This window comes from Cupressus sempervirens, chromosome 10 (assembly GCF_028749045.1).
Source record: "Cupressus sempervirens isolate cs-2001-9-10 chromosome 10, ASM2874904v1, whole genome shotgun sequence".
In the NCBI taxonomy this organism is placed as follows: domain Eukaryota; kingdom Viridiplantae; phylum Streptophyta; class Pinopsida; order Cupressales; family Cupressaceae; genus Cupressus; species Cupressus sempervirens.
The window spans coordinates 368,254,861-368,399,039 of record NC_143127.1 but is presented as its reverse complement, the minus strand read 5'-3'; the positions used below and the strand labels follow the sequence as shown (position 1 = coordinate 368,399,039).

Below are 144,179 nucleotides of genomic sequence, written 5' to 3'. Positions count from 1 at the left end.
GCCTTTGTGGAAGAAGACAGATACTAAGCTGAAGTTTAGTTATACATTCCATCCATAGACAAAAAAACAAACAAAGGTCGTGAATAGAAGCTTGGGTAATTTATTGAGATGTTTAGTTGGTGATACGTCAAGTAATTGAGATATGGTACTAGCTCAAGCTGAGTTTGCATATAATAATTCTTTGAATAGGACTACTGGGAAAACATCTTTTGAGATTGTTATTGGAATGCAAATTAGAAGTATATTGGATTTGAGGGATGTTGCAGGTGAAGAGAAGAGAAGTGTTGAAGGGGAAGTAATTGTTGATTTTATGAAGTCTTCGCACAAGGAAGTGAAGTTGAGGTTGGAACATAGAAATCAGAAGATGTGCAAACAAGTCTAGAAGCATCATATTTTTGAAGTTGGTGATGAGGTAATGGCTCATTTGAAGAAAGGTAGATTTCTTGTTGGAACATACAGTAAGTTGAAGATGAAGAAGTTTGGTCCTTATAGAATCTTGAGGAAGTTTGATAGTGGTAATGCTTATGAAGTTGAGTTACCTAATGACATGGATATATCTCCTATATTCAATGTTGCTAATTTGCATAAGTATCGTGATTCAAATGAAGAAGTTGTTGTACCAAATGATTATCCTAAGAAGCAAATTGAAGAGGTTGAATAAATATTGGTTCAGAGAGTTGGTAAGAGCACAAGAGGAAAATATTACCATGAATATTTGGTTAAGTGGAAGAATAGATCAGTGGAAGATGGTACATGGATTTCTCAATCAAGTTGGATCCAACTCCAGTTGTGACATCTCAATGGTTCAGGAGAATCATTTCTTTCAACCTGGTTGTATGATGCAGGAGCATCTTGGGTTTCCTTGCTATCCTGCTCATCTTAATGCATTATGTCGGTTATTGTTGAGTTGCAGCTATTGTCGAGTTGCAATATTGACCAAGCTCCTTGTGTTGGTCAAGTTCCTACTGTATTGGTTAAGTTCTTGTTTTGGCTGAGCCTTGTTATTATTGAGTTCCTTTAAGTGTTAAGTGAGCTCACTAGTTTGTTGATGCTCAGTTCCTTCTTTGACCAAGTTTTTTTGTGATTGGTTATTAGTTTGAGCCGAATTGTTCTTTTAATTAGAATCATGTATTTAATGTAAGGATAATGCATTGGGATGTGTGCATATTGTTTTGAGGTTGACCTTCTCTTATATAAAGGTATAGAATCTTATATAAGCCATTTTTGGCAAGTATAAGTAGAGGTGTTTAGGCTTAGGTTAAATATGGCTTAGAGAGTCTGGACAAAGATGCAAATGATTATAGAGGAGAAAGTCTAGAGTTAGAATTTACAAAGATTGTGGATCTTGAAGTTATAATAATCTTGTATTGGTCATAACCTAGAAGGCCTCATAGTTGGGCACCTTTGTTGATATCATGATGAATCAATAAAGAATTTGATGTTTCTTCTCTCTTTGGTGTTGTTCTTTGTTAGTTTTCTTTTGTTGTGTTAGCTCCACAGGGTGTTTGGACTATTAGGTGTGCCTTTGACTCTAATTTTTCCAACCATACCTACGTCATTTCTTGTCTATAGTTTATTGATAGTGTACATTCCTTGTCCTAAATCCGTGATCCTTTGGTTTAGCATTTTGTTTATCCTTAGGATTGAATGTTTAAGAAAAAAAATATCAACACCACCATGTATTTATAATATTAAATACATTGTCATTCAAAAACTTAGGATTGAAAATTTAACCACAAAAATTTAAAGCATTATAATTTTTTAATAAAAAATGAATGACAAATTAATTTTGTAATTAAAATCAACCAATAGAATAAAAATTACTTTATGTTTTATAAATTATTATTTTAATTTTTTTCATTAGTAAACACTTTTATCAATATCTTATTAATATTTAAAAAATTCACATTATTTTTTCTTTGTACGAGGGGAAAAGAACAAGGAAGAGAATCCCTATTATTGCCCGGGACGTTACCGTTGTGTCTACATGTTGATACATTTTCTTTGTTTATTAACAAAGGTCTTTGAGAGTGTATACCCTCCCTTACATATGAATCAAGTTTAGTACATCTTTACATCATCTCATCACTTACATATTTTGAGAAGGTATGCCTTCTTTTACAGTTTGACCATGATTAGTTTGTAATTGCACTTTAATTATAGAGATATCACATTAGCTTGCAGGTTCAAATCCTTTCTTTCCTTGATGTATTTCTAGAAATTTGTTGCCTTGGTATTTTACTGGGTCCAAAGTTCAAAATTTTAAGTTAAATGGGAAGAGAAAATTAAAACGACCCATACTTATTCTCTCTCCTTGAACCAACTCTTACTCTTTCTCCATGAACCATAACCTTTTGAAAAGTTAAGGTTAGAGAGTTAGAGTTGGGGAGTTCGAGTTAATGAGTTGGCCTTTCTCACTCTCTCTCTCTCTAAACCAACTTTTACTCTCTCTCCATGAACCTTAACTTTCTAACAAGTTAGATTTCGGATTTGAGTTTTGGCCTTAGCTTTTTGCCCTAATCCTAACCCAAACTTTTGAGCCTGAACTCCAACATTCAAAAACTATCAGTTTGACATAAAGTTGAAAGATATGATTTGAAGCTAATCTTTGATAGAGGTTTGAAACCAAGAATAGTGCCATGAAAGGTATTCTTTAAATGAATGCAAAAGTTTTGTGGAGGAGTATGAGAAGCTTCAATGGAAATCTATGTGCAAAGGAATTTCCATGGATCAATTAAAATTGTTCATTTGAACATATTGCAAGTAGTGAATCTAGATTTGGTAATGAGTGTTTAGAACCATAAACATATGCCCTCTTTTCACTAAATGCACACAACGTAAAGAAATCATATGAGTCGGTTAACATTTGGCAGTAGTAATGAAATGGATTTTGATTGACCATTCTTGTAGATATAGATTATTGAAATTTAATCACAATGTTATCATAAGGAGGACAAATCATTAGACTAAATATGATTGGTTATGCAAGTGCTTCGACAAGTCAGTGAGTTGTTTGAAATAGAGTTTGAAGTGTTTGATTATTGAACATGCACAGTGGAAGCATTATCAAGGCATGTGAATCATTTGACTAAATTCCATCATGCATCATTGTAGAATCAGAAGCTCATTGTGGGATCATGAGCTCTAGCACTCGAATTATTTGAAAGAAATTCCCAAATGAAGAAGTTAATATTATGCTTCAAGTGTGATGGAGTATGTTTGTTTCACACCTAAAACACATGTTACAAAATAAATATTTTGTGTTTCAAAATTTAGCATGCCATAATAATGACAAATGATGGTTGCGCTTGAACTTGGGGTCATGATTATTATCACAGTTCAATGGGATTTTCTCTTGGTACAAGTTAACCACTGTAGTCACACACAATCAGACACTCCCTATAAGTGTGTTTCCACCTTGGTGAAGAAGATCCAAATCACAAAATGGAAGAATAATTTCTAAGGAATTGGAACTATCTAGTCTTTAGTGTGAGGTTCTTGATGGACAGGGTACTACAACCAATACACAACTAATTACTCCAAATATATTATTATTAAAATAAATATTGTCACATTCCAAATTTAAACTTATAACTTTTATCTTCAAATTTAATTATTTTATTTAATTAATTTCCCAATTAATTAAATAAAATAAATATTTATATATCATATTAATTTTTTATTAAATTAAACCATTAATTAAATATTTTAATTAGGCTTTAATTAATAGAAAATACTCAAAAGACTCACAAGGGTAAAATATGAAAATCCATCATAGCCAAAATACATACAAAATCAAACCAAGGGTTTATATCACGAATTACATTATCCAACGTATTCGGAGGGTACTCAACTCAGATACTTGTCCTAATTTTCAATCAGGACAAATGGCTTAAAGGGTTGGGATTTGGACTTGAGAATTTATCTCCCCTCTCTTACCATTGAGATAATGTGATAGGGTATGCTCATCTTCACAATCCAGGGAAGTCGATACCCAGTAATTGCAACCTGCATAAAAACCATGCATGTACAAGCACAATATATACTAAACTAAATAGGCAATGGTAGGAAGTCGTGCACCGTGTAGATCCCGACTAGCAGGTGACTACGACTCCCTTCCTTAACCACATCAGACATGCCATACATAAGAACAAACACACACACACCATACACATGCAAGTATGGGGTAAGTATCCATAAGCAAAACACATATGATAATAAATCATATTACTAATCATCATTAATAACTGCAAACACTAAAAATAATCATCATGCATACATGAAATGTAAAGTACCAAGTAATCTCATCACATATCAACTAAATCCATAGCACAATATCTGATAGTCTCAAATCAACATAAAACTATCCTAAAAGAGTTCGACAATGATAGAAAAATGCGAACTAGGGGCAGGCACTACATCCACCCACCCTGGAATTAGGCTTATTCCTGGAAGCCTGCAAGAATGAAAAAACCAAGATACTCACTATGCGGGTCCCATTGAACCCTTTTCCTCTAGTAGGGAAATATGATTCCACTAGTGACACTACAACACACTTAGAGCAATATGATTCTGGTTTAATGATAAACCGAAAATCATATCGATCCAACATTCTTTCTTTTATCAACTACTAAAATAGATCCCCTAATACATTCTAAACAAGAGCAACTTAATGCTTACAAAGATAATCAAGGGCATACCACCTTACCACATAGATTAAAGTTACATGTTTTACAACTAGAATGAGTCTCAACTTTTCAGTTTTGCCCTCGTTTAGGTATAAGTAGACTTTTCAGTTTTGAAAGCTAAGTGTTGAAGTATGAAAAATATGCAAGTAACAGTTTAGATTCTGTTTCAGTTCACCTAGTTACAAGTTTTCAGTTTGAAAGAGATACACATGATAGTTCAAAGTTTTCATTTTTATTCAGCTAGTTAACAAGTAGTGGCATTCAAATATACCCAGAGCTCCCAATGTTGAAACTTAGGCTCTGATACCAAATGTAATGCCCCGCCAAGGGATCTAAAGAATTAACCTAGAATTTCACTAAGTTTGGTAGCATTTTTTTTTTTTCTAACATGAAAGTAAATACCACATATAACTTATGCACAATAATGGAAGCAATAGCAAAATCCATCTGAAAGTGAACATAACATACCTAACAGATTACATTCTTTAAAGATCCCTTAACGCTGAATTACATCTGAAACATTTAACATACATGAATCCATCTAGTACAACATCCACATGAAATAATAATGATAAGTCCAATGTTTATACATTACATTTCCAAATGCTCAATCATCCACTGTACATGTCACAGGGTATGAAAAGCTCAAAATAATATACATAGGTAGAATAATGGTACATCATCCTATTCTAATCCATGATACATCAAAGTAAAGATAATCACATGATACATCATCATAGAAGACATATACATCCATCATAAAGATCAAACATAATAAACTAAGTGCACAGTTCCTCCCAACTATTAATAGCATCATTAGACCATCATGGGCCCTAGCCAACCCTCCGTGCATAACATTCCAAATCACCGAAGAGATCATTGGTATTAACATAGTAGGAATGTCACTCCTATCATATATTACACCATATGAAGAAAGTAGTCTAACATGCAAATAAAAGAATAAGATAACATCATCTAACATATGCTAATCATCAAAGAAAGGATACATATCCACCATCATGAAGGACACATCAGCCATGATGTCTCAATGAATCTCAAATGATAAGAGTGGAAAAACACTACCACCCGACCATGTGGTACCTAAGTGGTCCACTCCCACTGTGTTGAGGAGATAATCTCAAGTCCTAAACAGGCTATCCAAAACACATAACATAAATCTATGCAAGTCCAGGAATCCTAAAAGTATACTAACTCAAAGGTTCCAAGCACAAAAAACCGACATCTAATTCCCAGAGGCACACAATGACATGTAGGAACCTACTATGCAAGCAGGAAAGTGTCATCGCATTTATCACGTACAAGTTACCCTAGCAGTTAGCTAAACTCCACGGGTCCATACTGATCTCATGCGGCCACTAGTATCCTCTCATACTGACAAGGCATACTATGGAATGCAAGGTCACAACCATGCGTTCTCACTACTCCCATCCTAGCCTATACAAACACTCAAGGCATGGGCGAGAACCAAAACTCTTATCTTTTTAGGTTCATTCAGTTAGTATTAGGTGTGAATGTTATCACTTATTAATCCAACTTACAATGAGTTACCCTGGCAGCCTCTTAGGGCCCCAGCCCCCATTGCAAGCCACTTCCCGACACTACATGCAGATATCCTGCCCTAAGCTCATGGAATCATAAATCTCAAAATCAGAAAAGATAATCCATAATAAAATCATCAAATATGCACAAAAGCATCAAATCTCCATGAGCAAGCATCCATAGAAAATCATGACCACAACAGCTCTCTATTGGCAACTGAAGTATCACTGATAATCAAAAGTACCCAATGGTTCTCAATAACCAAAATATATCTCAATCATACTGATCGAAGACTCCAAAAATGGTTGAGTCAAACATGTCACAACATGATATCATCAAGAATAAATCCACATTATAGTCCCATCATGGCGACTAGAAAATAACCAAGGATAATTGATCGATGACCAAAAATGGTTAAGTCAAGTGTCTAATACATAAGAATCTTAACTATAACAATAAGTAATTACAACCAATACATAGAACATTCCATCACATAACCATGGTTGGGTTTATAAAGATCGATATTAAAACATCATCATAACATCACAATCACATAACCCCCAAGCCTCTGGTAGACGTCCTATAACTGGTCAACACTAGTCAACCCAAAACTCAAAACAATAGCATAAAGAATACACAATGCAAACACATGTTTTGGTTTTGCTAAGTCCAAAAACTTGAATTTAAATGTAAAAGTCTCAGTTTACATTTTCCAATTTAAATATCAAGTGGAGAAATTTCACGTTTTACCTAACCCATGTAATGTCTTGATAGATAAAAGTTTCTCCCCAAAAACCATTAGACTCAATTTTCTAAATTTTCTAAATGTCCTTTATATACATATTTTGATGATAATGACCCCCATCATTTTCCAAATAATAATTGAAATTTCTTTTCATATTCATCTTTCCAAATTAAGAGCTTATATTGAACCTATATTGCTCAACAATATAAAATAACTTGTTATTAAAGAATTATTCTTTAAAATTCCAATCATATTTTAATATATTAATTATTTATTATTAATAATGTATATATACTTATACATACATACATACATACATACATACATACATACATACATACATATATATATATATAATTATTAACTTACAAAACGATTTACATAAAAATCAAATCAATAAAACATTTTATTTGACAACACACGGTGAGTTTAATAACCGCCGATACAACATTATTTATATATATAACCTGCAGATCCAAAGAATTAACCTAGAATTTCACTAAGTTTGGTAGCATTTTTTTTTTCTAACATGAAAGTAACTACCACATATAACTTATGCATAATAACGGAAGCAATAGCAAAATCCATTTGAAAGCGAACATAACATAATTAGCAGATTACATTCTTTAAAGATCCCTTAACGTTGAATTACATCTAAAACACTTAACATACATGAATCCATCTAGTACAACATCCACATGAATCATGATACATCATCATAGAAGACATATACATCCATCATAAAGATCAAATATAATAAGCTAAGTGCACGGTTCCTCCCAACTGTTAATAGCATCATTAGACCATCGTGGGCCCTAGCCATCCCTCCGTGCCTAACATTCCAAATTATCAAAGAGATCATTGGTATTCACATAGTAGGAATGTCACTACTATCATATATTACACCATATGCAGAAAGTAATCTAACATGCAAATAAAAGCATAAGATAACATCATCTAACATATGCTAATCATCAAAGAAAGGATACATATCCACCATCACGAAGGACGCATTAGTCACGATGTCTCAATGAATCTCAAATGATAAGAGTGGAAAAACACTACCACACGACCGTGTGGTACCTAACTGGTCCACTCCCACCATGCTGAGGAGATAATCTCAAGTCCCAAACAGATTATCCAAAACACATAGCATAAATCTCTATAAGTCCAGGAATCCTAAAAGTATACTAACTCAAAGGTTCCAAACACAAAAATGACATCTAATTCCCAGAGGCACACAATGACATGTAGGAACCTACTATGCAAGTGGGAAAGTGTCATTGCATTTATCACATACAAGTTACCCTGGCAATTAGCTAAACTCCACGGGTCCATACTGATCTCATGTGGCCACTAGTATCCTCTCATACTGACAAGGCATACTATGGAATGCAAAGTCACAACCATGCATTCTCACTACTCCCATCCTAGCCTATACAAGCACTCAAGGCATGGGCGAGAACCAAAGCTCTTATCTTTTTAGGTTTATTCAGTTAGTATTAGGTGTGAATGTTATCACTTATTAATCCAACTTACAATGAGTTACCCTGGCAGCCTCTTAGGGCCCCGGCCCCCATTGCAAGCCACTTCCCGACACTACATGCAGATATCCTACCCTAAGCTCATGGAATCATAAATCTCAAAATCAGAAAAGATAATCCATAATAAAATCATCAAATATGCACAAAAGCATCAAATCTCCATGAGCAAGCATCCATAGAAAATCATGACCACAACAGCTCTCTATTGGCAACTGAAGTATCACTGATAATCAAAAGTATCCAATGGTTCTCAATAACCAAAATATATCTCAATCATATTGATCAAAGACTCCAAAAATGGTTGAGTCAAACATGTCACAACATGACATCATCAAGAATAAATCCACATTACAGTCCCATCATGGCGACTAGAAAATAACCAAGAATAACTGATCGATGACCAAAAATGGTTAAGTCAAGTGTCTCATACATAAGAATCTTAAATATAACAATCAGTAATTACAACCAATACATAGAACATTCCATCACATAACCATGGTTGGGTTTATAAAGATCAAGATTAAAACATCATCATAACATCACAATCACATAACCCCCAAGCCTCTGGTAGACGTCCTATAACTGGTCAACACTAGTCAACCCAAAACCCAAAACAATAGCATAAAGAATACACAATGCAAACACATGTTTTGATTTTGCTAAGTTCACAAACTTGAATTTAAATGTAAAAGTCTCAGTTTACGTTTTCCAATTTAAATATCAAGTGGAGAAATTTCACGTTTTACCTAACCCATGTAATGTCTTGATAGATTAAAATTTCTCCCCAAAAACCATTAGACTCAATTTTCTAAATGTTCTAAATGTCCTTTATATACATATTTTGATGATAATGACCCCCATCATTTTCCAAATAATAATTGAAAATTCTTTTCATATTCATCTTTCCAAATTAAGAGCTTATATTGAACCTATATTGCTCAACAATATAAAATAACTTGTTATTAAAGAATTACTCTTTAAAATTCCAATCATATTTTAATATATTAATTATTTATTATTAATAATGTATATATACTTATACATACATACATACATACATACATACATACATACATACATACATATATATATATACGTATATAATTATTAACTTACAAAACGATTTACATAAAAATCGAATCAGTAAAACATTTTATTTGACAACACATGACGAGTTTAATAATCGTCGATACAACATTATTTATATATATAACCTACGGATCACAAGGTATACTGCGGTCACAGGTACACTGTAGACCACAGGTAATCTGCGGTACCGCAGTCCACATTAACGTGACCGTCGACGGGGGTGGGAAACACGTCCCCTCCGCCCATTCAAATTTATAATTATATTGCGTTTTATTAAAATGCATTCCTCCAATGTAAATCGCGATGCGTCATTCGCTCGCTGCGAAATATATGTCATTCGACTTTTTAATGAAATATATATATGTATATATACATATGTATGTATATGTATATATATGTATATGTATATATATGTATATATACATATATACATATATATATGTATATATGTATATATATACATATACATATATATACATATACATACATATGTATATATACATATATATACTTTTATATATATATATATATATATATATATATATATATATGTATATATACATATGTATATATATATATATATGTATATATACATATGTATGTATATATATGTGTGTGTGTGTATATATATATATATACAAAGTTTAATCAAATACCATAGCATATAGACATATATATATGTATGTATGTATGTATGTATGTATTCAAATTTGGAAATATAAACATATATAAATTTCAGTTCTCAGAATTTTCCTATAAGTCTTGATCTCAAAATTTTTCCAATAATTACTCTAATGGGTTTGACTATGAAACTAAACCCTAGCCCCGTGTTTTTTTTTCAGATCTATGCATATAAAATTCTCAAATAAATTAATTAACCATATTGAGAATGCATACAATAAAAATATGAAATTCCTCAGAAGACATATGGACGACACGAAGAAGACAGGGAATGCAAGATGCAGAAATAGCATAAGTAAAATCACAAGAATCTACCCAGATTCTGATGCTAATTCGCTCTTCCTCAAAAATCCGCAGAGCAAGCTCCCTTTTTCAGAGTTCTCGAATCCTCTAATGCTCCAATTGCACTACAAATGTTGTGTCTAAGCTTCTAGGAATGCTTGAATATAAAGAGCTCTCAAGAAACATCTAGAATTCTTCTAGAAATAGCTAGAAGGTGTCACCAACTAAGCATGTGTCTTTACCAACTTTCTAGATGAGTCATAGGGTTGTAGACACCATGTGCTTAATTGATGCACTAACCCCCATGTTGTTGACATATAAGAAATGAAAATGTGCGTTAATTCCCATGCAAGCTTATAACTCCAATTTACTTTTTTATATAATTTCTATTTAAATATTTATAACTTTCATTTTAATTTTTATAACTTTTATTATTATTATTTATTTATTACTTTATTATTATTTTATTATTATTATTAATTTTAATTTCTAATTTTCTTTTATTTAATTCTTTTTCCTCAATTAATTCACATTTAATTAATTATAATCAAAATATCAAAACCCATGATATTTTATATTAATTTTCTCAAATAATTAATTAATTAATTAAATCTATTTATTAAGACTTAATTAATAGAACATTCACCATAGACCTCCAAGATAAAATATGAAAACCCATCATAGAGCAATTCACACAAAATCAGTCTAAAGGGTTAAAAATCATGAATTATGTCATCTGACACATTCGGTGGGTAAAATATCCAAATACTTGTCCTACCTCATTAGGACAAATGGTTTAAGGGTTTGGAATTTGGACTTGAGAATTTATCTCCCTTCTCTTATCATTGAGATAGTATAATAGGGTACACTCATCCTGGCAATTCAGGGAAGTCGATACCCGGTACTTGCAACCTGCAGAAAAACCATGCATGTACATACAATATATATAATGCTAAGCTAAACAGACAATGGCAGGAAGTGGTGCATCGTGTAGATCCCGACTAAGCAGGTGACTACGACTCCCTTCCTTAACCACATCAAAAACGCCATACAATAAGAAAAACACGCACACCACACACATGCAAGTATGGGATAAGTATCCATAATAAAACACATGAGATAGTAAACCATCTAACTAATCATCAACAATAATTAAAAGCAATGTAATGATCATCATGCATACATGAAAAGTAAAGTCTAAATGATCTCATCATATAACCACTGAATCCATAACATAATGTCTGATAGTCTGAAACCACTAATCCATCAACATAAAACTAGTCTATCATAATCTGATAATAATAGCAACAATATGTCCATAAAGATGTGAATGAGGGTAGGCACTACATCCACCCCCCCTTGGGTTAGGCTTACTCCTGGAAGCCTACAAACAGGTAGGGATATAACTCTCGTAATCTAGTTGCATCCTCCCAAGTAGCTGAAGAATCATCAGGAGGGTCCCGTTGGACCCTTACCTGCTCGATGGTTCGACCCCTGAGGGTCAACTTCCACTGCTCTAGAATACGAACCGGCTCCAAAGCCAGCTACCCGTCCTCTACCTGCAACGCATTCCAATCGAGAACATGTACAATATCAAGAATATACTACCGAAGCACTGAAACATGAAAAACATCATGAATGTGAGCTAGGCTGGGCAGTAGAGCAAGGCGGTAAGCAACCGAGCCAATCCTCTCTAGAATCTCGAATGGTCCCACAAAGCGAGGTGCTAGCTTAGAACCCTTTCCGTATCGGATCAGACTCTTTCGCGGACGCACTCTCAAGAAAACCTTATCACCCACAGCAAACTGCTTATCAGTCCTATGAGCATCAGCATACTTCTTCTGTCTATCCTGTGCCGTAGTCAAGTGCTCACGGATATACACTACCTGTTGCTCCATATCATGAAGCATCTAAGGATCCAACAGGATGCGATCCTCAAGACTGTCCCAAATCAATGGTGTACGACAAGGACGTCCATATAATGCCTGAAATGGTGCCATGCCAATAGAACTATGATACCCGTTGTTGTAAGCAAACTCCACTAGGTAGAGATAGTCCTCCCAATGCGTCTACCTATCCATCACATACATCCATAACATATCCTCCAAAACCTGATTCACCCTCTTTGTCTAACCATCAGTCTCTGGATGATATGTCGAACTGAAGTTTAATTGCGCTCCAAGCTCATGTTGCAACGATGTCCAGAATGTAGATGTGAATATAGGATCCCTGTCAGAAATGATCTTTCTAGGAATACCATGTAATCTCACAATGTCATGCATGAAGACATTAGCTACAGAAGTTGCTATGTAGGAAGACCTGATCGGTGAGAAATGCACCACCTTGGTCAACCGATCAACGGTGACCATGATAGCATCATGACATTTGAACAGACATAGGTAATCCTACTATGAAGTCCATGGAGATGATATCCCATTTCCAAGAAGGAATGAGATTAGGCTACAAAAGTCCAACCGGGTGCTGATGTTCTACCTTAACTCTTTGACACTCAAGGCACCTAGCCACAAAATCAGCAATGTCTCGCTTCATCCCAGACAAAAAGAACAAACATCTCAAATCAGCGTGCATCTTCTTGACACCTGGATGTGCTGAGTAAGGTGTATGATGGGCTTCTGCTAGAATCAAGGTGCGAAGCTCATCCAAAAATGGCACATAAATCCTCCCCAAATGTCTTAAAAGACCATCTGATTCTCGAACGTAACCTGCAAACCTACCTTCCAAAGGTCTTCCTGAATCAATCTCTCTGCACACTTCCTGATACCAAGAATCCATAGGAAGTGCCTGAAGAATCTGACTCCTCAAATCCACACTAAGAGTCATAGATGATACCACATGTCTCCTGCGACTCAAAGCATCTACCACCACATTCTCCTTACCCTAAATGTACTTAACCTCAAAATCATACTCGCATAAAAACTCCATCCATCGCCTCTGGCGAGCATTCAAATTAGGCTGAGTAAAAATGTACTGAAGACTACGATGATCACTGTGTAGCTCAAATCTGTGCCCCAACAAAAAATGTCTCCATCTTGTCAAAGCATGAACTACTGATGCTAACTCAAGATCATGTGTAGGGTAATTTAACTCATGATCCTTGAGCTTGCATGATTCATACGCAATCACCTGTCCATTCTGCATCAACACAGCCCCAATCCCTTCAAGAGAAGCATTTGTACACACCATGAAATCACCTTCCAAATCAAGTACGGCTAAAATCGATGCACTGGTCAAAAGCTCCTTGAGCTTCTAGAAAGCTTCCTCACATTTCTCCGTCCACACGAACTTCTTTCCTTTCCTCTGAAGAGAAGTGATAGGATGTGCTATCCTAGAGAAGTTCTGGACAAATCTGTGATAATAACCAACTAAACCCATGAAACTATGGATCTCTGACACATTAGTCGGTGTAGGCCAATCTATTATCGCCTGAATCTTTGCAGGATCCACTGAAATACCATCACCTAAAATGACATGCCCTAAATACTGAATCTCTGATTTGAAGAATTCACACTTAGCTGCATTAGCATAAAGCTAATTGTCTCTCAAACACTGCAATACCAACTGCAGGTGTTCCTCATGCTCCTTCTAAGTTTTAGAATATATCAATATGTCATCAAGAAACACAAGTACAAACCTGTTCAGATAAGATTAGAACACACCATTCATCAAACTCATGAAAACCGATGGAGCATTAGTCAACCCAAAAAGTACCACTGTGAACTCATAATGCCCATAGCGAGTTCGAAAAGCGGTCTTGTGAATATCAACCTCCTTGATAAGAAGCTGGTGGTATCCTGACTTAAGGTCAATCTTGGAGAATACTGTAGCTCCCTTGATCTGATCAAATAAGTCATCAATCTTAGGCAGAGGATACCTGTTCTTAATAGTCACCTTATTCAATTGTTTGTAGTCAATACAAAAGCACAAAGAACCATCTTTCTTCTTCACAAAGAGCACTGGAGCTCCCCGTGGTGATACGCTAGGTCGAATGCTCCCTTTGGCCAAAAGTTCCTCAAGCTGAAGACGTAGCTCACCCAATTCCTGTGTAGTCATGCGATAAGGAGCTTTAGAGATAGGCTCCGCTCCAGGAATCAGATCAATACTAAAGTCAATGTCCCTCTTTGGAGGCATGCCCGAAATCTCACTTGAAAAAACATCTGCGTACTCCTGCAAAATCGGGTGATCTAAAGTCTTCCTTACAGGGTCTTCCTCATCAAGATCATTTACCATAACAACAAATATCTGACATCCCTTACGAAAACATCGCTTCAATTGCATAGCAGAAATCATCCACAGAGATATAGGCTTTGGTATCCCAACTATTTTCACATCATTCCCTTGGTCATCTTGGCACATAATAATCTTCTTCCTGCAATCTATACTGGCTCTATGAGATCCAAGCCAGTCCATGCCTAAAACCACATCATAGGAACCAAGGGGTATGACTCGAAGATCCACTGTAGTATCAAAGCTTCCTAAGCTAAGCCCACACTTATGAACTACAGAGTCTATGGAGACCTTAATACCTGAGGCTAGTTCCACTTGCCAACCATGATCTTGCTTCACCGCATCCAGCTTACACTTAGAAACTATAAAAGGTGAAATAAATGAATCTGTAGCTCCTGAATCAAACAATACTGAAAGAGATATACCTCTAATAGCACCTGTGGTCTCAACCACTGTTCCCTAATGATCTGCCTGACGCTGATCAACTGCTGCAAAAACTCTATGAGCTCTACCTGCATCACCCACTGTAGGCCTAGGTCCTAAAAACTGAGGTGCTGGCTATGGACACTGAGATGCATAATGTCCAATCTGACCACATGAAAAACATTCTGTATTTCTACCAGCTCCTCTACCCATACGTGGTACATTTGATTGCTGACGATTGTTCCTGCTAACAAAAGACTGGCTACTCTGAGCTAGCTGATTGGGTTGATTTTGTTTATTGCATTGAGCATTGCAATTGTTCTTGGAATTAGAACCTTTGCCACCACCTTGAGCCTGAGAATACGATCCCTTCTGTTGCTACGTCTGCTGAGACTACTGTTGATACTGTTTCCCCTTAGAGAAAGGAAACCTCTTGTTACCACCTGAATTGTAGTTGCCTTTAGATCCTGATGCTGTTGGCGCTCCTACAAAACCACCTCGACCAAGGTTGACACTTTGCTCAACAAGGATTGCTCGATGTACCACGTCTTTGAGGGTTTTTGGCTCAAATACCTTGACACCCCCAATAATATGGTTGTTCAAACCCCTAATAAAATGTTGTGTCAACCGAGCTGAATTTTCATTGAACCCTGAAAAAGACATGAGCTCATAAAACTTACGCTCATTAACAAAGTGTACTGTCTGAGGTTATGAAATTCATCTGCCCTTTGCCATTTCCATTCCTCTGGTAGGAATCGTTCACGGAAACTCTCTAGATATAGTTGCCATGTGACACTGCTCATATCGATCCCCAGCTTCTTCTCCTCAATCGTCCACCAAGTGGCCCCAAAATTCTCTAAATTAGTGATCGCAAATCTTGCCTTAACATTGTTGTCGAACTCCTGCATGGCAAAAATCCTATCGAGGGAAATAAGCCACTGCTCGGCCACATAACTAGAACCTTGCCCATTGAAAGGCTTAACCTTGGTTCTTGAAAGATCCTTCATCTGAGTGGACACAATGGACCCCTAACGATCCTTCCGAGGACTTCTAGATCTGGGTCTATGCTCTTGTTCTATCTGGTGCACTTTGGGCTACTCTTGAACAGGAGGTAGACGATCTAGAATAATCTGCATCATCTATCTCAAACCAACCTCTTCAGACTCAGCTTGGTCCTCTCTACGACTCTCTTCCTGTTGCCTACTAGAGTGCTCTTCCCCGCTCTCTACATGAGCCGATCCCTCATGGGCAGACTCATGGACACTAATAGTTCTGCCATGACCACGACCTCTAACAGAAGACCTAGTCCCAGATACCATCCTACAACAGTACAAGGTACTAAGTTCAGTTCCATGTTTAAGTAGAATTTCCAGTTTTGAAACTAAGTATGAAAAATATACAAGTAACAACTCAGATTCTGTTTCAATTTACCTAGTTTCAGGTTTGAAAAGATACACTTATTAGATCAAAGTTTCTAATTGTTCCAAAATATCCAGAGCTCCCAATGTAGAAACTCGGGCTCTGATACCAAATGTAATGCCCTGCCAAGGGATCCAAAGAATTAACCTAGAATTTCACTAAGTTTGGTAGCATTTTTTTTTTCTAACATGAAAGTAAATACCACATATAACTTATGCACAATAACGGAAGCAATAGCAAAATCCATCTGAAAGTGAACATAACATACTTAACATATTACATTCTTTAAAGATCCCTTAACGTTGAATTACATCTAAAACACTTAACATACATGAATCCATCTAGTAAAACATCCACATGAATCATGATACATCATCATAGAAGACATATACATCCATCATAAAGATCAAACATAATAAACTAAGTGCACGGTTCCTCCCAACTGTTAATAGCATCATTAGACCATCATGGGCCCTATCCATCCCTCCGTGCGTAACATTCCAAATTACCGAAGAGATCATCGCTATTAACATAGTAGGAATGTCACTCCTATCATATATTACACCATATGCAGAAAGTAATCTAACATGCAAATAAAAACATAAGATAACATCATCTAACATATGCTAATCATCAATGAAAGGATACATATCCACCATCACGAAGGACGCATCAGTCACGATGTCTCAATGAATCTCAAATGATAAGAGTGAAAAAACACTACCACCCGACCGCGTGGTACCTAAGTGGTCCACTCCCACCGTGCTGAGGAGATAATCTCAAGTCCCAAATAGACTATCCAAAACACATAGCATAAATCTCTATAAGTCCAGGAATCCTAAAAGTATACTAACTCAAAGGTTCCAAACACAAAAATGACATCTAATTCCCAGAGGCACACAATGACATGTAGGAACCTACTATGCAAGCGGAAAAGTGTCATCACATTTATCATGTACAAGTTACCTTGGCAATTAGCTAAACTCCACGAGTCCATACTGATCTCATGCGGCCACTAGTATCCTCTCATACTGACAAGGCATACTATGGAATGCAAGGTCGCAACCATGCATTCTCACTACTTCGATGCTAGCCTGTACAAGCACTCAAGGCATGGGTGAGAACCAAAACTCTTATCTTTTTAGGTTCATTCAGTTAGTATTAGGTGTGAATGTTATCACTTATTAATCCAACTTACAATGAGTTACCCTGGCAGCCTCTTAGGGCCCCGACCCCCATTGCAAGCCACTTCCCGACACTACATGCAGATATCCTACCCTAAGCTCATGGAATCATAAACCTCAAAATCAGAAAAGATAATCCATAATAAAATCATCAAATATGCACAAAAGCATCACATCTCCATGAGCAAGCATCCATAGAAAATCATGACCACAACAGCTCTCTATTGGCAACTGAAGTATCACTAATAATCAAAAGTATCCAATGGTTCTCAATAACTAAAATATATCTCAATCATACTGATCGAAGACTCCAAAAATGGTTGAGTCAAACATGTCACAACATGACATCATCAAAAATAAATCCACATTACAGTCCCATCATGGCGACTAGAAAATAACCAAGGATAATTGATCGATGACCAAAAATGGTTAAGTCAAGTGTCTCGTACATAAGAATCTTAACTATAACAATCAGTAATTACAACCAATACATAGAACATTCCATCACATAACCATGGTTGGGTTTATAAAGATCGAGATTAAAACATCATCATAACATCACAATCACATAACCCCCAAGCCTCTGGTAGACGTCCTATAATTGGTCAACACTAGTCAACCCAAAACCCAAAACTATAGCATAAAGAATACACAATGCAAACACATGTTTTAGTTTTGCTAAGTTCACAAACTTGAATTTAAATGTAAAAGTCTCAGTTTACATTTTCCAATTTAAATATCAAGTGGAGAAATTTCACGTTTTACCTAACCCATGTAATGTCTTGATAGATAAAAGTTTCTCCCCAAAAACCATTAGACTCAATTTTCTAACTGTTCTAAATGTCCTTTATATACATATTTTGATGATAATGATCCCCATCATTTTTCAAATAATAATTGAAAATTCTTTTCATATTCATCTTTCCAAATTAAGAGCTTATATTGAACCTATATTACTCAACAATATAAAATAACTTGTTATTAAAGAATTACTCTTTAAAATTCCAATCATATTTTAATATATTAATTATTTATTATTAATTATGTATATATACTTATACATACATATATATATATATATATATAATTATTAACTTACAAAATGATTTACATAAAAATCGAATCAGTAGAACATTTTATTTGACAACACATGGCGAGTTTAATAACTGCCGATACAACATTATTTATATATATAACTTGCGGATCGCAGGGTATACTGCGATCGCAGGTACACTGCAGACTGCAGGTACTTTGCGGTACTGCAGTTCGCATTGACGTGGCTGTCGACGGGGGTGGGAAACATGTCCCCTCCGCCCATTCAAATTTATAATTATATTGCGTTTTATTAAAACGCATTCCTCCAATGTAAATCGCGATGCGTCATTCGCTCGCTATGGAATATATGTCATTCGACTTTTTAATGAAATATATATATGTATATATAAAAAAAAGTATATATATATATATATATATATATATATATATATAATTATATGTATTCAAATTTGGAAATATAAACATATATAAATTTCAATTCTCAGAATTTTCCTATAAGTCTTGATCTCAAAATTTTTCCAATAATTACTCTAATGGGTTTGACTATGAATCTAAACCCTAGCCCCATGGTTTTTTTCAGATCTATGCATATAAAATTCTCAAATAAATTAATTACCCATATTGAGAATGCATACAATAAAAATATGAAATTCCTCAGAAGACATATGGAAGACACGAAGAAGACAGGGAATGCAAGATGCAGAAATAGCATAAGTAAAATAACAAGAATCTACTCGGATTCTGATGCTAATTCGCTCTTCCTCAGAAAATCCGCAAAGCAAGCTCCCTTCTTCAGAGTTCTCGAATCCTCCAATGCTCCAATTGCACTCCAAACGCTGTGTCTAAGCTTCTAGGAATGCCTGAGTATAAAGAGCTCTCAGGAAACATCTAGAATACTTCTAGAGACAGCTAGAAGGTGTCACCAACTAAACATGTGTCTTTACCAACCTTCTAGATGAGTCATAGGGTTGTAGACACCATGTGCTTAATTGATGCACTAACCCTCGTGTTGTTGACATATAAGAAATGAAAAGGTGCGTTAATTCCCATGCAAGCTTATAACTCCAATTTACTTTTTTATATAATTTGTATTTAAATATTTATAACTTTCATTTTAATTTTTATAACTTTTATTATTATTATTTATTTATTACTTTATTATTATTTTATTATTATTATTAATTTTAATTTCTAATTTTCTTTTATTTAATTCTTTTTCCTCAATTAATTCACATTTAATTAATTATAATCAAAATATCAAAACCCATGATATTTTATATTAATTTTCTCAAATAAATAAATAATTAATTAAATCTATTTATTAAGACTTAATTAATAGAACATTCACCATAGACCTCCAAGATAAAATATGAAAACCCGTCATAGAGCAATTCACACAAAATCAATCTAAAGGGTTAAAAATCACGAATTATGTCATCCGACACATTCGGTGGGTAAAATATCCAGATACTTGTCCTACCTCATTAAGACAAATGGTTTAAGGGTTTGGAATTTGGACTTGAGAATTTATCTCCCTTCTCTTATCATTGAGATAGTATAATAGGGTATGCTCATCCTGGCAATTCAGGGAAGTCGATACCCGGTACCTGCAACCTGTAGAAAAACCATGCATGTACATACAATATATATAATGCTAAGCTAAACAGACAATGGCAGGAAGTGGTGCATCGTGTAGATCCCGACTAAGCAGGTGACTACGACTCCCTTCCTTAACCACATCAGAAATGCCATACAGTAAGAAAAACACACACACCATACACATGCAAGTATGGGGTAAGTATCCATAATAAAACACATGAGATAGTAAACCATCTAACTAATCATCAACAATAACTAAAAGCAATGTAATGATCATCATGCATACATGAAAAGTAAAGTCTAAATGATCTCATCATATAACCACTGAATCCATAACATAATGTCTGATAGTCTGAAACCACTAATCCATCAACATAAAACTAGTCTATCATAATCTGATAATAATAGCAACAATATGTCCATAAAGATGTGAACGAGGGTAGGCACTACATGGAGGACAAATCATTAGACTAAATATGATTGGTTATGCAAGTGCTTCGACAAGTCAGTGAGTTGTTTGAAATAGAGTTTGAAGTGTTCGATTATTGAACATGCACAGTGGAAGCATTATCAAGGCATGTGAATCATTTGACTAAATTCCATCATGCATCATTGTAGAATCAGAAGCTCATTGTGGGATCATGAGCTCTAGCACTCGAATTATTTGAAAGAAATTCCCAAATGAAGAAGTTAATATTATGCTTCAAGTGTGATGGAGTATGTTTGTTTCACACCTAAAACACATGTTACAAAATAAATATTTTGTGTTTCAGAATTTAGCATGCCATAATAATGACAAATGTTGGTTGTGCTTGAACTTGGGGTCATGATTATTGTCACAGTTCAATGGGATTTTCTCTTGGTACAAGTCAACCATTGTAGTCACACACAATCAGACACTCCCTAGAAGTGTGTTTCCACCTTGGTGAAGAAGATCCAAATCACAAAATGTAAGAATAATTTCTAAGGAATTGGAACTATCTAGTCTTTAGTGTGAGGTTCTTGATGGACAGGGTACTACAACCAATACACAATCATGTTCAATTTTGATTACCAGAGAAATAGGCCATCTCTGTACATGGTGACTATCTCTCTACATGATGAATACAAAACAATACATTAGAACTAAGGTGATCCAGAATGGGAAGCAACCAAAACATTGGAGAACTAGCTATGAGATGTAAATCATTTAACAAAATGCCTCAAAGTGGATGCTAATAAAATGAAAGGAGGACGGTAATATGAGGCACGAGACCTGGCTTAAGTGGGTTAAAATAAGAACTATCAAGGATTTGACAAAGTGTCATAGACCAGAGATATTTGCATAATTTGTTGATTCAATGAAATGAGTGCCATTATAAAGTTGAGCTTAAATGCATTGAATGGTGAGGGATCAATATAGCGATATGGCTTGTATGTTGGAGGTGCCTGATTAAAGGAAAAATAATGTATCCAAGGAACCTTTTTGTGTTGCATTTAAATGAAAAGAGTCTTACACACTTTGGTGGGATTCAATTGCATTTGATTGACATTGATAGTCAAAGAAATATGGATGTCCTCGCAATATGTGAACTAAATCCAAAAATGCTTGCTAAGAATGAAATTTCATGTAATGGAATGATTACGATTTGTAGAGTTCAAGAAGATTAGAAATCTTAAGTATGAAGTCCATTTCTATCAATATTGCCAACCAATCTACACAACGCAAAATCTTACAATGCAGCTAAATTGTTTGATGTAATCTATTAAAACAATGTATCCTCACACAAGGGTAATATTAGCGAGATGCATCTACAAGGGTCTCTATGGAGGATATTATGAAGAGAAGGAAGAAGAGTTGGAACGAGCATGACAACAAATCAAAACTGACTTTCCTCAACCCTTGTTAGAATCTTCCTCTCGTGGTGTCAAATTAAAAGCAAACACAATGGTCATTTCACAATCAGATTTGGATGCAGTTGAAGGACGCCTTCTACTTGATGAATGATTTCTCTTGGTTTGAGTAAGGACATAGTTGCTATTTTTTCCAAATAAATTATTGGACTCTCTCTCTTCAAAGCATAGAAGTGTAAAATTGCTTATTGTAAGAGTGACTTAAGTCACTTATTGTAACCAAAGTTAGGATGTTGTGTTTTGACTCCTTAAGAGGTTGGAGTTGGTTGTCACTTGCATTCCAAATTCTTAAATTCTAACTGAGGTAGTTACAAACCTAAAAGGGCAGTTTCTAGGGAGTTATCTTATAAAGCTTATAAATAGAGGGCTCTGTCCAAGTAATATGGGACTTTTTGGATTTAAAAATAAGGGAACACTTATGTTGAAGTTTGATAACAAAGCAATTTTTGGAAAGTGCATACAATTCTTGCTCTTGTAATCAACAAATTTTATTTTGTTCTTGGTGCAAAGAAATAAAAGGAAGTGCATTTTGTGTTATATTTTTTTACAAAATTTGAACTATTTGGGTGTTGATTCTTGTTGTAATTAATATTTTCACGGTATGGTGTAAATGTTACTGAACCATCAAATCATCACCAAGCTAACACTAGCCTTCAAGCGCAGTTCTTGAATGTTCTTGTTAGCAACTAAAATTGATTTAGGAAGGCTTGGAAGTCGTTTGACGCATTCATCTTCAGTAGCTTTCTTTCTTTCAGAATTTGAATACATCTTTATTTGAAAATAAAAAATTGCATCTTACAAGGGAGCTACCCCTCTAAACACAGAGGAAGGCTGTATACCAAGGGCCTATCCAATTGTTGGAGAAATTGATTTGCCACATGTCTCATTTGGTCAAATCATGTTCTTTCCAAGTGACAAATTTGTTTACCAACATAATTGCTTTTCATATATTCTTGAATGATGTCTAATTTCCTTTGTATCATGAATTTATGTTTGGTGGACCCTGTTTTAGGGTTTCAAACCTTTGCACTTGCAATTTCTTTGAGCTAAGACCCTTGTTAGAAAAACATAAAATAAACTTTGTGCTTTCTATTTTATCTTCACTGGAATAGCCTTTTTAGTTTGATCTTGATTATTATTATGTGGAAAGTAAATCCTTTGTCTATGCATTTAAGAGTTCATCCACTTCTTAAACCTCTATTTGGTATAGAGCCTATAAAGTTCATACATTAGTGAGAATTATCCTGTGAGTGTTCATTTTAATATGCATTTATTATTTTAAATTTTTTTAGATAATGATAAAAAATTTAAAATTTAAAATAAATAATAGATATAGATAATAAAAATATTAAATAATAAATTATAAATGCAATAAAATTTATAATTTTCTCTGTTGGAGAGACCCAAAGATTGATGAAAATACTTATAATTTTTAAGTCAATACACTGAAATGAATTTTATATGTTGGAAAAGTTGTCACCTTTCTTCTCCATAACTTTCTTTTCTTGGTATGATTTTTCCTAATTTTAAAAAAATTGACAATTAATTTTGAAATTAAAATTTATTTCTCTCATTAGTCTTTCACAATAGATTTTTTTTTAAATGACAATTTTTAATATATATATATATATATTTTGAATTTCAATTTTGTGTAAAATATTATTTTAAATAAATTGAAAATCATTTATAATATTAAACAAAAATATGCAACTAATTTTTTATAATACAGCTTATAATTTTAAAGATTTAATTGGTGAATACAAGCATTAATATTTTAAATATTGTAAAACTAAAAAAGATTGAAAATTTTAAAAATATAGAATTAAAAAATTAACAATTAATTTTGAAATAAAAATTTAATTTTCTCATTAATCTTTCACAATAGATTTCTTTTAAATGATATTTTTTATTATAATAAATTAAATATAATTTTTTTGCTCTTTTTTAATTTAAAAAAAAATGTTATTCTGTATAAATTGAAAATCATTTATAATATTATACAAAAGCTTGCAACTAATTTTTTACGAAACAATTTGTAATTTTAAAGATTTAATTGGTGAATACCTATAGGCATTAATATTCTAAATATTGTAAAACTAAAAAGGTTGAAAATTCCGAAATAGAGAACAAACATAATTTGATTAACAAAATTCCATACGGACTGATTTGAGAAGCAATCGAGACGAAGCCTGGAAGCCGTTCGGGGTGTACGCTCAATCCTCCCCCTGTTCAAAATTATATTCCCAGGTATGCTGTTACACCCAGTGTTCGATATTCATATTTTTCAGGGATGTCTGTCAACATTCCTTTTCAATTTATTTTGTGCCATGATGCATACATTTTTTAACACAAAAGTCTGAATTCTCAAGGTTTCTACTTCGAAGTCGTTTAACTGTACATATTTAGACCTTTCTGAAACCCTATGTCCATATTACAATACAATACACTAAGAGTGAATGGAAAAACATGCCGTAGATTCCTACAGTGTGGGGTATAATTCTTGCTTCGAAATTCTGGACTTCTGGTTTTTAATTTGATAATTTTTGTAGGAAGGCATTTTAGTGCTGTACTGATCTTCGAAAGATATAGAACGGGCCTATTTCTGACATCCCAACCGTTGGAGTTGGGAATCTAACTCGGGCTACACTTGTGTAAGCAAGTATGCACACTGCATTCTGTTTTCCACTTTATTTGAAAACCTTGTGAGAAACTTTTTTTTATCATAATTGGAAGACTCAGTTGTGGGGTTGAAAAAAGAGGTCAACAAATTATACACATCATAATCAGATTCTGTTTTCGAATTTCATCGTTTAGACCAGGTCTGCTGTGGACTTTTACGGTTATTAGTGCTGGGGTGATTTTTTCTACAATTAGGTATAATCTCTGGATCACCTGGTCACTTTGCATATAGAGCGTTTTATGTGGATTGTGAAGTTTTGGTACTATCTCTTGAGCTTGGTTATAACGTTGAAAATTAGTAAAACCTAAGGCACACAACATCTGAAGTTGAAACTTGAACAATATTATCAACGCAAAATGAAAAAGATGACTAGTATAAACAGGGATTCTGTTTCTGAGGGGCATGTTGGCTAGGCTTTGATTTCAAAAATTGACTTTTAGGTCTCCTACTCAAGAACTTTTCCTCAGTTTGGCTTCAAGCTTGGGTATCCTAGGTTTTCGTTTGAGCTCTCAGCCTTACAAGCTGAAAGTCAAAATTTAGAACTTGTATCTCATATAGATCTTACAGTAATCTAACATTTTATGTGAGATGGGCTCAATACTATGGTGACAACATGACTATAAGTGGCTACTTAGCCGATGCTACAGAGTCAGTCATTTATCCACTGGAAAACATATTTCTGTTATTACAGGTATTGTTGACTAAGCTGCCGGACTGATAGTAGAAATTTGGCTTTTTTTGGGTTTTGCCTCCCATACAATTCTCCTTTTCAATATGAAGTTTCTTCCCAATATTGAGAATTCACAGTATCTTTCCAAATTTAAGAGTTGAGAATTCACAACTGGAAAATATCTGTCAACATAGTTGTTTGATGGATCCTTGAAGTCTTCCTTACTATCTTTTCATGTGAAAGCTGACTGTAATGTAATGTATCTGTGAACCATTAGGGGTGGGTGTGTTGGATGTGTTTCCAAGGTCAAAAGTCAGAGTAATTAACATTTTACAAGCCTCGTTGACAAGTTGCTCATTCATGAACTCTCCCATTACTGATTTTTGAAATTTCTGTTTAATATATACTATATATACTATATTTTATACTTCTTCTGTACAACAGAAACCTAGCATATTTGCACTTTGATCATGTTTATGAAGTTACGACCATGTGGCAAGGTCCTCAACTATATCCAAAATTTTCTAGGTTTCGTCTCTAGTGGTAGCTTATGCCTTTTTCTTTTGTGGGGTAAGTGGTCTCATAGTCATTATTTATGGAAATGGTCTCTGTTAGCTAGAGGAAAGACACAATTTTGGCCCTATTACGTTATAAATCATGAGTAAATATTTATTAGTGATGAGCATTTGTATAACTATACATGTCAGTAATTCAAATGTCACCACAATCATGGCAAGATGACATGAGAGAGACACAATGGATTTTTCTAATTTTAAAATCTCTCATGGCTACAGGGCTTCTTTATATCACTAATGGCATTAGAAGATATCTCATCATTTCTAACTGGTGAACTACTTTATTTGCCATACGGTATAATGAAAAGCTCCATGCTTAATACCACACACAGACATATTCCTTTTCTAGGATAACATGTCTCTATTTTTAACATGATAAAAGCTTACATACAAGCTATCTGCATGATCATGATATACTGATGCATATTTTGTTAGTCCCCTCTTCAAGATATTGATTTCTTGATTAAGGTGTTCATGCTTGTGATTCTATTGGGTATTCTAAATTAACAATGAATATATGATGGAGATGACGACTTGGCAATCAATTGATTGGGACCCTAGATGTAGATGTCCTAAATCATGACAGTCAAACTCATCAACACCCTCATTCCCACTTCCACCAGTTCTTATTTAGAAGCATATTTGCAATTGTTTTGCACATATTTTAATGTCCTTTTCATTATCTTCGATATGGTCAGCCTTAAATTCTTAGATTAAATTCTAGCTGCAATTAGTCTAGGAATCAAACCTTTGGGTTGCGGTCAGACAGCACTAATGGAAAGAGAATAGAGACAGATGATTACTTCCATCTTCTCTCTACAGTAAAAAAATGGTTATAAATCTCATTTTTTTAATTTACAAAATGCTAATAATACATCTCTTCAGGTTTTGTTGTAGTTTAATTTCTATATTTCTTTTTGAAAAAGTCTACTTTATAGTCTATTTTTTATATATTTTTGCAAATATGAACTAAATAACATGCATGGTTTTAATCTTGAAATACCTTGTTAGTGTCGTTAAAATAATTGCAAGAATAGTTATCAAATCTTGCTCAAATCATTTGGGATAGAAAATTGTTGATCCAATCCATATAGTAATTTGCTTTGTAGATATTAAAATGCTATCTCTCTACAAAGCCGCATTTGAGCCAACTTGCTCTTTGTCAGCCTTCAAAATTGTATAGATTTATATGTATATTGGCTGGGGAAATACTCCTTGTGGGATGACTCTGGGATTGGCTGTCATGACTGAATGCTATCTCTTCCTTCGAATTCACGGCTTGCTCCAGTCTTCTTTGTTGGCATGCCCCATAATCAGTAAGTTGTATTTGGTATTTACTATTTATCCAATATTCAACATTTTATCAAGTTGCTTTAGGATTTCAGCATGAAGCTTCGCTTTGGACAGCCCATGTAATGTCCCCTGTTAGGGTCAGTCATGGTCGTTACTTATTTAACCAATTGTAAAGTATATAAGTCTTAAGAATATGTTCATAATAATCATTTCGATTGTCCAACTATATTATAATTTGGTGGAGGATACAGATGCTATCCAAGTTGCCTGGACACCAGCTGTGATCTCCCTCAAAGTTTACAGGTCTAGGTCCACATCTGGAAGGCTTATGGATTGCTGATCCCTACCCTATATTGGGACAAAGATCTAGTTGCTTGGAATTATACAAGCTCCTCCTTGGTAACACTTTAGTATTCCCATTTTAGCCAATTAGTAATAGGATCAAGTGTGGATATATATTTCTGATTTTGCTATAATAATTGATATTACAATCTCATTATTATAAATGATATTAATACTGCTATAGTTATACTTATTGATATATGATCAACATTTAAATATATAAATATGTATATCATATAGATATAATATATATTAGAATCATATAAGACTCTTCATTTCCTCCTCTTCTTTTTGAAGAAAGCCCATTGTATTTATATTCTCCTTCATAATCATAATCCATTCGAAAAGTCACAATCCTATATAATTAGAATTAATGTGAAAAATCACAACCCTTTTAAAAAGTCACATTCTTTCATCATTGTTACCTTTTGAAAAATCCACTTCCTTATTTTCTTCACATTCCTTCCCTCTTCTATTAATCCTTCTTTAACTCCTCTCTTTGCCTCCTCTTCTTCTTCTTTTCTTTTTCAATTGAAATTTTCTCCCTTTTATTTTTGAAGGAGTTACATCTCTTTGTTACATATCTATTTATTAATGTTTTAGCCCAGAGATTAGATAAACAGCAATAAAAGACCATAAACAAAACATAGAAGACTCTAAATATTTATCCTGGGAAAACCCTTCCTCTTGAAGGGAAAGACCCAGGCACACCAGCAAAATATCTCTTTTATTGATAATAAATAATGTTTTGAATACAATATATCAAACAATCACATAAATAGATTGTATAAGACTTTTCATCTTTCACACGAAGGTCTCTTTGAGTCCCAAAAATAAGACCCTTCATATTTCCACATATTCAACACTTCACATTCTCATATGCATGCCTCTTCGCATGATGTATGACACATATCTTTTTACATAATATTAGCTTAAATATAATCACAATTATCTCTTTCAGCTGAAGATGACCATAACGGTCATAACAAACATATTTCTATCTCACAAAATCAGAGATAAAGATCTCCATCACAGCTATAAACTTCAACACTCTTGATCTTTTATTAGATTTAGTTAATTTATATTATTATATATTAAATTATTTATTTATTTTATGTTTATTATCATTTATTTTTAAATCCTATTTAGAAAGGTAACATATTTTCTACAATATTGACTCCTGTAGCTATTTTGATTGATTGATTTATTCATTGTAATTTAATTTTAATTTTAGTGATAACAGATTATATCATATCATTGTATTTAAATTTTATATTTCATTTAATTACTATTTAATAATTTATACTATAATATTTTATTATTATTTCTTATTTTTAAATTTTAATACTAATTGTAAGATATGTTTTTATGAGGCAAGAGCCTACAACACAACGGTAAATTGTGAGCCTCTTATCAAAGAGGTCTTGGGTTTGACTCTACACAAGCTTAATAAATAATAATAGTTGATCACATCACATAATAATAATGAATCTTGGCTTCGGTCTCTTAGCGATAAAAAAAAAGATATGTTTTTACGATCATTATTTATTTAATAATATCTTATTATTTAATTTAATTTGTTTTTTTGGCAAAAATGGCAAAGCCATTATACTTTTTATTAAAAACTGCTTTGGAAAGGCTCAAGGGGGAAAAAGCAGGAAGAAACCCCTATCCTAGCAAGTACAATAAAAGATTACATAAACATGAAACACCTTGCCTCGGAAGAACAGTGAGGAACCCCGAGATGAAGTAGATCCAAATGCCTGCCCACAGAACCCAAAGACACATGAGTCTTGTCTCATACCCCATGCATTCCACCCCATTGCTTTAATGAGGTGATATGAATTCCAACTCCTTTGAATCTTTAAGAGAAGCATTATCCTTAATAAGAGTTTGTAACAACTCTTTATGTCCCCACTCCAAACACCCATAATCTAGTGAGGCTCCTCTATTAGCTAGCCAGTCAGCCACTGCATTGGCTTCCCTGTAACAATGCAAAATTTTAAATTCTTCAAATTCACATAGGAGATTGATTTCCTTAGCTAGAATGTATTGGATCTACCAACTTGTAGATTTTTTTGATGCCAGAGCAGAAGTAAAAATGTGAGAATCATCCTCAATATGAATCTTCGTTATCCCCCATTTGAAAGGCAACTCTACCCCTAATTGGAGAGCTTTGATTTTTGCAATATTATTAGAGCCATCCGGGATCTTGCTACATCCTCTATGAAAGATACCACGACCTCGTAACACATACCCTGCCCCTGAGATACCTGGATTACCCTTGGAAGCCCCATTGAAATTTAATTTTATGAACTGATCATCTAGGGGTTCCCATTTGACATCTTTCCTGACCTCTGATTTAGACTTGTTTCCCTCAAGAACTCCCTTGAAAGGGATAGTAATTTGACGCCATTCATTTAAAATTATGTTGTCTTGAGAAGAGAATGTGGAAGAGAGGGATTTGGATCTACGTGTGTATGCGTTTACCGTCTCTGAAATTGACTTCTCCAAGATGACACATACTTGATTTGCTGAATTTGTTTCTTTTTGAAAAACTCTCTTATTCCTCTCCCACCATATGCACCAAACAACTGCTGCTGGAATAACCTCCAGATTGCTGCAAAAAAAGAACCTAAATGCAAAAGGGGCCACTGCTGTAATACTTGGGTGAGAAAGGGAGGTAAAGGGCCATGCCAACTCAGCTTTCCACAAACCCAATACCAGAGTTGTTGTGCAAAATCACAAGAAACCATCACATGATTTACATCTTCCTGCACTTGACCAGACATGACACAATGGAATTTATCTGCAATTCCTAATCTAAATAGACGATCACTTGTAAGAATTCTATTTCGTAAAGCCAACCATAGGAAGGAACCTGCCTTTGGTAAAATTGCTGAATGCCAACAGAAGTGATAAATGTGATTCTGGGAGCCCTTATTGTTCTCTGTTGTAGACATATATCCCTCTTTAACTGAATATTTGCCACTTACTGCTTTAGTCCAGATTAGTTTATCCTCTTCATTATTTATTATTATCAGTCTTTGATCAAGAATTCCTAGAAGAGAATCCTTCTGATCTTGTGGTAAATTTAGAGAGGATAAATCTTTCCAACTTGTTTTCGTTACCCCTCCAAACTACTCCACATGAATATAATCTTTAAACTTTCCCCCCCACATATTCTCGAGAACTAACCGAGTGTTTGGTAAGATTCCCGAATAGGAAGAAGTAGGAGGGAACCCATTCCAAGAGTCATCCCAAGGACTTACCCTGTTTCCTGAATTGACCATCCATGATAGGTGTGGAAGAATAACTTGTCTACAAGAAACCAAGAAGTTCCACAGTGAAGAACCCAAAGCTGGGCTTTTCATTGTGAAGATCCTAGACGGATCGTAACAATCTAGATACTTAATTCTGATTATCCTAGCTCATAGCACTTTTGGATTCTCATAAAACTTCCATGATAATTTTGCACCAAGGCTAATGTTTCTTTCAAATAGACTATGTAGACCAGCTCCCCTTGTGTCCTTTGGTAAACAAATTTTATCCCATGAGATGAGAGGAATTTTAGGCTTATCATTTAGATTACCTTTCCATAATAAATCTTTCAGACATTTTCTAATTTTTCCCAGCACAACTCTCGGGGCCGTAAGAACTGACATTATATAGTTTTGGAAGTGAGGATAAGACTGATTTTACCAATAGAATTTTACCTACAAGAGTTAGCCATCTTACTTTCCACGAAGCAATTCTGTCCCTAATGGATTTTAAAATGTTATCCCAAAAAAACTGCTTTGCAGGCGCCTTGAAAGAAAGGAATCCCCAAATATTTACTTGGCATTTCTTCAACTGAGAATCAAGATGTTTTTTGATTGCTGATTGAACTTTGAGGGGTGTGTTAAAGAAAAATATCTTTGATTTTGCAATATTTAACTTCTGCCCTGAAACTGAACAATACTTGTCCAAGGATTCCCTGAGATTACTAATACCAAAAAGTAGCGAATCATTAGCAAACAAAGTATGAGAAATCTTCAGATCTGTTTGATGAATTGATATTCCAGCCCATTGACCCAGATTGTTCTTATGAGAAATTAATCCACTAAGGTCTTCAGCCATCATGGTTAATAAGAAGGGGGAAAGAGAGTCCCCTTGTTTGATTCCTTGTGAGGAGGAAAAGAAACCGCATGGAGATCCATTTACAAGAACTGAGAATCTAGCACCTTTGACACATGAAAGAATCCATTTAATCCATTTTCTGCTAAATCCAAACTTCTGTAACACCAAGTATAGAAAGGACCAATTAACTTTGTTGTAGGCTTTCATCATGTCTATCTTGAGAACCATAGCCTCCAATCCGTCCACTTTAATCGAATGCAACACCTCATGCGCGATTAGAGCACCTTCCACTGTGTCTTTACCTGGATCGAAACCCCCCTTTTGTTCAGAGATAATTTTAGGAATAATTTTCCCCAACCGAATAGCAATTGATTTTGTGATAATTTTATAAATAGTATTACGTAGGGAGATTGGCCTGAAGTCTGCAAATGTAGATGGCTGAGAGCACTTGGGAATAACGGTAAGAAATGTATTATTGTACTGCCTTAACATGCATGCATGCTTCCTCGATTCCGCTGCAGCCTTTAGAACATCTTCCCCCACAAAATCCCAGCATTTTTGAAAAAATAAAGGGGTTAGCCCATCAGGGCCTGGGGCTTTGTCAGCCGCCATGGGGAAGACTGAGCTCCTAATCTCTTCCAGTGTAAAGGGATGCATGAGAAGAGAGTTATCTTCCTTTGAAACTAAACTCGGGATGTAATTTAGACAATCTAATTGGGATGGACAAGGCTCAATATCTTCTTTCTTACTCAATAGGTTCTGAAAAGAATGGATAGCTTTCATTTGGATATCCTTTTCAGTACTAAGAATATTCCCTTCCGAATCCTTGATTTGGAAAATGCTGTTTTTATTTCTTTTAATCTTTGCCGAAGCATGAAAGAAACTAGTATTTCTATCACCCTCGTTAAGCCACCGCTCTCTTGAATGTTGTCTCCAGTATGCCTCTTCCCAACAAGATTTCCTCCTTGCAAGACCCTCTGAATCTCGTACACTTCCTGAATAAGACCATATTGTAGCACATATTCATTCCATTCTTCTACCTGGTTCTGTAATTTTTTTTTTACTGTGAAAATATCTCCAAAGCTGACATGGTTCCATTCCTTGATTTTTGCTTTTGTAAAACCTAGCTTTTTAGACAACTGGAACATTCGAGATCCCTTCACATATTGGCATTCTGACCCCCATTGCTTAAGCAATGCCAAAAATTCTTTATCCCTGAACCACATTCGTTCCAGCTTAAAGTATGGTCTTGGTCTAAAAACATTAGGTTCCATCTCAATTTCCAGAGCCACAGCAAAATGATCTGAGCCAGTAAGGGAAAGGATGTTGGATAAACAACCCTCCTGCTCCAAGATCCAGTGTGAATTCAGCATAAATTTATTGAGTCTTGCACCTACAATTTGAGCCCCTTTTCTTTTGTTTGTCCAAGTAATTTTACTGTTGTTCGGAACACAATCTACTAATGCATTTCCTTCCATGAAATTTCTGAAGTCTTCTGTAACTTTAAAGGAGGGGCCAGATCCTCCCACCTTATCTACTTCTCCCAATGTTGCATTAAAATCCCCACCCAGGATTACTTTAGATCTTGAGCCTTCTAATTTTGATAAAATTGTTGACAGCAGTCCCCATAATCTCTGTTTGCTGAGAATCGAAACAGGACGATACACATTTAAAAGAAAAAAGGAGAGAGCAAACACTGATACCTCAACCAGCAACCAATTCACATTTGAATTTACTATCTTACACTTATGAGGTCTCCATAGGATAGCCAAGCCTCTGGAGGCACCAATGGATGGAACATGAAGGGAGAGGCCCAACCCTTCCATAAGCCAAACAATTTATCCCCATTCTCCTTAGACAATTTAGTTTCTTGCAAAAGGGCTATGTCTGCACCGCTTACCAAGATTTGGTCTTTGATAAGACGGGCTTTCTTAGAGGCATTAATACCTCTAAAATTCCAGGATATGGTTTTCATTCTTCCCTCGGAGAGCAATTCTCTCTCCTTCCCTGCTTTACTTGTTTGGCTATTGAAGTGATAGCCTCATCCTTAGATTTCCAAGAAGAATTACCAAAAGATAGTGTAAGTTGAACCCCTGCAGCCACTTCTTCTTTTGTTTTCCTGCCCTTAGGAGGACGACCTCTGGGTCTCTTAGATACCGAACAGATCTTGATACAAGACATGTCCGCATCTGACTGTAAAATGGAGCATGTCTTCAGCTCTGATGGTTCAACATCAATCTTCTGACCTGCTGCAACCTCCGATAGTTCAACATCAATCTTCTGACCTGCTTCGACTAACTTCTGCTCCTCTTTCTGAATACCCATAATATTATCATAGTCTGCTTCCTCTTCTCTAGCAATACTGTCAAACATTTTATCTGCTACATCAAATATCAGATTATCGACAAGTCCTTCCAAATCTGCTTCAGTCATACCATGCGCTCTTAAATCTTCAATGAAAACTTCACTCCTTTGATCTTGCATCTCATTTTCTTTCTTTCCTTCCTTACCTACAGACCCATACGTAAATGTTGATGGGCACCTTAAAATGGGGACATGACAGTCCAATATTATTACACCTACTGAACATCCCATTTCACTATGGTATATTACATTTTTATACACACATGCACACACACATACTTGTTGATTATATTTGAGTACCAGAGGAAAGGATATGTTTGATTTTTTACTTGAATATTGTTTTTAGTTGGGTTGGCTTTAGGTTTTTAACCTGGTAACTATGGTCTGAATTGGCCTTGATAATCTCCTGCCAGGTCATTATGGATGAAATGGCATTCTATTATAACTTTCAAGTGATACATGTTGATGTTTTGAGTGTAATCAAGAATTTGTCTGAAATATTATATTGAAATTTGAACTATTTTTTTATCAAAACACTGAGTATCTCTGGGGTATCCCATTTTGTGAAATGCTTGAAAAGCCAAGGGAACACATCCCGGGGGTACACTACAATGCAGACATACATACATGTCTATGTATTACACTTAATGCTCATAGCTATGGATTATGAGATCATGCAAATTTGAAATATAATTGTATAGGTTCACAAATTTGAAATAGAAAAATTGAGTTGCTTGGATTTTGCCATTTTTGGTTAGCTTGGTAGGAAAGGGTTTGGAGTTTTTGGTATGATACTGTTCTGAATCTCTGGACTGAGATATTTTCATGTTAAATTTTATTTTCTCCACAGCTTTGGATGTCGTGATTGCAATGTTCAAAAACACCTTTCAATCTGGCTTTCTTTCAATACTTTACAGCCTTGGGTAAGCTGATTCCTAATAATATAATATTGACATGTCTTTTATTCATTCGGTAGTAGTTTTAATTTGTGGTTGATTTAATAGTGCCTGTGGCTTCCTTGTCTTCTTGTTGTAATAGTATGTTTATGGCTTTTCTGTGCTTTTGCAACAGGAGCAAACCTTTGCAAATATGGGACAAAGAGGGTGAGTGTTACTAAGAGTTTTACTGCATTATTTAATCATATTTTAAATGTTTTTTTAATCTGACTTTCAAAATAATTTTTGTTACCAGCATTTTAATTCCCGTTAATGTTACTGTCTTACATTTCTGTAGTATATTACAGTTTTAATAGTACCTTTCAATTCAACATTGCTCTTGATTCTGGTTTCCACACCAAAATTAATGTTGAGTAACATGGATTGTTTTCTGCAAATGTACAAACATTGCCAATGTGATTGATGTCTTCCAAATGCAGATTTGAAGACTCATAAATATGCAAGGAGGAGACATGTCTCATGAAGAGATGTCTCAATAGTTAATCATCATTAGTTAATATATTAATTATATAAATAACCATATGTATAACTCATCTTTAAGCATATATGTAATATTAATATGTTAACCATATATATAATATATTATTATATTATTTATAATAATATATAATGTATAATAAATATAATATATATTATATTACATAAATAATATATTATATATATAAGATATTTATCTTAAAGATGATTTACCATCAACAAGGTATCTCATAATAAAATCAATCCGACAGAAGCTACAACCTTAACACTCCCTCTTAGCTAGGGAGGATTTATAGAACACATTATTCTATCACGAATAAGAAGAGATATCATCTCAGTATGATATTCAATTCACTATGAGGCTAAATTTCTCACCTTTCATAGCACACAATTGAAGCAATTTCCATAACCTTAAAAAACACCACCTTAAATGTGGTCTATAGTAGTAACTATGGTGTTTGGCAAGATCCGACCCAAGGAACCATAACAAGTTGGTTATCATGATGTCCGGCAAAATCCGGCTCAAAGAACCATGATTTATAAGATCACCACCTTACAATGGTTACCTTTTGTCTGTTCGTTATCATGATTTCTAGCACTGTGGGACAACAATTTAATGAAATTTGTCATGATAACAGGTCTACCATTTATAAGATCGTCATCTCAAAATGGTTACCTTCTGTTTATATATGTCAATGAAAGATCGTCACCTTTCATTACATAGCATACGTGAAATAGTAACCACCATGAATCTAGTCAGAGGGTGGTACAAAGGTTTTCACCTCAATTCTATTTCATAGAGAAGAATACATTACAATAAATTTTACTTATAACTTCTCCTAATAGAGAAGATATCATTGACAAAGGATTGCACATCAAATTTTTTCCCATTGAACAATGATCCTGGGAAGTCAGGTCCTCTAGTTACTCCCTTAGAGCTCTCTTTGCCAAAAGGATGCTTGCCAAACTCCCTCTGAATCTGATATCAATCTTCTGACTTTCTAGTGACATGTTGTAACTTCCTCATGATGTATACATGGGTAGGCCCATTTAAAATCATGCAGTCATACCATGTATTTTTAGACTCCCTCTGAATATTAACCTTCTGAACTATTATATTGTCTTTGAGAAGTGTCAGACTCCCTCGTAATGTAGAAGGATACTCATAATCTCAATCATTAAAGGTATTCACTTCAAGATCCCCACTTTATCCTGATCATCAAATGACTAATGAATTTTTGTCTGCACAATATTTGGTAGCATGTGTAAAGTACTAACCTTCATTTCTTGCAAGAATTTCCTCAACCATAAAAGAAAAAAGATCAAGGCAAATGATTTTTTACAACATATCTAGAAATAAAATTTAAGAGAGAATACAATGAGTAGATAAATGTAATACTCAAAGACAACAAATACATATCTCTAGATGAATGGAACATCTTTCTTTTAAAGATTATTCAAGTGAGAATACAACATTGTTTATCATTTACCCCCCACAATGTGAAGTTCCCACTTTTATATTGTCGAACAATTTTGTATCAATTATGAAAACTTATTTCTAAGTTTCAACTTGTTCTTGTCGTCCATAGAAGGTTCAAACATTCATTTAGCTTAACAATAGAAGCGAACATGTCCTTCCAAATACATGTTGCTTCTGTTTTAAGTATCAATTCGACTTTTATTTTATGTCTACCATCATTAGATATGTATGCTTGGGATGCTTGCATTGCACCATTTCAGGATTACAAATAGCGGCCATTAATTTGGAACTTGATAATAATGTTAAAAATCTTTGTGATCAACATCGCCCGGACATGGAAAATGGGATTGTTGCACTCTCTCTCTCTCTCTCTCTATATATATATATATACATATATATATATATATATATATATATATATATATATATATATATATATACATATATATATATATATATATATATACATATATATATATATATATATATATATGCTATGATTCTCTTCACTGTGAGAGTGGGAAAAGATGTGATAGTCTTATGTTATGTTCTTGTCTCCAGTGTTGACTTTTCTCTACAAAGCATTCCTTACCAAATCATTGTTCTTATTCACTGTTAGAGATTGGGCCGCTGCTCTAATAATTAACATATGTTTAATCATTGGTATACCGCTTTGAAAGGAATGGGCTCCTGTAACACACATACACACACACATATATAAGTGCATGAAGACACGATGTAGACACAGAGCATATACATGTTAGAAGTTTTGGTTGATTCCTTTCTACAATTTGAAGTAAGCCAAGGTCAAGGAGATGTTTCACAAAATTTATTTCTTCATGATTTTCTAAACCATACACTCAAAGTTTAGATTGTTGTCCTTGCTACTAAAATTGGAGGTGACCAGCTCCTTGGTAGATAGACCTGCATTATATGTTAGTAATCCAACAAGAAAACATGTATGAGAAATTATTGGTAAAAATGAAATATAAGATTCTAATTCCCAATTTAAGCCTTTTCTTAAGGAGAGGTTGTGATTAGATGCTTAGCTCCTAGGGGAGTGCCTCCTGGGGCTCTAATTAATAGAACAACTCTTGACTAAGCACCATCTCCTCACATTACTTCCTCTTATTAAGACCTTGTGGATAATCAATCTTGATGTATCCATCCTTCATAGGAGAGAGTTCTTTCTCATCCTAGGCCTTATGATTACCCGCTTTGGGTGTATCCATCCTTGCATATGCTTTTTCCTCCTTAATAGTATATACTGGTTTCTCTAGAGAATACTTGATTCCCTGCCTTTCTTCCTTAAGAATATTCATTTATAGAATATCTTGCGAAGTCCTTCAGAGAGGTTATCTCTTTGCCTTAATTCCCTCTAGGAATCATAATGCATTATTGTCATCTTATTAGTGGCTACTTGGAGTAGTCTATTTCTTCTTTTTCTTGATCTCAACATATTGAATATTCTCATAGAATTTATCATTAACTGTAAGAAATCACTAAATCAGTTATTGCTCTTATATGTTTTGGTTGTATTGTTTTCAAATCCCATCTGATTATATTGCTGAATTATCAATTCCTCTTACTTGAATTCTTCCTTTGATCACTCATTGCTATTGATGTTCTTTCTTTTGTATATTCTGTCAGATATGTTTATGTCTTCAGATGGATGCTAGCTGATCAAGGTTGTATGAATTAAGTGACGATGGTCCTCAAATTATTATTATTTGTCGAAGGGCTAATGTTGTACTTTTTTCCACAAATCTTCTGCAAGTTCTTGTATAATTTAATCATGGGCTCCCATAAAGTATCCTCAATCATTCCACCATTTTTCATAAACTTCACTTTTGATAACAATTATTATTTATGCTTCACCCTTCAGGATGGCAGGATAATGCTCTGATACCACTATAATGTGCCCGATCTGGTCTTATGGACTTTGGGACAGATTCCACAATTATTGGGTCTGATATGTATAGTAGAATGTATCTGCGATACATACTTGCATGTAAACGATATCTGAATATACTGATATATTTATAATGTAAATATGTTGAGGATGTTATGAATTGCTTTTGTATTTGGAAGATTAAGTATATTGATACCGATATACGTTGATAAGTGGTTGTCTCTTTAATCTCAGGAAATTAATTCAACAATCTTCTACTACTCTGCCAATTGCTTATCAGATTCGTGCCTTAGATCTACAGCGATCTGCTACTGCTCCCTCTCTATCTACCTCTGTATATATTTGTTCTTGGCTGATATGTGCAATGTCCCCATGGCTTGGGTTGGATAATAAGGCTGTAACCTTTAGTGATCTCTGAGATTTGCAATCATATATCCTTTAAATATATTCAATTCTTTGTCTTTATGGGATATGTAATGAATATTGTTTTCTCTTTCACTTAAGATAATGGTTCAACGATTGGGGCGGTTCAACGATTGGGGCCTGATATTTATAAGGATTATAATTGATACTTGTTGCTCTTATTTTTGGTAGACATGGAAAGTCAAATAGCTGGCGGTGTATTTGAATGCTGATTCCCTCTCTAGTTCGCTGATTGTATGTAACATTTTCGATGATTCCCTCCTTCCTTCACCTCCTGGCTGTTAAGAATATATAGATGCTGAGGGAAAGGTCACGACTTTTCTCTGAGTCACTTGTTACTGATTATCATTATTAAATGTTAATTTATTCTTTCATATATGAAATAATATTTACTAAAAATTTGTTAATATTTATTATATATAATTGTTAAGGTTGTAGCATCTGTTGGATTGATTTTATCATGAGATACCTTGTTGATGGTAAAACATCTTTAAGATAAATATCTTATATATAAAATATACATTATATATGTAATATAATATATATTATATATTATACATTATATATTATTATATTATTATATAATAATATAATAATATATTACATATATGGTTAATATATCAATATTACATATATACTTAAAGATGAGTTATACATATAGTTATTTATTAACTAATGATGATTAACTATAGAGACATGTCTCCTTCTCTCATATTTATGAGTCTTCAAATCTGCATTTGGAAGATATCAATCACTTTGGCAATATTACTACATTTGCAGAAACGATCTTAGAAAAACAACAATAATAGGTTTTTACTAAAAAATTTCATTTATCAAATATATATTGAATTGTAAATTTTGTATTATAAACAATGTTATTATTTTAATATATCAATCTATAATATCAATGATATTTGATATACTATTATTAATATATATTCTATTGACCATTGATATTTATTTATTGTTGACTCTAATATATTAATGTCTTTATTGCATTATAATATATTCTATTATATTATACTTTATATATTTATTTTATTATTATTTTGTTATTAGTTATTATTTAATTCTATTGGAGGAAAATCGGGGACATGACAGCTATATTTCATCAAAAAGCTGAAATAGGAACATGGCATACATAGAACCAATAACAAATTGAAAATGGTAAATTACCAGGATATTTTAATATAGTAATATTATTGCAGTGAACTAAAATTGACCACTCACATTTTGTCAATTTATCCTTAATTCATCCTATTTATGACCTCTCTATTAATTAAAAATTATTTTTATTTTCTAATTAATAAATAATTATCCTGACCTTCATCCTAATCTACTTCTATCATGCTTAAGTCCTAACCTAAGGTAAATAATTAATCTAATTATTTACCCTCATCCTTATCCCCTTCCTCCCAAAATTAAATAAAAAAACCTCCTTAGATATTTCATCCTTCATAACTTTTTATTGTTTCCTATTCTTCACCTAATTCTTCTCCAATCTTCTATACATGCAACTTCTTCCATCAAATCATGCACTCAACCTTGTACTATGTCACATGACATCTAGGCATGGTACCCTCTAGGAATTTTTAATTCCTTTATTCTTGTCACTCTCTCGCCTTTGGAGTGAGGACAAAATTTGTCTTAGTGGAAAAATCTCCTTCCACACTCCAAAGTATCATCTCCTTCTCACTCACCTTATAGTGTAACTTTGGATCATGAATCATCCCATGAGATGAGAGAACCAAATCATTCTCCATCCTATATCTCCCTTTCCTAATCTTGACCATCCATTCAAATTTAACACCTATCTACACATCTTACTCCTAGCCTCTCTCTCTCTCTCTCTCTCTCACCCACACACACACACACGCGCACACACACACACACACACACATTTGCAACCAAGTGCCGTTATGTTGTTGAAATCATGAGTCAATCACTTCAAATTGATCAAATGGGCTAGTCCTACTCAATGTGAGGTTTGACATCATTGTATTTCGTTAAGTTCTATGTTTGTTTGAATCTCTCTTACCTGATCTAAATGTCTTCTGTTCGTTTGGGTTTTATTGCAATGCCCACTCATATTGACAATACAAGTGCATGAAAGCCCTCACCACTTTGAGAAGATCATGGCCAAAAAATTAAGATTTTAAGTACAAATACAAGTTCAAGTCATGACAATGAAAAGATTACCAAGAGTATGGAGTAGAACTTGAGTTGAAGGTTTGAGAAATGTTGAGTAGCAAGAGATATTTTCTTACCACCCAAAAATGATTATGTCAAGATAAGCATGCTGAGGTGGTGCCCACTTGTCATCAACCAATAAGTGAATACCAACTACAAGTGTACGAGCTCATCTAATTAGGCTATGTTGAGTGGACACATTTGGAGAAATCGTTGCTATGATACTGCCAAATTGTTCTTATTTCCTCATTGGTCTAAATGGCCAATTGCTTGTTTCATTTTGGAGTATTACAAGCTTATTACTACGCTTTTGGGTCAGATCGTGTGAGAGCTTTTTTGCATCAACAATTTGGATCATACGCAATTTGACTGAGAAGCACAGTAGTAAATATGGATTGTGGAAACCTACTATCATTAGTATTGCATGTTTTTTACATTTTCCCATTTAGAGTAGGATTTCATTTTATGTTGAGTAGAAGTAGTTCAGTTAAATGAAAGCAATTGTGAATTAATCTTTGTGAGACTCACCTAATATATACCACTAGCTGCTTGCTAATTGTAAGTTTGCCTTGTGTTATAAACTAAAAACTTAATGAGCTTTACTTTGATTATTGCTTGCCCATTGATATGCATCCTTTGATGGTATTAATGTAATGGCAATAGTTTGAAAATCTTACATTTACCTTTGGACATCACACTAACTTGGTTGATGTTGATGGTTAAACTAAGTCTAGTAGAGTCACAAAGACATTCCTAGTCTCTTGCATTTTAGGAGTAGAATAGCCTTCTAAAGCTTTTATCCCTTTGCAGTTTGTTTAGTTGGAAATAGTTGAAGTAGTTGACATCTATTGATTGAACAACACAAGTCCCTTTGCGATGCCCAGCATATCACAACATTACAACAGGGTTAATTCCACAATAAGAAGGAACCTTAGTGTTGTCTCATTTGATCACACAATGCACATTCATTCTTTAGCATATGAGCTTCCTTATTCAAGAAAAAATTGGGGATTGGGTGTTTCATTGGAATACTGAGTGTTTGACATGGTGAAGTGGTTAAGTGCGTGTGGGCTTCTTGGGCACCATCATCTTGTGAGGTTTACACACCATCGTCCCATTGCAAATCTTTATTCTTTAGTAGTAGCAGTAGTGGTCCTAGTTGGCCTCGGTAGAAAATTTCAAAGTTTCTCTTAGGTAGTGAGATGAGTTTGAGCAATTTTTGCCCATGTTAGAGCCAAATCAGTTGATCTCTTAAACAAGAAATTAGTTTTTAGTCAAGGAATAAGGAGTATCGAGGTAAGATGGAATCCAAGGAGTAAAATGGAGAACAAAGAAACATGAATGGACAAGTCTACAAGCAAAGAGGAAATATCATCAACTTGAGTTCTCTTTAAGGAATCCAAGTCCACTTGGACCAAATAGAACAATACAGGTGCATGAAAGGTCTCATCACTTCGAGAAGATCATGGCCAATAAATGAAGATTTTCAGTACAAATACAAGTTCAAGTTATGACAATGAAAAGTTTACCAAGAGGATGGAGTAGAACTTGAGTTGAAGGCTTGAGAAATGTTGAGTAGCAAGAGATATTTTCTCACCACCCAAAAATGATTATGTCAAGATAAGCATGCTGAGGTGGCACCCATTCGTCGTCAACCAATAAGTGAGTCCCAACTACAAGTGTATGAGCTCATCTAATTAGGCTATGTTGAGTGGACACATTTGTAGAAATTGTTGCTATGATATTGCCAAATTGTTCTTAATTCCTCGTTGGTCTAAATGGTCAGTTGCTTTTTTCATTTTGGTGTATTGCATGTTTATTGCTATGCTTCTGGGTCAGATTGTGTGAGAGCTTTTTTGCATCAATGTTTTAGATCATACTCCATGATTTCATCTTGATGATGGATCATAGAGTATAATCCAAAATGTTGATGCAAAAAAGCTCACAGTGAAGTATGGATTGTGGAAACCTACAATCATTAGTATTGCATGTTTTTTACATTTTCCCATTTAGAGTAGGATTTCATTTTATGTTGAGTAAAAGTAGTTCAGTTGAATGAAAGCAATTGTGAATCAATCTTTGTGAGACTTGTCTAATCCATACCACTAGCTGCTTGCTGATTGGAAGTTTGCCTTCTGTTGTAAACTAGAAACTTAATGAGCTTTACTTTGATTATTGCTTGCCCATTGATATGCATCCTTTGATGGTATTAATATAATGGTAATAGTTTGAACATCTTACATTTACCTTTAGAGATCGCACGAGCTTGGTTGATGTCAATGGTTAAACTAAGTCTAGTAGAGTCACGAAGACATTCCTAGTCTCTTGCATTTTAGAATTAGAATCGCTTTCTAAAGCTTTTATCCCTTTGCAGTTTGTTTAGTTGGAAATAGTTGAAGTAGTTGACATCTATTGATTGAACAACATAAGTCCCTTTGTGATACCTAGCATATCACAACATTATAATAGGGTTACGTCCACAATAAGAAGGAACCTTAGGGTTGTCTCATTTGATCACATAGTGCATATACATTCTTTAGTATATGAGCTTCCTTATTCAAGAGAAAATTGGGGATTGGGTGTTTCATTTGGAATACTGATTGTTTGACATGTTGAAGTGGTGAAAAAAATCTCGCATCAACATGACACAATTACTATGTCATTCGTGTCTCTAACCAATTTTCTTCTTACCTTTGTCTTCTACCAATTTATAGATTCCTTGTCCTAGGAAAGTTCAACAATTCTGGTAAAAGAGGGCTAGGAAACCATTTGGGCCCAAGGATGCAAGAAATAAATTCTCATGATTTTGGGCTTCATTATGAAATTGATTATTTTATTGTATTTAGTATATATTGCTTTTGCTTCCTCACAATAATACAATTATTTAATGCTCATTGCCTCTCAATGACTCAATTTGGTATGAGACAATAGTGTTGCAGTCCTTGTAATTAGGTGAAGTGGAAAGTAGCATTGGAAAAGAAATGCCAACAAGTTACTAAAGCAATTGAGAACTAACCCAAGCCATGCGAAGGTGCACTCACTCCCAAATTTTGCCAATACCATATTTGAAATTTCAAAGCCTAGTGCCATTATCACTGCCTTCAAAGGAAAACTTATTGTACTAAATGTCGTCCAAGGGAAGGAGCCAATTGGAAGCACCAAAGGGAAAATAGTAGGTGCCAAATGTAGAAGCCAATTGAAGCAAAATAAAAATGTTGTGGGGGCAATACCAATAGAATTTCCATATTGTGAATAGTGGTCTTCACTTTCCAACACGGAAGCTCGCAAACAATAGGCTCCACAAAAGATTTGGAGGATTTGGGATATGCATATGTAGTAAACCTTTGAATGTTGCTAGTGCTGGAATGATAAAAGGAAAAGTCCTATTCTTGGGAGTGAAGTTGTGAGGATTTACAAGACGCATTATTTTTACAAATTCCTATTTTCTTAACTTTTATAAGGAGATGAAGAGAGCACTTATATTTTTTTAGTAGGGGTGAATGCTTTTTGACCCAGAGCTATGAATTGAAGAGGCCACAAATGGGGGCCTCATCCCAATTGAGAATTGAACCTTGATGGAAAGAACAACAGAACTACTTAACCATCAAAACATGCCAATGTTGGAAAAGAGGGCTCTTTTATTGGAAAACAATTAAAAACAATTCTTTTAATCTTTTTTTTTTTCCCAATCTAAAAGTTGGAAAAAGTGCATAAATAATATGGTATATAAAAAAACATATTTTGTTTTTTTTTTGCGACCAAAATACAATTAAATCACACTTTGCATGCCAAAATTACAAGCCATTCCTATGTTACAATTTGTAACAACTGAAAACAACCTTAGCAGTTGATATAAACTGCAGAATACCATTTGCATTGATTACTACATCTAGTGTCCAAAATAAGGTGCAGCAAAGAAGCCAATGGCATTTACCCTATAAATCATTGGGTAGAAATAAAGGTGAACATTTATTTTGAAGAGCTAAGGGCATCCCATCCCTAAAATCGCTTCCAATGCTCAGAAATATTACTTCCTTACTCTCACATACTGAGAGGTGATAAATATATCCTTCAGAAGTGCAGGCCTTTTCCCCAACACCATTATTCAAAGTGAGAGAAGCGGAGCAAGGTATCTAGGAATATTCCCGTGAGGCCTTAGGACAGGATGTAAACAGGAACAAGGCTTTACCATGCCATAATAACAATCAGAACATGGCTACTAGACATCGTTAACAACAAATATTGACAAGCACGTGATTGTACCTATAGATGTAACAGGTTTCACTCACTAAAGATGAATTATATTAAGTTGTGTACACACTTATACCTTGTGAATGTACCATTATAGTCCTTTGGATATTTATTTAACATGATATTGCCGAAGATTTTGGTTGCTAAAGCAACAGGCTATAAAGAAAGTAGGAATCCTACATGCTTAAACCTTTGAACATCACATTCAAGTATGAGTCCCTTAAGATATGACCAAAGTTATGAAACCAGTAAATGCATCTAGGCAGAGAAGGAAATCAAACTACAACACATACAAAATGATGTTTGGATATTGTAAATGTGCTTGTGGACAAGTTACATCAGATTGGTGCCTTGATCATATTGGTCAACAAAATGAAGTTTTATACACATACATACACATGCAAACAAAATATGTAAACTGGGAGTGCGTTCATGAACCATAAGCTAGGCTTTTTGAATAAACACACATTCGTCTATGTAACTAAAACATTCATAACAATGTCTACATAGAAATCCATGATTAGATAAGGTGAACCCACATAGTGCATTAGAACGATTGTACCAAATGCACTTTGCTACATTTTATAATCCATGTGTGAAACAAGAGACTATTACAATAGTAGATCAAAACACACGGCCTTAGGAATAAGTAGAGCATAACCATCAAAGGGAAATGAGAACATCCTAGAAAGCCATTTGAGATCAGTATGCACATTCAGTATCCAAAGATATCTTGAATAGCTTCTAATAAGCAAATAAAAGTACATATTTCTATGCCATAAAAGGGAAATAGACATAGTTGACTTCCCACAGTTAAAACCTTAAAGGAAAGTGATTACAGTTTATTGATCTAACCAAATTTCAGCAGCATTACGACATACAGATTATTATTCTACAATCATGAAACTAGAAGAATGAGACAGAATAGAGAACACAAATACACGTGGGGAAAAACTTTCTAGGTGAAAACCTCACCCTCCAAACCATCAAGCTAATGTATTATTCAACAAGAAGTTAGAATACATTTTCAACCTTCATATGAAGATTTATATCTTGCTCCATTCTAGAGAAAATCCGACAGCATAACCCTGTGCAAAGAACTTCTCATCCTGTGCGTCCTCTTCCTGTGTTTACTAGTTACCAGTGGTTATCTGTTTGTAGAGAAGATATTTGTGCTTTTAGTGGGGTCCGTGGATCTAGTGGTGTTGCCTGTTTGATTAGAGATTCTATTTTCAGCAGTACTTCTATTGTCCACTCCGATATGCTTGCCAGGTTCATGTGGGTTCGTATTGACCGTAAGTGCCATTGACAGAGAGATTTATTTATTGCTGTTTTCTATTTCTCATCAACTTCCTTCCATTATGCTATTTATGGTGTTGAGGACAGAGACCCTTATGTTGACCTTAGCGAGAGTGTTTCTCAGTTTGCTGCTTTAGGGGACATCATCATTCTTGGTGATTTCAATGCAAGGATTATGACCGATGCTTTGATTCCATCTACTCCACTGAGATTGATCCAACTACTTTGGGGCTTCAATGTATTTCTGAGGATGTTCTTGGATTGATTTCCTGCTATGGTAATCATTTTTTGCAATTGTGTGAGTCCTTTGATTTGGTGATCTTGAACAATCTTTCTTACTTTCCTCATTCAGAGCTCTTTACTTACTGGCCTCATTGTGGGGGTGCTAGTGTGGTTGATTATGCGCTCACCTCTCCCTTTGTCTCCTTTATCCACAACTTCACCATCTTGCGCCTTCCTCTTGCGGATCATGCTCTCCTCCGTATCCATTTTTGTCTTTCTCTACATTCATTGCCTCCTCTTTAGTCACCTCATCTCGTCCCTTCCACTGCCCGTTCCCCTGCTTGGTTCCGTTTCTTCGACGGTGATAATGAGCTCCTTTCCTTTCATCTTTTGAGTCCTTAATCCTGCGTGTTTTGTTGATTCTTGTGAGGCCTCCTCCATGTTTGATTTGCTTGGGACAACCATTTGGAAGTCCGCCATCCTTTCCATACCTTACCGTCCTTCACTATCCCTCCATAGAAAATGCGGTAATACATGCCCTATGAACCAATGGTTCAATGTTGACTGCAAAGCTTTTCATCTGTGAGTACATTTTGCTTTTGAGGCTTAGTCCCTTGATTATGCTCACCTTCGGTTGTCTTACCTTCGTTTTTTTTGCCGCAAGAAACTATCCTTTACCGCTTCCTAGTGTAAATCCCTTTGCTGCATGTTGATCCGTAATCTCCAGCTTTGTTGTCACACTCTTTTCTCCCGCTGTACCCCTCCATTTTCCATCCTTGACTTTCGCTCCCTAACCACTCACACCATGGCTCTTTATGACATTCCTGGGCAACTTTCTATTCATCCCATTCCGCCTCCTTTTTGTTACCTGTTCATCCCCTCTCACATTTACGAGGCCATCAGATCTATGAGATGCAGTAGAGCGACAGATAATGAGGGGTTCCAGGATGAACTCTTCAAGTTTGGGGCCTCCATTCTGGGTCCCTATCTCTCTATACTATTTAATAAGGTGATTTGTACTAGGTTTTTGATTTCTTGGTCTAGGCATCTGATTTATCCAATCCATAGGACCGGTCTTGCATCTGATCTTGGGAATTATAAGACTATTATGATCGGGCACACATTTGCCAAACTATATGCTACATCACTCAATGCTATGTTATCTAGAGAGCTTGACAGGAAGGGTTGTAGAGCTAGAGGACAGGCTGGTTTCCAAGTTGACTACTAGACTATGTATCACATTTTCACTTTACGAGCTATTATCAAGGAGGCTAGACATAGATTGGAGAAAGTTTACTATTGCTTTGTTGATTTTTGCAAGACTTTTGATTCTATTCCTAGTATGGCTTTATTTCAGAGGCTTCAGGAGATTGGGATTTCAGAGATGTTACTAACGGCTATCATGAGATTATATGAAACTGTTGTGGGTAGGTTCAGGACTCCTGATGGTTTCTCAGTCCCGATCCATAGCACCATTGGGGTTAAATAAGGCTCCCTCTCTCTCTCCCCCCCACTTTGTTTGGTTTGTATATTGATGAGCTTGAGGACTTCCTTTTGAAGTCTTTGCTTGTAGGTGACGGTTGCTACTTACACCAGGTTTTGATCTCCATTCTTCTTTTCGTGGATGATATTGTTCTTCTCGCTTCTTCTCTAGAGAGTTTACAGAGGCCTCTGGATGGTTTGGCTTCCTTTTGTGTTCAGAGACAGCTAGCGATTAACCTGGGTAAGACTCGGGTTATGATCTTTAATTGCATTAAGACTTCTCATCTTCATTTCTTTTTTCAAAGATAGGAGATTGAGATCACTTTTTATATGTATTTGGGAGTCAAATTTTTTGGGCCTCGCTTTAGTATGAGACTGGCAATACAGTCTAGAGTTAGCAAGGGTATGGGTTCTCTTGCTATGGTTGAGAAACAATGCTTTAGATTCCATTTTGAGGATACCTCGTCCAAGTTATCCCTCTTGGACTACCTTCTTCGGCCGACTGTTCTTTATGGCTCAGTGGTTTGGGGGCCTTATCTCCTTAGTTCTGACTGGGCCTCGATTGAGCGGTTTCAGAGATTGCTTTTATGGTGCATCATCAGATGTCACAGATTCACTCCTCACAATATCATTCTTGCCAAGTTTGGTGCTCATCCCTTCAATCCTGTGGCTATATTTGATCTGATTTGGTTCCTTCATTGTGCGCATTCGATTGGTGAACATGATAGATATTCCTACCTGGCATATTGCTTTTCTATTGCTATTGCATGTTCTGACACTAGCTCTCGTGCTCGTTGCTGGTATGCATAGGCATCTTCTTTGTTGAGCTCAATTGGGATTGATATTCGTCTCCCTCCTTATTAGTTCTCATTGAATGCCCTTGCTCATCTCCTCCCATCTAGACAGGAGTTAAATGAGCATGTCAGACTTGATATTTACAAACAATATATTATTGCTACTTGGACTGACCCTCATGCTGGCTTACGTTCGCGGATGGCCTTCTATGCGGAGCACTTTCTAGAGATCAGTGATGGGTTATTGTCCGTCCTAGTTACCTTTCTCGACGGTGGAGTCATGTGCTTTGTATCTCTCTGGGGTCTTTTAGAGTTGGTTCTCACCATCTTCGTGCTCAGATAGACCATCATATTGACATAGGAGAACAAATTTGTAAGCTGTGTTCTTTAGTTGAGGTCGAGATGGAGACTCACTTTATTTTTAGATGCCCTATCTTTTATGAGATCAGAGGGAGATTTTATTGTCTGTTCTGGGACTGTTCTCTTTCTGCTTTCTTTAGTTATTGTGACCAACGGTGTCTAGCGCTCTATCTTCAGGAAGCCACTTTGCTATATGATATTACTCTATACTCACTACTTCCTCACCGACATTGCTCTGATTAGCCTATTACTGCCTTTTTTGCACCCTTATCTCCTTTACAGGGTGTGAAAAGGCTAGCTAGTTCTACTAGTGCTGTTGGTCATTCCAGATCTGTCAAATCTTGCAATGGTTTCTTACGTCAGCGACACTCCTCCACGAGTTCACAGAGATAGTTTAGGGCTCTTGTTCACTCACAATCTTATCCTTCTGTGACTGATTTCTTTTTGCCAAGGAAGGACTCCTAGTTTTTACGTTGTCCTCTCTCTTCTTATTCGCTTTTCTTGGACACCGTTTGGTGCTCCTGCTGTTGTCCGCGGTCTGGTTGTAAACTCTCAGTCCCATAGACCTTTTGTGGTCTTTTGTTGGACATTAATAATCTTATCTTACATATCTTCAATAACTCATTGTATTTATAGAGTTTTCATACAAAAGGAAACAGTTTCTAAAGTGTCTACATTCAACGTATCTACAACTTATTTAGAAACTTCCTTTATGCTCAACTCTTGCATAAAACAAAGTAAAGAGAATAAAGCCCAAAAAAAAGACTTGTAGTTTTTTTCTCAAGACTATCCTTGTGGAAAATTTGTTCTCATTTAGCATCTTTCAAATATGCATAAATAAAAAACCAATAAAGCATGATAAGTTTGAGTCACCATATCCCAACAATCTCCCACTTGACAAAGACCTTACATGAGTCAAACTAATGAAACTATATCATCACAACCATCCATGAAACCACATAAATCTTAACACACGCTCTCGTGCTACATCTCTACCAAGGACATTTTGAATCCTAAAGATGTTAACTTCTCCAATCACATGAAGATACCCTCTCCAACTAGTGAACCAACAAATGTGAAAGACCCTTCTACAACAACAAGATCTAAGGCATCCTCCAACATCTGTAACACTAACACAAATCATCCATCACCATGTGATGAAAAGTACAACCACTGCTAAAGCTCCCACTGAAACGTGATATTGAACTCTCCAAGCATATGACACATCATCCCCTAAATTTGAAAAAACATCAAGGCCTACACATCACATTGAGTGAAATCGAGATTTCCAAACTAAGGAAATTCACCATGCTATAAATCCCCATAACTGACTATCGAAGTACTCGCTTATCATCCATCTTCTCATCCCAAAGTAACCACACCAATGCATAAGTAACGACAGACAAGGCACATCGACACTGAATCAAATCTGGTGGATATAGACAATCCACATCCAAGTTATCCCACTACAATTAAATGGGTGGCCTACCCACCTGACTGCGTAACTTGTAGATCCAATCATTTTAACATGCAAACCCACTATCAAATTAGTGACATGTAGGAAATGAGATCAAAGAGAATAATCATGTAGACAACATGATTCAAACACCAAATCAAGCACAAATCTTATTTCCCAAACATGTCCACATCAAGCACCATAGTCTAGGAATACAAAAAAACTTCACTATAGAAATGTTGAGTGACTGATTACGTACCAACATCTCTATGCAGAGTGACAAACACACCTCTAACCATGCACAAAGCATGCATGTAGAACTACAACTATGTAACAAACAAATTTTCATAACCAATTTAAAACACCTAATAATCTGATTTAATAAGTAACTGATTCCATTTCACATGACTTCCATTAACTGAATTTAACTAGGATAAAGTAATTGTTTTCTATTCTAACTGTAATTCTTATTCAACTGATATAATGAAATAAAAGAATACATTGCTAACATTTTAACTATTACTAACTGATAACATATTTAGCTGAAAATAAAGTAACGACTATCTTCTATAACAACTAATACAATTCATTTAATTTATGCTACTAGAAAACTAAACTATCTATTTATTCTTCTATGGATTTAAAAGGTAAAAGTGCAAAAAGAAACATATAGATATAATTGAGGAATCCCTTTATCATGTTGTTCATGCCTCAGCATTGGTGAGAGGAGAAGTATTGACATAGGCTTAACCTCTCAACCTCAGACCATACTTATCCCCACACATCCTAACTTAATAGAATGACCCTCCCTACCTCGCGATCAGGCTTGGGATGTTCTTAAGTCCAGCCATCCGAGCTACCCTATGGTTTGAGTGCCCCGTCAACTATACCTATATAACTGACGTCCATGGACAAACAAATGATCTCAAGATTGACACATATGCCTATAACTACCTTGGCCAAGGATTTCAGTTGGGTTCGTGAACCCGATCTCCACCACTCGACTTGACAATAGATTCCATTTCGGGGCATGCATGAGCTATTAATTATTTATTCCAATCTGATTTCATATTTTTATTTGCAGGATTAATGTACACCTCTTCACCATTCATTGGCCTCTCTGCTGGGTGAATTCCTTGGTGTTCGCATGACTCTGATTTGGTTTTACACCTCTTCACCATTGCTATGGCTTCTTTGCCAAGTGAATTCCTCGGTGTCAAAGTGTTCTGAATTTGCTCGGTAATTTATTTAAGCATGTGTAATGATATGGATTCATATAAACAATCAAGATTATTCAACTTCCAAGGAATTTATAATTGATGTAAGCTCAGGAACAACTTGGTAATTGATTTCATATACACCTCAGATTACAACAACTAGCATTATGGATTTGTCTTTACTTAACAGGCTTAGCCGGCTGAAGGTGGATATTGAACCAAAATGAGAAAGAAAAAAAATATTGGTAAAACATATGCAATTTATTCACTTTCTTTATGCATCGGCTGAGTTTAGTAAAATCGATTCACATTTAGCATTGCTTCTATGTATTTAATCTTGCCATTAAAAATACCACTCTAAGTCGGTTTAACATGGAATACCAAACAAGAAATAATATTATCAGAATTCATGACCTGCGATTCGTTTGTATCTTGTCCTCCCGCAAATCTGAGGTTTAATTCCGGCTTCAATCCGACAATAATGATATATTGGATTTAACAGCAGGGTGAATATATTGGATGTTCTGCAGGGATTCAGGGTGTAAGAAAAGTATGGTATTCGGCTGAGAGAGAGAGAGAGAGTTCAAACGTAGACATATATGATGGAGAGAGCAAGAGATGGAAGAAGTATATGCCTCCTAATTCAATCACGACTCCTAAATAATTTGGCCGAGACTTTGTTTTCAAGAAGTCTATTCGGATGCATTAAGAATTTCAATTTTGAAAAGAATTAAAGTGGGAAGAAATGAGGAGAAAATGAAGAGATTTAATCTTTTATTTTATTATTATATGCTCTTATGTACGTTTATGCATATATATTGATGAGGTGACATCATTAGATTATATTACTATAATTTATTGGTGCCATTTCATTTTTATATTCATGTGTTTGTATTTAAGTGTTTATAATAATGATAAAATAAGAAGATTTAATATTAATCTCTAAGGTATGAATTATATTTTAATTTAGGTTACTTTATGTTTTTTATTATATTGTTTTCCTAATAGCCCATACGGTCCCATAATGTAACCTTTGGTCAAGTTGTCTTATCTTTTCTAAGGGAGTCTTAGGTCATACCTGTTGATAATGATGATTGAACCAAACGACCATCCCATTCCGATGATCCCGTTTAGCAATGCTTCCCCTCTCTTCAGTCTTCTCCTACAATCACCCAAGCAAAATATTCTCGCCAACACATTAATTCAAAAATATATTGTTCGATAATTCAAATCAAACAATTGCTAATCATCTAACAATAGTTATAAGTTATTGGTTATTTTATCAACGTCTATAATAACTAACTCATTTCACATGATCATGAAAGGATATAATTTGTTATCAGTTGGTACAACGTATATAATTAACTAACTCGTTTCCCATGATCAAGAAGAGAAATAATTTGTTAACAGTTGACACAACGTATATAATTAACTAACTCATTTCAAATGTTTAGGAAAAGAAATTTTTTTTTGTTAAACCAACAATTATGATCAAATTAAAAAATTAGGGCAAAGTTTGGGATGTAACTTACCCTTCCCCTTAGATTTTTCATCATCCTCGATGAACATAGTAACAAAACTTAAGTAATATTTAGTCAGTTTATATAGGAAGAAAAGAAATATTCAGTTTTCAATTTCAGAGAAAAGATGGGGTTAGCTTTGAAAAATGTCATGATAATCCTCGCAAGTGGCATTATCCTCAGCATATTGGTCCCACTAGACCTTGCACTGAGTCACTTCCTGATTTCGTAAGTGTAGCTTATGCACCTTGAGTATTTTGAGTGGTCTTACCTCAACCACCCTTGGTTCTCGCACCTGCAATAATTTCCAATCAATCATATGATCATGGTGGGTAATGTACTTTTAAGATATGACACATGGAAGACGTCATGCATCCTGGCAAGGGCTGGTGGTAAAGCAATCCTGTAGGCTACTGGGTTCACAACTTCCAATACTTCAAGGGGTCCCACATATCTCGAGGCTAATTTAGCATTTTTGCCAAACTTGATATTACTCTTCTGAGGTTTAACCCTTAGTAATACCTTGTCCCCTACTGAAAATTCTCTAGGTGTTCTTCTGGCATTAGCATAACTTTTCTATCTGTCGTTAGCTTCCTTTAACCTTTGACGAATCTGGATTACCTACTCTTCCATCTTTTGAAGCATTTCAGGTCCAACAATGATTCTATCTTCCAATCGATTCCAACTCACAGGAGTTCTACATTTACGACTATACAAGGCTTCAAAGGGAGCCATTTTAATGGTGGACTGATAGGAGTTATTATATGCAAATTCTACCAAGGGTAAGTATGTTTCCCATTGGTACTGTTGGTCCATATAATATACTCTCCGAATATCTTGTAATACCTGATTTACCTTTTCCGTTTGACCATCTGTCTTAGGATGATAAGCTGAACTAATGTTTAATTTAGTACTCAAGGCTGAAAATAATGTTTGCCAGAATCTAGAAGTTATCCTAGCATCCCTATTTGAAATAATCTTCTCTGGAATTCCATGCAATTTGAAAATCTTTTTCATGAATTTATGGGCAATCTCTGATGCTCCATCAGTTAAATTCCCTGGTATAAAATGAGAAACCTTTGTCAATCTATCAACCACGACCAAAATGGTATTGTGTTGATTTTGTGTCATAGGTAATCCTTGTACGAAATCCATGGATATTACTTGCCATTTCCACTCGGGTACTTCATTAGGGTGTAACAGACCTATTGGGTATCGATGTTTTGCTTTTACTCTCTGGCATTCCAAACAACTTGCGACAAACTTTGTTATCTCCCTTTTCATCCCTTTCCAGAAGTATAGGGGTTTTATATCAGATAGCATTTTTGTTACTCTTGGATGTCCTAAATATGGAGCTGAATGAAATTCTCCTAAAATCAGTCTTCGGAGTTTAGGGTCATTGGGTACATAAATCCTGTTGTGATATCTTAGTAATCCATCCTCTTCTAAGTTAAACTCTGAATACTTGGGATCTTGTGGGTCTCTGGTAAGAGCTAGGCTGATTTCTGCACAAAATTCATCTCGTTCTAAGTATCGTAAAATCTGATCCTTTAACCGGAAGTTTACAATAGTTATTTTTGAGAGGTGTCTTCTCCGGCTTAGGGTATTTGCCACCTTGTTTTCTTTGCCTTTAATATAACTTATATTGAACTCATAATCTGCTAAGAATTCTAGCCACCTCCTTTGTCTAGCATTAAGATTCAGTTGGGTGAAAATATACTTTAAACCATGATGATTGGATCTAAGTTCAAAAAGTTTTCCAATCAAGTAATGTCTCCACATTTTCAAGGCATGCACAATAGCTGCTAATTCAATATCATGGGGTGCGTAACTCTATTCATAGTTTTTCAGTTTTCTCGATTCATAAGCAATAACCTGTTCATTCTGCATTACCACACCTCCTAATCCTTCTCCAGATGCATCTGTTATAATTACGAACTGCTTTTGTGGGTCAGGTACCCTTAGTATAGGTGCTGTAGTTAGTTTTTCTTTCAAAAACTCGAAGGCTGATTGACACTTCTTTGTCCAGAGAAATTTCTTCCCTTTCCTCTGAAGTGAGGTGATCGGGTAGGCTATCCTTGAAAAATTTCTGACAAACTTTCTATAGAATCCTGCTAATCCCATAAAGCTCCTAACCTTGGATACATTTTTAGGTATAGGCCATTCCTTAATTGCTTTTATCTTTGACGGATCTACTGCTATACCTTGAGCTGATATAATGTGTCCTAAATACTGAATTTCCTTTTGATAAAAAACACAATTAGATAATTTCCCATACAGTTTATGTTCTCTTAGTCTTTGCAGAACTATTTCTAAATGCCTTTGATGTTCTTCCTCGTTCTTATAATATATTAAAATGTCATCTATAAAGACCAATACAAACTTATCCAGATAGTCTTGAAATATGCTGTTCATTAAGTTCATAAAAGCTGTTGGGGCATTGGTTAACTTGAATGGCAATATTGAAAACTCATAATGTCCTTACTTGGTTCTGAATGCGGTTTTATGTATATCTTTGTCCTTTATTCGAAACTAGTGGTACCCTAACCTGAAGTCAATTTTTGAAAACATTGTCACACCCTTCATTTGATCAAAGAGATTATCTAATGGGTACCGGTTTTCGATGGTGACTTTATTGAGCATTCTGTAATCTATGCATAATCTCATGGTTCCATTCTTCTTCCTCACAAATAGCACCGGGGCTCCCCATGGCGAGACACTGGGTTGGATCAATTTCTTATCTAACATATCCTAAAGTTGGATTTGTAATTCCATTAATTCTGTAGTTGTCATCCTATATGGTGCCCGAGATATGGGTTTTGCTCCTGGTATCAAATCTATGGTGAAATCAAATGCTCGGGAAGGGGGCAGTTTAGGAAGTTCTTCAGGAAACACGTCTTGATAATTCTTTAAATAGGGGTGCTTTTCCTCGAAGGATTCTTTTAACTTTTCTCTGATTTCTCCATCTTCATAAATATAGTGATCTCCATAAGTGGTGGTCTTAGGTTCCCTTGTGTCTTCAATCCTAACTGCAAAAATCTCACAACCTTTTCTTCCATATCTTTTAAGTTGCATTGCAGAAATTTGTTTTGATTTAATTTCATGTTTAATCCCTGTAATGCTTATGGGTCTACCCCGATCATCCACGCAACTTACTGTTTTAGCAAGGCAATCTACTTTGGCCTTATGTTCATTGAGCCAATTGATTCCTATGATAATGTCGTATGACCCAAGAGGTGCTACATATAAGTTCAATTTTGTCGAAAAATTCGGGAAGTCAACCTGAGGTTCAAACAGGCACTGCTCTACCTTAGCCCTTGACTAGTTTGCATACTCGACTATCCATGGTTTTGCCATAAAGCTAGATCTTTTCGGAAACCTACCTAACAGTCTAGGTGATATAAAACATTCAGAAGCTCCAGTATCAATTAAAATGGACACAGGATTACCATAGATCGTACTCGGAGTTTCAATGGGGCCTATCTGCTGGTCTGCCTGCCTATTATCCAGGGTCGCATGAATCTTTTGCTGGAAGACTCGTTGTTGTTGCGGTAAGGGTGGTCATTGCGGCTGGTTGGCGTTGGGTTTACTGGGGCACCTATTAGCATAATGATCTCCTCCACAGGTAAAGCATCCTCCTAATGGTCCCTTCTTTTCATTATTCTTGTTATTCTTATTCATATTGAAATTGCTTTTAACATCCTTAACTCCATTACCCTTCAACTCTGGATTGCTGTATTTGTAGTCCTTAAATTGCTTTTCCTAGGGCCCGAAATCAGCACCCTCTGAATTCTAGGTTGTCTTTCTCTTGTTGTCTCGGATGGAGTCATCCTTCTTGATCTTGTGTTCTTACCGAACAACCTTCTTTAGAGCTTCTTTGATGGTTCGGGGAGCGAGAACATCAATAGCTCCTATCCTATTTTTCAAACCCATGATGAATTTTCTCACTTTCAAATAGGTGTCCTGTTGATACGTTGGTACATATTTTATCAACCAGGTGAACCTCTCCCAGTACATAGGTGTCCTGCTGATACGCTGGTACATATTTTATCAACCAGGTGAACCTCTCCCAGTACTTATGTACTGACATGTCTCCTTGCTTTAAGTTTTGGAAGTCTAAAAGCTTCTAAACATAAAAGGTTTGGGACAGCCAGTGATTTCTGAAAATGGTTACAAATTTCTCCCAAGTGATCTCAGTGGTTTTTATGTTCTGCTCAACTTTGGTGTTTCCCCACTAGGTTGCAGCTTCTCTGGTAAAATGATATATTCCCCAAACTGCTTTAGAGGTTTCAGAGAAATTCCTAATTTCGAAGTACTGTTCCATCTCAGTTAACCAAGCTTCTGCTTCCTCCATGGACTCATATTCGGAAAACTTGGGTCGTTTTATTTTCTTAATGTCCGCTAACAAATCAGCCACTATTTCTTTCTTTGTTTTTCTGATTGCTTGGGGGAGGAGGTTTTGTTATGCTTAGAGACTTCTGTCTCCGCTCGAGGAGGTGGTGAGGTTTGAGTTTCCTCGCGGTTCCGCCCTATTTGGGCTGCCATTTCACTTATTCTTCTTTCTGTGTTTTCTAACTTTAGTTGCATTTTTTGCAAGATCTGAAGTAACAAATCATTAGAAGATTGGGTGTTCTCACGAATTATGTCTTGATTTACAATGTTCTCGTTGCTGTTCATTTTATGTTTATTGTTCCCACCTGTTAATTTACAAATTGTGTCAATTAAGTGGAGGAAGAAGAGATTTTACAAATAGAAGAAGTCTTACAAACACATGAATCGAGGATCTATGAAACTGTAAAAGAGGATTGCTTTGCCAAGTGTTCCAATTTTGGATCAGCTTGTTTCTATATGCCACTTTGCTAGCAGGAGTCCACTTGACTCTTTCTTTCTTCATCTGTTGAATTGCCTGGTTTAGAGTTTCATTGTCTCGGGGTATGGAACAACGGGTGTAGTCATATTTTGTCATGTTTTTAATGAGATAGGAAAAGATGGGGTGTCGAGTCTTCTTGCAGTGTGTTTTATGTACTGTAACAGTTGGATTTTCTACAAACTAATTACATCATTAAACTAACTAATTTATAATTCAAATTCACATGACATAGAAATAGAAACTAAATTTTGAGTCGTACAAATTACTATTAGCTAATATATTCAGCTGAAAAATAAATCTACTCTACTTATAGATTACTGAAATGAAAATGCAATTTAATATGCTTATGATCAACTAAGTAATTCTGGAAAATAATATCTAACTTTTCAGTAAATGTAATTTACAGCTTTAAAAGAAAAATACTAAACTTACAGGGTAAATAGAACATACTGTTTCTAGTTGAGTGACTTTTTGATTGGTTGTCCAAGCTTTGACTTTGGTGAGAGGAGAAGCATTATCATAGGCTTAACCTCCCAACTGCGGACCTTTTTACTTATCCCCACAAGTTTTAATTTAATAGAACGGCCCTCCCTACCTCGGATGTTCATTGATCCAACCATCGGAGTAATCAGGTGGGTTGAGGTCCCAACAACTATTCGGAAGAATAACTGAAGCATTAGGACAACAACACGATCAATTGTTGTGGCAAGTCTGCCTTTTACCACCTTGGCCAAGGATTTCGAAATGTGGGTTTATAACTCAATCTCCACCACTCAGCTTGACAACTAATTTCGAAAGTGGAATTTGCATGAGCTAATTTCATTAGATTTAATTTATATATTTGTGGTTACTGATTTCATTCATGTATTTCTTTTACAGGTTTATCTACACCTCTTCACCATAATCAGGCCATCAGGCCGGTGACTCTTTGGTGCCTGAACATTTGTCTTTATTTGCATATCTTACACCTTCATCACCTGATTCTGGCATTAGCTGGGTGATATCCTTGGTGTTCTCATTACTGTTTATTAGCTATTGAATCATATCTTTCAGAGATTAATAGTTCAGTTTTTAAATGAAGTATCTTCAGGCATTACTCATAAAGATTGGTAAATTTAATTGTATTCTGCTCCTGCAAGATATTCGACTGAATGGAATGGCTTTGGCCGATGACTAAACTTAAGTCAGACTTTTTAAAGATGGTTACAGACTTTCCATTGAGGACGGCATGATTTTCACATAACATGGAAGAGTTTAAATTGAGAATTGATTCGGCACATAGCATGGAAAAGATTTTAACAAAGTTGATTCATTACATAGCATGGAAAGAATAAAAGTCGACTCAGCACTTTGCATGGAAAGATTTTAACAAAGTCGATTCATTACATAGCATGAAAGAGTAAAAGCCGACTCAACACTTTGCATAGAAAGATTAAAAATAGACTTAGCTATGCAAGGTAAAAGGGAAAAGAAGAATTTGTGAAACACCATCTTACATGACACACTTGTTCTGCAGTTGTTTTTGCTGTGACTGGCCCAACATCTCCTTCCTAGACTTCCACGGGTGTGCCACTAATTTTGGAATGCAAAGCGATAAATTCTGAGTGCTGTAGGCACCGTATAAAGCAAGGAAACTTGATGAAAAACTTGCAAAGAAATGAAGTCGGATGTCAGGGAAAAATGGTATGCTAGTACACGAAAAAGCTCACATTAATATGTATTTCAAGTCAACCCTATGGCTTCCTTGCCGTTACAAGAATTCATTCAAATTGTTTTATTATTCAGTTTGAAAGAAGTAATATGAAAAGAGGGAAAATTGAAATGAAAGGAAAGATGAATAGTTTATTTTTAATATTATTTAATATTATATTATCATCTTGGTTAAGTTTATAAATACGTAGTTGCAAGGTGGCATTATTGGATTAATAACTCTAATGTAATGGTGCCACGTATTTATTTATTTATGATCTTAATCGAGAGAGTAAAATAATATTAAGTGATATTATTATTTAATAAATTTAATAAAGTTAAGAACTTTTTTATTTTGATAATTATATTGTTTTTAATTGTTAATTTTAGCTCATGCAATTTTTCACTAAGAAAATTTTATGGTCAAGCCCTAATAACCTTGCCATTGCGACTTTAAAGTCAAACCTGTCATTTCTGATGACTGAATCTTATGTTCATCCCATTCTGATGACCTTGTTTCGTAATGCTTCCTCCCTCTCTCCGGTCTTCATCTTGTAAACATTTTTAAACAACATTCTTGCCAAAACATCAATTCAAGATTCATAATTTGTTAAACAAAATCATCAAGTGATCGTTAGGAAATTTCATTGTACAATGACTAAAATTAACTAATTCCATTTCACATGAACACAACGACTAGATTTAACTGACTAGTTTAATTTGATAATCAAATCAATGCAACGGCTGTAATTTAACTGATTCAATTTCATATGAACATGAAGAAATAAATAATGACTATAACTAACATGATATAACAACGGCTATAATGAACTAACTCGATTTCACATGAACATGAAAAATTAATTTGGTTCAACGGCTATAAATAGCTTAAAAATTTTAGGGCAAAATTTGGGATGTAACATACCCACTCCCTTAGGTTTTTCATCGTCCACGATGAAATAATATCAAATTGTATTTAAAAAAAAATAAAAATAAAAGAAATGAAATATTCAGTTTCCAGTTTCTGTAAATAGATAGGGGTATTTTTGAAAAATATCATGATAATCTTCCCATGTAGTATTATCTTCTGAATACTAGTCCCCCTGGACCTTGCATTGAGTTGCCTCTCGATTTCGTAAGTACAACTTACGTACCTCGAGTATTCTGAGTGGTACCTCTACCACCCCTGGTTCTCGCACTTGCAACAATTTTCAATCAATCATATGCTCATGATGACTAACAAACTTCTCAAGGTAAGAAACATGGAAGACGTTATGCATCTTGGCAAGGGTTGGAGGTAAAGCAATCCTGTAGGCCATTGGGTTAACAACCTCCAAAACTTCAAAAGGTCCTACGTATTTGGGGGCGAATTTAGCATTTTTGCCAAACTTAATAGTACTCTTTTGAGGCTTAACTCTCAATAACACCTTGTCCCCTACTAAGAACTCTCTAGGTGTTCTTTTCACATCAGCATAACTTTTCTGCTTGTCATTTGCTTCTTTCAATCTCTAGCAGATCTGAAGTACTTGTTCTTCCATCTCATGTAGCATTTTTGGCCCAACAATGACCCTGTCCTCTAATTGATTCTAGCTTACTGGGGTTTTGCATTTACAGCCATACAAGGCTTCAAAGGGAGCCATTTTAATTGAAGACTGTTATGAGTTATTATATGCAAATTCAACTAAAGGTAAGTACGTTTCCCATTGATACTGCCGATTCATGCAATAAACTCTCAGAAGGTCCTCTAATACCTGATTCACTCGCTCTGTTTGACCATCTGTCTTAGGATGATAAGCTGAACTTATATTCAATTTAGTGCCCAAAGCTGTAAATAGTGTCTGCCAAAATCTAGAAGTTATCCTTGTATCTCAATTTGAAATAATTGTTTTTGGAACCCCATGTAATCTGAATATTTCTTTTATGAACTTATGGGCTATTTCAGGTGCCCCATCGGATAAATTCTCTGGAATAAAATGTGCAACCTTAGTCAATTTATTAACCACGACCAAAATAGTTTTATGTCGATTCCTGGTCATAGGCAATCCCTATACAAAGTCTATGGATATTACTTGCCATTTCCATTCAAGTACCTCATGTGGATGCAATAGTCCAGCTAGGTATCGGTGTTCCGCTTTCACTTTCTGACACTCTAAACAACTTGCTACAAACTCAATTATTTCTCTTTTCATTCGCTTCCAAAAGTATAAGGGTTTTATGTCGAATAACATTTTTGTTACTCCTGGGTGTCCTGAATATGGGGCTGAATGATACTCACCTAGAATTAATCTTCGTAACTCAGGATGATTGGGTACATAAATCCTGTGGCGATATCTCAACAATCCATCATCTTCTAGATTAAAATCTGAATACTTGGGGTCTTGCGGATCTCTAATAAGTGCCATGCCGATGTCTGCATAAAATCCGTCATGCTCCAAATGTTGTAAAATTTGGTCACTTAATTGAAATTTTACCTTATTTATTGCTGAAATATGTCTTCTCCAACTTAAGGCATCAGCCATCTTATTTTCTTTCCCCTTAATATTGTTTATGTCAAATTCATAATAACCATCTTCTTTGTCTTGCATTCAGATTTTGCTGAGTGAAAATATATTTTAGGCTTTGATGATTAGATCGGAGCTCAAAAGGTTTTCCAATTAGATAATGCCTCCACATTTGTAATGCGTGAACTATGGCTGCTAATTCCAGGTCATGTGGTGCATAATTTTGCTCGTAATTCTTCAACTTCCTAGACTCATAGGCAATGACTTGTTCTTCTTGCATTAACACACCCCCTAATCCTTCACCTGAAGCATCAGTGATTACCACAAATGGTTTTTGCGGATCAAGTACCCTTAAAATAGGTGCAGTAGTCAGTTTTTCTTTTAGAAATTCAAAAGCTGATTGACATTTTTCTGTCCAAACAAATTTCTTCCCCTTTCTCTGGAGTGATGTGATTGGATAAGCTATTCTTGAGAAGTTCTTGACAAATTTCTTGTAAAATCCAGCTAACCCCATGAAACTCCTTACTTCATATATGTTTCTAGGTATGGGCCATTCCTTAATTGCTTTAATCTTAGATGGATCTACTGCTATGCCTTGCGCCGAAATAATATGCCCTAGGTACTGAATTTCTTTCTAGTAAAAGGCACACTTTGATAATTTCTCGTATAACTTATGTTCTCTAAGTCTTTGTAATACTATTTCTAAATGTCTTTGATGTTCTTCATTTTTAGAATATATAAGAATATCATCGATAAATACCAACACAAATTTGTCCAAACAATCGTGAAATATACTGTTCATTAGGTTCATGAAGGTTGTAGGGGCATTAGTTAATCCAAATAGTAGCACTGTGAACTCATAATGTCCATACCTAGTTCTGAAAGTAGTTTTGTGTATGTCCTCTTCCTTAATTGTAGTTGATGGTAACCTGATCTCAAGTCAATTTTTGAAAACACAGTCGCTCCCTTCATTTGATCAAAAAGATCATCTATCCTGGGTAATGGGTACCGATTTTTGATGGTGACTTTATTAAGCATTCTGTAGTCTATACATAGCCTCATGGTTCCATCCTTCTTTCTTACAAATAACACAGGGGCTCCCCATGGTGAGACTCTAGGTTGAATCATCTTCTTATCCAGCATATCTTGCAATTGGATCTGCAATTCCATTAGCTCTGTGGTGGTCATCCTATATGGGGCTCTGGATACAGGCTCTGCTCTTGGTATTATGTCTATAGTAAAATCAAATTTCCGAGAAGGGGGTAAACCAGGGAGTTCTTTAGGAAATACATCTTGATAGTTCTTCAAATAAGGATATTTTTCTTTGAATGATTCTTTAAGTTATTGCTTAATTTCTCCATCTTCATAGATATAATCATCCCCATAAGTGGTTTCTCTTGTATCTTCAATCTTTACTGCGAATATTTCACAGCCTTTCCTTCCGTATCTCTTAAGTTGCATTGCTGAAATTTGTTGGGTTCTAATTTCATGCTTGATCCCTGAAATACTTGTGGGTCTACCTCTATCATCCACACAATTGACGGTTTTGGCAAGGCAATCTACCTTAGCCTTATGTTCACTAAGCCAGTTTATTCCAATGATAATGTCATAAGATCTTAATGGAGCTACATATAAATTCAGTTCTGTAGAAAAGTTTGGAAAATCAACTTGAGCTTCAAACAGGCATTGCTCTACCTTGGCCCTTGGCTGGTTTGCATATTCGACTGTCCATGGTTTTTCCATAAAACTAGTTCTTTTTGTAAATCTACTTAACAGTCTAGGTGAAATAAAACATTTAGTTGCTCTAGTGTCAATGAGTATAGTGACGGGGTTTCCATAAATCTTACCCGGTGTTTCGATAGGACCTATCTGTTGCTCTGCCTGTTTGTTATCCAAGGTTGCGTGAATTCTCTGTTGAAAAACCTGCTGTTGTTGTGGCAAAGGTGAGCGTTGTGGCTGATTGAGGTTAGGGCACTGTCTCCTATAGTGGTTCCCTTTGCAAATATAACAACCCCTCGATGGTCCTCTTCCTTCATTATTCCTGTCACTTTTGCCTACATGAAAATTTCCTTGAATGTTTTTTGTTCCGCTGCTTTTGTTTTCAAGTTTATTGTTCTTAAAGTCCCTAAATTGTTTCCTGGTGGTCCAGATTCAACACCTTCTGAATTCCAATTGGTCTTTCTCTTATTGTTTTGAATAGAATCATCCTTTTTAACCTTATGTTCTTGTCGAACAACTTTTTCCAAGGCTTCTTCCGTAGTTTGTGGTGCAAGGACATCTACGGCTCCCCCTATCCTGTTATTCAGTCCCATAATAAACTTTCTTACCTTTAGGTTGGTATCTTGTTGATAGGGTGGTACGTATTTAAGTAATCTGGTAAATTTCTCCCAGTATCTATGAACTGATAAATCCCCCTGTTTCAAATTCTGAAATTCCATGAGTTTATGGTCATAGAAAGTTTGAGGCAGCCACCGTGTCCTAAATATGACTACAAACTTTTCCCAGGTAATGTCAGTAGATCTAATGTTCAGTTCCACCTTGGTGTTTCCCCACCAAGTTGCTGCTTCTCCAGTGTATTGATATATGCCCCAAACTACCTTTGAGGTTTCTGAAAAGTTTTGGATCTCGAAGTATTGTTCCATCTTTGTCAGCCATGCCTCGGCTTCTTCTCTCGACTCAGTATCTGAGAACTTAGGGGGTTTAATTTTCTTAATATCTGCTGATAAGTCAGCCGCGATTTCCTTTTTCTTTTGTTTATCAACTTGTTTTGGGGAGGGCTTTTTATTATGGCTTGAGACTTCTGTCTCGGCTCTGGGTGTTTCTTGCATTTCCTCACGATGTTGCCCCATCTGGGCTGCCATCTCACTCATTCTTCTCTCCATAGTTTCTAGTTTTAGTTGTGTTTCTTGTAGAATTTGAAGTAGTAGTTCGTTAGAGGATTGATGGTTCTCACGAACTATCTCTCGATTTTCTGCATTCTCATTGTTACTCATGTTGTATTTCAGGTCTTTCACCTGCTAGTTTACACAGTTAATTTTATAGTTTTAGTTTTTCATTGCTCAAAAGAAAATTTTCATTTCTATTGTTCAAAATTTCTCATTGTTTGCTAATAACAAGATTTATTTTCATTGCTCAACTAAGCAAATTTTTATTTACAAAATTATATCCATTGCTCAACAAAGCAATCTTTATTTACAAAGTTAAGTTCATTGCTCAACAAAGCAAAATTTTCATTTCCATTGCTCAACAAAGCAATCTTTATTTACAAAGTTAAATTCATTGCTCAACAAAGCAAAATTTTCATTTCCATTGCTCAACAAAGCAATCTTTATTTACAAAATTCCTCTATTGAGGTAGTTTTACATCCATAGAATATTTTTTTTATTTTTGTTTTATAGCTTCTAGTTCTGCCTGGTACATGTCTCGTACCATCCACGATCTATGAAAATGGAGGGGATTGCTCTGCCGAGCATTCCAGTCCTGAATTAGTTCATTCCTGTATGCTGCCTTCTTGGCAAGGGTCCATCAAATCCTCTCCTTCATTCGTAGAATGGCTTGGCTCAGGGTTTCATCATCTTGAGGCTCGGTACAGAAAGAATAATCGTACTTAGTCATATTCTTGACGAGGTAAGGAAAAATAGGATGTCGTGTTTTCTTGCAAGGTGTTCTACGTACTTGCATCCTGTATTCGGTTTTTTCAATTTTATTAGATTTTAGGAAAGTTATGTGCCCTAGGTTTAGTGTTGAACCTAGCGCTTTGATACCATATGTAACAACTGGATTTTCTACAAACTAATTACATCATTAAACTAACTGATTTATAATTCAAATTCACATGACATAGAAATAGAAACTGAATTTTGAGTCATACAAATTACTATTAGCTAATATATTCAGCTGAAAAATAAATCTACTCTATTTATAGATTACTGAAATGAAAATGCAATTTAATATGCTCATGATCAACTAAGTAATTCTAAAAAATAATATCTAACTTTTCTATAAATGTAATTTACAACATTAAAAGAAAAATACTAAACTTCTAGGGTAAATAGAACGTACTGTTTCTAATTGAGTGACTTTCTGATTGGTTGTGCAAGCTCTGACTTTGGTGAGAGGAGAAGCATTATCATAGGCTTAACCTTCCAACCGTGGACCTTTTTACTTATCCCCACAAGTTCTAATTTAATAGAATGACCCTCTCTACCCCGAGGTCGGGCATGGGACGTTTATTGATCTAGCCATCGGAGTAATCAGGTGGGTTGAGGTCCCAGCAGCTATTCGGAAGAATAACTGAAGCATTAGGACAACAACACGATCAATTGTTGTGGCAAGTCTGCCTTTTACCACCCTGGCCAAGGATTTCGAAATGTGGGTTTATAACCTGCTCTCCACCACTCAGCTTGACAACTAATTTTGAAAGTGGAATTTGCATGAGCTAATTTCATTAGATTTAATTTATATATTAATGGTTACTGATTTCATTCATGTATTTTTTTTACAAGTTCATCTACACCTCCTCACCATAATCAGGCCATCAGGCCAGTGACTCTTTGGTGCCTGAACATTTGTTTTTATTTGCATATCCTACACTTCATCACCTCATTCTGGCATTAGTTGGGTGATATCCTTGGTGTTCTCATTACTGTTTATCAGCTATTGAATCATATCTTTCAGAGATTAATAGTTCAGTTTTTAAATGAAGTATCTTTAGGCATTACTCATAAAGATTGGTAAATTTAATTGTATTATGCTCCTACAAGATATTTGACTGAATTTGAATTTGCTTTGGTAGATGACTAAACTTAATTCAGACTTTTTAAAGATGGTTACAGAGTTTCCATTGAGAACGGCATGATTTTCACATAACATGGAAGAGGTTAAATTAAGAACTGATTTGGCACATAGCATGGAAAAGATTTTAATGAACTCGGTTCATTACATAGCATGGAAAGAATAAAAGTCGACTCAGCACTTTGCATGGAAAGATTTTAACAAAGTCGATTCATTACATAGCATGAAAGAGTAAAAGCCGACTCAACACTTTGCATGGAAAGATTTAAAAATAGACTTAGCTGTGCAAGGTAAAAGGGAAAAGAAGAATTTGTGAAACACCATCTTGCGTGACACACACTTGTTCTACAGTTGTTTTTTGCTGTGACTGGCCCAACGTCTCCTTCCTAGACTTCCATGGGTGTATTACAAGGTAATTGGTAAATACTTGCTTATTAATAACAGAGACCGAAAGGTCAATTTATACAAAAGGAAGAGACGATGTTTCCCTAGGAAACGATCGTAAAGAATAGAAACATTCTATTCCAGAGAAAGCAAAAAACGAAAGCAAACTAAAGCTAAAGATATTTACAAGATAACCATTAACTAATAATAGACGTCTTATCTATTATTGTAATACCCTCCCTTAATGGTTAATCTATCTAACACACCAAGCTGTCCTCTGAATTTGACAAACTTATCAGGACCAAGAGGCTTGGTGAGAATGTCTGCAGTCTGATCTGAGGTAGGAACATACTGCAGATCTATAGTCCCGTCTTCAACCAGCTGTCGTATGTAATGACAATGAACATCCACATGCTTGGTTCGTTCATGGAAGACTGGATTCCGTGCTAACTTGATAACGCCTTCGTTATCAACAAACAGAGTAATCGGTCCTGCTGGTGACCTCTGCATATCCCCAAGCATCCGACGAAGCCAGACAGCTTCACATCCTGCCTTAACAGTCCCTCTATATTCAGCTTCTGTAGAAGAGAGAGAAACTGCCTGCTGCTTCTTGCTGGTCCATGTGACTGCACCGGATCCCAAACTGAACACATATCCAGATGTTGACTTTTTATCATCAACAGAGCCTGCCCAATCTGAATCTGTGAACCCACTGAGTTTAGGATTAGAACTCCGAGAATACAGAAGTCCATAATCAGAAGTGCCCTTCACATAACGAAGCACACGCTTTGCTGCCATCCAATGATCAGCCTTAGGAGCTGTCATAAAGCGTGAAATATAGCTGATTGCGAAGCTGATATCAGGCCTAGTAGCAGATAGGTAGATGAGGCTGCCTACTAGTTGCCTATACGTAGTATCATCAACGGAAGGAGAATCAGACTTGGCTGATAATTTGAGACCTTTCTCCATAGGTGTAGATGCAGGTTTGCAATCCTGCATTCGGAATTTGTCTAACAAGGCTCTGGCATATTTGGACTGAGAGATGAATATACCAGAAGACTGTTGCCAAACTTCAACACCTAAGCAATAATGCATGAGCCCAAGGTCAGTCATATCAAAAGACTGGCATAAGTGTTGTTTGATTCCCTGAATCAAAGATGCCGAACTGCCAGTGATGATCAGATCATCCACATAGATAACCAGAAGGATGATGTCACTGTCAGTAGTCTTGATGTACAGATTTGAGTCTGAAGAACTCCTCTTGAAGCCTTGATCACTGAGGTACGTATCAATCTTGATGTACCATGCCCGAGGGGCCTGCTTCAAACCATAGAGAGCTTTTACCAATCTGAGAACCTGATGGTCTTTACCAGCAACCTTGAAACGAGGAGGCTGCGTCATGTAGACCTCTTCATGGAGATCACCATTCAGGAAAGCACTCTTTACGTCCATCTGATGGACCTTCTAGCCAAACTGTGCTGCCATGGCTAAGACTAATCTGATGGTGCTCATCTTTGTAGTAGGAGCAAAGGTCTCCTCATAATCAATGCCCTGATGCTGAGAAAAGCCCTTTTCCACTAAACGAGCTTTGTACTTATCCAAAGTACCATCTGATTTGTATTTGATTTTGTAGACCCATTTGCAACTAATGGGTTTCTTCCCTGGGGGAAGATCAGAGAGGACCCAAGTGTTGTTCTTCAGTAGACTCTGGTGTTCAGATTGCATGGCCTGTTCCCACTCTGGAATTCCTTTAGCCTCGGAATATGTTTGAGGTTCAAACACACTGTGAATGTTGGCCATAAGAGCAAAGTTAACAGAATTTATAGTTTTGCTCTTTTTTTGAGTAGTTCTCCCATCAATGAGCTCATCATCATGAAGATCAGCAAGTGTCTTAGCCCACCACTTAGGCCGGAGAGGAGAATGACCAACAGTAGTACTAGGAGATGCTTGATCAGCAGGATCCTGATCAGAACAATCTGGATCAAACTCAGGTGAAGCATCTTCAAAACGAGGTGATCCTGCAGGAGAAGCCGGAGGTGGCTGTACAGGTATCACTGGCAGGACTGGAGCTGTAGGAGCTACTGGAGCCCTCCCATCAGGTGGACCTAATGGAAGCCGAACTCCCAAATCATGAACCTGCATAGGCTGGACTGCTGGATCAGGAACAGGAGAAACAGGCTTGAATGGTCCTCGCTGCTCATCAAAGACTACATCGCGGCTGTATATGAGACGAGATGTCTCAACATCAATAAGGCGGTAGGCTTTGTGAAGACTGCTATATCCAGCTAGCATCAGTTTCTGACTCTTGGCATCCAACTTGGTGCGTGAAGCATCAGGGATCCAAACAAAAGCAAGAGAGCCAAAAACCTTCAGGTGACTGATTCTGGGCTTGCGACCTGACCAGGCCTCTTCCGGAGTTTTACCTTTGACCGCCACTGTGGGTGACCGGTTCAACAGATAAACTGCAGTGTTAACTGCTTCTGCCCAAAAACGCTTCGGAACATGTCTGTGTTCGAGCATGGAACGAGCTATCTCGGTGATTTTCCTGTTCCGACGTTCAACTACACTGTTCTGTTGTGGTGTGTGGGGTGTGGTGAACTGGCGTTGGATGCCATGTGTATCCAAGAAGCTGGAGAAAACATTAGAACAAAATTCCCCCCCATTGTCTGATCTAAGAGTAATAATAGATTTCTTAGACTCTTTTTCAACTAAGGGTTTAAACTTCTGAAATACAATAAATGCATCGGATTTCTTTTTAAGGAAATACACCCACATTTTTCTACTGAAATCATCTACAAACAACAGAAAATACTTGTACCCAAGAACAGAAGGAGTGGCCATAGGGCCGCAGATATCAGCATGAACAAGTTGAAGTACTTGAGAAGCTCGCCAAGAATTGCCACTAGGGAAAGGTGTGCGATGTTGCTTCCCAGCCTGACATGCGTCACAAACTCCAAAGTGTTGGGTTTGAATCTCTGGCAAACCAAGAACAAGCTCATCCCGAGCAAGTTGTGAGAGATAATGCACATTTAAGTGCCCATATCGCTGATGCCAAAGTGTGCTGATGGAAGATCGCCGAGCAGCCATAGCTAAGTCCTGAGAATCACCAGAATCAGTAAGTCTGAAAAGACCATGATCTTCAAGACCAACTGCAATAGTAGACTTAGTCGCCCGATCAGTGATGGTGCACTGATGTGAACTGAAGGTGACTGCCAAGTGTGGAGAATGTCGCAGCAACTGACTGACCGAGAGTAGATTTAGTTCCATCCCTGGAACGTAGTACACATCAAGGAATATGAGCTTCCTCCCAACAGACTGAATTTGAATGTTGCCTTTACCAACAACCGTGTACTCTTCTCCACCACCAAAGATAACAGAATCTGAATAAGGCTGGTAGTCAGTAAACCAGTCTCTGCGGTGAGTGAAATGTCGAGAGGCACCTGAATCAATGTACCAGGCAGATGACTGTACATGATTTGCAGGTCTTTTAGCCATGAAGGCATAAAAGGCAGATTCCACCTGCTCAGTGTGCTCTGCACTGTTCGCTTTGGGTTGCGAACCTGATTGCTTAGACTGGGCAGCTAAGTGTTTCCGACATGCAACCTTCATGTGACCATACTTGTGGCAATAGTTGCATTGAATGTTCTTCTTTTTGGTACCATCGGATGCTGGAGCAGAAGACTTCTGCTGAGATGGTTGCTGAAACTTGCCCTTATCTTTCTGAAAGGATTTCGCAGCAAAGGCTTGCTCAGTGGAGGTGGAACTGGAGCTGCTACCGAACTGTTGTTTCCACTGATCTTGCTGAAGTAGCAGGGTGCAGAGATCAGTGAACTTTAGATCAACACCAGTAGATGTGATGTTGAGAGTCTCGATAAAATGCTCATAGGAATTTGGTAAACTCCGAAGAGTGATTACCACAATATCCTCTTCCTCCATCTTGCGACCGATGGCAAGTAACTGATCACGGATTTCTTGAATCCGATTCAGGTGTGCCTGGAGCAAGGTGCGCTCATCCATGACAATAGAAAACAGAGTGTTTTTCAGAAAGAAGGCTCTGCTCTTGTCGGAAGTCTCATGAAGACCTTTTAGATGTGTCCAGATTTTGGCCGCTGTCTTGCCGGATGGAATCTGAGAAAGCTGGTCATCAGCTACGGAGAGTTTGAGAAGCATTACTGCCTCTCGATTGTTCAGATCCCATGTATCTTGATCAGGACCCGGAGAAGTCGGACGCTGCTTAACACCCAGAACAAGTTGATCGGTGTTTTGATATTCGAAGATTGCGATGATGCGCTGCTTCCAGGTTCCATAATTGCGACCATTGAATTTGGAATTATGCTCGAGCAGAATATTTGTCAGAGATGCCATGGCACGTTTTTCAATGAAAAACTGTGAAAATCTGTGAAGGCACGTTCTTCGAGGCAAAAATACGGAAGACCCAGAAAAATCAGAGAATGACCCAAAAGAGGGCTCGAAAAACCCAGAAGGAATCTGCTGTTGTTTTTTGAATTTGCTGGCTCAAAAATCGAGACACAAAAATCGAGGCACCCAGAAAAAACGGACAACCTAGTTGAGCTCTCGAAAAACCCACCAAGAATCTGCAAACAAAAAATTTTTTCGACCCCAAAAATTAGGGTTTCGAAAAAAACGGCCCTAGCTGAAAAAAGCTTGAAAAAGCTTCAGATTTCTTGATGAAAAATGGTCGAATCTGCTTCCCAGAGCACGATGACAGACTGAGATGGCTAAGAGCATGAAGATTTGATACAGAAACATGCAGATTTTCACCCCAAAAATGCGAGTCTTCAAAAAATGGCCACGATTTTCACGCGATTTGCAGACCCATAATTCGGGAATTTCTCCAAGTAGAAAAACCCTAGGTGGGTTTTGGAGAAATTAGCTGAAATAATTTTGGAAAAATTTAAACAAATAATTTCAAGAAGAAATTATAATTTTTTCCGAAAAAATTTAAGTATTTAGCTTCGATACCATATTACAAGGTAATTAGTAAATACTTGCTTATTAATAATAGAGACCGAAAGGTCAATTTATACAAAAGGAAGAGACGATGTTTCCCTAGGAAACGATCGTAAATAATAGAAACATTCTATTCCAGAGAAAGCAAAAAACGAAAGCAAACTAAAGTTAAAGATATTTACAAGATAACCATTAACTAATAATAGACGTCTTATCTATTATTGTAATAGGGTGTGCCATTGATTTTGGAATGCAAAACAATAAATTCTGAGTGCTGTAGGCACTGTATCAAGCAAGGAAACTTCATGAAAAACTTGCAAAGAAATGAAGTCGGATGTCGGGGAAAAATGGTATGCCAGTACATGACAAAGTTCACATAAATATGTATTTCAAACCGACCTTACGGCTTCCTTGCTATTACAAGAATTCATTCGAATTCTTTTATTATTCAGTTTGAAAGAAGTAACATGAAAATAGGGAAAATTGAAATGAAAGGAAAGATGAATAGTTTATTTTTAATATTATTTAATATTATATTATCATCTTGGTGAAGTTTATAAATACGTAGTTGCAAGGTGGCATTATTGGATTAATAACTCTAATGTAATGGTGCCACGTTGTATTTATTTATTTATGATCTTAATCGAGAGAGTAAAATAATATTAAGTGATATTATTATTTAATAAATATAATAAAGGTAAGAACTTTGTTATTTTTATAATTATATTGTTTTTAATTTTTAATTTTAGCTCATGCGATTTTCCACTAAGAAATTTTTATGGTCAAGCCCTAATAACTTTGCCATGGCGACTTTAAAGTCAAACCTGTCATTCCTGATGACTGAATCTTATGTTCATCCTATTCCGATAACCTCGTTTCGTAATGCTTCCCCTCTCTCTTCGGTCTTCATGCTGTAAACATTTTTAAACAACATTCTTGCCAAAACATCAATTCAAGATTCATAATTTGTTAAACAAAATCATCAAGTGACCATTAGGAAATTTCATTGTACAATGGCTAAAATTAACTAATTCCATTTCACATGAACACAACGACTAGATTTAACTGACTAGTTTCATTTGATAATCAAATCGATGCAACGGCTATAATTTAACTAATTCAATTTCATATGAACATGAAGAAATAAATAATGACTATAACTAACATGATATAACAACGGCTATAATGAACTAACTCAATTTCACATGAACATGAAAAATTAATTTGGTTCAATGGCTATAAACAACTTAAAAATTTTAGGGCAAAATTTGGGATGTAACACGTACTTGCATCTTGTGTAATTAGTCCAGAAGTTTTAGGTTTCATAGAAGGTAGGGTACACTAGGTTTAGTGTCGAACCCAATGCTCTGATACCATATGTAACAAACGAATTTTCATAACCAATTTAAAACACCTAATAATCTGATTTAATAAATAACTGATTCCATTTCACATGACAATGACTTCTATTAACTGAATTTAACTAGGATAAAGTAACTGTTTTCTATTCTAACTGTAATTCTTATTTAGCTGAGATAATGAAATAAAAGAATACATTGCTAACATTTTAACTATTACTAATTGATAACATATTCGGCTGAAAATAAAGTAAGGACTATCTTTTATATCAACTAATACAATTCATTTAATTTATGCTACTAGAAAACTAAACTATCTATTTATTCTTCTATGAATTTAAAAGGTAAAAGTGCAAAAATAAACATACAGATATAATGGAGGAATCCCTTTATCATGTTGTTCAAGCTTTGGCATTGGTGAGAGGAGAAGCATTGACATAGGCTTAACCTCCCAATCTCGGACCTTACTTATCCCTACACATCCTAACTTAATAAAATGACCCTCCCTACCTCATGATCGGGCTTGGGATGTTCTTAAGTCCAGCCTTCTGAGCTACCTGGTGGTTTGAGTGCCCCGTCAGCGATACCTATATAACTGACATCCATGGACAAACAAATGATCTCAAGATTGGCACAGATGTCTATAACTGCCTTGGCCAAGGATTTTAGTTGGGTTCATGAACCCGATCTCCACCACTCGACTTGACAACAGATTCCATTCCGGGGCATGCATGAGCTATTAATTATTTATTCCAATCTGATTTCATATTTTTATTTGCAGGATTAATGTACACCTCTTCACCATTCATTGGCCTCTCTGCTGGGTGAATTCTTCGGTGTCCACATGACTCTAATTTGGTTTTACACCTCTTCACCATTGCCATGGCTTCTTTGCCATGTGAATTCCTCGGTGTCAAAGTGTTCTAAATTTGCCTGGTAATTTATTTAAGCATGTGTAATGATATGGATTCATATAAACAATCAAGATTATTCAACTTCCAAGGAATTTATAATTGATGTAAGCTCAGGAACAACTTGGTGATTGATTTCATATACACCTCAGAATACAACAGCTAGCATTATGGATTTATCTCTACTTAACAGGCTTAGCTGGCTGAGGGTGGATATCGAACCAGAATGAGAAAGAAAAAAAAGATTGGTAAAACATATGCAATTTATTCACTTTCTTTATACATCGGCTAAGTTCAGTGAAAGCGCTTCACATTTAGCACTACTTCTATGTATTTAATCTTGCCATTAAAAATACCACTCTAAGTTGGTTTAACATGGAATACCAAACAAGAAATAATATTATCAGAATTCATGACCTGCGATTCATTTGTATCTTGTCCTCCCACAAATCTGAGGTTTAATTCCGGCTTCAATCTGACAACAATGATATATTGGAACTGTAGGGTGAATATATTAGATGTTCCGCAGGGATTCGGGGTGCAAGAAAAGTATGGTATTCGGTTGAGAGAGAGAGAGTTCAAACGTAGACATATATGATGGAGAGATGCTTGATACAATCACGACTCGGTCGAGACTCCTCGGCTTCCATCCGTTTTCAAGAAGTCTATTCGGATGCATTAAGAATTTCAATTTTGAAAAGAATTAAAGCAGGAAGAAATGAGGAGATAATGAAGAGATTTAATCTTTTATTTTATTATTATATGCTCTTATGTACGTTTACGTATATATTAATGAGGTGACATCATTAGATTATATTACTATAATTTATTGGTGCCATTTTGTTTTTATATTTATGTGTTCGTATTTAAGTGTTTATAATAATGATAAAATAAGAAGATTTAATATTAATCTTTAAAGTATGAATTATATTTTAATTTAGATTACTTTATATTTTTTTATTATATTGTTTTCCTAATAGCTCATTCGGTCCCATAATGTAACCTGTGGTCAAGTCGTCATATCCTTTCCAAGGGAGTCTTAGGTCATACTTGTCGATCCTGATGACTGAACCAAATGACCATCCCATTCCGATGATCCCGTTTAGCAATGCTTCTCCTCTCTTCAGTCTTCTCCTGCAATCACCCAAGCAAAACATTCTTGCCAACACATTAATTCAAAAATATATTGTTCGATAATTCAAATCAAACAACTGCTAATCATCTAACAACAGTTATAAGTTACTGGTTATTTCATCAACGTCTATAATAACTAACTCATTTCACATGATCATGAAAGGATATAATTTGTTATCAGTTGGTACAATGTATATAATTAACTAACTCATTTCCCATGATCAATATGAGAAATAATTTGTTAACAGTTGATACAACGTATATAATTAACTAACTCATTTCACATGATTAGGAAAAGAAAAAAGAATTCGTTAAACTAACAATTATGATCAAATTTAAAAAGTAGGGCAAAATTTGGGATGTAACAAACTATCTCATCCAGTAACACCCTAAAGGAACAAGAGCTAGAAAATAACTCTTCAATAGATCTACAAAAAACCATAAGTTTTCCTTTGAGCATGCAAAAACTGCAAAACCACTGTGTTGAAGAATTCCCATGCACATCCACATCCACTTCTCATTTGGAAGATTCGGAAGTCTGAAAACACTTAACAACTGAACACAGAATAATGGATTATCATAGATGAGCATAATCATATATTTTTAAAGGAAATTCGTAAACCCCTCAGATCCAATGAACAAGAATCCAAGCCATGCTTTTACTAAGCATCGAAGAGGAAAAAGTAGTACAGGAAGTCTAGGCCCACTTAAAGACCAACTCCATAACCACAACTAGTATTAGCCAATTTCTTCAGAAATCATCAACCTCTGCAAGCTAAGAAATCTTTGTTAAGACTGTAGCTTCAGTCGGATTGAATTGACTTGAAGATAATTCCTTTGTGGTTATTTGGAAATCATCATTTAGACAAATATATCTACTTATATATATAATATTATAATATAACTTAACGGGAATTATAGTGTGCCCCTACCATTTTATAGGTTAGTTGGATATATATATATATATATATATATATATATATATATATATATATGTATATGCTATTGTTAATATATTATTTAATGATGATTAACTATAGAGACATGTCTCCTCTCATATTTATAAATCATTCAGATCTACATTTGGAACACATCAATACTATGACAATTTTATTACATTTATCCTTGTTACTCAATGTGGTAATGGAGCCAAACTGCAAATGTGAAAAAAGAATGAGTGCTTGAATAAATTTCATAGATGACATTCTTCAATTATCAGCAGTTGTCTCCTTCTGACCAAACAACATTAAGGCAGAGTTCAGAGGATTATCGCAGAAAGACTATATAGGGATAAATAAATAATAGGAGAAGAATGAATGTAAGGACAGCTGAAAACATATTAGAAGAAAAGAAAATTCTATGCCAATCGGAAGGACACATATTTGTTCATCAATAGATTCAGGGATACTATGTTCTAGGATAAAGAAAGAGAGACGTATTTTTTTCAGAAGGATAAGAGATCTTCTAAGAGTTGTTTCTCCTTAGACTGAAAGATTATTGTAAGACCACAAGTATGAGTTAGCACTATCATCTTCATATTGGAAGAATACAAGTATCTATGTTTATAGAGGCAGCACACACCCAACAAAATTGGGTGACAAACCTTTATATGCAGTAACTTTGCACTTGTAGTATTATTTTCACTGTTAAAAAAATCTATACCCTGCTCTTAGAAACTTTTCCCTGAGAAGGAAATTGCATTTGATTGCTCATGTTTCCAGATTTGTTAAAACAAACATGAAAGACTGACAACAGATAACTTGAGTTTTGTTCTATTTGGAAATCATAATATTAATTTGAACTCAAACTTGTAGTAGTTTTCAGTTTGCAGTCAGAGGACATTGGTAGTTGTGGCCAAATTTTGGTTGAACCATTTTATTTGTTTTATATATATCTATATTCCTATTTTTCGAATTCTAGGTGAATGGGGTTCACATAAACTACGAAATGAATAGAATTCGTGATTGCTGCAAGTGGAGCTATACGTATGTATTATTTTTAGTGCACACATTAATAATCACATGTAACGAAGTTTTGGTGCTGACAAACAAGAAGTGAAGGGAGTTGTCCAATTGAAGACAATTACCAAGAAAGAATAGAAATGCTGAGACTCATGGTTATTCCCGATTTCTTAAAAGATGAATAACACCTTGTGATCCACAGTTAGGAGATGTCTCAACAAATACAGTGAAAGCAGCATGTGCAAATCCTTAAGCAAAATCTCTGTTGTAGAACCAAGCATTTATACTAGCCATGCTTGGTGGCTGTTTCTGAATAAAACGTACCAACACCCAACTCTCAATGCGATAAAAACATCTGAGTGGGGTAACCACTTGTTTCTCTTCCTAGAGGACAACAAGTCTATTGTGACTGACAATGGATTAAGAGGTTACTGAGATCAGATGGTAACCTCTTCGGACAAACTAAAGAGGTTATTACGGTGCATATGTTTGTGGCTTAATTATTATTCAAGCTACAGGGAAAAGCCTATTGTGGGATCCATCACCTTATATTCATGTGGCACAAGCAAGAAGGAAAACTTGACAAATAATTTCATAGGCACTCCCAACATCAAACACGCAAATACGCATGTGCAAAGAGAGTTGTCCAAAATAATGAATTGGTATCGAAATGACGAGGGTTTGGAAAAATTGTTGGATATTGCACATGCACAAAAAAATTAGAATTATCATTATTAATTGATGAAGATTAACAACCTATCTTGAAGAAAGAATCAAGTGAAGGAGAGAGAGCATTCTGACTTTGTTGTCCTTAAGGATTAAATTGAGATTTCTAGAAAGACTCTATAAAGATTGTTATCAGTATCCTTGAAGAAGAAGAATTAATAGGTAGCATGAGCTTGAGCAGCAGTGGGAGAAATGAGAAAATGCCATTCATGCTCTTCACACCAAGCACAACAACAACATTTCAGAAGCATCTCCATGCAAATATTGATTCAAAGATCATTGGATGCAATAGTTAATATTAATTCTGATCATGATGGTGATGTGTTTATTGATCAAAGCTAAAGTTCGACATGTTCTCTATTGCATTCTTCCATGGTACAAATAGTCTAACGTTCTAAGTTCTATAAAACAAAAAAAAGTTTTCCCTATTTGATGTGATGCAAAATTGTTCAATAATATAAGAGTTTGACTTTACATTATGGAGGGGCGGGATCCCACTTGAACCATCTTTAGAAAGGATATGTTTCATTCTCAAATGTCTATGGACCCTATGCACAGATAATTATTCATTATCTTTGAGTATTACATTTATCTACTCGCTATAGTCTCTCTCTTATTTTGTAATTCTATACATACTATAAGAGTTATTTTCTTGATCTTTTCCTTTATGTCCGAGGATGTTCTTGTGGGAAAAGAAGGTTGGTACTTTACCAAATATTGTGCAGACTCAATCTTATGGCAGCAGCTCTAACAAAATTGTGATATAGAATTCATTAGTCATCTAGAAGCGAATATTCTTGATGATTGAGATTATGAGTATTCTTCCCTTAAGAGGGAGTCTAATACTTCTTTAAAGGCAATGTAGGAGTTCAAAAGATTGATACAGAGGGCGTCTAAAAATACAAGTGTGACTACATGATTTTGATGGGCCTACCCTTGTATACATCACGAAGAAGTAATGACTTGTCACCTGAAAGTTAAAAGATTAATATCAGATTCAGAGGGAGTCCAACAGGTATGCTTTGCAAAGAGATCCTCTAAGGGAGTAACTAGAGGACCTGACTTCCCAAGATCTTTAGTTTAGAGGGAGAATTACGAGGTGCAATTCCTTATTAACGAGTTCTCTACGAAAGAAAAGTTTGAAGTGAAATTCCTTGAGAGAGAAGTGTGAGGTGAAAACCTTTGTTCCACCCTCTAGGAGCAGCTATGGTGGGTCCACCTGCTGACTTGGTTCATGGTGGATATCATGTGAGTTACTACATGTTGTGATTTATGTCATGAAAGGTGACGATCTTTCATTTGATATATGTGTAAGGTCGCTATTGTAAGGTGACGATCTTAGCAATAGTTTGATCATGTTATCATGATAGACTTCATTAAGTTGTTGTCCTGGAATGTGTCGGTAATCATGTTAATAAAATGTATCATGATTGATTACGTTAAATTGTTGTCCCTGAATGAGCCAGAAATCATGATACTGTGGTTGTTGTGATGTATTCTTTATCCATTGTCAGTCACGATAGACTTGCTGTCTGGATTGCGCTGAAAGTCACGACAATAAGTAAATCATGATAGTCTTGGATTACGATGGAAATAATGAGATCAATACTGGCTATCTGATCGACTATCTTTGTGTCTCGGAATGTACTGGAAATCAGATAGTATATATATATTCTTAAAGGGATGCAATTGTGTATAAGCATTTGGATGCAAACTCGAATATGAGAGATAAGAAATTGATCATATCCTCCCTCACTAAGAGGTGTTAAAGTAATAGCTTTGGTTGGATTTGATATTAGTATATGGAACATACATATATGTATGTATATGTATATACATGCTTATGTAAATACATGCACATACATTTATGCATATGCTTGATTTACTTCACATACTGATATCTCATGCTATCTGATACTTTATGATCTTGCTCTGATCAGGCTGTATATAGTAATAAATATATTGTGATAGTTCCTTTCATGTATCAAGAGTAGATTGATGACATTAATGATACTGTATTTGTTGTTCTTGCTTTTTTATTTGATAGACTACATTCAGTTGTTGTCCTAGAGTGCTAGAGATCATATAATACACATCTGTTTGAGATATAACATATTCTTTTGGTAGGCATCAAGTATTTGATGCCAGTACACATACAAAAAGAATATAAGTATGATTATATCTATGATTGATAATACTTGTTGATTGATACTTTGGATTATATGGAAAGATAACATCTAAGTTGATGGATATATGTTGATATGTCATTCCAAGAATATCATATTAAGATGATATCTCTCTCTATATGATTAAAAGCATAATGTGTTCTATAAGAATCCTCCCTAGCTAAGAGGGAGTGTTAAGATTGTAGCTTTAGTTGGATAATTCTTTTGTGGTTATTCGGAAATCATCATTTAGACAAATATATCTACTTATATATGTAATGTTATACTATATATATATATATATATATATATATATATAATATGTATATAGATATAGTTATACACACGCACATATATACACATAGAGTTGTATATATATGTTATTGTTAATAATTTTTTTAATGATGATTAACCATAGAGACATGCCTCTTCTCATATTTATATGTCATTCTACATTTGGAACACATCAATACGATGCCAATGTTATTACATTTGTAGAAGTGATCCTTGTTACTCAACATTCTTAACAGAAGAAATACCCAGAACCAAAAACACTGTGATTCCTCACATGCAAGCAACATGCAATTCACAAAACTGAGCTTTGATACCAATTGAAGGGAAATGAGAACATCTCAGAAAGCCATCTGAGATGAGTATGCACATCCAGTATCCCAAGATTTCTTGAATAGCTTCTAATAAACAAATACAAGTACATACTTCTATGCCATAAAAGTCGAAATAGATAGTTGATTTCCCACAATTAAAACCTTAAAGGAAAGTGATTACAGTTTATCGACCTAACCAAATTTCAGCAGCACTATGACATACGAATTATTATTCTACAATCATGAAATTAGAAGAATGAGACAGAATAGAGAACACAGATATACGTGGGGAAAACCTTTCTAGGTAAAAATCCCACCCTCCTAACCATCAATCTAATGAATTATTCAGAAACAAGTTACAATACATTTTCAGCCTTAACATGAAGGTTTACATCTTGCTCCATTTTGGAAAAAATCCGACAGCATAATCTTGTAGAAAGAACTTCTCATATCTCTCTTACATCTCTTCAACAACTCATTGTATTTATAGAGTTTTTATGCAGAAGGAAATAGTTTCTAAAGCGTCTACATTCAATGTATCTTCAATAATTTAGAAACTTCCTTTATGCACAACTCTTGCATAAATTAAAGTAAAGAGAATAAATCCCAAAAAACAGACTTTTTGTTTTTTGCTTCAAGTCTATCCTTGTGGAAGATCTGGTCTCATTTAGCATCTTCGAAAAATGCATAAATAAAAAACCAATAAAGCATGATAAGGTTGAGTCACCATATCCCAACACGCATCCCCTAAACTAATTTAGACAATCATGGAGATACTGGTGTCATGAAGGAACTTGCATTTTGCACCTTTCCTTGACTTGCAACATCCACTTGACATGAGAAATGGAACATGGAATTATAATTGATACCCTAGAATATGTATGGTCGGCAATGGAGAACAACTATGTGGGGGAGCAATGCCTAGAAATAGCCAATCCCTTTAATATGCTTATTACATCTTTGGTGCAGGAGCACCCTATTGCTTCAAGGGGCCTCGCGGAGGTCAAATATGAAACGTTTGTGTTTTGATGGACAATGAATGTAAATAAGGTCTACTAGGACTAAAGATGATTTAATAAGGCCAATAATAGCCATTTAGTTCATATTGCGAAAGTTGTCGAAATGGGTCATATGGTCAAAATTGTAAGACCAAGGGTAGAATTGGGGATTTTACTAAGCCATATTTGGTGTGAAAATATGTAATGCAACCATTTGTGGTCATTAGCTTGACAAAATGATTAAAATGTGAAAAAGTTGGAAAAGTTGCACAAAAATTGTCAAGCAACTTTTCAAGTTGCTTGACAACTTTTGTATCAATTGGTTTTTGGGCAGTTTGGGGAAGTTCAAATGGTTGGAACAGGTTTGTTTGTCTATAAATATGTTGTAAGCAACCCAAAAGCAGTTTGGCAATACAATTATAGGTTCCTCTGCAAACGGTCTAATCACAGACATTTTTTTGTAGTGATAACTTATTGAAATGCCTTGCAAGTTTTTTTGATTTGATAGGGCATTGAGTCCTTTCCATTTGGGTGGTGGAACCAATTCATCTGTTTTTGTAAAACTGGTCAAAACCCTCATTAGGGTAACCAGTTACATTATTAAAATTTAAAACTTTTCCGTTCCTCGTTTAATAAGCCCTAAAACTTTTCCATTTGATGTTCAAACCATTTGCAGGGATTCATGCAATCCTTTCTACGTGGACCATTGAAGGGAGGGATTGTTTCATGTCCCAAAGCTGGCGTTGACAGAATTAAGGAGTTGTTTGCACTTTTTGCACAGTCAGAGATGTTTGTGAAGGGGTCAGTAAGTGTAATGAGATTCACATGATGGTCTTGAACGTGTCTAATAGGATCTGAAGGGAGGGCAATCTGTATAATGTGCTTAAAGATGACTGTCTTAATGTCGCTAAGTGTGATTTTCCTAATGACAGTAAACTGTATCTTTGCATTGGAAATAGTTCAACGGTGTTTGGGTGAAATTGAGTGTTAGTTTGATTTTTGGGAGCAAGTGTCTATGGAAGGATGAATGTGTGAAAATTCCTTGGGAAGGGGTAATCCTGACTCAAGATATCATGGAGGATGTGGTTTAGGCATTCAATGGGAAAACAGGACAGTCACTGGTTAATTGATTGTATAAGGTGTTACAAATGGGTTGAAGGGTTGTATAATGTTTGTAAGGGCATTGGGAATGTCCGTGGAGTCCAGGGTTTGATCAAATTCTAGGGGTTAGAGTTGGAATGGCAAGAGTCTAAAAGGCGCATTGCATCCAGAAGGAAATATTTGGACAGTTTGAACAATGTTTGTTCAAGGGTATTGTGTTGAGTCAATTAGCAAGCATTGAGTAGTTTGGAGTCTTGAGAAGGTTTAGGGAAATATTGTAAGAAGAAAGGTGTTGAAGAATTTGTAGATTAGGACAAGAAGTCTTGGTTGGTGATTAGGTTGTGTGGATGCTCTACATCAATCTTTATAGCTTATATTTTTACAACTCCGTTACCATAAACTAAAGCTACCTAGGTGAGGCTTTTGGGGTCATCAATAGGTCAAAGCATTGAAACTAGCAATGCCACATTCGTAACGAAATCCAACTTGGAGCTTTTGGTGTACATCTTGGAACATTGAAATGTTCTTTTTGCAATCACAGAGGTAGCTAAATGTTCTTCAATGCTCATATCTACTTTTATCGTCATCATATGCATTCACACATAGATTTGTGTCTTTGAGGAGCCCAATGGTGTTTTTGTGAGATTTGAGTGTTTGTTTGTACATATGCATTGTGGTGTGCAGAAAATTACAGGGATTTAGTGGGGCTTTGCATTTTAATGATTTGCATGGTTGAAGGGTACATAACTGATAGAAGTGATTAAGAAATCCACAAGAGGAATGCATGTGTGAGAAGTGCAGGTTGGATGCAGGGATGTAAGGAGGGCAAGAAAAAAAAGGTCTACAAGCCTAGGAAGGAAAAATGACAAATCAAAGAGTTTGAGAACCTTTCAGACAATTTTATAAGAGGTAGATTTGTATGGAAAATCTGAAAGATATGTGGAAGTTATACTTGATGGAGGGTAGAACTTAGGTGGTCCTTTAGAAAGTGTGCAAAGTGGAAGGGGAAACTTAGAAAAGCCCATAGGATGGGAGGATGAGGAAAATGGGATTTGTGGAAATCCATACAAGTAGGGAAAACCCAAATAGCTTGCAAGAGACAATCAAGAAAAAGTGTGAATGTGTAGAGAGTTGGGGATAAAGGGCACACATGTCTAGGAATAAACCCTACAGGTGGGTATGTTGGCATGCAAGAGCTCAAAAATGCAAATCAAGATTTGAGTAAACATTAGGAATGGGGATTTGAGGGTAAGGCATTCAATCACAAGAAAGATTGGAAGTTTGAAATTGGGACTTGGGGGAACTTGGAGAATGAGGAATGAAAGGCATGTTGGAATGATAGATTTTGAATGTTTGAAATTGGGACTTTGGGGAATTGGAAGAATGAGGACTTGATTGAAAGGCATGCTAGTAGAGAGTGAATTTCAAACACTCTGGCATGAGAAAGCCCTGAAGTCCGAAATTGTGGCTCGAGAGAACTTAGGGAACGAGGACATTATGGATTGGTACGCTGGCATGAGAAATCTCAAAAGCCCAAAATCAAGATTTAGGGTAACTTGAAGAGTGGGGACTCGAGGGAGAAGGCATGTTGGTATGAGAAAGCCTAAAAGGTCAAAATTAAGACTTGGAAAATGGGGACTGAAGGACTTGAAGGAAAGACATATTAGTAAAGGAAATCGTGAAGATCAAATTGGGATTGTGGGAATAGACACATGAGGGAAAACCATGTTGGCAAGGGAAATCCAGAAAGCCCAAAACCCTCGTCAAGCTTAGAAATTAAACCAAAGACCGTAGTCCTTAAAGATTTTTGGATATTTTTGAAATTTATTTAAAGCACAACACTAAGCACAAATTGACCAAAGAGGGTCCCACTAAAGAATTCTTTGATTAGGTTATCAATGATGGAACAAAGGTGTTAGTGTAACAAAGAGGCCACAAGGCTAGAAAAACTTGCATTTTCGGGCATGTGCCAACAATAACCATTGTCTTGACAACACTACCCTCTATCTCTTGTGTGTTTGTTAGAATCTAGTTGGTGACTGAATGAATGAAAGATTTTTAATGATGTCCACAAGGCCATAAGCCTAAGGGACCCACATAAAAACTCCTAGTTAGTCTGATGTGATTTCTCCAACCTGTCTCTTTTGTTGTGAATTTGCGTAAGTAAAATGGCCCCCTTGAAGAGTTTTGGTCCTTCGAAAAGATCTTTTATGTTGTTCACTTTTAACATTTCTTTGTGTTGGCTGCGAATATCTTCGTATGCTGTACAATCCTTCAGATAGTGCCAGTTTCACATCTCAAATTGTGGTAACCATATCTCAATTGAGTGATTAGGATTTTTGCCTTTCCTTTGATCTCGGCTCCTAAATATTCTTTGTCGTCATGTTTGCATGTGGGATTAAGTTCTTTGACATAATAGGCTTTTTTTATACCTAGTTGGTTTGCCCACATGACAGATTTGATTTTTCCTGGCACCCATTTTTTAATTTCAGAATTGTTTTCCGGACATTCTAGGTAGTCAATGTTCCACTTATTGAACCTTTTATTGTTTTGTTTCTTCCATGTCTTCTTCCGACAAGCCATTTCTCCGTTAACCACCCTACTAGAAAGCTATCTTTTTAGGAGTTGGTGTATTCAGTTCAACAAGGAGGAATTCATAATGAGACCTTAGAACCCAATAAAGAAATTCACTTACACAAAAGAAGGCTCATTTATAACAAGGGACACAATTCCCAAGAATGTTACTACAATTCATTTGCCAATAGTGAGTCTAGCTAGTTGACGATGCAAATGAATTCGTAGGGAGACAAGTAGCATATTTATTGACAAAAAGCACACCAAACATGGGAATATTGCTTCTACAAATGATTTTGATGATTATTTTGTTGTAAGTTATGAAGACTAATGTTTGTTATAAAACTTAATAGTTTGATAATTAAACAATGGAGACAGTCTCCTTAGAAAAGTACAAGATGATGTTTCTAAACGAAACAATCATTAATTGAATTGTGATCAGAGGCTTCTGGATTTGATTGTGTGGGTTTTTAGCATCAACGTTTCGGATCACACTCTGTGATCCATCATCAAGACGAATAGCAAGACATGTAACACTTTTTTTTGTTATACATCTCTTGATATTCATCTTGATGATGGAGCATGGAGTGTGATCCGAAATGTTGATGCTAAAAACACATACGCAATCTAATTCACAAGCTTTTGATAACAATTATGATGGATTGTGGAAATTTGATATCTTTGATTAACTGAATTACTAATTCTTTTAGGATAAAATTAGAAAACTCGTCACCATGATTCATTTGTGGAAAAAAATCAGAAAACTCACCACCGTGCTTTTTTGTGGAAAAAAGAAAAAAAACCCCATCATGATTTTTTGAGGGAAAATTTCACAAAACCCTCCACCATGATAATTAGGACAAAATCATGCAATACCCTCACACTATAGAAAACATGTAGCCGTGACAAACAAAATAACCCATCACAAAAATCTTCATGCGGTAAAACTCTAGACTTTGTGTGTTAAAATACTCCAGAAAATGTCCAAACTTCATCAAGTGGCAAAACTAGAAAGCACTTTGTACAGACAACAACAAATACTAGCAACATGCAACTCACAAAAAATACGTACAAGTATATGCAACCTACACAACTTTGGTTCTTTGCGAGTAAGACCTAGACCTGCTTTGATAACATGTTATAAAACGTGATAGTTTGATATTTTACAATGGAGATGAAATCTTTTAAAGTAGAAAAGTACAAGATGATATTTCTAAACGAAGCAATTATTAATTGAATGCACAAATAGAAACTAATTAGTAAAACTAAACTGCATCCAAAACATCGTAGGAGAACAAGAATTTTTGAAAAACCTCAACCTATCAACTTTAGATGGGCAAATTTCACTTGGTATTGACCTAAGTTATCAATCTTGATTCAGTTTCAAGTTCGGCTCTAGGTTCGAGTGCATGGATTTGGTAACTTCTTTCTGCTTGGGTTTCAGTTTTGCACACACACTGATATATTATAAAAATCTATGATGTATATAAATTTATATACTATGATGTATATAAATTTATATATACATCATGGATTCATTCATGTCCATTCATCATTGGTTCAAAATTTTAAACATATAATAATAATAATTTAGAAGCTTGATACTCAAAGTTTAAATGAAAATAAAATTCCGCAATTGATAAAAAAATTATAAATAAAATAACTCACATATCATATCATAATTTGTGAAAGTCTCAAAATATCATTACACAATGAAAAACCAAATTATGAGCCATATTTTGTATTTAATATTCTTCATCATGATCAAAGGTATCAAGCATTTGGTTCAACTTCATTTGAACCATAGTCTATGCCACTTGTAGTATGTCTGTGTCATGTGCAGATTTGCATCTTATTTATCCATGGAGACTTGGGTAAGTTGTGCAACAATGGTATCTAAATCAGCACACTGAGGAGCTTGATCCCAATTTCTCTTCACAATCTCATGGCAGTCCGATTTCTTATGTGACAATAGACAAAGGTTGGAGTGTGCGTAACAAAATCCTTTTCTTTTTGTACACCCAAACGATTGCACTTGATCAAGTGGATGAAGGAGCACGTACTCCAATTTTGCCTAGTTGAAGAACTTGCAACCTGGTGAGTTTACATACAACATTTTGTATTTAATTTTAGTATGGTGACATTATGATCAAATGAAAAATAAATAAGTTAAAAAAAGGAAACATATTTGGGAGAGGATTGACACTGCAAGAGGCTGAGAAAATTGAGCCTTGACCATGTACATAATACCATTCATTAACATCCATCCTATATTGAGCACGAAGGGTGTTAGTGTCATGATTTCTAGGAGATGCTAACTGGCCAAATTTTGTCGAGAGAATGTTTTGAGATTCATCATCATTACCATAAATCTTTCTACTTGCAGCCTTGTCGCCACCAACAACCACATTGGTTGTGAAACCATCTCTTGGCTATAGAACCTTGGCGACAAAACATATGCAAAAGATGTAAAGGGGTCGTCGTCTTGTTCCAACAATCAACAATAAGTCGTTCTAGAACTTTGAAAAATGTATTTATATGTTCCTTGGCCACTATCTTTGTTTTTATGTTCTCCACAATGTTGTCTATGCCATCATAAATTTCACCCAAAAATGGGTGATCAATATCAACATACCTAATCGGGGTCATAATGAGTTGGGTAAGCTTCAAAAACATATTTTGCGCAATTTCACCACTCATCACCAAGTATCAATGCTTATACTTTTTGGCCTCTTTCTATGTTTGATCGCCAAACAATCCACAAGGTATTGATGGTTGTAGAACTGAAGGCCTCACACACCTTCATTAGTTGTCTTAAGATGATTGTGTGAGATGCATATTGTGTTTCAACAACCTAACATGGCATAAATGATAAAACATACATGTCATATACCAATATGAATTTCCTTTCTCCTATTCAAGGATAGCTTCAAATTGTTCCTAAATTCATTGATTTGGCTCATGGCGATCCGCAGTTCCAATACCTCATTCTCAATAGTCCTATCCAATATGTACTTCTCCATGACTCGGACTTTCCTCTTAGGCAGTCAACCTTCAAAAGAGAACACAACTCTGATACCAACTGTTGGAAATATAAGATAGATAGGATGCTGAGAGGAGGAGGGGGTGAATTAGTGTCCTAAAAAACATTTTTTTCCAAATATTCCTTTCTTTGCCCTTTAGTGTTACTTGGTTAACATTAAGCATATAATAGTTTGCGTACAATTCAAAGTAAATCAACTAAATCAACTTCAACACATAAACTCATGACAACATAACACATAACACAATGAATTTGGTATCGTGAATTTGGATTCATGTTATGTTATCTCTTCATGCGGTTAGTGGATCCCTTGGTCATAGGGTAAACTACGGTGAGGATGACACCCACAAATCCATCACTACTGCAGTAAGAGGTTGCCTTGTTAGGGCTACAATGTTTGTCACTTGTGATGACACACTTAGTTAGGAGTATACAATAAGATTTGTAAGGATCTACCTTTTACAAGGATTTAACAACACTCATCAGGTGTGTACTCGGTTAAGAGATTTACATGCAAGACTGTTGAGTCCACCTTTTTCAAGGATTTAAGAAACTACTACAGTGGTTAAACAATAGCAACAATGACCTATAGTAGCAACTTACTTTGTTTGATTAGATCCTCTTCTACTCTATAGTTATCACCTTCTCGTGATAGATTTGCAATTTATTACAACTTCGTCTCTGTCTTCTGATTGTAACCTTGATTCCTTCCTTACTTCAATGCTTTTTCACCAAAATTCTGATCAGCAATATCAACAAGTACAACCAACTAAATTTGAAATGATCTCAATTGCTCCTTTTATAGTATTCTTTTGCCATTTCGCAACTTGACCTAATTAGGGTTTTAGAACCTGCTTGATTTGATCTTTGATTGTGATTAATGGTTCTAGAATCATCTTTCCTTTCCTTCCTTTCCAACTTTATTTTCATTGGTTTATGCAGCCTTAGAATCATGAACAATCAGTGCACATTCTCCAATAAAATCTTTGCAAATATTTACCTCAATTCATGTAAACCATTTTTCTTTGCTTAGTAGAATCAGGTAGCATGTGCCAATTCTAATTTTGATGTCGTTCTCGTGACACACGGTAAATACACTGTTCTTCGTTTCTGATACTCAGGAAACATTCACACGGCATCCTCTGTATAACTCGATAAACTTCGTGCTTGGGGTTCATTGCATTCTTCTTTGCTCAGTGTGAATAGAGTTACTTGGTGTGACTTGAAGCTTGACTAAGACTCGGTAGATAAAGTATCACTTGGATTCCACTAGAGCTCGGATACAACTATAATAGTCTTCCATTTCTTCCTTAATTGCTTAGGCAACATAATGACTCGGTTGTTATGTGCATTTTGACACTAATAGGCAATATGATTCAACATTACCTTTACCCATGCAACGATGCAAAGTGAGAATTCATCATGGGGTAATGAAGGAACTATCAATACTTTAGGATTGCACATTCAGAATGCAAGACAAACTTCAACAAAAGGGGATAATGTGGTGAAAATATCACAAGTATCAAGTCATAAAACTATCAATAGAGAATCTGGAAGCCAAAGAAATAAGTCTACCTCATTTAGTCCCATTTCTAGTTCCTCATCAACTAGGGACATAGAGAAACAAATTATGGGTAATGATCTATTATAGGGTTGAGATATCAAGATACTGCATCAGGACAGTTATGAAGCAACTTCATCCATGCATTTAGTACAACAAGGTATAAAGATAATGCCATCCTCCCCTACAGTACAGTTGGTAGTCGATTTGGGTGATGACATGAGACAATCTAATCCCAACACTCAATAGATGGAAGATGAAATCATTTCAGGGTTGAAGGGATTTGATGAATATGAATAGATGGATGGTGGTATGGATTTATCTGAGGTTCCTTAAGAGGCAACATGAAGAAAAGAAGAGTTTAAGAGGCTTACCTTGTAGATGGATGATATTGATGCATTTTTTAGCAGATTGGGAGAGTAAAAGAACCTAAGCCTACTAAGAAGGTTCATAGGATAATCAGAGATTAGTTAGGACATTTGGCTATCCCAATTCTTGACAAGAATGAAGATGAGATTACTCCTAACGATTATCACCAATCCTCATTTGATATAGGGTCCACAATTGAGGAACAAGAATTTTAGGAATGGAGAGACATTGTGGATACCATAGATGTAAAAATCGCCTGAGGAGATTAATCGCCTAGGCCTGAAAAAGTTTAATCGGGAAAAATCAGGAAAAATCGGGAAAAAATCGGGGAAAAAATCGGGAACTAAAAAACCACTAAATTTTAATAAAAAAATGTGATTTTTTTACAGAATTCAATGTTTTTTTGCATCTAATGACTTAATTACTAACAATACATAAGAAACAATCATGTTTAGATATATATCAATGCAAAAAGAGTTATTAATTGGTAAATTACTAACAAGTAAGTAGTGACAAGTTGTAAATTACTAACAACTAACAAGTTCACAACACATGAGAAGTATTCTCATAAATAAAGTGTCAAATGTAAAGAGTTCAAATAAGCACATCAACATGACTACAAATAAGTACAAATGTCAAATACAGGACTACATCTTCCTCTTCCCAGTCACTTTACTAGCGAGTGCGGGAGAGGGTAAAGCTCTAGAACTAGAACCCCGCAGGGTTTGTGCCCGTGTCTGTGTCTGTGCCAATGCAGGAGATGGTGTAGCTATAGAACTAGATGTCGGTATCTCCACATTCGCTGCGCGCAAGATGTCAAGGTCCTCTGCAGTAAGCTCAATGTCATCATCCTCATCATCGCCCTCCTCGATGTCATCCAAATCGATGTCATATCCAGTTCCACCCCCTTCCTCCTTCGCAGCCTCCTCTGCGGCCTCCCTCTCCAAATTGGAGATGTCCTCCTGTGTAAATAAGGGAGCCTGCTCTTGTGCCGTCCAATCATAATAAGGATCTATCTCATCCAAATCAATTGGCCCAGGCGGATCTTGTTGCGCCTTTTTCATGCGCAATTTAAGATTATATTGCACATAGACCATGTCATTCATCCTCTTTTGGGACAACCTGTTTCTCTTTTTTGTGTGGATGGCCTCGAACAAACTCCAGTTGCGCTCACAATGTGATGCGCTACAAGGCTGTGATAGGATTCTGAGAGCAAATTTTGCAAGATTTGGAGTGCTTGCACCCCAAGTGGTCCACCAAGCCATTGCATCACAAAAATTGTACAAGTTAGAAAATACTAATAGACAACAAAAAATGAAACATAAATATTAATTTAGCATTTGAGATTCAGAAGTTTGCAAATGTATTACCTGGGGTTTGTGTAAGCCTTGCTCTCTTGCAGAGAGAAGTGGAGAACACCTTGCCTCCTGCTGAAGTGAAGATCTCCTGCTCAGCGATGATTTTATCTCTTGTTTCCTCGCTGGTTACCATCTTTTCGACGCACTCACTTAGGCCTCTGATGACCTCTCCATCAGGATCTGCATATGTACCATCAGCCCTAAAACCAAAAACCAAAAACAAATAAGTCTTCCAATTTTAGTACACACCCAACACCCTACGAAAGCAAAATGAACTCAAGTCTTTGTTAACTTAAATTTGAGTAAGAATGAGCTTACAGTATACCTAAAACGTGGGTTGAGGAAATATCCTGCTGCATGAATGGGTTGGTGAAGCTGATTATTCCACCTTCTATCAATGATCTGCCAAATGGGTTCATATTTGATGCTTTCCCCCTTGTAGTAATTTTTGACAGATTCTTTGGCCTTGTCCATGGCCTCATATAGTTCACCCATTGGCGTTTGGTCTCCATCAACCAAACGCAAAACTCCGACTAAAGGCTCAGACACCTGCAATATAAATTTGAAATTAGTTGACAAGTTACAAAATTATTATTTACTTGAGTTACAAACTTAGTATGTTATAAAGTTGTAAAGTGCAAACTAAAACTTAAAGTTTTGTAGTTACCTTTACTATTTCATCAGCCTTATCTTCAAAATATTTATCAAACACAATCCGCACAACATTCTCTCCTTCACTCTTCTTTGAAAATGTGGAAGCAAGCCATTTTTTGGAAACAAACATTTGCTTCAAAGAAGCCAAATTATCGAGAATGCTTTGCAATGTCAAAAAAATCGTTGCAAACCTTGTGACGGCAGGCCTGACAATTTCTTTGCCATCAGTGTGCTCTCTCATCAGGCTAAGGACCCATGGGTGATTGTATATGTATTTTGTCACCCGCCTTGCATCCTCCACAATTGGAGTGACCCACTCAAGTTTGCCCATGTCCTCCAAAAGAAGGTCAAGGACATGTGCTGCACACGGGGTCCAAGAGAGAGTGGGGTGCCTCTGCTGTAGGAGTTTTCCTGCCAATTGTAAAAGCAAATACTAATTAGTTTCCAACTTTTCAAATATATCAAACTATTAAAAATTCTTCTTGTGAAATTCACAATGCACATGCAACATAAAATTACGGTTTACCTGCTGATACATATGCAGCAGCATTGTCTGTGATGATTTGCACCACATTTTCAATGCCAATCTCTAAGACCATATTCTCCAACATCAATGCTAATGTCTGAGCATTTTTTACCTTGTTGGAGGCATCGATTGATTTCAGGAACACCACATTATCATTACAGCAGGCCAAAAAATTAATTATGGTCCTGCTCTTCCCATCCGTCCACCCGTCAGAAAGAATGGTGCAACCAAATTTTGTCCATTCTTGTTTCTGTTCCTCAACAAATGCTTTGGCTCTCTCAACAGCATTTCCAATAAGCCTACAAAAACAAAATTTAGTTATGTCTTAGATTCTTAGTAATTTAAAATTGATTTAGACTTTAGTAATCAACATTCTAATTTCTAGATAAATTAATTAAAATTTAGAACTAAGTAAAAAGTTAAAAATTAAAAGGAAATTGAGTGTAATAAAATTATTCGCTTACCTGCCACCCAACACAAAACGAGAAGGGGACTTGTACCCCTTTCCTGCAACTGTCAACCCTGTGGCCAAAGCCTCCCAATAGGGACTGTCAACAACACTAATAGGAAGGTTGTTGAAAACCCAGAAATCTGCTAGTGCATTGTCCAACTGGTCATGGACCTCCTTATTCCATCTAGTGGCCTCTAATGAAGGTTGTGCACCAGGTGTGTGCCTCGTCACAAAATAGCTCCCTATCCCAGAAGCACCTGCTGATCCTGATGGTGCGGAAGTGCTAGGAGGTGTAGGAGTGGGAGTGGGAGTGGAACTCGTGAAAGAAAAAACACCCTGTTTGCGGACACGCGGCCCACGATAAGAGCCAGCCATGCTCTCAATGGCTGCCTCCTCCAGAACATCAACGAAACTGCCCTGGGTCTCTGCTATGGCTGCCCTGACATGCAATTTATTCCGCTCTCTTTGCAATTTTTTTTGCTCTCCAGCTGCGAGCAAGGCATTTGCAAACCTTTTTATTTCTTCTGTTGTATTCTCACAAGGATTTGTATCATGTTTTGAGATCCCTGCGATGTGATATTTGAACCGGTAAATGCCCCCGGATATTACTTTTTCACATCGAATGCAAATCACTTTGGTTGGTTCATCAGGTGCTTCATAGGCATATTTCCATGCTTGATCTCTCGCATTCTTTGGCCTGGTGCCAATGTAGCCTGAGGGGCATGGAGTCAATGGCCATTTGTCTGCCATTTAAAACTGCTGCGGGCTGCCTACACATACAAATTTTAAAAAAAAACTATAAATAAATTATAACAAGATCAAAATTAATAGTTAAACAAAGAATTCAAGCAACATTCCAATAACAGCACCAATAAATTGAAATCCAAATAACATTCAAACAAACTAGCTGCTAGGGTTTCAAATTTTTTTAGAAAGGGCAAATTTTTAGCATAAATTCGATCTAGAATGGAAAAAAATGCAAATGAATGCATTTAATCTTGCTTACATTCATCAAATGCATTCCTAACTAATTAGGAATGTATTTTTATCCATTTACATGCAAGAAAAAAAAATACAATCTCTTGCAAAAACAAAAAACAAAGATTCAAATCACTTACCTAGTAACGAAGAAATCGAATCAAAAGGCCTCCAAATGCACTTGATTCTGCCTATTTCTTGCCAAGAACTCCTTCTCTATCCTCTCCTCTCCAAAACACCCTAAGCAATGTAAAAACATAATGAAAAAAACGTGTTTTTTCGTCACTTTATGTGACTGCCGGGCGCGAGCGATTTTTTTGCAAAAAATCGCGATTTTTAGGCGATTTTTTAGGCGATTAATTTGCGATTTTTTGGAAAAAATCTGCAAAAAAAAATCGCGATTTTTGGGGCGACTAAATCGCCGGCCCCAAAAAATCGCGATTTTATCTCGTATCGCCGATTAATCGGCGATACTCACATCTATGGTGGATACTATTAAAGAAAGAGCAAAGAAACTGGCAAAGGAAGAGATGAGCTAGAAATGGAGAATTTGATGATGAAGGAGATCATAAACAAATATGTGAAGTCTCCCATTTGCGTTGCCCCATCCACCCCCTCCATTGCCACCTCTTCATCGTTTCTACCATTGTTGAGGCCATTAGAGCCATGAATTCTAGCAACATTGCAGATGAGGAAGGGTCATAGGCTGAGCTCTTCAAGTTGGGGATTTCTAGTATTTTGCTGATCTCTTCAACCGAGTGGTGTGTATTGGTTTTCCGTTGTCTTGGTCTCACCATATTATTCACTCAATCCACAAGGCTGGGGTGACCTCTAATCTAGGGAACTACAAGACCATTATGATTGGGCATACCTTTGCCAAACTTTATGCCACACTTTTGCATATTATTCCCATGAGATTGCTAGACAGATTAGGTTGCAGGGCCAAGGCCAAGCTGGCTTTAGAGCGGATTTTTAGACTACTGACCACATTCCTGCTCTTAGGGCCATTATTGAGGAGGCTCGACACCACTTGACGAAAGTCTACTGCTGCATTATAGACTTTCTTAAAGACTTTGATTCTGTCCCCCACTTTATGTTGTTTTAGAGACTCGGGAATATTGGGGTTTCCGAGGTTCTGCTCGTGGCCATCATGAGACATTACGAGAGGGTTGTTGGTCGTATCAGGACTCCTTTGGGTCTCTCCAATTTTATTCAGAGTTCTACTAGGGTCAAGTAGGGCTTCCCACTTTCTCCTATATTATTTGGTATTTAGTATTTAAATTGATGAGCTTGAGACTTACCTGAGGGGTTTCTTGCTTCTCGAGGGCAGGTGTTATCTTCACTAGGTCTTGATCTCCATCCTTCTCTTTTCTGATGATGTGGTGATTTTTTCTTCCTCCCTTGATTGGCTACATCTTTTGGACGGGTTGGCCTCCTTTTGTGATTCTTGGTAGCTGGTGGTCAACCTGGGCAAGACTAGCGTTATATTTTCAACTATTTGAAAACCTCTCATCTTCATTTCTTCTTTAGAGGGATTGAGATTGAGATGTCTTCCAGCTACACCTATTTTGGCATCAAGTTTTCTAGGCCATGTGTTAGTCTAAGACCGACCATGATGTCGCGGGTTAGCAAGGGGCTTGGTTCACTTGCTTTACTTGAGAAACATCACTTGCTTTACTTGAGAGACAGTGCTTCAAACACCATTTCCAAGATGCCAGATCTAAGATGTATATCTTAGACTCCTCGGTTAGACCTATTGTCCTTTATGGCTCGGCCGTTTGGGGGCCCTTCCTGTTGACCATTAATTGAGCTTTGGTGGAGAGGGTGTAGACTCTTTTTCTTCGATGCCTCATTTGTTGTCAGCGAACTACTCCTACCAATATTATCTTGGTCGAGTTTGGTGCTCACCCTTTTAGACTTTGCATGATCTTTTATTTGGTTTGGTTACTTCACAAATTCAGGGGCTTTGCGAACTTTGTTGATGGCTGATACAATTATATCTACTTGGCCTACAATTCCTCAGCTTTGATTGCAGCTTCAGAGCCTACCAATCATGCTCAGTGTTGGTATGTGTAGGCCTCCAGTCTCCTCAACTCCGTGGGTATCAATATTGACTATCTTCCTCCCTTTCAGTATTCCCTAGACGCTCCCTCTCATCTCCTTCCCCCTTAGTCAGAGTTGAATGAGGTTACTAGGATGGACATCTACAATAGGTTTATTTACATAACTTGGGTCAGCCCGCCAGGGGGCCTCCGTCTGCGTATGGCCTTTTATGCGGAGTACTATATGAACATTTTGGATGGTATCATTGTTCGACCTTACTGTTCTTCTCGGTGATGGCCTCATGCCTTACGTATCTAGCTAGGCTCCTTCAAAGTTGGCTCTCACTAGTTTCGTATCTTGACAGATCACTAGAGCAATAGAGATGAGCGGTTTTGCCAGTGTTGTGACATGGGTGTGGCTGAGACTGAGATCCACTTACTGTTCTATTGTCCGATCTACTATGAGATTTGAGGGAGGTTTCATTGCTTATTCAGAGAGTGCAGGTCCCTATCCTCCTTAAGCTATGTTGATTAGTGATGCCTCACACACTATCTGAAGGAGGCCTTCCGTCTATGGGGTCTCACTCTTTGGGAGTCTTCCCCTTCTGGATCTGCATCGCCTCATTAGCTTATCACTTCCTTCTTCACTTATGTTAGCTCTCTTAGAGGAACCAAGCAGTGTGGGAGCCCATTCACTGCTACTCACATCAGATCGGTGAGACTGTGCGGAGATCACATGCACATGCATCACTAGCGGCAATGACCCTCCTCTCTCTGGCAACAGGTTTAGAATTCTCTGCACACGGATATTTATCCTTCTGTGTTGAGCTACTTTTTGACGACTACGAATCGCTAGTTTCTTGGCAATTTTGTAGTCTCTCTTGTTTATCATTGTTTCTCTTTGTTTTATGTTTTGTTTGTTTCCTTTCTTTCTTGGACACTGTTTGGTGCTCCTACTACCTTCTGGCCTCTGTTTCTACTTTCAGTCTCTTAGGCCCATTTATGGTCTCTTGTTGGACATTAATATTTCATCTTATCTTATCTTATCAAGGCATGAGAGCACAATAATTGTTCCATACATTCCCACTTCTTAGAGTTTGCATTGTACTTGTGGCGTAGTAAAGAAATGGGCAAGCAATGTAAGGAAACAAGCCTTGACTTTTCTTACAAGGACGGGTCAAGCACATGAAAGGATCACAATATTGACAGACAAAATGTAGGGCTTGGATGAGTTATGGAACGAACTTATCCCATCAAACATATGGTTATTTCATATCTCATGTTATTGAGGACTATTACCACATTGATCCTAAATCAAGAAGGAATTATTGAGAAGAGTGCATATGAATTTGGTCATTTGTATCTCTCATTGGTTACTAGGATGACTACATATGAGCATGCGCACACACAATGTAAGGATATTGAGGCTCTTATCTTGGGGATATGCTTGAGGGTCCTTGTTGCAATCAAGGGGTTGCTTGGTCTTGACATTGATGCTTCTAGCAAGTTGGCTTTAGATGAGTTGAAGGCGAGATTGAAATCAGTCTATTTTAGGGGCAAACTGCCTTGAGAAGAGTTACTTGAATGAAGTCCCTTCACTTATGATTCCTATAAATGATCTAGGGTTGCACACTTAAAATTGGAACAACACATTGAACACCTGCATTTAGAAGTTGGAAGGTATGGAGATACAACATGGCAACCTTCCTAGTATTGACATGGAGGAACTTAGAGCGGTTTTACTTAAGTTCATTGATTTTGCTAAAGGGGAGAAGGAGAAATGAGTGTATGTCGTGGATGATGAGTTGCACGATGGCTACTCTACTTCCTTTCTTCTGGGTGGTCTTCAAGCCTTTGAATAATCTAATTGGTGCATTTTTTGGTGCTTCGTTTTTATTGGCTATTTTGGTTTCCCTAATTAGGGTTTGTAATGATCTGGACCATCAATCTTAAACCAATCCTAGCAATTCATTGTAATTGAGGCATCTATATAAACCCCTACCCTTCTCATTTATGAAGGAGGTTGTCTGATAATTATTGCTAATGTAATGCCAAATATGCTCTACTCTTCATTGTGTCTTGCGTGGTGAATTATTATCATCAAGTTTGCATTATTGCATGGTGATCTACATCCCTTATTTAGATTAGATTTCATTTTGAGTTGTTAGAATAGAATTTTCTTTGAGTAGTTTAGCTTAGTTGAATGAAAGTAATGTGGATGTTTACTCGCGTAATTTGAACAAATCCAGACCACTAACCTCTTACTGATTGTAAGTGTGCCTTGTGTGGTTAACTACTGATTGAAAGCACTTAACTGCAATCGGTATTGAATCTTTAGTTGCATCCATTTGATGCGATTGAAGAGGACATATTGATTTGAAAACCATTTGAATCTACCATAGAAGCATGCACTACGCGAGTGGAGTCGTTGACAGGATTGCACCTAGTAGATGTTGATGTTTTGGACTAGAATACCGTCACATGCAATAAATAAAAACTCAGAAATATATATAAACAAATGACACAATTATTTACCGCAGGAAAACCCTCCTACTTGAGGGGAAAACCCAGCCACAATATTTCTTTTATTGAGAAATATGAGAACAATTGCAAATCTCCAGCTTATGATTGAACACCTCAAGGCTTAATTAATCAAAACAAGTCTGATTATTCTTCTTCAAAAGAATAACTGGACAATAGTATCAGAACATAAAAATAGAAGCAAAAGAAAGCTCGATGTTCATATATCGATCATCTAGGAGACAATCTTTATCACAAATATGTGTGTCAGAGTTTAAAATTTAGTCTGCACAAGTATGCTGAAGCTGATGATCATATTCTGCTCTCTGAGTCTTAATAATAATCTCCCTTGAATAAAGAATGCATGATAGGAAAATGGCATTACCCACGAATAGCTCCACACCCTGGAATAAAAACAACACCCAGATAGTTCTCAAAATAAAAACATACTGCCAAGAATAAATTATCAGCACTCAGTCAGGTGAAGAAACCAAGTGCAAATGGTCACAACATAAATGAAGGACGGCAACCGATGATGCCATAAAGAATGCCAAAAGCCTTAGGGAAAATATGAAACGAATCGAGCATGTAACTGACAGCATATCAACTGATGATGTAGAGGTGGCTCATAAGACAACAAAAGGGACATCCACGTGATAAGAAAGCAATATCATCTGATGCTGATACGACTGCCAACAAGGATGAATGTAGAGAACTTCGTATTCATGGAAGAAAACACAAACTGGTAACTCTGCCAACAGAATATAGGTGATACCGGTGACATGACAGCACTCAGCAGTAAACAAGATTGATATAAATGAAAGAATTCGATCACATTTGAATAGCTCAAACATGGTAAAGGAAGAGCTCAAATGTTTCCATCCAGCTAAGAGTCAATTGATAGCATAGTAACTGACGACATTAATCCATTAACCTATGACATCCAGCTGTGTCAATGTCAGTTATTAAACATGAGCTACTTCAAAGCATACTCGATGCAATGTCAATCATAGGTATGAACTCTATTGCAGCTACTTATCTTTAACAGTACTGTCCAAGTTTATCCATGCTTTCTTGCATTCCTAGTTAGGAGTGGAAATAGAGGTTAAGTTTAAGTTGAGGTGTAAGAGTTGCAAAATGAAAGTATATTTTCATGGCACATTGTAAAGCCAAATGTCATGTCCCTATATTTATAAGTTTTTATAGTAAATAAATTAATAATAGAATATATAATTATAATTGATTATTATATATTATAAACATAATAATAATAAATTAATATCATATATATCACATGACTATAATGTAATTAATACGATTATAAAAATATATAAATTAAATATATTATTTAGAGAATCAAAGGTTGCAACCTAAATTGAATAGTCACAACCTCACAATCAAGTGGAATATAAGTAAGGAAAAACATAGAGAAAGAGGGGAGAGGTATTCTGACTCAATTAAGGAACACAACAAAAAGAGAAAAAGAGGTATAAATTGTTATCAAAGACTTATACCAAAGGAGCCTTATCATCTTAGAAGACAAGAACAAAGGTTGCACACCACTGGAAATGATATGTACAGTGAGCGAACGAGGAGAGGAATACGAAAGAAAATAAGGAGGAAGGTATTCATGACAAACATACAAATACAGATTTTAGAAAGCATTTTATAGCTGATCCACAGGAGCAAAATTAGAGGCAGCAGTTTTTATACATTTATCCTTTGATATGTCCTTCATGCTCTTGAACACACTCCAATATAAAGCTAGCGATAAACACAAAGTTGCACCATATCCTCCATCAGAAGAAACACTCATGAATGACACATAATATTTCGTATTTTATTCAGAGAGCTATGGAGAAAATAAAGTCAGTGAATAATATGAGGGAAGATGACAATAGAGTTTGATAAATCATAGTAAACACTTATACTGCCAACAAAGAAGGGTTTCAGTCAACAATAACTCTATGCAATCATTGTCTGGGATCATTTGGAAACCAATCAAATAGTACAGGAAAGCGGTGACAACTCAAATGTAAGAAATATCGGTTGAGTAGTAAATAATCTCAATCATGTAAGGAGATCTGAACAGAGATGCATCAAATGGAGTTAAAATAAATACTACAAAGAGAAATCGCAATGATAAGAAAAATACTCATGTCCACAATAGCTACAAGCTGGAAAGGATAAGATAGTTTGAATCAGTCCGGAAACTATTTGAAGATTTTTACAACAATGTGGGTAGATTATTGAATCCCCTTCTTCATAAACAAGTTTCTGAATATATTCAATAATGGCCTTCAAATCAAGTTATCAATTTCCAAATCTTGCAACATCGAATTGACAAGAAATAACTGATATCTCTTTTTATAAAATCTGATATTAAAATTGTCATTCATTCCATCACTAGTGCAGATCACCAAAGTGATAGTTATATCTGAAATGCATTCAGTGCATATAGAACCCAAGATATAATAGAAGCTTGTGACATTGAACTCTCCTTAGGAGTAGTAGTCAATTCCGATATAGTCAGATCAACATTAAATCTCATATTCAAATTGATATATCATAATTTATGGGCTCTCTATAATCAATATGTATTTGATCGACAAATATCTTGCACATATTACCTACAACACTTCAGATTAAAAGTTTGGTATGAGTGATATTGGTGGACCAAAGATAGTTCCTTCTCAAGCATTTACACTTAAACTAATTTAGTTTAATGAATTAAGATAGAGAATCATATCAGAATTATTAGACAATAAACCCCAAGTAGAGTAGTCTTTGTCATTATTAAGGTAACAAAACCTAGACATTGAGCAAATTCTACTTTGCCTAATACATTGAATAAGGATTTTGTTAATATACACATTTGCAAATCACCCTCCATACATTCATTATGAAAAAATAGAGAATTGTATACAACAAATTGATCAAAGAAACCTCCTGAACTTTAATATACACATTTGCAAATCACCCTCCATACATTCATTATGAAAAAATAGAGAATTGCATACAACAAATCGATCAAAGAAACCTCTTGAATTTTAAGACTATTATTCAAATCCTAAGTGTTCTAAATAGGGGACATTACACCAAATCTTTAGAATCTAGTTGACAAGTCTTAGTGAACAGCATAACTCCCCTTGGCGATCCAGTAAATCACATCATTTCATCTGAGCGAGTGTCCACAATTGCAATAATCTTGAAGGCTTTTCATGATCTTACCTTTCAAGCTTAGCATAAGAAGTGACCTTATATCTAGAGAGGATTGAAAATTTGTTGTTTTGCTTTGAAACATTGAGTGTTTGATTCTGTATGTTGCCGTGGAATAAAACTTACATCAACAGGATTTAGTAATTCAGAAAATAATATCCTTTGCACTCTTTGGACAACATAACTCCACAATTGAAAGGATGTGGATTAAAATGCAAAGAGATTGACAAGGATTTTAATGTTTCTTCAGGCACTGAAGTTATAATAGTAGTTTGGAAATGGTAATCAAGTTCACTGTACCACTGGGATTTTCCTCACTGAAAACCAATAGGTCACAGGCAAAAAACATCAAAAGATTTAATGGCTTTAGAAACCGAATTCACCTCCTGTAGAATAGTGAGAAAAAAGGGATTTGCAAGATGACTATTTTCTAACTGGTTATTATAATTGCTGGAAGAGGAAGACCTTTAACTAAGCTCCTAGAGAGGAAGCTTATAAGTAGCTATCTAAAACCTTCCGCAGCTAGTAGAGGGAGGGAAGGAGTAAGAGGGCAACCTTGATGAAGATACGATGAGGCTGTTTTCTTCAGATTAATGACCAATCACGTATTGCAAATTTAGGCATTTTTGAAAAGTGTAAATGTGATGAGTAAAATTAGGAACAAACCTGAGAGCTTGAAGTATTGTCAAAATGAAAGTTCATTCATTGCAGTCATGATTTTTCAAAATGAATTTTTGGTTGAAATTACTAGTCCATAGCCAAGGCTCTAGCAATGATCTTGTCATAGATATGGAGCAAAGAAATATGCCTCCAACTACTGATAAGCTAAGCCCAGTATATTGTGACTTATTAATGAATTTAGTTCTTTTGTATATGGGTTCTCTCAATTTCCGAATAGCTTCACGATACAATTTATGCAAGATTGAGCCTATAGCATCCCACAAAACTTGAAAAAAATCACCAGGGAAACCATCAAATTGTTTGGATGAAGGGGAAGAAAATGGTGGAATGTTTATTTGTTTGTTTGTTGAAATTAGTTAATGTGAAAACATCTGGTTTCTCTACTCCATCCGTTTGTTCTAGAATGAATGTCAAGATTCCATACTACAGCTTCCTCTGCCTTGAGGAAATGTAGAATAAAATAGAAGGATGTTGAATCCCTTGTTTTTGATTGGAATGTGTATGCAAATAGTGGAACTGGGGTGAATGTTAACAGGAGACTGAAGGAGAATGATAAATGATAATAATAATCATATCACAATTTGAAAACTGTTTTCATTTTTAACCAATTTGTTTCAACAATTCTGCACTTTGACAACATTTCTGGCCTTTTGGGAAATTTGTGGACTTGGTTGTCACATCTGTACTCTTGCTGATAATGTCAAAAAATAAAACTTGGGGCATTTGACTGATTGTTCGCTTAACTTCAGATTAAGCTCTATTGTTTAGCTTGTTGGGGGTCGCCCCAGTGTATTTGCATAATGAAAAATCTAGTGTAAATGTTCAACTTATAGTGGTTTCAGGTACATCATGTCAGCATAATGTTGTCCATGAGTTGGATTGCATGCAATTTAATTGGTGATACATTTTGATTATTTCTATATCATAAAACAGGACATATGATTTTGGATTCTGAAATATCATTGAGATAAACAGTAGTGTCTTTTTCATTTTTTAAGAATATTCAGCATTTTTATTTATATTGAATTTTCATCTGGTTTATTTTTTGCAGTAGTAAATGGACAGATTAAAAGGCTTCAAGATGAGGACATTCAATCCAATGTCCTTGAAATTGTTGGTCAGAACGTGAACACAACCTACATCACATGTCCTGCAGATCCTGCTGCAACACTAGGCATAAAACTGCCATTTCTAGTTATGATTGTCAAGAACTTAAAAAAATATTTCACATTTGAAATTCAAGTGCTTGATGATAAGAATGTTCGCCGACGTTTCAGAGCTTCGAATTTTCAGGTAGGATGAAATTCTTCTGAACATGCTGATACTTATGTAAAGAATATATCTCATGTTGGGGGTGTAATTAGAAGTGCCGTAGGTGTAATTAGAAGTGCCGTAGTTCTGGCCTCTTTAATTTACTGTCATATTTATGATAGAAAGAACGTAGGATACAATTTCTGAGAAGAAAACTAGGATGCAATATTTTTATTCATGAGAAGCATTGACAAATAAACCTGTAGTTATATTGGGAATGCCTCTTATGTACATATTGTATTAGAGTAGATTATCAATATATTACACTTCAAAAGATTGCATTGTCGACCAACTCTGGATAATAGTATTTGTTGCATTGAACTATTGTTGTAAATTGCTTCTGAAGTACATGTGTTGATCTGTATAAACTAAGAATTTAAAACATGTTGGTGGTAGAATATGCTAGAGTTGATCATAGGGTCTGTTGGAAACTACAATTGGAATAATTGTTATGTTGTCATTGATATCAAACCTTATTGATAAGACAATTTGCTATCTGATTTGAGTGCTATATCTAGATGATTGATGAAGAGGATTTGAGAAGTTGGTCATAACAAAACCACCTAGAGGAAAGGTTGAGTTATGAGAAGAAACTACAAATGGGCACTTGATTAGTTAGGCTTTGACAAGATAAAGTGATTGTTTAAATCATGTTATAGGTGAAGAAGACAGTTGTGTTGAAGCCTTGAAGAAGTTATCAAAGATTGACCAAATGCATAGCATTGACCGAGCAATAGAGAAGCAGATTAAGGAACTTGCAATATATGCCGAGTGATGCTAGTGTTGGTTGAGTGCCAGTAAATGCCGAGCAGAAGTAGTGTTGACAAATGTCAGTATATGTGCCGAACAAAAAGTTAGTAGCGATTGAGTAACCCAGTGATGATTGAGTGTCAGAACACAGTGTTGGCCGAGGGACAACATTTTAACAGTTTATGAGGAAATTGTGATTTCCAGCCAACAGAGTTGATTTCTTGGAATATGTGAAGTGTGTCGATGATAAGGATGGATGACTTGGAACATTTAAATCAAGGAAAACTGTATTTGCGTGTTTCTATGCAAGGATTCAAGGAGAAGTTTCTAGAAGAGAAAAGAAAGAATAAGGTGGACGGATTCATTGTATGTGTTGAATTTGATCATAACCCTAAGATCTACAATGATGTTTAAGTGGCAAAAGATCAAAATTACCTATTTAAGGAGCTACAAGGGCTAACCTAACGAAGTTGGAGCAGTTGTTGATGCTATTGATTGGCGAACTTAAGCAAAAGGTTGTGAAGAGTTGAGAAGAGGTGAAGAGTGATTGCTTGAAGGGTTGCCAAGTGAATTAGAGCCTGAGATGACAATAAAGGCTAGTCAGTGGATTAACATTTGAGTTGAACTGTGATCTGTAATCGCAAAGGGATTTGTATTTAGTAGATCAATAATTGTAGTTACTTTCTAACCATTGTATCAGTATTGAAATCCTTTAATCAAGGTTGACCTAATAGTCATATGTAAATCCTTTAATCAAGGTTGACCTAAGAATGTGTTTTGTAACCTTTAACAAGGTTGGCTCCTAACAGAGCTCACTTCAAAAGAGTGAAAAGATTGGTGACATGTTACTAGTGGTTTTTCCCAAATTGGGTTTCCGCGTTAAATCCTAGTGTCAAACTTGCATGGATGTTATTTGTGATGATTTAGTGTTAATGTTTACATTCTGCAAGTTTGTTATATTTAGGATAGTGGACTGTTAGTTTATGTTATTGAAAGTTTACTATAGAGGTTGAGCTAATGGATGTTCAGATCTGAAATAGTTTAAGTTCAATTGGTACATCTAGACCTTGGATAATTGATTCACCCCCGGCACCCCCCGCGATCCCCCCCCCCATTTTAAACATTCTAACAGTTAAGTATATGTGTTGATCTATATAAAATAAGCATTTAAAACATGTCGGTGATAGAATATGCTAGAGTTGATCATAGGGTCATGCATTTTGATGTCTGCAGGGAGAGGGAGAGTGTATCCTATGCAATGTCTTTGAACTCAATAATGATTCCCTTACACTTAAAGTAGGTTCTTTGGTTGAAATAGGTTGTATTTGTAGTAGCCCATATGAATATAGGCAATGCCCAGTCTAGAATAATCATGTGGCCTCCTTCAGTGCCATTTAAGAAATATAGAAAGCTCAAAATTCGGTACAACACACTGCAGATTGCAATCAGGTATGAGATAACGATACATTGGCTTTTCTAAAATTTTAAGAGGGTTTTGTGCTGATAACTCATCTTTTTAAAAATCCTTTATTAAAGACAAGTCTGATTGAGAATTGACTGTAAGAATCTGGAATAGGATGGTGACTAAGAATATTACCCTGGTATATTGTGAGATTGCCTTCAGGTCCTAAAGTGCCCCCCTTGAATGATGTGACAGGGCATATACCTTAGTACTCCTTATGTGCAACTTTTGTGGGAAAAAAAGGATATACAAATTTTCTCCTGTATTGGGTGCTAGGCACCACCAACTAAAATGGTGCTAATTGATCAGCAAAACAGAAAATGTTTGACCTTTCTATTGTTTACCTTCTCAAATAGGTTCTAAGGTTGCAGTTTGCATTTTTGCTGATCCTGTAATATCTTTAACAAATGAAACGAGGAACTTTATCTCTTTAGTAATTTTGTGGGCATTAGAAGAGTTTAGTTAAAAAAATGCATGATGCTACATTGGTTTTAAATTACTCACTATTCAAATTAATAATTATGTTAAGCACTCACTTGAAAAATTTGACAAAAGTTCCAATGTATAATTTTGATATGATTAGATATAATTGTTGGCTTTTGCATATGAAAAAGGAGAATTGCATGATCCACCAATGACCCAAAGTGAATACAAAACTCTCAAGATATCATTGTAAGCTCAGGGGTTCGCTAACCATACTAAGCTTGGAAGATGAAGTTAATTCTCACTAGTTCTTGATAAGGATGTACAAAGAAAGCGAAGGGACAAATTTAACATCTTTCTAGGAGGATCAACATGGGCATATGATTGTGTGGGAAGATTTAAATTAAGCATCCATGAGAATTTTTATTCACTAAAAGTTGTGTTTATCAGTCATGTTGATATTTTGAGAGAGTGGTTGGGACTGTGGGAGTATTGTAGATCCCAAATAACTCATTACTCAGACTTAAGAATATGTGGTCCATCAGATAACATATATATTTTTAACAACTTGATATTTTTTGTGCATTAACTTGATCGCCAGTAGCTGAGAGGTGGCTTCACCTCTAAGATCATATATCTATAGGGACATCATGATATTTCACTGTGCCTCCAAAGTGCATTACCAAAGGTACAAAAAGTAGGTGTGATGTAAAATTGGGCATGATGGAGTTACTTCCATGGTAGCCATGCACAAGTCCCTGTGCTTCTAGTTGGGATTGTATTACTGGTGTCACTTCTCATTATAGCCTGACACCGCCAAATCATGCACTGGAACCTTTCATAAGAATTGTGGATGAATATATGCCCATCTGTTAGCAATAGCTAGAAGGCTCTTTCTTTTGTGTCTAGGTGTTCCATTATATGTTGTTCAACAGTAATTTTCCTTCTTGATGTGTGGATCATGATAATAGTGTGTTCACATAGATTGTGTGGAATCAAACATAATATTAAATTGAAATAAATGCTGGAAAAGGGAAATAATTAAGAATTCTTTGTTCTTACAAGGACAGAGAAGGGGATGGGGGAACACTGCCTGGAGATCCTTAGGCCATTCCCTTTGACAGTTGGTGGCTTGCGGATATTTCCACTATGCACCCCATCTCTCTGCCTCCAAGGGAACATATCATGGATGCTCAGATACCTTTTGAGGGATGTTCAAGTATCCTGTGGACTGTTACTAAGGGCTCTGAAAAGCTAAAAACAACAAATAGTTCAAACTTTTTCAGTGTAAAATATATTTTAACTTATAATTTTTTAGTACAACCCTGTTCTAGTTTGGTCTGTCCTCAAATAATGCTTCCTTTGCTCATTACAACTACTCTCACCAAAAGGACTTAGTGGAACATAATATAGATGTAGCCCCACATTACTGGTCTGGTTGTGTCATTTCTTGGTACAGTTAAAAAATTGGGGTTGGGTATGTGTCATTTCCTTTGGAGACGTGTTGACTTATCACTCCATTTGAGCCCTAGCAAACAATTCATTTCATTTGACCTATGGAGGAGTAGATGAATACTTCTAATTTTTAACAATTAGCACCTTTTTCTCATTGCACACCCACTGATTAATGATGTTAGCTTTAGCTGTCGTGTAGGCATGGAAGATGCTTGCTTCTTGACTGGAGCCCTCAACTGTGATCACATAGGGGATTACTTGCCCATCCTCACCTCGAAATGCATTTACAGGGGCTAAGCTTGCTGGGGGTGTGGATAAAGAACATGAGAATTCTAATATGAATGTGGATAAAGACTTGACTTAAAGATGGTCGCACCCTTATAAATAAATTAACACAAGGACTTAGGATATATGAAAGGAAAATCAAAATGCAACATGACAAATATGACCAAATAAAAGATTACTTAGGAAAATTTAAAAACCACTCAGTTACTGTAAATTAACAATTAGGGAGGGTTTGGTTAGTTACAGAGTGTATATACATCATAAGTCACAGCTTATAAGGATTTGAACAAGACCAGCCATCCGACACAAAAATAGACAATCTCAAGCTAAGGGTGAACACTTAGGATTTTTCAATGAACTCTCAACACGAATATGTAAAACCCTAGAATTTGCAGAGGTGATAACATGCTCTTCCTTTTATCACAAACAAATACACTGAAGGTAGCATTGCAAATAAATTTGTAGAGAAATTGTTTCCTTGCAAGTGACATCAAAACCACGCTACTTGAGTTATGGGAGGTAGTTGAACCATACTAGTAAAATTTGGACTCAACAATATCTTGTCAATTTTATTGAAAAAACATAATTTTTTACAAATATTATTGAAAGTTGTCGTATTACAAAATTTCTAGAACATATTACTGATTTCCATCATATGTAAATCAAAATTAGAGTTTAATACATATCATAAACCCCCATGGAGTTGAGCAATGCTCCTCATGGGGTCCTGTTAAAATAATTATGTAATTCTATTATGGCGGTCATTCAGTAGGATCTTTCTGTTTCATAGTTAATTCTGCTTGTAATCTCTATTTAAGTACCTTTCCCACTTTATGATTGCAATCAATTGTATCAATTATCATTTCATGGGATCAGAGCCTCATAGGTTAGTGTTTTGGCAAATTTCTGAAATTCATAGTTGCAATACTAAGAAATTATTTCCAGAAATTTTTAACAATTTTCTTATGAGAAATTATGAACTATCCTAGAAATTTATTAGAAATGTTTAGAAGTTTTTTTAACAATATTTTTAATAAAACCACTTTTTTTCTTCCGAGACCACATTTTTCTGAGATCAAGGGTTACAGAGAGTCTTTTTAAAAAAATTCCTGAAAAATCAAAGGTTTCTGGAGAGTTTGTTAGCAATTATTTTTTCAGAAAAATATCAAGTGAATTCTTGGACGGTTTCTTCAGAGAATTTATTTAATTGTTCATAGGCAATTATTTCTAAATTGTGCTACATTGTTCCTCCAACTGTGTTTTTTCTTGGGCACTGTATTTCTCTGTCATTTTCTACAATGACTATTATTTTTCCGCAGGAGTTTTTTTGGGGTGTCCTTACTCAATCTGTCTGAGTTTATTCATTCTTGTGAGGGTTTTTGCTAGGTTTAAATTGTCAGGGTCGACATGATTTTATCAGTGTGCCATTTTTTCCTGTGATTTTGTTTGCAGAATTGTAGCCTTCTAACTATGTAACAATTTTTTCTTGCAACCACTGAGATCTCATGCAGCCCAAATTTACAGGGCTTTTTCCTCCTACAAGCCCTAGTTTTCTTGCGAATGTCCGATTCTCTTTTTGCACATTTTTCATTGAAAATTGTGGTTTTTTTTTCACTATTACAAATTTCCAGCAGTTCCTGTCGGGCTAGGGTTTTTTGCAGATACAAAGGGTGATTCTTTTCTAGGTTTTGCATGATTTTGCAGAGAATTGTGATTTTTTTGGGTTTTGCACAATTTTGTAGAAAATCATGATTTTTTCTAGAAAGCTTGATTATCTGTTTTTGGCAATTATTAAGGAAAAAACTCATGGGTTTTTAAACAGTCAAGGGTTTTGACAAAATTCTCCTCAAAATTGTGAGTCTTGCTGTGGAATTTTATGTTTTTTCCACAAAATGAGGGGTTTTGACATTTTTTTTACAGAATTGTGTCCCATTGAGAGTTTGATGATTTTTCCACAAAACTGTGTTGGTTTGCAGCTAAGTTGCGAATTCTGGTTCTGATGTTGATGTGGGTGTGGGATTCTAATGCGTGGATGCACAATTTTTTGGTGATTTTGGATGCGTTTGGGTGTGCCTTTAGATATATATAATATAATATATATCAGTGTTACAAGACTGGAGACTCGCCTCTGACTTTTACAGTCAAAATTGGGCTCAGACTCAGACTCAACGATCGGACTCAAAAAATTGAAAAATCCATGAAATTCAAAGATTTTAAAGGATTTTAAGATTTTTCCATGCATCTTTTAGTCAATTAACATCAAATACACATAGAAGCTACTTAATACACAAATAGCATCAGTCTCAGTTCCCCAGAACAATAATATGATGTTTGGGGTAATAATAGAATAGTAGGGCTGCATTCACGAACTATCTATAATAATCGGGCCATTAGTGGGCGGGTGAGAGTACCATCACAGGTGGTAACATAAGTGTTGCCATCGCCCTTCTCAATGCGAAATGGCGCCCCCAGGTGACCTTCGATAGGTAATGGAAGAGGAGGGTTTCTTTGGTTAGTATGCCGAGGCCCGTAATCAGTAAGTGCTCACACCCTACCTCGCGAGCGAGGGGAGAGTTGGTGAGCTGCCTGGCCAACCATTGAATGACCGAATAGAGCTCCCCGATATGCAACAATTTTGCATAGATCACATAAGTATAAAAGTGAGTTTCTGAAGGAAAAAAATTGAATAACACAATGTAAAGTAATAAACATAGTGTGACTGCTGTGTCAAATGCCTACAATATTCATGGATTATGAAATCCATGGTATCAAAATAATAACTAGAGTGTAGAAGACTAAGGCAGTAGCCTATGTCCTCCTACGAGTACGCCTAAGATAAGTCATGGAAGATTGTAGAGCCATCCTCTCTCCCTCTGTCAGAATCTCATCCTCATCCTTACCACCCACATAATCCTCATCATCAAACTTAGATCCATCACTCCTAGCCTTAGGGTCCTACACTTTGTCTCCTCGTGCTCTAGCCTCCTCGACTGCCATTGCTATTGCCTCAGCCTCCCGATCCACTTGATCAACCCACTCCACATCTTCATCACTAAAGAGAGGATCAAAAATCTATGTTTTCTACTTTGCATGTGGATCAACAATCTCTAATACAATTGGTGATGTATCGGTGCCTAGGAGTTGTCTATGGTGAAGGCGAAGGTTGTAGTGAACAAAGACAAGATCATTCAATTTTTGCACTGCCAACATATTGCGCTTCTTTGAGTGTATATGCTCGAATAGACTCCAATTACATTTGCATCCTGATGCACTAGATGGCTGGCTCAAGATGCGGATCACAATCCTCTGTAAATTTGGCACCTTAGTGCCAAACATCCCCCACCATGCATTTGAAACAAGAATTTTTTAAAATCAATTCAATAACTCTGACTTTATCAAATTAAAATGGTAATAGAATTAGAAATTAGGATGTAGAACCATAGATTTTTACCAGGCATCAATTATGTCCTATTTTTCTTGCACAACTCTTGTGCAAATAAGTCCCCTTGAACTTTCTTAAACAACTCAATCTCACAGACTACAATTGTTCCAACTCTTGAATCAAATGACATTCTCTCTACAACATCATAGAGACCACTCCACACCTCATCATTAGCCTTGAAATGTGGGCTGAATTGGTATGATGGATTAAGGAAGTAGGTCACTGCATGTAGGCTTGTGAAGTAGATTGTGCTAATGTCTATCAATGACATCTCATATAGGCCCATACCTATCTTGATTCCTTGCAAAAAAAGAGCGAATGACCTCCTTCACCCTATCCATGCCCTCATAAATGTAGCCCATTGAGGGCTTCTCTCTATCAAAAATTCGTATGAGAACAAGCAGCGGCTTTATGAACTGCATTCATTATGAAATTTGAAAGAGAAACAATCAGCGTTAAGTTTTTCTTTAAAAAATGAACAATAATTTATAACAAAATTTCATAAACAAAAAAGTTGAAATGAGGACAAAAAGGAAAATTACCTTCACAATCTCAATGATCAGTGTCCAAAAAGAAGCCTCATCAAAAATGCGATCCGTTGTACCAGTCCTTGCAGTGGTCTTTGCATATGATGATGCGATCCACTCCTGACAAACAAACATGCGTCTCAAGCCTCAGTTTGAATCAAAGATTGCAATGTGAGAAAATTAGTTGCAAATCTAGTGACCCTTGGACGCCTCCTTTTGTTCTGTGTATTTCCTCATGAGGTCGAGGACCCATGTATGATTATATATGATTTTGTATACACTCGGTCCTTCCTCTATAATTGTTTTAATCCAAGTGAGTTTACCTAGATCCTCTAACATGAGGTCAATGCAGTGAGCAGCACAAGGGGTTCAAAATATGTGAGGGTGTCTCTTCATAAGAAGCTTTTCTGCAACAACATAATTTGCTACATTATTTGTAATTATCTGCACCACATTCTCATCACCCATGTCCTTTATCACTTTATCCATTGCCTCACAAAGATATTTATCATTCTTTATTTTTTTTGAGGTATCAATTGATTTGAAAAAAACCGTGACACTTGAAGAAAAAAAAACAAATTAGTATAATGATCAATGATCAATCATAAATTCATAATTTATAAAATTAATCACTTAATCAAGATTTAATGTTTTTAAGTACAAGTTCTACTTCTAAATTTTTAATGTCTACAATTACCTGATGAGGAGACAAGAAAGTTGAGGAGTGTTCTACTCCTATCAGTCCAACCATCAGTCATGGTGGTGCAACCTTTCGTCTTCCATACCTCACACTGCTCGTTAATTTTACCTTCTACATCAACCACCCTTTGAGTCACAATAGGGCCTCCTAGCTCGTCAACACTAGGGGCTTTGAATATCGGACCACAAACAGTAACAACATCGATTGCAATTTGGCAATAAGGGGACCTAAATTTTTTTAAAACAAATTAGTATATTATATTATTACTATTAAATTTGAAAACAAAACAAAATAAACAAAATAAACATATTATTGTCTCTTGAAACTTGAAAGCAAGAAAAGTAAGACATAAATTAAATAAATAAGTACCTTGCTGCATTGAATGAAATGTTGTTGTAGATGAAGAAGTCTCCAAGTGCCAATTTTACATTATCATGCTTCTCCTTGTTCCAACCCATGCTCTCAAGCGATGGTTGTGCATCTGGAGCCCTGTGTGGAGCAAAGATGGAATCAAGTATCGATCTTTTCTGACGAATGCGAGGCCCAATGGTCACACTCGTAGAAGTGGTAGCAGTAGTAGGTGGAGTAGGGGATAATGGAGAGCGAAAACTAGAAGATCCCTTTTGAGCTAGTTGTGCCATTTCTTCTTGTTGCTTCTTTTTCAATTCCTTTTTCTCCATTTTTTCCTCTAGAAGAGCTTGCATGTCTCGCGTAACATCCTGCAGTACTTCTTTGCATTTTTTAGCATCACGCCTAGGTATATGTGCTAGGTGATACTTTAATCTATTTATGCCTCCTCCGTTATATGTTACACCTCAATGCGAACATGTAACAACTCCCTGTTTGTGACTCGGGATGGCATGTTTCCAAGCCCTATCCCTTGCTATTATAGCTGGGTTTGCATCAGGGTTACATGTAGCCCTAGTTCCACTTCCACAAGGCTCAATTTGAGGCATGATGTCAGTGTGGGTTTTGCTGCAATATGAATATATTATAAATAGAAAAAAGTTATCATCAAATTAGAGTTTTAAACTTTAGGGCCTACTTACTTATCAAGTTTCTCATCAAGATAAATTAGAATAAATCTAAATAGTAGATACTAGAAGTAGAGACTAAAACAAATGTAAACAAAATGAGAAATAAAAAATATGAATGTAAAACAATTTACAAAACAACACAAAGAAAAGCAACTTGTTGCTTACTTTTTCAAATTTGCACAAATAATGGAAATGCAAGGAAGTTTGTAGAAGCCTCCTCAAAATGCTTCTTTAAGCTCCTCTCAATGCTTAAGTGCAAGCTACAAAGTTGCACAAATCATCAGCAATTGATATGGGAGAGCCAACCCGTTTGCTAATCTCTCTCTCAAGACCCCGATACTCTTCTCTAACTCTTTCCTCTCTATCACCTTTCCTAGGAAAGTGTAGAAATCATCTGCAAATAAGATTGGTCCTTTTTTATTTATATAAGAAAACTATTGCATTTTTTTCTGATTTAGTTTGTACAGAAAATTTATTTTATAGCATTTACTGTTTAATAAGCAGGGAATTTGAGATGAAATTCATGTTTTTCCTTTCCTTGTCAATGATTTTCTGAAAGGAATTAAAATTCCTCTTAGATTAACAGTAAATTGCATATTTGATATAAATTTTGGCATTCTATAATTCAGATTAGATTGTGATATTGAAATATCTTTTGTCTCATAAAGTTGTACCTAATAATCTATATTGCAAGTGACTCTATTCCTCAAGTAGATAAGGCACTAGTCTCTATCAGTTCATCGGGAATTGATGCCCATTTTGAATACTCGATATTAATTTCAGAGCATTAATATTAAAAATCAATTTTATCTAAAGCATTCTTATTTTAACACCTTTATTTTGAATTAATCGTTGTTATAATTCCAGAATTTTGAAGTCTTAACAAATTGTATTTGAAACATTTACGACCTGAAGTTTTTGGTGAATTTTTGAAGACAATAGTTTCAGCATATTCCACATATTTACTTAAGTGGTGCACCTTAAAGAGTTTTTCTCAATTTCTTGCCTTTTGGAAGACTTTTGTTGCACTTGTGATTATATTATCTGCTATGAATCTCTTTGGACCAAAGAAATTGGTTCAGGATTAGGCACACCCGCCTTGGCCTTGCAGAGCCAGAAGCGTAGAGGACTTGGATCGAACTATTCAGTTCTGTCATGTTGGCCTTTACGAATTGGAATCCCAGCCTTGAGTTGGCAAGACTCGGAGTTCCAATCTGTGGTTTTGGGAACCAACACAATGCATGGACTATGACTTTCTCCAATAAGCCCTTTGTCCAACAGTTCTTGGGCTTGTCTATTTATTTCTCCATTTTTGTGAGGTGTCATTCTATATGGGCAAACTTAAACCTTGAATTAAATCCATACAATGATTGATTTCTCTTACTGGTGGCAATCCGTTTGGTGATTCTTTCATCATATTCTCCACATATTCATCAATCAACTCTTGAATTTCCATTGGAAAATTCTTTTCTTTGTTTGTTGTCCCATTTTGCATTGGTTGAGAAACAACAACAAAACAAACTCCCTCTTTCTTCAAGTCTTTCAAGAATTTCTTTTCAGAAACTAAACAAACTCTTGAACTTCCTTGAACATCTTCTTTATTTTTCATGGGATTCAAAATAAAATGCTGTCCATCCTTCTTAATATCATGCTTGTTATATTGCCAAGGCCTACACAACAAGATGCGACATGCATCTATGGGCATTATATCACATAATTTTTCATCTTTATAGTTACCAATCTGAAAATTAACCAAACATTGTTTCTCCTACCAGCAATTGATGCTTCCTTTAGCTTCAGCTTCTTTACCATTTCGTCAGACACAATAATGTCTGTGCTAGCACTATCTACAATCACTTCAAAACATTTTCCACCAGACTTGCATCTAGTTCTAAACAAATTTCTCCTTTGAACTGGTTCAACTTCTGCCTTCTCTGGATTTAACAATACTCGTCTCATCATTAAAGATTCTCCATCCTCTGGATTTTTCCCTTGTCTTGATGTTTCTTCAACTTCGTCTTCTGCTTGGGCCACATGAAGTGTGGTCTCATTTCCTTTACTTCCACCTTGCTATATCTGTGGACATTCAAAGACTCTATGTCTGATTTCTCCACATTGGTAGCATGTACCAGTGAAGTCTCTTCCTCTTCCTCTTTCAAAATTTCCATGTCTTCTGAAGGATTCTCCTCTTACTATGGAATTTATTCTACTTCTAATCTCCTGAGTGTATGAACTCGCATGGGATGTACCAGCTTCTTCTTCTTTGGTAGAATTTCCTCTTCCACCACAGTTGTGACCTCTACCATGTGTATTTCTGCCTTTTCCTCTATTGTTATTTTGCTGCTTTCTATTCAATTTCTCTTCAGCCTTCAAAGCATATTGATTGGCTTCTTGAATATGATGCAACTATAATAAACTTATTTCATCTTGTATTCATATATGCAGACCATTCAAATACCTTGAAACTTGCTCCACATCATCTTCAACAAGGCCTGTTTTGTCTGCTCAGTCAATAAAATTCTTCTGTGTACTCCTTTACACTTGTTTCTCTTTGTTTCAGATTTTGCAATTTTTGAAACAAAGTCATATGGTAGTCTGCTGGCAAATTTTTTCCCTTCAACTTTGTTACCGTTCTATCCCATGATTCGATTTTATCTTTTCCTCTTCGCCGCCTATCAGTTTGCAAACGATCACACCAAAGGGATGCATGATCTTTCAACTTCGTACATGCATACTTTACCGTTTCATCTTCTTTTGTACTTTAAAATTCAAAATATTTCTCCATTTCGGAGACCCATTCGAGTAATTTATCTGGATTCAAATTACCATTACAGCTTGGTGGGTCAAATGATGTCTAGTATTTACTCTTGTTTTGGATTGAATAAACCTTTCCTCTCCTTGGTCAAGGTCTGGTTGGGTTTCTTATTCTGCTGCTTTGACCTGTTCATCTTTTTCATCACTTACATCTTCAACATGAATGCCCCTACACTGTGATGTTTCAATGGATTTCTCTCAGAATCTCCATCATGACAAGGTCTGCACCTCTATGTGCTCCTCTTCTCCTACCACATCCTCCTTGTGCTATTTTACGAAAGTTCTCTGCAGTTGCAGGTCTCCTCTTTTCCTCTCCTTACCCACAACAAAACTCCTTCAGAACAATTTTTTTTTTTTTTGACACCTCCAATTCTTCCTCAAATCTGCTCTGCTAGCACTTGGAGCAATCATGCCCGGGGATATGCCCAAACACGCATCATGAAATTGCCAACAACACAAAAATACAATTCCAGCAATTAATTTCAACTGCTACAAAAATTGGAACAGCCCATGAAACATGAAGAGACACTTTGCCTCCAAAAAACACTGAATGATTTATCTCCAAAATCAATAACTACAATCATAAGTAATTCTCCAAAAGGATCCCTAACAAGCTGCCCTTTTAAATGAGTTCAAATACATATATGTACATGAGAGAAATGAATACTCAAGAGGAGGGAAGTGAATATTCTTTCCAATTTTATATTGAGGAGTTGAAAAGAAATTCAGCAGCCACAAAGAATATATATCTTCTTTTTCTATTTCCCAATTTTAATGTATTGACTATGTGGGGCAACACCCAACAACTCTTGATTGGACCAGATCACTCTTGACGACTTCTGATTACTGAACCCAAACCAAGCCAAAGCTGAAAATCAAAATTGTAACTAGCATGGCGGTTCCTAATGGCTCCTAATGGCTCCTGATTACTCATGATGACTGAATTCAAACAAACCAAATTTGGGACCAAAACCAAAATTTATTTATTTTTGGATGATGAGGATTGCATATACACTTGGTGTTGAAGAAGTCATGTAATGTTTCCATAATGGTATTTTAGAATGATTCTTCTGTCTTCCGTTTTTGTTTTAGGAGTTCTGCTTGTAATCTCTATTTAAGAAGCTTTTCTCTCCTTTGTAATACAATCAATTTTATCAATCATCATTTCAAATCTTTGGGCGATGCTTCTAGTGGGGTCAAGGAGTGATCCCCTTGTGGAGGTTTAGAGGCCACACCCTTTATGGGGTTGAGAGGTGAAGATTGCATATACACTTGGATGCCCCTGCATCATTAAGGGACGGTGTTGAAGAAGCCATGTAATGTTTCCATAATGGTATTTTAGAATGATTCTTTTGTCTTCCGTTTTTGTTTTAGGAGTTCTGCTTGTAATCTCTATTTAAGAAGCTTTTCTCTCCTTTGTAATACAATCAATTTTATCAAACATCATTTCAAATCTTTGGGCGATGCTTCTAGTGGGGTCGAGGAGTGATCCCCTTGTGGAGGTTTAGAGGCGACACCCTTTATGGGGTTGAGAGGTGGCTCCCCTTAGGCGAGTTAGGCAGAATGCCCTAAGTGTAGTGCCACCAAGCCCAAATTAAAGCCTTTGAAACCACACAAACCTTCATGGTAAATGCTATTTTCATGATTTTATCACTTGAGAATGAACTTTAGGTGTTTGATGCTTTGTTGTTTATAAAAGTTGTTTAAAAATCATATAAAACTTCCAACATTATACGAAAACAACAAAATTATATATATTTAAATTTTTCACAAAACAATGTGAGTTTTTAGCATGTTTTGGTGAGTCTATTAAAAATTGTAGTGAGCTTTTCAAAAAATCATTGGCAAGTTTTTAGTCAAGTAACTCACTGGAGCATTTGGGTCGCAAGTACTTTCTCGTTTTTTGCCAAAATTCTCAACTATGACTTGAACCACTTCAACCATTGAAATTTTTGGTTGTTTGGAATCACCTAAGTTTTTCTCTTGAAAGGTTTTGTTGGTGCTCTAGTCAGTTCCTTATGTTTCTAAAAGATGCATTGATGAAACTTTTTACTATGGAGTATAGAGTTAGGTTAAATTATAGTTTGAGAAGTTGGGACTTGGTGAAAACAAATTTACCGAATATTTTAAAATACACAATTAAAAAAAAAATTCTTCAGAAACACATATTACTGATTTTGTCATATATAAAACAAAAGTAGAGTTCAATACATAACAATGACTAAAAAACTAGAAACATGAAAATTGATATAAAGCCTAGCAAAAGACAAATAACAAGATTTTTTTGGATTATTTATGCATTTCTTTCCAGTGTGAATATAAATTTATGTTTCATGGAGTCTCATTATAAGGAGACATGGGTGATGGATCTTGGAGATGGGATATCAAGGGCTTAGGTTTCGGGATGGCAAGAAGGTGATGGTGGTTGGGGGTTTAGACCCTAATGCAAATCAAGGTCTTCAGAACCACACAAACCCTCATGATGCATGCCGTTTTCACAATTTTATCACTTTTCTTTTAGGGCTTGGAAGCTTGAAGTGGGAGGGAAAGTCTATGCAGTTGAAAACTGAAAAAGAAAAATCCTCAAATCATGCTATAAATCTATTCGTAGCGTCTAGAAATCAAGTTGAGCCCAAATTCTGTTTGCTGAAACTGGGAAATCTTCAAATCGTGCCCTAAGTTCATTTTCAGCAATTGGAAAATCTTTGCCCCCTTTTGTATTGATTGCTAGATGAGTTTTCACACGTGAGTTGAGCAAATGTACTAGCAATGTTTCAACAAGTGGCACCATTTTCACCTAAAACTCATTGGAAAGTCTTTCCTGCAATTAATTTCCATTGAGATGGTGATTGGGGGTTTAAACCCTTAGGAGTCGAGAGAGAAGCTTGGCACATATCACAAAGACAAGTGACAAACAACCATATATAAGAAGCAAATTCAACTCTGGTTTCCTTTCTTGAGATTTTCTTTTGTGATACTGATACCTAAACACATACTACACCTTAAAATAAATGTACCGTAAATACTAAATGGAATCCGATATTTACAATTTACTTTTTTATACAGAGTAAATAGATCATAGATCCTGATGAGTGCAGCTAACTTTATTAATATCTCCATTTGTAAATTTAATTGATGCTTTTAATGTTTGCATAGATTGGTATTTGAATTTAATAAGTGCTTCCAAATCATTGCCATTTATCTCTCGTTAGAGGTTGGTTGGGATGAGTTTCCTTTATGGTTTTCATTCCCATATTTCTTGCAGTTCGACTTTTCTTACGGGAGCATTTGTTTTTTGCTATTCTTGATTGATGTTTAGCTCATTGGGATGCTACTAAATTACTAATTTTAAATCATGTTGAATTTAGAGAGCACGTGTTCATTAGTGCAGTTCTAGTCATTGAGAAGAATCAAGTTGAAAATGGTGGGAACTTTGTCCTGCAGGCAATAACACGTGTCAAGCCATATATCTGTACTATGCCCTTGAAACTGGAAGATGGGTGGAACCAGATTCAGTTCAACCTTGCTGATTTTACTAGGCGTGCATATGGTACAAATTATGCAGAAACACTTCGTGTCCAAGTTCATGCCAACTGTCGAATTCGTAGAATATATTTTGCTGATCGGCTTTATTCAGAAGAGGAACTTCCTCCTGAATTCAAATTATATTTACCTATACAGGTACTGTTATATTTCATTTTCTTCTAGACTGCCTACTTTGCTTTTCAAACTCTAGGCTTATTTTTAAAAAAAATGTTTGACTGATGAAGTCTTATCTGTTGCAGAAATCATGAGGCTGTATTTCTATTTCTTCTATTTCTTCTGGAGTAGCATTAGATACACTAAAAATGCATTTAACATGTTACATCGGCAAGGTCATCGCTGGGGAAATCTGATGGCTAGAGTGACTGTAGATTTGATTGGCAAATTTTAATATACATACAAAATCATCTGAATTCAATGTTTCTGAACTAGAAGGGCATGGAACTGAGCTAAAAGTTTCTCAGCCGTAGTCTTGAGTTCCTTGAGTTCATGGGCAACTGTAGATTTGATTGTAGATTCATTTTAATATACAAAATTAGTTGAATACATTGTTTCTGAAGTAAATTGGCATGGAACTGAGCTAAAAGATCTCAGCAGTAGTCTGAAGTGCCTTGAGTTCAAGGATGATCTCATACCACATCCCATGCTTATCATTTAGCTAGCATGTGTTCCTTTTCTATCCCACTATAAATTTAAATTTTCTTTGAGGTTTGCCTTGCCTCTTTGCTTGTGGTTATTTTGGAGAAATTATTGAAGTTGTTTTGTAAGACAATTTTGTTTTTAAGATATATCCCTCACCCCCTTACATGCTATTTTCAAGCACGTCAAGTATTTTATTTTACCTTCTCATTCTTTCTAGATGCAGTACTGGTTTGGTTTGATTTTTGTATGGATTGGAACACTATAATTCTCAATATGTATAATGTTCATTATCTATTGTGGGGCTCCATGTTATGAACTAGTTAGTAGCTTGTTTGGATTTGACACTCGCAAGTCCAGAATCCACCTGCAACATTTTTGTCAAATTTTCTCATTATAGTTGAAGCAACGAAAGCCATTTCAAATGAGTAAAAGTTCCTCTTCAGGGGAGGAGTGTGCCACATCCCTGCCATTTGTAACATATTTATAAGCAAAATAGAACATGATGTGACGAAGCAACTAAACCTATAGTTTTCTGCATATTTGTTATGTACTTCCAGTATCAGGGATGGAGAAGAGAGCTAAGCTGCAGGCATGGGTGCCTGACGGGGAATTAAATGAATGTGAAGGAAATTTGGTGGGAGGGAAGATGTCACCTGCATATTATATATGAGAAACTGTACATGGAAAAGAAGCAGGAGAGAAATTTGTAAATGCAAACTTCAACATCATCATTCCTACAGCTTAGTACAGGTCATCACTTGACATTTCTAACTAGTGTTTAATTCTGAATTATCCACTCCCACCACTGGAGACAATTAATTATTTCGAGAGATATTCTTTAATGGAAACAAGAGTTGGAACCAATTTCTATTTAAGAAAGGGTAGACTTCAAATATTTCTATTTAAATTTTTTAAATGTGAACCATTTTTCTTTTGTAAATCTAAAGGTTGATAAATTGTTTAAATAGTTTTAAGTCAAGAATTTGTTAATTATGATTGAAAATTTTATAAGCACAAGATGTCTGAAGATATACATTTGAACTAATTAAATAATTATCTTTAACTAAAACTATAGAAGTAATACATCTTATAATAAATTTTGCCCCATATGTGTATATATATATATAAAATAAAATGATTTGATTAAAATAAAATAGATCTAATTTTTGAGATGTTTTTAGATAAATGTATTTAAAATATTTACGCTACAAGTTTATGCTTTTGTGCACTCTCCATTTTTTGACTAATGCTAGCCTTCACTTTCCTTAGATAATTTGCTAGTTCAGTAATTTGCTAATTATTTACATTTTTCATTGTGCAACAAGGTGGAAGTCTCAATGAGGCAATTGAGTTGACAAACTACGTAATTGACGGCTATAGTTTTGGCTATAGCGGGGCCAAAATGTCCGTGTAACCAAATTGTTTGTATTTTTTAATAAATTAAAATTCATAAAACTGTTATATATAAATCTTAAATTAATTAATAAAAGTGCATTTTGGCCCCTGCATAAGCAATGTCACTGGCTATGGGGCAGAATATTTGCATTGACCCCACTTGCCATTGTCATTTAAGTTAACACTTCAGCAAAATTTCACCCGTTGCAACCTCACTTTGTATTATCAATATCTTTTTATACATTATTAGTTGTTTCTAAGTTTAACATTTTGCTCTAAAATTTAACTTGAAAGTATTGTATTTTAATAATAAATTGTATTTATCTCCTCTAGCTCTTCACAGCTTGATGATGGATCACTTAGTGTGATTTGATCCAAAACCATGACACACATTGTGGAAATTTGTTCATGTTAATAGATCTAAAATATTTTTTAGTAAGTTAATAGTATTATTTTTATAGTTAATTATTGTGATAGATGATTATCTAATTGTTTTAGTGAAAATTAAAATTAGAAATGAAATATTTATTATTGAGAAATTGTAGATTTTATTTAATTAGGTTGATCATTTGAAGTTATCATTCATAAATTTTGAGATCAATTGTATTTTTATCCTCTTCAATATTAATGATTGCTTAGAAAAATATATGTTAACAAGTATTCTAAAAAATCTCAACTTTATTCTCAATGCCTAGGAAAGAACCACTTTGAAACTTTGAAACTTTGACAAAGTTTGAAAAGAATAAATTATTGAGATAGATGATGTAGTGGTTTTTATCCATTGTATTTGTCTCATTATTTTATAAAAAATAAAAAGAGATTTTTTTTTAATACAAGACTACTATAAATAAATTTTCTTGTTAACAATTTTAGTTTTAATTTCAAAGGATTTTTTTTTATAAAATCAAAATTAATCAACTATAAATAATTAATTAACTACACTAATTTTAACTAAAAGATATCAACATTATGTGGCTCAAGCAACTATTATCAGAAATGAACGAAGAAATCAAGGATCCAATGGTTTTCTATTGTGATAACACAAGTGCAATCAATATATCTAAAAATTCAGTGATGCACACCAAGACAAAACACATTACAATCAAGTATCATTTTATGAGAGAATTAGTTCAAGACAAAGAGGTTCGATTGGAATATGTTAACACAAAGGAACAAATTGTTAACATATTTACCAAACCTTTACCTAAGGATGCATTTTTGAATCTAAGAGGAAAGCTAGGGGTCATTCCCCTACTTGATGCTCACTAGAGTATAGATTAGTAATGTGTCAACCAAACTACATTGAAGATCTATAAAGTTGATGCAAAGGAGACATAGAGAATTGCATATGAATCAGTACATCAGACACATTGAAAACTCATTGTTTGGAGTCCTTGGCATTTGATGTCAAAGAGGGAGAGGATCATGTTATACATGTAGGGAGAGAATCATGTGATATATTTGAGGGAGAATTTGTTGTAATCAAAGGTAGACATCTACAAGAGGGAGAATCTCAGAGGGAGTTCTCATAAATGGAGAATCAGAATGAAACTAAGGATATTTGCTCCGAAGTTTTTCTTTTCTTAATGAAATGTTGTGTTGCCATCAATGCCAAAGAGAGAGATTTTTAATAACAATTATTCAATTGTATATTGTCACTGATGTTACACAAATGTTACACTCTAACTAAGCAATGCCAGTTGGAACCGAGTTCAAAAGACTACACTATATGTTGAGCTAAAGATCAGAAGAAGCCAAGTTTAGTGACCAAGTTAAGAACGAGATAGGTCAATTACCAAAGGGATTCTTGTGCAGACCAAGTTAGCCCAGTTACTAAAGGAGTTTAGTGTTAACCGAGTCAGGTTGATTACCAAGGAACTCAGTGGTAACCAAGTGACCTAGTCTTTAGTTTAAACCAACCTTCAACAGATTAATTTTATCCATTTGTTTGTCTATGCAAGCTGACTCAGTGGATGTTATTTGTTTATTTGAAAGAGTATTCAGGCTGACATAACATTAAGTTTCATATATATGAAATGTCAAGTTGTGAATTGAAGAATGAGAACTTGGAGGAAAAGAGAAGATGCGAATAGAGAAGCATATCTAATTTAGAGAAAAGTATCCAAGGAGATGAAAATAATATTTTGATAAGAGAGGATCCAGAGGATAAGCCAAAACAATGATCTGAATCTACAATATAGTTGCTTCCTCAATCAAGTCAATCATTATTACTCTCTAACAATTGTAGCATTTAAGAAATATCTTAGTAGAGTTGACTTGACAATCATTTTGTAAATCCTCTAACCGGGTGATATTTCTAGATTGAAGTTTCTTGAAGACCTCTAACAAGGCCAACTCTAACAGGGTGACTCAAATCTCCTTTAACAGGGGCACACCTAAGTGTGTTTTATAAATTTAATAGAGTTGGCTCCTAATAGAGCTTACTTCAGAAGAGTGAAAAGTTGCAACTAGTTACATTGGTGATTTTTTCAAATTAGGTTTCTACGTTAAATATTGGTGTCTTATGTGTTCATGTTATTTTCTTATTTCTTTATCTTTCTACAACTAAGTTACTAAAGGTTAATATACATTAATATAACATTTTTCTTTGTTAACTGAGTTATAGTGAACATCTAGTTCTAACCGAGCTGTTAGTTATAAAGAAGTTTGTTTTGACATCTAAGGGATTTGGAATTGTTTTAGTGGTAATTGATTCACCCCTTCCATCTCAGTTACCCCTCTTATATTTTCAACACCATGGATGGGCATATTTCCCACAATATACCATGTGTAAGTGCAAAAAGTTGGCTCTCACTTTTGGGAAAAAAGAGTGGAAGTGTTTTCCCTATTTTTCAAATTTCTTGTCAATTAATGTCAAAATTTGAGGCACTTAAAGATTAAATATTTGAAAACTTTAGTGATATAATTTGTAGTGCTCAAAGTCTATATTTTGAATTTATAATTTATCTTAATACCCATATGACAATTTATTTTTGGTATGGATTTTTATAACCCACTTTTTCAAAATGTTTGTTTTTGGACCATACCACACTCGTGTACAAACGCCATAATTTGACAAAAATAAATGAATTCTTGTAAATCTTTTAAAGGAAGATATCTAGCACACTAGATATTGATGAGAATATTTTCCCCTAATTTTTGTTGAATAAATTTTTAAATAAATTTATTAGTTGACTATTAAACTAATTTTTTAATTTAATTTATTAATTGACTATTAAACTAATTTTTAAAACCTCGTGTATGGATATCATAATTTGATCAATTATTTTTTAATATTTTTCTTTAACTTAAAAAGAATTTTATGTAGATTGATGACATATAAATTAATGTACAAAAAATATAAAATTAAAAAAGTTATTAGAGTTTTAGTACCATTTTTTAAATTAATAGATAATGCAAAAAATAGTAAATAAAATTATAATAGTTAAAACTTTACATTTGTGAAATCAAGATAGTGAGATCTCTAATTAGTTTTCATTTTGTCAAAAAAATTGATCGGGAAGACCTAAAAGTTATGGCAAGGCTTGAGTTCATCAATTCAATGTTAGTCAAATGTTAGTCCCACCAAGTCTATCCCAAATCAAAAACTGAGGTGGGGGAAAAAATAATGCCCCATGTTGTAAGGAATGGGTGCCTATTATTCAAAATTTTAAAAATAGAGACCCATTTTTTTTTAAAAAAAAAACCTATGTTAAAAATGCATTTGAAAATTTAAAAAATCATTTTTTTTTGAAGATGGGCACTTGTTTTAAATTTTTTTAAAAATAGGCACTCATTTTTGAAAAAATTAAATACAAGCACTTTTTTAATGGAAAATGGGTGTCCAATTTTTGAATTTTGGATAAGGTGTTTAAGCCTAACCAGGGCACCCATTTTTTTAAAAATTGTCTATTTCTAGAGGAGTACCATCTTAATCCATGTAATTTGGTAGATTTGGGACCCAATTCCTTGCTTCAACCCCCATAAGTATTGTTGTATTTTAACCTAGGTTAGGATTTGAGGCGATTGAGAAAGTTATCCACTCTTACAGAATGCCAACCTAACATCCTTGTTAACCATTTCCAACACTTTTGAGCAAAGGGAAATTACCAAAGGATATTATTGCCATTTTCCTTATCCTTCTTACATAGTGGACATCTTGAAGGTCCTTCAACCAAATTTTCTAAAACCAATTGGTTGTTAAGATCCTCTCTTACGTAGATGCTAGAGGAACATACCAATTTTTGGAAGGAAATTCTTGTTCCAATTGAGATGAAAAGGAAGATCTAGGGGTTGAGTTATCATACTTTGATTAATACGTTTATACCCTTCTTTAACCACATTCCCTAGAGTTTGATTAAGCCCAAATTAACCTATTTTGCTTATCTTTAGGGTTTACTCTTCTTACTGCCAATATATCTATTAATTCTTGTTTTTCTAAATTATTCAATGGTGTATTATCTAAGTTTTTCCATTCTCTTGTTATTGTGTTATTGTCTCGGTGAATATATAGATAGTCACTCACCTTTGAACCCCATTGGTCCTTCAATATCTCAATAAATCTTTTATTTGTGACAATTTATTCCAAACTAGTGTATTCTCCCCATGAATCTTCCTAGAAGATAGAATCCTCCCCTCTGTCAATATCCCATGTGAGATTATTTGAAACACTCTTCATTTTAAAATGAAATTCCATACTTTGTATCCCTTAGGTAGATTTTTTGTTCTAAATATACTTGTTTTGATCTCAGGGTCTAGATATTTATGAAACAAAATTCTTTCCCATTTAGTATTACTATCCTTATATAGTTTCCCAACTAGTTTACCTCCTAAAGCTAAGTTATGAATTTGTAAAATTTTAATGCCCACTCCTCCCTTATTTAATGGTTGACAAATGTTGATCGATTTTATAAGGTTTAGTTGCTTTCTATCTTTCGACCTTTGCCAACATAAATCTCTACATTTATTTTCTATCAAAGATTTGGCTTTAGTTGATAATGGGAGACATGACATCTAGTAAGAGGAAAGAGTAGAGAGGACATATTTAATCATGGTTGTTATGCTCACCTTTGTCATTCATTTTTTGTTTCAACAATCCATTTTTGATCTATTTTGTCTAGAACTTGATTCCAACCATTAGTAACTTTGATACCTTTCATTATTGGCATGCCCAAGTACCTACAAGGAAAAATCCCAATTTTAATTCTCAACGCTTGAGTGATTCTATTTGCAATGTCTTCATGGGTGTTTATAAAGAAGATGTATGATTCATTTGCATTCACACTTTGACCTAAGGTACATTGATAATCAAGTAAAATTTGTTGAAAGTTTCTAGCTTCTATAATAGTGCTCTTACTAGGAACAATTATGTCATCTACAAGTTTCTAATGACTTATATTTACAACACCCTCAACAACCTTTATTCCAATTTTTTTACCTTCTATGCTTTCCTCTTTTATGCTTCTTTTGAAAGCTTCTACCACTATGACAAACGGGAAGGGAGATATAGAGTCTCCTTGTCTTAAGCTAGGAGATATCTCAAAAAATGAAATCAATCCATCACAAAAAGCCAAAGGTGTCCAAAAATTTACAAATAAACCTCCAATTGACTCTGCCATATGCTTTTTGTATGTCCAACTTGATTATCATGCTTGGATCTTTAATTTTCTGAACCAAGTGAATAAGTTCTTGGATAATAATGATACCATCAAAGATTGATCTACCTGGTACAAAATCCATTTGTTCTTATGATATAATCTTACTTAAGAGAGGTTTAAGCCTATTTTCTATAGCTTTAGATAACACTTAATAGATTGTATTGCAAAGGGATGTGGTCTAAAGTCACTTGTATCCTCTACTTTGTTCTTTTTAGGAATAAAAAATATACATGTGTAGTTGATCTCAATTAGATTATGACCAAATTTTCTAGCATTCTTAATAGATTCCCATAGTTCAAATCCTAGAAAATGCCAATATTTTTAGAAAAAGCAATTTATGAAATCCATCAAGTCCTGGAGACTTTTCCGTATATAGATCAAATGGAGTTTTCCTAACTTCTTATTGGGTTAAACCTTGTTTTAGTCTCTTGTTGTCCAAATGAGAAACGAGTTTAGAAATATGCTTGAGCATTTTTTATTGAGCAATTGAATTCAATCTGTTTGTCTGGTTATAATCCTTTTTGAAGAAATTACCTATGGTTTTCCTTATTGCCTCTTGATCTTTTGTTGATGTGTTATTAATTACTGTCTTTGATTTGAGTTGTCCTATGAATCCCTCTTGTAACTTTGGTACTATTGTGGAAAATGTTTGAGTTTTTCTTACCTTCTAAAAGCCATATTTATCTTGAATTTTGTCTCCAGTAAACCTTTTCTTTTGACAACAGTTCTTTATATTTTTGGACCAGTAGTTTTTCTCTGGAATAACTATCATGGTTCATACCTTCCTTTATTATTTTTTCTTCTAACTCAGCTAAATCATTTTCAACTACTTCTGTTTCTTCAAATATATTTTTAAAACTTGTCATGTTTCATTTCAATAGTCTTGTCTTGATATGCTTTAGTTTTAATGCGAAAAAATACAATTTGGAACTTTCAAAATTTCTTTCCTTCCATCGCTCTTCAAGAAGAGATAAAATATTGTTACCTAGAAACCAATTTTTTTTGAATTTGAAGGGATAGTAAAGAGGTTTGTGTTCTTTTGTTATTTCTAATTTCACTGGAAGATTATTTAAATTGCTCAAATTTAAAATTGATAATTTGAATATGAAGTTAAACATTCTTATATTCCCTTGAATACAAATCTACCCAACTTCTCTACTATGAAATCTAAACCATCCCATTTATTACTCCATGTGTAGATACCATTTTGAAATTGAGTATCCATCATATTTTCATACTACACCCATTGTCTAAAATCCTTGAGAGATTTTGGTTCAAATGTGACTCCTTTCTTCTCTTCAGTCTGTAATCTAGCATTGAAGTCCCCTCCAATGATGAAAATACCATTTTGAATCTATTTAATTTTTTCCCCATTTTCCTACCACACTTCCTTTTTACCATTATGGAACCTTATACATTGATAAGGAAGATTCTCAAGTTACAGTTTATACTTCTCATCCATCCTCCTATTTAGATATTATGTTTAATAAAAATCTCAAAGTTTAATTTCCTATGATCTCATAATGTTAATAGCCCTCATGAAGCATCTCTTGCTTGTATATCCTCACATTTTTATAAAACTATCTTTTTCTTAAATTTTCTAATTTCATCTATTGCTAGTTTAGATTCTTGAATTTATTACCTCTGATTGCATAATTTTTAAGTATCTCTTTAATAAATTTTGTTTGTTAGGGGTGTTTAGGCCCCCAAAATTCCATGATGTTATCTTCATATTACTATAGGAAGGTTCTTCCCCTTCCCATTGCAATTAAAGACTAGCTTTGTAATGTTTTCAACCAATCTATCTTTTATTCTTAGTCCTGGCAATGATTTCCTTCCCCTCTTATTAAGACACTTGCCACAATTAGGAACAACTTTTCCTTCATATATTTTAGCTAACCCTAAGTATTTTGAAATAACATTATCATGGACATTTTCATAATCCTAAGTTTTTTCCTCGTCGTCTTGGGATAACATATTTTCTATCAACTACATTTGATTAACTTGGGATGGATTCTATATTTATAATATATCCATTCTCATGTTTAAACAATTTCCTGGATTGGGTTGGAGATATCCATCATATTGTAAATTTCTTCTAGCTCTATTAGAATCTATAAATTATCCTTGGCATTGTTTTGACATTCTGGGCTTGTCATGTCCCCTTTTCAAATAATTAAAAAATAATAATCTTTGCTAAGGCAGGCAGGCCCAAGAAAGTGAAGTTTCGGAAAAAGGGGGTTAATCTTTGGAAACCGTTGGACTAATAAATTAAAATTATTATTAAAATATGTTTCATTAACCTCTCTTGGACATGAGTTATGGTTATGTCCTCTTTTAAGGGGTTTGGAGGCATTTTGGGGGATTCCAGAACTAGATTTTTGCTCATTCTTTGTTATTCTTTAGAGGCTGCCAAACCTGTGGAGAAGGAGACCCAAGAACGGGAGTTTGCAGGTTTCCAGGGAGACCCAAGAACGAGAGTTTGCAGGTTTCCAAGAAGGCTAAGGATGGGAGTTTGAAGCCATTCCATGTGCATGCTCATACATAGTTTGCCTTTGTGCTGAACAGTGCAGATTTGTGGGTTTTCGGGTGTGTTTTTGTATGAGTTTGGTGTTTACAGTTGAGTATTTCATATCAGTTTGGGTTGCTGCTGTATTTCAGACTTTAAGGTATTAAAATAGAGCTGAATATATGTATTGGGATGTGATTAAACTTCTGAGATAGATTATTAGTGTTTTTGTGGTGTTTCCGGGCATTTTTGTGTTAATTTTGGGAGCCCGATGAGCATAGTTTTTGTCCTACATTTGTGAACTATTGTGTAAAGGCTATACAGATCTAGAAATGTCATTTTGTAGGCTGTTATGCTGCTGAAATTTCTGTAAAAATGTCCATTTTCAGATTTATTAATAATTTGTGAAGTTGTGAAGCTTTTGGCACTATTTTCAGCATACCCGATTTGGGGTTTCTTGAGAAATTTGGTGGATCTTTGTGATATTAGTTGTTTGATCTTAAAGATCTGATTAGAGGTTGGAAATATCATATAAAATTAGAAAAGGGACATTTCAGGGCTCCTTTCTTTTAAGACTTCCACTTCCTCTAGTGGCAACATCTCATCACTTCTAAGTGGGTTAGAAGGCCAATTTTATTGGGATTCCCAATTTCTTAGTGAGTGCTACTTAATATTATCATCTCTTAATTCATCATGGACTTCTAGATATGATTTAAAACTTTACATTATATTCGATCCTTTTAATATATTAGTTTTTTTTGTTAATAGATTTTGTCTGGATGTTATTTTGTTGTCCTATTATTCTATCCAGATTGTTCCCCATATTGATATTCTCCCTTGCTATTATCAGAGTATTATTATCAATCATAATGATGGTATTATTCTAATTTTGAATATTAACTGGATTTCTTATCACAACTTCTACTGGACTATCCTTTTTTGCACTTGGGAGTACAAAACAACTCAATTCAACTATAGTAGTAAGAGTGACAAAAAGTCTCCATCAATTTGACCCTCTCAAATTTGATTTCTCCCTTATAAGTTTTAGGGCTGATTTCATAGTTACAAAAGTTGGTTGTGAAATTTTTCATTTTGTTTTGATAGACAGGGTTTAAATTTACTAAAATTTAACCTCCCCTATATCAAAATTAGGATGCTCATGACCTAGGAAAGATCCCACATAATCACCTAACTGTTAAAAGTATCCCATTAGACTAATTTTGATGGTAGACTTCACAAATTTAACCAGTAGGGTGCCATAGTATGAAATTATATATATTTTGCATTAAAATTAGAACCCCAATCAAAAAATAAAAAAGGATAACTTTTAAAGATTAAATTAGAATTTCTTAGAAGAGCATCTCTCAAACTTGAAATTCTACATTCTAGCAAAAGAAATTGAAAAGAGGAGTGGGTTATTGCTACTTGGTTGTGGAAAGATTCTTTCCAACAACTTTGTAACCCAACCATCTATTAAATTGGCCTGTCCCACTTGATCGTGACCCTTTTCTTTTAAACTTTGATAACGGAGATCAATTTTCTTTGGACATTCTTTAGAAACCCTAGACTCTCTATTTGTGTCTGATGTGATATTAGTGGAACCAATAATTATTTAGTTGAATCTAGAATATCTTTGCTCCATAATTGGAATTGGAGAATTTGTTAGATACTTTGGAAGCCTTAGAGCACCATTAATTATAGAGTAGACATCATATGTGCTTTCCTTAATTCCACTCTAATATTTACCATTTCTTTTTGAGGAGCCTTTTGATCCTAAAAACTCTTTTGGGATTTATATAAAATCTTCTTGTGGGGTAAAAGCACAAATCTATGTCACCTTTAGGACCTCTAAACCTATTTTGGCCAAATCTCATTTCTCTATCAAAGCTCAACTTTTTTTGAAAATTTTAAAAAATATCCTTTTATAGATCTCAGAGTCAATATCATCATCATATATATTTAATAGTGTTTCAATTAGTTATAGTAAGTTGCAATTTCAAATATTATAAGTAGGCATTTTAACATTTGAGAAGATGCTACCTCAAAAAAGGAAAAAGAAAATAGTAAATCATATAAAAAAATTAAAATTTATAATTAGCACAAGAGGAGAGAGTCCTCTTCAAGAGTTTTTACTTTTCTTTAAAAAAGGTACAGGTTTGAAAGGAAAGTTTTGACGGAAGAAAAAAAACATTGATTTCTAAGAAGGTCAACCTTGAGTACTTATAACAAAGAAAACATATATCAAAAAATAATATTTATTTTGTTTTCCACTAGCTATACTTGTCATCTATAACATATTTTAAAATACGAGCAAAAAAGTTTATTTGCATATACTTGTTTGATGAGAACTACACCCTATAGTTTTCATAGTTAACAAATAGATTTCAAAAATTAAAAAACTAAAAAAATTATTTCACAAAAAATTATAGGCATAAAATTAATCCAATTTTACACGTTTCATCAATTTACATCATCTTCAAATTTTAAAGATAAATAAGACTTTATGTCATTAAAGTTGAATAGTTTGTGTTCTATGGTCTTTTTTCTTTAGAAAATGTGACATAAAACTATGCTTTTAACCTACATTGATAAATTTTATTCTTGTTTTTTATATTTTCTTCATGTCATCTAAGTTCCAAGCAATTTTCCTCTATCACAAAATTGGGAATTGGAGTCGACACTAGGATGATTCACATTCCACCTGATCGTTTGATTTTTGGATATATAGACATCCTAGTCTAGAGCTCTACTTTTCCTAAATCGGTGAAATCCGTTAGTTTGAGGTGGGAGAAAGGGACTATGCTTTCAAATCAATTTACTCTTTTTGATCGATTCCAAGTTCAAAGCTTTGGGAGAGTTTTCCTTTTCTCTTCCTTCATTGTTGTTTATTGATGACCAAATTTAAACCTTCTTCCTCTGCTAGTGTTTGATGGAAAGAGGTGAAAGCATTAGGGTTCAAAGAGGTCACATTTTAATTTTCTTTTTGGTCTTGGGTATTACCAAAATATATCTTAAAAAATAGTAGGTTTAAATTGACATTTTTTTTGGACTAGTTTTATTTAATTTAAAATAGTAAATTGTGTGTGTGTGTGTGTGTGAGAGAGAGAGAGAGAGAGAGAGAGAGAGAGAGAGAGAGAGAGAGAGAGAGAGAGAGAGAGAGAGAGAGTTTTTAAAATGAAAATACAACTTTACTAGCAGATCTAAATTGGGGTTTCTTTAAAAATAATGAGTTTCCTTTTGCTCTCAAAATTCTCAACTAGTTTAAACCCAAACCCATATATTTCCAAAATTTCAAAACCAAATAATATTCAAAACCCTTTTCTTCTTCCATTTTATAACCCGATTTACCAAAATGATCTCTACAAACAAATCTAATACAAAAATCCAACATACATAATGAAAACAAGCTTTCTAAAAGGAAGGTTTGAATATTCATAAACAGGAAAAAGTTCCTACCTCAACCACCTGTTAAAAGTTTTGAATTAGTTGGAGATCCAAGCCAAAACTGAAACCTTTCCCACTTGAAGAACCAAATTGTTCTTCTATCCTAGCTTTTAAATTCTCCTTCCAGATCTATCCCCTATTTTGCATTGCAAATTATTCCTCTCTAAAAATGAGCAAAAAAATATTGTTTTAATAGAAAATACTTATCAATTAGGTTTTCTAAAAGTTGAAAACCTAATTAGGGTAAGTATTTTAAAATAACAATTATCTTTAATTAATTAATTTATTTTTATCCAAAAAAATCTCATAATATCCTATTTGGGAGGAAAAAGTTTATTTATTTATTTTATTTCTAATTTTACTCTATGAACTTTTACTTCATTTTGTCAAAATATCTCACTTGTGGATATTTTAAAAAAATTTTTAAATTTAATTTTTTGTTTATTTCCAATTCAAATTTCAACAAATATTACTATTTGATATATGGCATAAATAGGTAATATACAATATATTACTTATTAGAATAGTTATTCAATTATATTGAAATCTTTTACTAAATAATTGAAATCTCCCACTTAAACATTTCAACCAAGTCTTTTAATTAAATATAAATATTTAAATCAACTCTATAATAAATATAACTTGATATTCATTACTAAAAGTATATGTAAAACAAACCATGAAAATTGTCTAAATCCAAGCACACAAAACCACAATCAAAAGATAAAGGTTACCAATTCTATGTCACTTGAAAAATTGGTTTGGTGGTCAAAACATGTACTTGTCCACTATGTTTAGATAGCTAAGGTTTATGTTGGGATTCAGAACTGATTATTATCTTCCCTTAGCATAATATTATTGTGATAGGGCACACTCATCACGTGACAATTCAGGGAAGTTGATGCCCGGTACCTGGAATCTTGCATAAGACACAAGCATGTACCTATACATATATATCTAAATGAAACACATAATGGTAGTGAGTAGTACATCACATAGAACTTGATTCACACATGCCTATGAATCCCTTCCTCAACCATACAAACACATCAATCAAAAAATTAAAGCAGACATATAACCATACATATGCAAGTATGGGATCGGTAACCAATCAAACATGTTGGTGTAGGATAATAAGTAAAATAATTAACTGAAGCATCTAAGGTAGCTACATCATGAAAACAACCATAATCAACCATTGAAAGCATATAACACATAAAAAAATGTTTTATGATACGAATATCTTTATAATGTATTGTTGTACAATATGTCCTCAAAATAATGAGTATACTGATAAATAGATATGAAAACTTAGTTTATACATGTATCATAACATACTACATTCATATGATTATGTTATTAACATAGGTTACATTTGTCTGAGCTTTCAAGTGGGGCATTACATTCACCTCTCTCTCTCTCTCTCTCTCTCTCTCTCTCTCTCTCTCTCTCTCTCTCTCTCTCTCTATATATATATATATATATATATATATATATATAGACACACACACACACTCATACATTTTACATGCATATACATACATATATATTTATAAATAAACACACACACACACACACACACACACACACACAATACAAACAATACAAAAACACATTTTTATTCCTTTTCATTTATTTAATTATCTCTCGCCACTTTTCTTGTATGCATATGCATACATACATACATACATACATATACAATACACACATACATAATTATTCCTTTTCATTTATTTAATTATTTCTTGTCACTTGTCCTACCCATCTTCCTCTCTCCCTCTCTCTATCCATACATCTTTGGTCCCTCTATCTCCGTTTCCCTCTTCCTAAACCTCTCTCTCTCTCACCCACCCACACCCCAATTCACTCCTCCACACCCACAACCACACCCACTCTTACCTTTTCTTATTCTCTCCTGAATTCTATCTCTATCTCTATCTATCAATATCATTCCCTCTATCTCTATTGTAAGAATATTGTAAGAATAATACAAGCCTATGATTGTCTTTTTCTGATTTAGAGGTTTACTATAATAATGTTCCAATTTTTGTAACTTAATGCTTAATTTATTTGTAGCTATTATTTGTCCATTAAGACCCTCCTTATATAAAAATAATATCCTCCCAAAAGACTCTATTAGATCTTATGTACATAATGCCAACCAAGAAAACAAAGACTTTATCAATAGACTATACATATTTTGGAAGTATCCACTACACAAGCTGTGTTAGTGTTTGCTAGTTATTCTAGCTTGATCATTGTTCGAAAAGGATAAGTTTGAAAAAACAGATGGACTCACCAGTAATTATTCAACATGAGATTATGTTATAATATTATTATGATTCCCTTGAATATTGATCATTAGTTTTTATATTTTATCTTAGAGGATTCGTCCATCGTCTGTTTGTAAGATCTCGTCCGGTTTGATTCCCCACTCAAATGGACTTTTTCACTGGCTTCCAATTATCATTGCGCTAGGGTTTTTCTGAGTCACCATTGCAAATGTGCAAAACCATTCAGCATGCCTGTGATGTAAAATATGATTCACGTCAACAAATAGCAACTCTGTGATGTAAAATATGATTCTTTTTGGTGGAAACCAGCGCACAAGCACGTCACGAGTGCTTTGAATGAATTTGCATCACATGGGTGTTGCCTCTATTTCACGCAATGCATTTGACATGGGTGGAAAGAAAGTGAGAGGGGAATGCATTTCACATTAACTTTTCCATTTTGTGTATTAATGCATTTCACATTAACTAATCAACTGCATCGGTGTGCCGCCGATGTCGGCCCGGCATCTTCTAGTCAAATTGCCCAAACATGTTTATAAATTTTGTTGAAGATTGCACACGATTTTACTTCCATCCTTGGAATTAATCAATGGTGAGGATGTTTGCGCTCTTGGGTGGGCTTTTGTTTTGCTTAGCAAGTTTGGGAAATGCATCACCAACTGAAGGCTTCACTCAGCAGGAGTTAACAGAGGCAAATTTCGAAATACAAATCCCATATGACAAAGAGCAATCCCAACGTTACAGCTTCATTAATGGCGTCCATTCCATGTGGGTTTATGTAAACGATAAACCCCATAGCCCAGACAGCAACACCAAACCCAGGACAGAAATACGCATCAAGGTCAGCCTTTGCCTTTGTATCCATCTGTTGGCGTAGCAACTATATTTCTGATAAGATTCTTTACCACCATCACTATGTACTTTTTGGAATGATGATAAAATCTACACGATATCAGTCTTTACCTTTGTAACTATTTGTAACTGTCTGTTGGCATAGCGACTATATTTCTGATGAGATTCCTTTCCACCATCATTATATATTTTTTGATATGATGATAAAATCTACATGATATCAGTCTTTGCCTTTGTATCTATCTGTTGGTGTAGCGACTATATTTCTGATGATATTCTTTTCCACCATCACTATGTACTGTTTGGTATGATGATAAAACCTACATGATATCAGTCTTTTCCTTCGTATCTATCTGTTGGCATAACGACTATGTTTCTGATGAGATTCTTTTCCAACATCACTATGTACTTTTTGGTATGATGATAAAATCTACACGATATCAAAATGGTATCGGTATCGATTATCGTATATAGTAGATGCAAATCCCAAATGATATGATATGTAATAGAAAAATCTACACCATCATCTTCTTCTAAAATTTGATTGCCATAAGTTATTGTGCATTAATAATAGAGGGTGATGTTATGTAGGGATATGACTACACAAGTGGGGTGTGGCAGTTTGAGGGTGAGGTGTATGTCCCGCGGGGGACGACAGGAGTATCAGTCATGCAAATTTTTGGCGGCACAGAACATGCCACTGCTATCATGTTGCATGTTTACGATGGCATGCTCAAGCGTTATCAAGACCAAGTTGTGGCATCTAATGTTTATGATCGTTGGATTCTTCTCAACGTTATTGACGATGCAGACGAAGGGAAGGTGTCTGTGTTTGTCGATGGGAAGGAGGCTCTAGTGGTTGATGACAGAGGCCGAGCAAATCATTATTTTAAGTGTGGAGTTTACACTCAGACCAATCCTTCATCCTGCATGGAATCCCGATGGAGAAATATCAAGATTTGGATGAAATAGCAATAACCATATGAGAGTCGTTGGTTGTGAACACTGGGTATTTGTAATGAGATTAGCAATCAGAGTACTTTTAGGAGTTTTGAGTTTCATATGTGATATGTTACGAAAAGTAATATCATAAGTATAGAACTTAGTTTTCTAGCTTAAACTCGCGTTCAACTTCTGCCCTTAGATTATGGTAAAAATGAACTAGAGAATGGTTGTGGAAGTTGTTCCACTCTAATGTATTGGACGACTTAAACATCATATACTAAGACTTAATTTCAAAGTTAAAAGTGTTAAATAGTCAAAGTTGACTTAATTTTTCAATCTTAATTTTTTCATTAGTGTGTGATGTTTAAGGGTGACTGTAATGTATACTGAACTATTTTTTACATTTGAATAATGACTAACCGTGCCTTGAATTGTCAACGAAATACTCAATAATAGATTCTTATGGTTGTGCAAATATACTATGATAAGTCCCATGAGGTATTGAGAATGCATCAAATCCATTAAACAACAACAAGAGCATAAAGAAAAGAGACTATTTAAGGTTAGCTATTTAAATTTATAGATTATACACATGGTACTGAAGTAACACATAATGTATCAAGGTGATTTCTGTAGTGTTGAGGTTCATCCAACACTTTAACAATATAGTTTCTTTTGATGTGGATGGGTTATGACTTGAGTGTCAAAATTTGGATCTTTGCAATTGCCTCAAGAATCTACAAGATATTCTTACAACTTAATATCCTTCCTTTTGCTTGCAACTAATCTCAAACACAATACTATAATTTTTTTTTTCCTATAATGATTAATTAGTTTCTTTAATTGTATCCATGTTATTTAAAAATATTTATTGGAAGCCAAATTAATTTCTATTTAAACTTTTGAGTATGTAGTTGTGTTTGATATTAAAAAGTGACCAACAATGGGGGTTGACCTAGAGAACAAAATGATGTAAAATAGTTGATAGTAAAAAATAACATATTCTTAACCTACAATTTTTCATAATATCAAGAAACCCCAAATGAGAGTATCCCATACTCTATGCCTAGTACTAATAGTAACCATAATTATAAACATATACAAAGTAGCCGTACAGATGTAATGTCCAAAGTGCCATAAATAGAACTCTCTTGGGCCAAATGCAAAAACTAAAAACATAAAAATATAAACTAAAAAGAAAAGAGCTAGCTCTCTTTTTCCTTCCCCTTCCCCTCCATTTTTTCCAACAAAACTTGGAGCTAATCATCCACCAAAAATCTATACAATAAGCTAGTAGTATCCACCCTCATCATAGTAGCAAGTTCTTTCTTCTCAGCATGAAGCAAGTGTATCATAGAAGCTGCCAAGTGCATAACTTTAACTGAAAATTTGACCACCTCATCAAACCTCCATTCCACAATATCCTGCCTCTCTTGGAGTTTCTTGTTACTCTTCTCTAGAGTAGCAAAATCCTCCTTTTGGCTTTGAGAATCACCACTGGGGGCCAACAAGGGGTCAATGCCCATCTTCTACTTATCCTTATTATATTGGTGGGAAGGGGAGTTGACAACACCATTGTCCTCCTTAGCATTCATCTTCACAGGGGTATTGATCTTATTCTTGAGGGTATTTGGGACACAGGATGACAGGGGGCTTAATTTAGTGACGGTGTCCTCCTCAACTTCTATATATTTTATCATTTTAGCCTTCCTTTTTAGCCTTTTTTGGGGAGGCCTAGTCCTTCCACTACTAGCCAAATTTGAGATTGATGGGTGGTCTTTTTTAGCCTTGGACTTATCTAGTGCAAGATTTTTCTTAGCTCTAAGAGACATCTTTCCCTCAACCTTTGTTTCAACATCCAAGCACAATCTAAATGTCCTTCTCCATTTTAATTTTCTTGATTAAATGGGATGGGGTGGACTTAGGGCATTTAGTTTCAATTGTGGAGGTAATCTCAACATAAACATAGAGAGTCAAGGTGGAAATAATAGGGTTATGAAAAATGACATGGACATTAATTGGCTAGGGGGAACAAAGGGATTTATGAAAATTATATAGTCTGAACATAAAATCCTAAAGATGAATGGTATAGGACTTTCCTTCCTTTATCTTCTTCCTAACTTTGAGGATATTAGTAGTAGAAAATTTGAAATAGTAGAAAATATGAAATCTACCTTCCAAAGTGATATAATGCATGATGGTATAATGTTGTGGTTTCACAACACACGCCCCATTTTGATTAGAAATGGAGACCCCCTACTTTTTTTTTTTTGGCTTTTCGAATCCCTAGTTTGGGGTCTGAGTCTTTTTCTAGTGTTTTTGGTCATATCTTGGTCCTAGTTCAAAAAACCCACAATCTGAAAATCATCATCAAAGAGGATAAGTCATTTTTTGCGAAGAAAAAAATAGCGCAGCAGCTAGTGCGCCAAGATTCAAAGAAAGGCACACCTTTATACTCCTCATGCATTAGAAAGGATATTTGAGATGTGCACCCAGTGCACCCCATGAGGTGTGCTGGTGCACATTCTCATATATCAAACCATTGACGAGGAAAAAGGCGCACCTAGCACACCTTTGAGGTGCATTGGGTGCGCTCTTTTTTTGATTATCAAAGGCTAAAATGACATTTTTGTGAGTTTTGCGATGTTTTTACATTCTCAATATTTTTTTGTAATGTTAGGGCTTATTAATTTTCAACTCTCTAGACTAATGTTTACTTCTTTTGTAGATAAAAAGGGCATCCTCAACTTGTTCGGGTCATAACTTTTGACCTAGAGCTCAAAATTTAAAACTGTTTACATTGTTGGAAAGAAGAACTAAAGATCTAATTTCAGTCCCTAAAATACCGAGCATTTGGCTGCCTAGTTTTAGGGACCGATGAAAGTTTCAACTTGAAATTTTGAGTAGAAGACCTCTAAAAAAGCCATTTAAAAATGCCAAGAAAATCTTATGGAAAAGTTTCAAACATTTGATCAATTTGGATGATCCGATCTCTAATCGGGAAGGATCAAGCAGTTGAAGAGAAGACAAAGATCAAAGATACAGATGTTGGACACATGAAGTGGAACATGTTTCTCATCTTATGCAACTATTAATGACAAGATTCAACACAGGAGCCTTGGGATTTTAGATTGAAGAAGTAGAAGGAGTTCAAGTTTATGAACGTGATTGGCTATAAAGAGGGTATAAATCATAAAAAAGGGGCAAAGTATGGGGTAAGTGCACCAAGTTGTGGTGCCAAAAAGATGACACCCTTTTTTCTCATTCTAGTTTTGCAAAGCGCATACGTGCTATAGTGCGCATGCACTATGGCTTGGGTGTGCCAAGCCATAGCGTGTATGCATTAAAGTGCATGCATACTTTTCAAATTTTTTTTTTACAAAGCACGTACACGCTATTTAAAAGGCTTTAAATAGTGCGTGCACGCTATAGCGTGCACACACTATAGGGCGCATGCGCTATTTAAAGCTTTACATTCTACCAAGCCTAATGTTTGGCTTTGCCTTGGGGATCCAACCCAAAGCTTTCGAGTCTATAAACTGGTCTAAGACGTGTTTTGATGCAAACATACAAAAAATGATTGATTTTTTTTGTGTGCTCTCCTTCCAGTTTCCTCATGGTTGAGCATCGATAAAATCAGGTTACATGACATTGTAGGTCTTTGTGTTAGCTACACAACCATATAATTTGTTTTTTATTTGAACTATTTCAAGCCTTTCATCTATAATTTATTTTGAATGTATGTCCATTTTTTGTCAAAAATCAACATGTACTAATTGGGCTATAGATTTTAGCCCATTCATCGAATTTTGCAAAAACTTAATTTTTTAGAAACTAGACTCCATTCTACACACTTTGAAAAAAAGAAGTTTTGATTTTAGATTAGTTTTCAATCATTTCTAGGGGGAGCACACAAATATTTCATGTTTTTGGGATGTGTCTGATTAAAAAATTCATTAAAAAAAAAATACACATTATAAAATTACCCAAAAAATTTGGGATAAACTACATAGTGTTAGGTAACTTTTGACTGAAGCGATTAAAGATTTTCAAAAGAA

The 144,179-nt window shown here is 35.2% G+C and overlaps 3 protein-coding genes across 5 annotated transcripts; 2 read left to right on the top strand and 1 right to left on the bottom strand.

Moving 5' to 3' along the window:
- The first annotated feature begins 24,564 nt into the window (after window positions 1–24,564).
- BUG22 (cilia/flagella-associated protein) lies at window positions 24,565–123,155 on the top strand. Of its 3 annotated transcripts, none has more exons than XM_089804294.1 (7): window positions 24,565–24,655; window positions 24,962–25,067; window positions 35,302–35,374; window positions 35,523–35,554; window positions 105,686–105,927; window positions 122,285–122,521; window positions 122,626–123,155. In XM_089804294.1, the coding sequence occupies exons 3-7, from the start codon at window positions 35,322–35,324 to the stop codon at window positions 122,632–122,634; spliced, it is 573 nt and encodes a 190-aa protein (XP_089660420.1). In that variant the 5' UTR covers window positions 24,565–24,655; window positions 24,962–25,067; window positions 35,302–35,321; the 3' UTR covers window positions 122,635–123,155. The 3 variants fall into 3 exon arrangements, with proteins under 3 accessions (XP_089660420.1, XP_089660419.1, XP_089660418.1); XM_089804293.1 differs by having other exon boundaries at window positions 24,958–25,067; XM_089804292.1 differs by lacking the exon at window positions 24,962–25,067.
- Window positions 93,492–95,944, bottom strand: LOC149534194 (uncharacterized). Its single transcript, XM_089803369.1, has 6 exons — window positions 95,706–95,944; window positions 95,208–95,633; window positions 94,744–95,042; window positions 94,231–94,628; window positions 93,889–94,112; window positions 93,492–93,763 (listed from the first exon to the last, which is right to left on the bottom strand). Exons 1-6 carry the CDS (start codon window positions 95,942–95,944, stop codon window positions 93,553–93,555), a joined length of 1,797 nt encoding a protein of 598 aa, XP_089659495.1. The 3' UTR covers window positions 93,492–93,552.
- A 15,636-nt stretch (window positions 123,156–138,791) lies between the features above and the next one.
- On the top strand, window positions 138,792–140,296 carry LOC149534192 (citrate-binding protein-like). Its single transcript, XM_089806890.1, has 2 exons — window positions 138,792–139,165; window positions 139,768–140,296. The coding sequence occupies exons 1-2, from the start codon at window positions 138,914–138,916 to the stop codon at window positions 140,146–140,148; spliced, it is 633 nt and encodes a 210-aa protein (XP_089663016.1). The 5' UTR covers window positions 138,792–138,913; the 3' UTR covers window positions 140,149–140,296.
- The last annotated feature ends 3,883 nt before the right edge of the window (window positions 140,297–144,179 follow it).

What these genes read in the sequence shown, in the direction of transcription:
- BUG22 (XM_089804292.1), top strand. Translation starts at nt 35,322, where the DNA reads ATGTTCAAAAACACCTTTCAATCTGGCTTTCTTTCAATACTTTACAGC. An exon ending in GCAAATATGGGACAAAGAGG is followed by an intron (nt 35,555 to 105,685) that starts GTGAGTGTTACT and finishes TATTTTTTGCAG; the next exon opens with TAGTAAATGGACAGATTAAA. An exon ending in TCAGAGCTTCGAATTTTCAG is followed by an intron (nt 105,928 to 122,284) that starts GTAGGATGAAAT and finishes TTTGTCCTGCAG; the next exon opens with GCAATAACACGTGTCAAGCC.
- LOC149534194 (XM_089803369.1), bottom strand. Translation starts at nt 95,944, where the DNA reads ATGGCAGACAAATGGCCATTGACTCCATGCCCCTCAGGCTACATTGGC. An exon ending in CGTTTTGTGTTGGGTGGCAG is followed by an intron (nt 95,043 to 95,207) that starts GTAAGCGAATAA and finishes TTGTTTTTGTAG; the next exon opens with GCTTATTGGAAATGCTGTTG. An exon ending in AGGCTGATGAAATAGTAAAG is followed by an intron (nt 94,113 to 94,230) that starts GTAACTACAAAA and finishes TTTATATTGCAG; the next exon opens with GTGTCTGAGCCTTTAGTCGG.
- LOC149534192 (XM_089806890.1), top strand. Translation starts at nt 138,914, where the DNA reads ATGGTGAGGATGTTTGCGCTCTTGGGTGGGCTTTTGTTTTGCTTAGCA. An exon ending in GGACAGAAATACGCATCAAG is followed by an intron (nt 139,166 to 139,767) that starts GTCAGCCTTTGC and finishes GATGTTATGTAG; the next exon opens with GGATATGACTACACAAGTGG.